Source organism: Girardinichthys multiradiatus, chromosome 22, assembly GCF_021462225.1.
Source record: "Girardinichthys multiradiatus isolate DD_20200921_A chromosome 22, DD_fGirMul_XY1, whole genome shotgun sequence".
Taxonomy (NCBI): domain Eukaryota; kingdom Metazoa; phylum Chordata; class Actinopteri; order Cyprinodontiformes; family Goodeidae; genus Girardinichthys; species Girardinichthys multiradiatus.
In genome coordinates, this window is record NC_061814.1 from 24216184 (window position 1) to 24351442 (window position 135259).

Below are 135259 nucleotides of genomic sequence, written 5' to 3' on the forward strand. Positions count from 1 at the left end.
CACATTAAAGAATCTAACACAAAATAATAATACAAAAGGAATATAGGAATGAACTAAGACATTAAACGCAAAGGTATAACTAATATGGCAAGAATATAGAACATAATGAACATCAGGGAAATGAAGAAACAGAAGCATGAAAGATTTGCAATCTGATCTGTAACATAAAAAAAATGGGCATACTGATAAAGACAAAGCTGTTATAAAGCATTCGGTGAACATTTGACATGATTTGACTTAATAATGAAAACTTTTATTTATTGTCAGTGTGCAAATAGACAATGACATTTTATTTAACCCGGTTACAAGCGGTTCTCACATCAAAGTAGTCCTGAAATATAAAAGTCCTGAAAGATATAAATTTTATTAATAATAAAAATCTAAACCTAAACACAATAAAGTAGTTATTCTAAAGCAATAAAGCATTTCTTCAAAATATAAAACAAATGCTATTTCCAGTGACTGTATATGAGACTTCATAGCAGGTTTCCTTAGACAGAAAAACTTTTTATCCAATTTGAATAAATAACTAAATCTGACTGCACTGTTCAATGATTAGGATTATTTGAAATGTATGTACCTGACTTTTGTGAGTGCCTTGAGACGACATGTGTTGTGAATTGGCGCTATATAAATAAACTGAATTGAATTGAATTGACTGATGTGTAGAAACTACTAAACAGCATAGCTATGTGTGTGCTTTCTCTTCACTATTGTTCACCTGAGGGCAGAAGATCAAAGATATTTAATGAGGGTGGTATGAGTCCTTTAGGATGCTGAATACTTCCAGATTTAGCGAGGTGAATATTCAAGGCAGCCGGGTGTGTGCTGGTAACTTTAACTGCCTGTTTTAATTACTCTCTGCAGATCCTTTCTTTCTGCTGCAGGGCTGGTACTGCACCACACTAAGATGCCATAGGTCAGGACATTATCAACAGAGTATATTTATGAAAACTCTCAGGAAGTGTAATCCTTGCCTTCCTGACCAGCCAGTTTGTGTTGTGTGTCTATGTATGTTGAATCCAAGATATGCACAGTTGAAACCAGATATTTACATGTAAAAATACACATAATAAATTGTTTTACTGTCCAACATTAAGTCAAACTAACCTTTTCCTATATTTTTCCTAAACCTTTCCAAAATTATTTATATTTGCCAAATGCCAGGATAAGAAGAGATATACTTTTTTAGAGATTTTTTAAATGACTGTCTTCCTGCACTAAGTTTCAATCCCTTATAGTGATCATGTCATGACTTATTAAGCTTCTGATAGGTTAATTTACAACATTTGAGTTAGATGGAGGCACACTTGGCGGAGTATTTTAAGGCAATGCCTCAGGAACACTGCTTCCTTGTGTGACATCATGGAAAAACCCCAAAAGAAAAGAAATCAGCCAAGACATCAAGAATAGAGTGAACATCCAAAAGGTTGGTTCATCCTTGGGTACAATTTCCAGCTGCCTGAAGGCGCCACTTTTATCTATTCAAACAATTTCACCCAAGTGAAATGTGAGTTTTATACCCAGAACAAAATCTAAAGACATTGTGAAGATGCTGGCTGAAGTTAAGATAAATACCTCAATTGTTGGAGACGTGCTGTGGTCTGATGAAACTAAAATTGAAATATTTGGCAATAATGAACAGCATTACATTTGGAGAAAAAAAGAGGGAAGTCCGAGGGCACCATCTGAACTATATGGGGGTGGCAACATCAGCCACTGTGGGTGATTTGATTTCAGAGGGCCTGGTGCACTTCACAAAATGAACATGAGGAAAGAAGATTATATGTAAATGGCCTGAACTTGTATAGTACTTTATCAAGTCCCCAGAGACTCCAAAGTGCTTTACATTACACTCAGTCATTCACCCATTCATGCACACATTCACACACTGACAGTGGTTAGCTACAATGTAGCCACAGCTGCCCTGGGGCACACTGACAGAAGTGAGGCTACCATCCACAGGCGCCACCGAGCCCTCTGACCACCTACTAACTCACCTAAACCTGGAGGAGCTTACTCAGATTTATTGTCCAGCGGTGTACAACTGAAACCAGATGTTTGTATACACTGTATGTAAACATCTGGTTTCAACTGTATGTCCACAGGGATTAAATGCTGGTTTTAGTGCTGTGCATAGTGAAATTCAGGGTTATGATGAAATCAGTGTGACACAATTAGGACACATCTGGTATGAATCTGTCGCTGTCCACTACTTTTGATTTTTTCCTATTTGCCCACAGGCAGTGTTGGTGAAAAAACAATATTGAGTGATACTGAAGTTAGGCTGATAAATATGTCAATCCCTGTTGAAAATAACCCTTTTACCATTGGAGTATGTCTTTCTGCTACATATCGTCAACAAATGGGAAACCCTAACACACCGAGTACTGGTTGCAAAATTGTTCAGTTTTTTTCTGATTTGGCATGTCTTTTTTTCACAGTATGATTTACAGGTTTTAACTGTTCTCAGTACACCTGGTACAAATTTTCCTCCTTCCCCTGAACTTTTTTCTCTAATTCTTAGTTTTGTGTGTTAATGTCAGGGGGGTTGGGAATCCTAACTGTTTCTTTTGAGCAGCTGGCTACAGGGCCACGTTTCTAGCCCTTATAGAACAGCTACACTTGCAGAGGAAAGATTTATGAGCTGTGCTTTGTGTGTTACTGGCACAAAAAAGCAAATTTCTACTTTAAAATGATTTTATATGTTACATTTATATCCTTAACAATTCTACAAAATAGCAAAAGTAGCTTCATATTTAGTTAAATTTACATTGATCTCAAAACAGCCATTATAATGTAAAGTTTCACATATAATTTTTTTTTGGTATTGACAATCCTTCTCATTAACTATATTTCTAAAAAAAAAATGTATGTCACAATAAAAATAAAAAAACTCACTTTAATGCTTTTTTTGATGTATGCTAAAGTATCATAGTTGGGGTTATTCTTTCCTAACAAGAATTAAAGCATATAAATAAAAGCTGAAATTTGCTCTTGGCTTGCTCTTGGTAGCTGTGTATGTGACATCCATTGGCTTTTATAAGGGTAACAATCACAAAATGGGATCCTGTTATACAATCCTTGCTTCAGAGTGTTTGATCACGACTTCACCTTGAGAATTTCCTCTTACCCTTTACTTTTAAACTCACCTTTTATTCAGTAAAAAACCATGATGGCTGCCACTTATAATAAATAGACTTACTTGTCACTCTCAACACACAAGACGTTTCAAATAAACATTATCTTCAAGGCAATTGAGGAAGAACATAAGATATGTTTAGATTTAAAACACTGATGTATAAACATCATAAGCAAAATTAACTGCTTGAACAGCAGCTGTTGTAACTCCAAAGTGTTTCACAGCAGCTGGGATGTTAAAGGCGAGGAATGTAGAGCTGAATGGGCTCCCTGTTTCAGCATAATTCACACACTGCCATTTAGGGATCCCAGGCAACGTCAGGCAGCGTGCAATTGAACAATTCCACATTAGTCCCCATTTTATCAATGCCATCCCTATCCCCTGTGCAGACTTATATAAAAACACATAGAAAGAAGATCTATTCTTTAAGGACTTTCTAATAATTCTGAAATATCACATTTTGGTGTACTATGTGTATTTTGTTCTGTTCTATTGTCTTTAAAAAAACTTTACTGAGGAAGCAGTGTAAATAGGGACACCCTTTTATGTGACTATGGTTAGATTTGCAACAGTTATGCAAATCTCGTCGTACCCATTGTCTTCCACTTTTTTTGAGACCAGGTCGCAGGGGTAACCGAGTAGAGAAGCCCAGACTTATCTCGGTCTTTCCATCATGACCCTCAGTTTATGCCCATAGGTAAGGGTTTGAATGTAGACTGACCGGTAAATCTAGGGCTTCGCTTTTCAGCTCAGCTCTCTCTTCACCACAATGGACCAGCACAGTGTCCTAATTACCATGGTAGCCACACCGATCCTTCTGTCGATCTCCCGCTCCATTCTTCTCTAACTCATGAACAAGACCCCAAGATACTTGAATTCCTCCACTTGAGGCAGGAGCTCCCCTCCAACCTGAAGAGGGCAAGCCACCCATTTCCGGTCGAGAATCATGGCCTCGGACGTAGAGGAGGTGATCCCCATCCCAGCCGCTACACACTCAGCTGCGAACTGCCCCAGTGCGTGCTGTAGGTCATGGCTAGAGGGGGCCAGCTGGACCACGTCGTCTGCAAAAAGAAAAGACGAAATCCACTGCTCCCCAAACCAGTCCCCCTCCGGCCTGTGGCTGTGCCTACAAATCCTGCCCACAGAGGTTATGAACAGGACTGGTGACAAAGGGCAGCCCTGCCGGAGTCTAACATGCACTGGGAACAGGTCTTAGTGCCGGCAATGCAGACCAAACCTCTGCTCCGCTTGTCCAGAGACCACATGGCCCCACATGGCCCCTAATAAAGGGCCCTCCTGAGTCCATATTCCCCCCCACCCAGCGAGGTAACACTCCATGTCCATAGAGCCAGTTTAATTATCCGGAGATCAGATAGTCGAAGTCTCCACCTTCATCTGCTGCCCAGTCATCTTTGCACCGGTCCCTCATGGTTACCCCTGCAGGTTTGGGCCCACTGGGGGATGGCCTCATGTCTCTCATTTCATCTTGGCCTTGCTGGATCCCACTAGGAGTAACACTGCCACCAGGCACTCACCGACAAGTCCTGACCCCAGGCCTGGCTCCAGGGTGGGACCCTTGTTCCACCGAACCGGGCCACATCATGTGCCTAGTTGTAGCAGTCCTCTTGAAGGCATCTCAACTGCTCTTTGTCTGACCCATCACTCATAGCCTGTTTGCCATGGAAGACCCTACAAGGGGCCCTGGACAACATAGCCTCAAGGATCATTCGATCCCTCAAACCCCTCCCCGGTTCAAGGAGGGAATTATGCAAATCTGGCATGTTTTAATCATTCCTTCTAGGTTTAAGGAGTAAATATAAAAAAGACCAAAGTTACACAGCATATTTTGTTGCATTACAACCACAAGGTTCAGATAATCTTTTTGTGATTTTGTGTGAGCAACACAGGTAATGCATAACTTTGAAGTTAAAGGCAAATGACACAGTTTTCAAGATATTTACTAAAATCTGAAAAAGTGTGCATGCATTTGTGTTCAGCCTTCTCTACTCCTATACTGCTAAATAACATCTAGTGCAACCAATGGTCTTTAGGAATCACCAGATTAGTAAATAGAGTCCACCTGTGTAAATCTCAATATCAATCAAGACATTCTGTGAAATCAACAGAAATAAAACTGTGGAGACTTTTAAGGCAAGGCTAGGTTATAAAACAACTTCCTTCTCCCAAAGCACTGTTCAGTCCATTATCTTTTAATGGGAACAGAATGACACATTCTTGACATACCATCCCCACAGTAAACATGATACTGACAGCATCATGCTGTGAGGAACACTTTCTTCAGCAGAGACAATGAAGTTGGTCACAATGAATTGGAAAATAGATGGAGCTAAATACAGGGGAATCCTTAAGGAATATCTGGCTGCAAAAAGCTGAAGCAGAGGTTCTCCTTGGCTACAATGGAATGGTTTGGATCAAACCATTTTTAAATGCAAGAAAGACTCAGTCAAAGTCCATGTCAAAACCTAATTGTGAATCTATAGCAAAACTTGAAAGTTGCTGTTCACAAATGCTCTCTGCCCTAGCTAACTGAGCCTGAGCTATTTTGCAAAGAAGAATGGGCATATATGTTTAGTCTTGAGATGTAGAAAGCTGATAGTGACATACCCTTAAAGCCTTGCAGCTGTTATTGCAGCAAAGGCCATTTTGAATGTGGGCTCAATCCGAATTCACGCCATATTTTTATTAATACATTGAAGTTTATCACTGTAAAATGAGAAAAGGTTCAAGGGGTATGAATACTTTTGCAAGGAATCGCTTATAAAATGACAAGCAAATTTTTTAATGCAAACTCTTGAACCTGTAACTCATCATGTCTGGCACTTCATAATTAAGAAAACATTTTTTTACACATTTAAAGCACTCACATCAAAAGAAATTTAATTACTACTTCAACAGAGTAACATTTACATCTGTGTGATACAGTTCTAATAAATTAGGTATAATCTATAATTTGACATCTTGGTTCATCTGTAAAAAATAAATATGGCAGCAAAGAGTACAGGCAGCAAGTAAATAATAGGATTAGGCTTACTCAATGCTTTCATGAAAACCCTCCCTTTAAGATAATACCCCATCCAGTTCTAGTATCAAACTAATCAAACAACTTATATCAACAATTCAGCAAAACGTGGCTAGATATACAAAACTATAATTGCATTGGAAAAGTTTGAAGAAAAAAAACATTTAACATTGCGATGGATTGGCGACCTGTCCAGGGCGTATCCTGCCTCTCACCCATAGACTGCTGGAGATAGGCACCAGCCCCCCCGTGATCTACTATGGGATAAGCGGTACAGAAGATAAATGAATGAATGAAAAGGATTTTAAAAAAAATTTCAGCAAAATTAACACAACAGGTTTTTGATAAAAGGCTGATTTGTATTAGACTTGAGTTAGAAAGACTGAAGAATTTATAGATGAATGCCTGAAGAAAAGGGGGAAGGATTAGAATTTGGTTAAATCAGGCAAAAACATTGTCAACCAAATTTTAAATGAAAAACTTGTAAGTATTGTTACATTTCAATAATCAGCATCAGAAACCTGAAATACTTACTTTTAGATTTAAAAAACAACTAAGAATTACTTTAGAAAAAATATTACAGATAGTATTAATGAAAAAAAAAAACTCTAAACATTGACAGTTTAACAGCCCAGTAACTTTGACAACCTGGTACTTTATTGAAGTATTAACTTTAGATTTTTAAAACAAAGTTAGGATAGGCACACTCCATTTGAATACCCAAACCAAAATCCTTTCCTTAAGCAGCGAGGCAACATTACTGGGGCCTCAGGCAAGCTGAACACAATGCTGTCATTGAATCATATTCACAGTAGTTACCTTTATGCACCACCAATGCAACACCACCTGGATTTTACTTAATGATATGGGTTTAGGCATGCAGACACACAAAACAAGAATAGCTTTCTGAAAAAAGCTTCTCTTTTTTCTAAAGATTAAATTATTTTGGTCTTAATATACCTAAAAATGTGAGGACTTTTTGTCAGATAATACAACCCAAACATCATACCCAACAGTTGTTCAAGAATTATTTTTTGTTTTACTGTTTTATCTCTAAATTAGGCAGTATGGTGAAAGGAGCAGCAGGTTATTAGAAAACAAGCTTATTTTGTCAGATATTAAAGCCTCACAATCACTTGGAGGTAGGAAATCACTGAACTATTAAAAAGCCATCTGAGGTAAGTGATGTTTCATCACATAAGTTTGCTTTTATGTTCACAAATTTCATTGAAAATCCAAAGATAACATTTTTAACATTATCATACACATACAGCTGGGAGAACATTGTATAAATGTCCCTTCAAGACACAAAGAATGCTGTTCCATAGTCACTTTACCTGAGTAAGATTTATAAAAACTACCAAAGCGCATCACATCTGATCTAATGAGATTCTAGTTGTCTATTCTAGGGTGGGATTATTACCATATTAGTCAATATTTGTGAATACATACAGACACTGAATGTCCCGATCTAATCCTAAGTATCTATAAATAATCAGTATTGGATCCCCTGACTTAACTCAACCCCAGTATATGTAATTTGATCCCCAGCAAGTTGTGCAGATGTTTTGCATAGGTCCGTGTTGAAACACGTTGTGTTGTTTGGCTTGCAAAAATGTTTTGTATCTTTACAATACAAAAAATGTAACCTGCACATTATTTGTCCATCTAATGAATTTTGTTTACTCTTTACAATAACATTAACAGTAAAAGAAAGACCGTTGGTTGCAGCAGATGTCTGTCTGTCTGTGTAATGTGACTTGCTCATTCAATTTTATAATGTGCCAACTTTACGAAGCAGGAGATCAACTTTTTCATTTCCCATTTCATCCACACATAATTCACTGGAACTGCCCTAAATAGTGTTATGAGCTATATTATCCCCCAGGACTAAGAGAAAACATGCCAACATTATCTTACCACTGCAGAAAGGTTCTCCACATGAAAACAATGTTAGCAGAAGCAATATTGGAGTTTGTTGAATTATATTAGATTTTTAGAAACAAAGGATAAAGCTATAAGATAAAACTATTTCAAAAAATTTAAGCAAATGTCCCAACTCAACCCTTTGTTCGGGTTGCTATAGCGTCATTGGTGATAGAGTTATGTTAGACACCAACACAAGTCTAATGTAGATGATGTAATACTGATCAAATTTAATGGGTTCTTTTTACTGCACTTTGAAAGCAGAGTCATGCATGGCACTGATATTAATATCTGTAATGAAGCATCAGGCTGGGACCCAGCATTGGCAAATTCCTGTTCTTGGCTGACTTGGAGCGCTATCAGGGACCTCTCTACTACAGACACTATTCCCAAATTACTATTACAGTCTTGTTTTTCCCTGAAAATACTATAATCTTACACTAAACCTATACATCTCACACAGTGGCCCTTCAAAACTCTGCCTTATTTCAAAATTTAAATATGACACAATGTTGGAGTAACTGGCATCTCAGTGAATGCAGTGTGCAGACGTTATTCCCTTTAAAAAGGCTATCTGTTGGTAAAGTCAGGCATGAAGTTAACATGGTACTTGCTGTTTTGTCTGTACATAAATGTTTTTGTTTTTTTTGTGGTTTTTTTACAATTGGAGGGTTGCACAGTAACGCAATTTTATGAGGAAAGTCCTGAGTTCAAATCCTGTCCAGGGTCTTTCTACATTTAGTTTGCATGTTCTCGCTGTGCATGTGTGGGTTCTCTTCATGTACTCTGGCTTACAGTCAGAGGACAAAACCATGAACGTTAGGTTTTTTGGTCTTAATAAATAGTCTTTATGTTTGAGTGTTTGTGTGCATTGTTGTTTGTCTCTGTGTCACCCTGTGATGAACTGGCAACCTGTACAGGGTGTACCCCACCTCTCAACAACTGACCGCTGAAGACAGGCATCAGCCCCATCAGCAACCCAGCAAGAAAAAAGCAAGTATTGTACATGGATGAATGTTCTGCTGGATTCAGTCGTTTGTAGAAACTCCACTTGATTATAGAAATTCTTTATCTTCAAGCAAACTGATAGACTTATTAATCAGTGTATTTTCATTATCCACAAATTTGTACCCAAACAACTTCATGGTCGGACCACACACGTTCTGCACAACCTGAACCAGCGTAAAGGGAATGGTAATCCTCCATTTCTCTGCTTGCTCGGAGGAGTTCTTCTGTGTGGAGTATATTCCACTGGCTTCCTCTGTAGTCTGTGTGTTTCTCAGAATCCACTCCCTTGCTTGGGAGCTAAAGGGTATCCCTGTAAACTTGTACATCTCCTCAGCCTTCTGCATTGGGTATCGAGCAATATCCTCATAACGCACCAACATGTAGCGTCCCTTTAGCCAATGGGGCTTGCTAAGTCCCAATTCTGCAGATATCCTAACTTGATCACAGTTTCCTTTAAGTCTCCTCACCTCCTCGTCATTTTCAGGTACCTGGCCGTCCTTTGCCCAGGCTTTCCATGTCTTGTATTTTGAGGAGAAGGCCACCATGCGTGACGCTAAGATGGCTCGTGGATCTCGAACCAGCTGGATAACTGTGACATCAAGGCGAGGGTCCACCACCAAAGGCTGCAATGTATCCAGCTGCCGCACACGGACAGCCTTGATGGTATGGTATTGTTTGGAGAGGCAGGACTCCGATGCAAGAGTCAAGTTCAGTGGTCCGCACTGGCGTATCTTGCAGCGATACCTAAAACAAAACAATATATACTTTCATCAGACAAATGTGGTCTCAGGGTTTATGGGCCGTGTGAGCCTTAGAAAAGAATTTGCAAAAAAGTGGTTTAACTAAATATTTGTTAGTTTAGTTTTCCAGTGCCCTGGAAAAGTATCCAAAACCTTCAAACACTTTCACAGTTTGTCAGTTTAAAAACTTCAATTGATTTTATTAGGGATTTAGTCAAAAACCAACAGAAAGAGTTGCATAATTGTTTTCCGAATTTTTTGCAAGAAAATCATCTCAAAAGTGTGGCATGTACATGCATTCAGCCCCAAATACTCTTATGACGTAGGAGGGCAACAACCCAGCAGCAGGACCGCTACCTCCGCCTTTGTGCAAGGAGGAACAGGAGCACTGCTAGAGCCCTGCAAAATGACCTTTAGCAGGCCACAAAAGTGCATGTGTCTGCACAAATGGTTAGAAACCGACTCCATGAGGATGGTATGAGGGCCCGATGTCCACAAATGGGGGTTGTGCTCACAGCCCAACACCGTGCAGGATGCTCGGCATTTGCCAGAGAACACCAGGATTGGCAAATTCATCACTGGCGCCCTGTGCTCTTCACAGATGAAAGCATCTTCACACTAAGCACATTTGACAGACGTGACAGAGTCTGGAGACACCGTGGAGAGCGATCTGCTGCCTGCAACATCCTTCAGCATGACCTGTTTGGCAGTGGGTCAGTAATGGTGTGGGGTGGAATTTCTTTGGAGGGCCGCATGGCCAGAGGCCGCCTGACTGCCATTAGATACAGAGATGAGATCCTCGGACCCCTTGTGACACCATATGCTTGTGCGGTTTGCCCTGGGTTCCTCCTAATGAAGGAGAATGCTTGACCTCATGTGGCTGGAGTGTGTTAGCAGTTCCTGCAAGATGAAGACATTGTAGCTATGGACTGGCCCGCCCGTTCCCCAGACCTGAATCCGATTGAGAACATCTGGGACATCATGTCTCGCTCCAACCACCAACCTCACGTTGCACCACAGACTGTCCGGGAGTTGGCGGATGCTTTAGTCCAGGTCTGGGAGGAGATCCCTCAGGAGACCATCCGCCGTCTCATCAGTAGCATGCCCAGGCATTGTAGGGAGGTCATACAGGCACGTGGAGGCGAGATGGTTTAGGGTGAGCTGGACCGCAGAGTGAAGGCAAAAGGGCCAACAAGTACTAAGCATCTCTAGGACCTCCTTCAAGACTGTTGGAAAACCATTTCAGGGTCAGTAAAGGTGTGGGGTGGCATTTCTTTGGAGGGCCTCATGGCCATCCATGGGCTCGCCAGAGGTACCGAGATGAGATCCTCAGACCCCTTGTCAGACCATATGCTGGTGTGGTTTGCCCTGGGTTCCTGCTAATGCAGGACAATGCTAGACCTCATGTGGCTGGAGTGTGTCAGTAGTTCCTGCAAGATGAAGACATTGAAGCTATGGGCTGGCCCGCCCGTTCCCCAAACCTGAATTCGATTGAGCACATCTGAGACATCATGTCTCGCTCCAACCACCAACCTCACGTTGCACCACAGACTGTCCAGGAGTTGGCGGATGCTTTAGTCCAGGTCTGGGAGGAGATCCCTCAGGAGACCATCCGCCGTCTCATCAGCAGCATGCCCAGGCATTGTAGGGAGGTCATACACAATACTGAGCCTCTTTTTGACTTGTTTTAAGGACATTACATCAAAGTTGGATCAGCCTGTAGTGTGTTTTTCCACTTTAATTTTGTGTGTGACTCCAAATCCAGACCTCCATTGGTTAATACATTTGATTTCCATTGATGATTTTTGTGTGATTTTGTTTTCAGCACATTCAACTTTGTACAGAAAAAAGTATTCAATGAGAATATTTCATTCATTCAGATCTGAAAGTACTCGGCCCCCTTCAACTGGTCAACTTCTCGCCACATTTCAGGCGTCAAACATAAAGATATAAAATTTTTATTTTTTGTGAAGAATCAACAAGTGGGACACAATTGTGAAGAGGAATGCAATTTATTGGATGTGTCAAACTTTTTTAACAAATAAAAAACTGAAAAGTGGGGCGTGCAATATTATTCGTCCCCCTTGCGTTAATACTTTGTAGCGCCACCCTTTGCTGCAATTACAGCTGTAAGTCGCTTGGGGTATGTCTCTATCAGTTTTGCACATTGAGAGACTGAAATTCTTGCCCATTCTTCCTTTCAAAACAGCTCGAGCTCAGTGAGGTTGGATGGAGAGTGTTCGTCAACAGCAGTCTTTAGCTCTTTCCACAGATTCTTGATTGGATTCAGGTCTGGTCTTTGACTTGGCCATTCCAACACCTGGATATGTTTATTTGTGAACCATTCCATTGTAGATTTGGCTTCATGTTTTGGGTCATTGTCTTGTTGGAAGATAAATCTCCATCCCAGTCTCAGGTCTCTTGCAGACTCCAACAGGTTTTCTTCCAGAATGGTCCTGTATTTGGCCCCATCCATCTTCCCATCAATTTTGACCATCTCCCCTGTCCCTGCTGATGAAAAGCAGGCCCAAACCATGATGCTGCCACCACCATGTTTGATAGTGGGGATGGTGTATTCAGGGTGATGAGCTGTGTTGCTTTTACACCAAACATATCGTTTTGCATTGTGGCCAAACAGTTCGATTTTGGTTTCATCTGACCAGAGCACCTTCTTCCACATGTTTGGTGCGTCTCCCAGGTGACTTGTAGCAAACGTTAAATGAGACTTTTTATGGATATCTTTGAGAAATGGCTTTCTTCTTGCCACTCTTCCATAAAGGCTAGATTTGTGCAGTGTAGGACTGATTGTTGTCCTATGGACAGACTCTCCCACCTCAGCTGTAGATCTCTGCAGTTCATCCAAAGTGATCATGGGCCTCTTGGCTGCATCTCTGATCAGTCTTCTCCTTGTTCGAGATGAAAGTTTAGAAGGACGGAAACAGTCTTGGTAGATTTGCAGTTGTCTGATACTCCTTCCATTTCAATATGATTGCTTGCACAGTGCTCCTTGGGATGTTTAAAGCTTGGGAAATCTTTTTGTATCCAAATCTGGCTTTAAACTTCTCCACAACAGTATTTCGGACCTGCCTGGTGTGTTCCTTGGTCTTCATGATGCTCTCTGTGCTTTGAACAGAACCCTGAGACTATCACAGAGCAGGTGCATTTATACAGAGACTTGATTACACACAGATGGATTCTATCTATCATCATCAGTCATTTGGGACAACATTGGATCATTCAGAGATCCTCACTGAACTTGAGTTTGCTGCACTGAAAGTAAAGGGGCCGAATAATATTGCACGCCCCACTTTTCAGTTTTTATTTGTTAAAAAAGTTTGACACATCCAATAAATTTTATTACACTTCACGATTGTGTCCCACTTGTTGTTGATTCTTCACAAAAAATTTGAATTTTATATCTTTATGTTTGAAGCCTGAAATGTGGCAAGAGGTAATATATATACCTCTTGCCACACAGTATAGTAGTATTTGGAGACTACATACCTCTCAAAAACACCTTTGAGCACAGTAGTACAAACAGCTTCTTCACAGAGAGATAAACTTGACTCTCTGCGAAACAGATAAGGGGTGACATGGTTCTTCGGTGGAGGAGAGATGAACTTCTCAAGGAGAGAGAAATCGCAGAGGAAGAGCGCCTGGAGGACGTCCCGGTATATTACTGGCAAATCGGTCCCATTGTTCACCTCCGCTGCTGTGGCCAGCATGCGTTCAACATGCCACAGAGGCTCAAACAAATAAAACATGGTCTCTCCATGTTGGTTGAAAAACTCCCCCACAAATGAGGATCCAGTCCGTGTGCTGGCCATGAGCAACACGTGCTTTTGGCCAGCGCTGCTTCTTTGGGCATTCATATCGTCCATTTCATCCTCTTCTTTCCTTTCTGAGAAATGTGTTTGGTTGTTTTTTGTAGCCGGCTGCTTGGCGAGCAGCACTTTTAGTACAGCTGCAGAACCTCTTGGTGTTGTACTGTTGTCATTCTGAGGGGTCTGCCTCTGGATCAGCTTATCTGAGACCCTGGTGATGAATAGAAAATCGATCAGGAAATATCAAATTGTATGAAACACTATTACTTATATATCCAGAACTAGATTCAGTGCCTTGCTTAACATTCACAGCCCTTGAACTTTCTCAGATTTTGTCACATTACAACCCCAAACCTCAATGTAATTAAATTGTTTATTGTAATTTGGTCTGATACACCAACACACAATGCAAAGCAGAAAAGGGGGACTGTGGACATCTAGCTTCTCTGATAAATGCTCTCCTTGCCAAAATTGTAAGTTTGGGTGGACAGCCCTATGACGGCAGGTTGGCAGTTGTCCCAAATCTTTCTTACGTTCTTACTTTCAAATGATGAGGTGAACAGTGCTCTGTGAGATGTTCAAACTTTTCGATATTGTGATAAATCTCTTTTTCTACAACTTTATCCCTTTTGTGACTTCTGAAGGCAATTGGTTTCATGGGATTTTATTAAGTGGTTTCACAGTCAAGCAGACTAAATACAAATGCAGTTCATACTTTTCAGATTTTTATTTGTAAAACATTTTGAAAACGTTTTGACAGTTATCGACCGTTTTGTGTGGCTGTAGCACATAAAATCTCCCCAACACACATTGAAGTTTTTCTTTGTAACATTAGAAAATGTGTTAAGTTCAACAGGTATGAATCCTGTTGAAGGCATTGCAAACTAATGTTTCTGTGTATTTCAGAAATTTGCAATAGCACTCCATTTTCTAGAACAGTCACACTGCGTCAGCCCAGAAGCCTATTTTTAAGTGTTGCTATTGGCCTTTGGCGTTTTCACCCAGACCAAACAGATGCGGCTTAGTCACATCACTTAGACAGTGCTGTCATGGAATCAGCACTGTTGGTATCTGCACTGTGCTCTCTCATGCGGCCTGCTTTGCACGCATTCACTAACTCAGCTCTGTGACTCCCAGCTCTGCAGATTTAGAGAAAAATCAACACAGGGGTCAATCTTAGCCTTAACTCTCCTTTTCAAATTATACATGGCTTTAATTCTTCAGCACTAGACATGTATTTTTTTACTTTTGAAACAGCCTGCTTTATTGTTGTGTACAGTGTCTTTAACATTTTGTGATGTTAAAGAACGGTTAAAGAAAGACCTTAACATACATTTATTGCACAAACACACTTTCACACAGAAAACCTGCTGCAGCTTTCTAACTGAGCTTTCACGATACCTTACCTCTCCTACCATCCTCATCACTCCAATCAAGCATTGCTCCAAATGTAGTTTTCTTTTTTTTTCACTCTTATCCACACCTGGAAAGTCATAAAAGCAAGCTCTAGACTTTTTTTAAAACTGATAAATGGCCTTTTTAACAAGTGATGCTGCAGTGTGTGGTAAACAATTGATAACAGCTTGATTTAATTTTTATATCTGTGAATCTAAATGAGTTAAATAATATTCAGAAGTCACTGAACCTTAATAATGTGGCATACTGGAATGCAGACATTGCTGCACAACACACCATGAGCCATAAAAGAGGGTAGATTCAGATTATTTCCTAAATGCTGGGTACTAACTTTTATATAAGAAGTCAAACTGGATCATACTTTAGCACTGAAACTATAGAGGACAAATGCATCTCAACTATAAAAAGACGTAAGATTAAAATTCTTTAGATGGTTAAAAATAGATGAAAATTCTCTACTGTGGAATATTACAGCTAACAAATAGCACGGTCTCTTTATCTTACCATGTAAGACTTAACAAATATACCATAATGGTTTAATAAAAAAAACAAAAAACATATACAGCAGAGGAGGATATCATTCACAGAATCACAGAGACTCCACTTTTTATAGTTTTGACTAGTTATAAGACATGAAGGTGATATTGCAGACTCTTTGTTTTGCAATAAAATGTGGTACATTACTTATTACAGAGATAATGCATACCTGAGACTCCTGTACTTTTTGTAGGAATATTCTGGATATAATGCGATGGCTTTGATTCTGAAGAAGTACATTTCAGATCAATACGGGACAAGCACAAACCATCACAGTTTAGTTTGAGGATTGAGGAAAAAATGCACCACTGCTTCCTGTCAGTCACAATCTCTCTTTTATGGTTTGGAAAGATTTTAAACTTTTGTAAGACACAGTTCTCACTGATGCCATCATGTGCAGATTTCACAGAGGCCCTGTTTAAATTAATACAGAAGACTTAGGTTGTAACAGCCTAAAGACAAAGCACTGTGGAAACATGAGTAAATATAATTGATGGTTACACCTAAGCTAAGAGCAGCAAGTAAAAACGAAAGAAAATGAAGAAGTTAACCTGTGCTGAGGAGCTACTGTACTATTAATAAAAAAGTATTTACTCAAAGTGACTTATGGAGAATTTAGATTGTCAAAAAAATTGTGTATAATATTTGGATATTTGGGTTCTTTCTCCAAAGATTCAACAAAACAGTCATCTTAAAAAAAAATTTTAAGATAAAAAAAATGAAATTACAAACAGCTCTTAAGGTGCTTACTTTGAGATGATATTGCTTTCTTTTTCGATGATGACCAGGGCCACAACACAGATGAAGATGACTGCATACTTGGTCCTCATTCTTGTGTCCTGGCTTTGGAACTGGAGGTCTAGAGTCTAGTCCTTTTGGTCGTAACTTGGTCACACAGAGACTAGGGCCTCATTCTGCAACATATTAGACATGCATTAATGGATCCAAGATCAGAATATTCCCTTGATTGGTTTTAATTAGTAATAGACAGAACGAATACTAACAAAATTTAACTTTTTCTTATCTAATAAATGTATTAAAACTTAGAAATCAAACAATTTTGGTCTATATTCACATCAACTGATAAACATTAGGGACATATACTATAATACCTACCGGGGAATAATCTTATATTTCTTTGATTATCTGTAAACTATCCACTCTATGTAAGAACCTGCAGCATATTTTTAGGAAAATATTTATGCTCAACACTTTTGTTTTAAATCGCAATCATGATTTTATGATTAACCGACATTTTCGTGACTCTTTTGTTCCTTTACCCTTGCAATATCTCTCCAGCGTTTTCCATGAGCTCTGTGCAAACTGATGTTGCAATTATGACTGCGATTATATTTTGTGCAGCTTTAATTTATGAGTTAGTGTCTTTGAAATAAAAATAAGAAAATCAGAAAAGGTAAAAAATCTGAGTCTACAAAGAAGGTCTAGTTTTTAATCCTGAGACACAGTTTTTCATCAAAATTATCTTTTGATCATTTAGTCAATTTGGGCATTACAACTGGATTTGTTAGGCTCAGCTCAGACAGGCAGAGAAAAAGACTGCACTGCATTGCATTGCAGATTTATTTATTTTTAGAAAATGCAAATGCAAATAGGATGATTGATTACTAATTTTATTTATGGGTCAAATAACGCAGCCGCATTCTTAAAATGAAAAAGCATTTCTGGAAATGCTTTTTCATTTTCAAATTTTACATTTCAAATTGAATTTTGGTATCTATTTGCTGGGGCATATTTTGAAAAATAAATCTCAAAAGTATTTTTCTTTTTCATTTTAATTAAGTGAAAGAATGAGCAGTCTTTAAGAAAAAAATTAAAATGCAAATAGGATTATTGATAACTAATTTCATTTATGAGTCAAACAATGCAGCCACATTCTTAAAATGAAAAAGCATTTCTGAAAATGCTTTTTCATTTGAAATATGGTAACGATTTGCTTCCATACTCAACAGGCTTGTAGAGAATCGATCTCAATGAAATTAGGAAGAACCAGTTGTATAAAATAATGTTTCCAAGAAAACTCTGTCCTGAACTAAAGATGATGGAACCTTCATTGTGACTTATTCTGTATAAATACATTTAGACAATGTAATGTATTGAAAAGCAAATATGCACATATACTTGGTCCTGCCAAGACAGTATTAATAGGAAATCTGTCATTTTCAAGTAGTTTCAATGTAACTGAGAGGCATTTGACTAAATATTACCCATGTATCTTAAGTCAGGTAAAACCACAGCCCTCAGACAGTGACAGTAAAGCTTTTGAGCTGAGCTCTTCGCATATTCAAGAGCCACTTGAGCGTTTGGCAAGATCACTCTACTCTGTTTTTTATCTCACTACAAATTACATCAATAGCTGTCTCAGGAGCCCTGGAGCAGCATATCATTTTGCTGCATAAAGCTCCATATTCATTTTGAAAGCTTTCTAGGTCTGTTGAAAACTATAAACTACTGTTGCAAATTAAATGGGTGCATTTATGAAATAAAGCATGTGATTTTATTTAAAACCACGTGATTTTATTTTGGATGTTATAAAAATATAGCACTGCTATATGAATGAGATGTTTGTGTTGTTCAATACCATGCAGCAGTTTAGGGGGAGGGGGCATCTACTATGTAAAAACGGACTGATGGCTGGCTACTTTTATACTGTTTTCTCAAAAAAAAAAAAAAAACTTTATTAAAAACACAAATCTAGGTTCTTTAGCCTACGTGAAACTATTTTTTTTTTAGGAAAAAATAAGCGAATCCCCCACATTTCCCCAATCAAAGCTCCACATTCAGCACATTAGGATCAATGTAAATCCCACTCATGACTGGGTATAAAAGAAGTGGAAATCAAGGTCGGTTTATCCTCATTTAGCATTTAAAATGTCTTATACGCGCACTGATATTTCTAAGCTTTCCGTGTGCCGCTGTCGCGCTTCATGCCTTATTTTCGATCAGCTTTCACTCCTTTCCTGTCATAAAGAAGGCATGATATTTTTTAGTAAGCATATTTAACAAACCTTCAGCAATTCTGCCCGGATTAGTCGAGCAAGACGTCCCTGATCCTGTGCAAAACCTCGTCTCCTCCTGCAGCTTTGTCTTCTCGGCGGCGGACACACTGCCTCATTGTATTGCATGTGTGTTGGGACGCGGGCTGCTCAGCTCTGCTCTGCCGGATGCAGAGCGTAGGCACCGACAAGAGAATGCCAGCAAGAGAGAGGAGGTGGAGCGATGATGCTAAAAACCTCTCACTTTTATGTAAAATGTTAAGCAACACGCCTGAGCCTTAGGTGGGTTGGATTTAAGATATCTCCAAACATAAAAGTTTCCATTTTCTTGCACAATGCAAGGCAGTGTGGTTGGATGTACACTGAGAGACTTTCGCATCTGCTGTTCCAGCCTGCAACATGCTTCAAGACATCACCCTACTCTGATTGGGACATCCTGTTTGTTAGGTCACGTGACCAAATAACGTACTTTCAGATTGTTGATAGCCGCACATCCTGATAATGGTTCTGCAGTTGGTTTCTTTCGAGAAAAGGACCAGTTCTGCTTAACTGCTGAGTAGCCAATTGCGCCTACCAATCATAAGGGCTTGCAATAAGCTAATGAGGTGATTGGATCAACAAGTATCCTTAGATAGATACTTTTGTACTTAACCTTCTATGACATGGTGTTGCCTTCAGGCAACTGATGGAGTTGTTCCCAGAAACTCCTGCGTGCTCGTTTGTTTTGGAAAAACTAAGTCATATGCTATACTGTTTTAGTAAAACTAAATAATAAAAGGAAGCACAGAGTCTGCACAGTTTCTTCTGCCCGGCCGGGGAGAGGTGTTCCAGCTGAGTCACCAGAAACACTTCTGACTTTTCCTCCCCAGAACAGGGTTTTTATTCAAAAGCAAGGCATGTACAATTACAAAGAAAAAACACATATTTTTAGCTGAGTGTCAGTTGAACTCTTACACCTGGCATTCAGCTGTCTGTTCGACCTTCACAACATTCCTGTTATTCTACTTTTGGCTGTTATTTTCAGACATGTACTGGTGCCGGGCTGACCACAGCCAAGTCAGACACACACATACACAGCTGTTTTGAGCAAGCCACTAAGTTACACAATACATTTTATTTCACACATTATTAAACCTAACTTGCAATGCAGACCCTATTAAGTATTTTAAATATTTTCCAACACAACAAACCATTATTTTGGCCCACACACCACCTCTTTAAATTTTTTTAAGTAAAACATCACATTAAAAGTCTGATGACATATCTGTGACCAATGAAATTTGAGCTGGGCGTGGCTTTGACCTTTGTCTTGGGATGAAACAGTCCTTTTTGGGACCGCAGCTGACTTGGACACACTGCTAGCAGAAGGTAAGATAAATGTAACTTTTTTACATGTTTTAATTTAAATAACTTTGTATAAATAATATCTGTGATGGGCATGAATAAGTGAAAAAGCATATTTGATTGAGCAAAGACACTTTTTGTCTTCATTTATATACTAAAATGGCAGTTTTTCATTCGTTGCCTCAGGGCAAAATTGTGCAGTTAGACCACTTTTGTGTGAACTATAACATGCTCATGGATGGAGATGTGTAGGGATGCGTAGTTATCAAATAATAACATTTTTTTCTGTGCTATTACTATTGCTCACAGGAAATGGATGCACAAACATTTTATGGGTATAAGGAACATGATCAAGAGGTTAGGCTCATTCCTTCCGACAGTGAGGACAGTGAGATTGAGGAGAGTGACAGTGAGGAAGAGTGGACTCCAAAATCAGGTTTGAGGGAGAGTTAGGAGATCAGGGTTCAGTCAGTAGAGTAACATACTGAATGGAATGAGCATGTGTGTTCATCAGTGGTTGAAGAGAGGTAAATATGACCTATTCTAATTTTATGCTTACTGGTTTCTTTTTAAAACAGATGACCTGCCTGATGACAATGAGTCTGTGGATGAAGAGGAAAATGAAGATGATGATGTATCACAGGAAGCTGTTCCATGCTTACCCCCGTTGGAGAACACCCCACAGTGCCAATATCACTGATTACCCAGAATGGCAGGCCAGTCTTCCAAAATCAGACAATATCAATTCCCCCTACGAATACTTCAAGATGTTTTTTTTCTGAAAACATTCTGGAAGTAGTTGTAGAGCAGTCAAATGTATATGCCATTCAGTGTGACACCAACAAGCCCCTTAACCTCACTACAAAAGAACTGGACCAATTTATGGGTACAGCAGTGTACATGTCATTGTTTGGATTACCAGGCACCCGCATGTTTTGGAACAAAGCCGCCCGAGTGTCCCAGGTAGCTAACACCATGGCACTAAACAGATGGGAGTTCATTAAAAAATCCCTGCACTTCAACAACAATGAAGTGAGACAAGGAGAAAATATTGATCCACTCCACAAAATCCCTCATCTTACCTCAAAGCTGCAGACAATACCAATGGGTGAGAAGTTGGCTGTAGATGAGCAGATGGTCCCTTTCAAGGGAAGAAATAGACTCAAGCAATACCTGCCAGCAAAGCCAAAGAAATGGGGCTACAAGATATTCATCTTGGCTGGCTCTGATGGTGTCCTGCACAATTTTGAGATTTATACAGGGAGAACTGTGCAACCATCTAAGCTGCCAGATGTAGGAGCAAGTGGCAATGTTGTCCTCCGCCTGGCTCAGCCAATACCCAGACAACAGAACTACAAGGTGTTCTTTGACAACTGGTTCACGAGTGTCTCTCTCATTCTCACACTTGCTTAGCAGGGAATTCACTGTACTGGTACCGTTCGTAGCAACAGATTACTAGGTGTCAACTTGATGTGTGATGCTGAGTTGAAGAGAACTGGTCGTGGATCTTTTGAACAGAAGACTGGCATGGTTGGAGAAACCACCTTGCATGCCGTGAAGTGGTATGATAACCGTTCAGTCAGTCTTCTCAGCAATTACATTGGAGCACACCCACTCACCGACGTTGATAGGTGGGATGGCAAGCAAAAAAAAAAATCATCAAAGTTCCCTATGCTGCTGTGGTGAGAGAGTACAATAAGAATATGGGTGGCTCTCTCATTGCACTGTACCGCAACAAAATAAGGTCGAAGAAGTGGTACCACTAGCTGATGTTCCACTTTATTGACATGACCATCGTGACTGCCTGGCTGCTCCACAAGAGAGATTGCAGTAGCACTGGGATGAGAAAAGAGGAACAGGTCAGGCTTTATACATTCAAGTCATATATTCCAGAAAGGTTGTGCAAAAGTGGCAAGAATCTGGAGCGTAAGAGAGGTCATCCCAGTTCCACAATTGCTGGGGAGTATGAAGAAAAGAGGAGAAGAGGACCCACTACATCTATTCCAGTCCTTGATGTTTGTCTGGATGCCACAGCCCACTGGATGGTCATGGATGAAAAGAAAGGGAGATGCAAGGTACCAGGATGCAAAGGTACACCTAAAGCCAAGTACCAAAAATGTGACGCCCACCTTTGTTTCACATCCACCAGCAACTGCTTCATGAGGTTCCATACAGAATAATACAAACAGTGCTTTGTAAAAAAGAGAAACACAGAGCCATTCAGTACCCCACAGGAACATGCCTTCAAAAACATAAACACACACTGGAGCTAATCTCTAATGCACTAATTGATAAACCATTTGTGGTTGTTTGTTGAAGGAAAACTTGTTGAAGTGTTGTTGTTGAAATAAAACTTCTTCTAATGTATTTATTGCTTGTTTGTTCCTCATTCCACTTATGAAATAAATACTACAGTGTAAAGAAAACCTTGGCATTTTAGTACCCTCATAGCATATTGTTGCCCTGAGGCAACAAACCAAAATCTGGTGGGTATATCAATTTTCTGATTGATATATTATAAGGACCCCCCCAAGCTCCCAAAACTAGGGTGAAATATTTTTTGCTCATAAAACAAAATGTCATGCCATAGAGGGTTAATTGACCTGAATGTGACTGGAACAACTTTAAACTGGATCAAACTGGTCTATTTATTACTGGAATGAATGTGAATAGGGCTGTGCTGACAAGAAGAATTGATTGAATCTAATCATTTGTTTGTCTATAAAGTAGTCTGCTATTACATCAATGGGAGATTATTTTTCCTTGCAGGTTCTAAACAATAGCAGCAGCCAAGCACACATCCTGGAAGTAATTCAGAGACCTTGCTTAATTTGACTCAATAAAACCCACACAGCTGCACAGGTAATTATTTCAACTGAAGAACATCTTCCTGTGATTGCTAACTACCGAAGCTTGTGCAACCCTGTTTTTAGAAATACTAAAAATGTTAATGCAATAGCAAGAATTACTTCCCCCAGTGCATGACAAGCAGCTAGACAGCAAGGTAAAGCAAAAGTACTCAAGCATTATTTGAAATACCAGAATGCCTTGGAGTAATGCTGTAGGTTTTGTAGGGGGGCTGAGAAGATCCGTACTCCCATTCTTTTTTGAATGCTCTTCTACAGTGCCGTTTGTTCCTATGTGTAGAGAAAAAAAAATCTAAAAACAATTCTTTCAGTATTCTGACTCTTTGCAAGTAGAAAAAATTGCTATTCCTAACTAACCTAAATGTATGTCAGTGAGAAAAAAAAGGTTTTGCTTTTTTTTTTTCCTTAGAAAAAGTTCTTACAAATTTATATAATAAACTGATAGGAACCAACTGGAATGTGTGCATTTGACTTTAAACCTGTCTGTATGATTGGATTGACTTGTTTTGTAAAGTGTGGCGATATTTGTTGTGAATTTGTGCTATATAAATAAACTGAATTGAACTTTTTTTTGTGGATGTAAATATCAGCCTTCAACGTTTCAAATGTTCATAGCCCTTCTAAAATACCAGGTTCTTGCCTAGTAAAACAGTAAAACCATGATAAATAGTTTCAAGCCTTTTTCCAATTACACTTTGACATATATCCCATGCACTCGTACTCGTACTCGTACTCGTACTCGTACTCGTCGTCTTCCGCTTTATCCGGGACCAGGTTGCGGGGGCAGCAGACTCAGCAGAGACACCCAGACGTCCCTCTCCCCAGACACCCCCTCCAGCTCCTCCGGGGGGAGCCCAAGGCGTTCCCAGGCCAGCCGAGAGACATAGTCCCTCCAGCGTGTCCTGGGCCGTCCCCTGGGCCTCCTCCCGGTGGGACGTGCCTAGAACACCTCCCGAGGAAGGCGTCCAGGAGGCATCCGGTATAGATGCCCGAGCCACCTCAACTGGCTCCTCTCGATGTGGAGGAGTAGCGGCTCTACTCCGAGCCCCTCCCGGATGGCCACCCTACGGAGGAAGCTAATTTCCGCCGCTTGTATCCGGGATCTCGTTCTTTCGGTCATGACCCAAAGTTCATGGCTGTAGGTGAGGGTAGGAACGTAGACCGACCGGTGAATCGAGAGCTTCGCTTTTCGGCTCAGCTCTCTCTTCACCACAACAGACCGGCACAGCGCCCCCATTACTGTGGCAGCCGCACCGATCCGTCTATCGATCTCCCGCTCCATTCTTCCCTCACTCGTGAACAAGACCCCGAGATACTTAAACTCCTCCACTTGAGGCAGGAACTCCCCTCCAACCTGAAGAGGACAAACCATCCTTTTCCGGTCGAGAACCATGGCCTCGGACTTGGAGGAGCTGATCTTCATCCCAGCCGCTTCACACTTGGCTGCAAACCGCCCCAGTGCATGCTGTAGGTCTTGGCTAGAGGGGGCAAGCAGGACTACGTCATCTGCAAAAAGAAGAGACGAAATCCTCTGGTCCCCAAACCAGACGCCCTCTGGCCCTTGGCTGCGCCTAGAAATCCTGTCCATAAAAGTTATGAACAGGACCGGTGACAAAGGGCAGCCCTGCCGGAGTCCAACATGCACCGGGACCAGGTCCTACTTAGTGCCGGCAATGCGAACCAAACTCCTGCTCGGCTTGTACAGAGATCGGATGTCCCCTAGTAAAGGGCCCCCGATTCCATACTCCTGGAGCATCCCCCACAGGGCATCACGAGGGACACAGTCGAATGCTGTCTCCAGGTCCACAAAACACACGTGGACTGGTTGGGCAAACTCCCATGAACCCTCGAGTACCCTGTAGAGGGTATAGAGCTGGTCCTGTGTTCCACGGCCGGGACGAAAACCACACTGCTCCTCCTGAAGCTGGGGTTCGACTATCAGCCGGACTCTCCTCTCCAATACCCTGGCGTAGGCCTTACCAGGGAGGCTGAGGAGTGTGATCCCCCTGTAGTTGGAACACACCCTCCGGTCACCCTTCTTATGTAGGGGGACCACCACCCCAGTCTGCCAATCCAAAGGCACTGTCCCCGTCCGCCACGCAATGTTGAAGAGGTGTGTCAACCATGACAGCCCCACAACATCCAAAGACTTGAGGTACTCAGGGCGGATCTCATCCAACCCCGAAGCCCTGCCACTGCGGAGCTTTTTAACCACCTCGGTGACTTCAGCCTGGGTGATGAAAGAGTCCAACCCCGAGTCCCCAGCCTCTGTTTCCACCAGGGAATGCGTGATGGCAGGGTTGAGGAGATCCTCGAAGTATTCCTTCCACTGGCTGATAATGTCCCCAGTCGAGGTCAGCAACTCCCCATCCCCACTGTAAACAGTGATGGCGATGCACTGCTTCCCCTTCCTGAGGCGCCGGACGGTTTGCCAGAATCGCTTCGGGGCCAACCGGTAGTCCTTCTCCATGGCCTCACTGAACTCCTCCCAGGTCCGAGTTTTTGCCTCTGCTACCGCCCGGGCCGCGGCATGCTTGGCCCCACGGTACCCGTCAGCCGCCTCAGGAGTCCCACAAGCCAAACACAGCCGATAGGACTCCTTCTTCAGCTTGACAGCGTCCCTTACTGCCGGTGTCCACCACCGGGTTCGGGGATTGCTGCCGCGACAGGCACCGCAGACCTTACGGCCGCAGCTATGGACACCCTTATGTTTGAACATGGTGTTCATTATGGACAATCCGTGACTAGCACAGAAGTCCAATAATAAAACACCGCTCGGATTCAGATCGGGGAGGCCATACCTCCTGATCACACCTCTCCAGGTGTCACTGTCGTTTCCCACGTGGGCGTTGAAGTCTCCCAGCAGAATAATGGAGTCCCCAAGAGGAGCACTATCCAGCACCCCCGACAGGGATGCCAAGAAGGCCGGGTACTCCGCACTACCACTCGGCCTGTAGGCTGAAATGATAGTCAGAAACCTCTCCCCAACCCGAAGGTGCAGGGATGCGACCCTCTCATCCACTGGGGTAAACCCCAACACGAGACGGCTGAGCTGGGGGGTGACAAGCAAACCCACCCCAGCCCGCCGCCTCTCCCCGTGGGCCACTCCAGAGTAGAAGAGAGTCCAGCCACTCTCGAGGAGATGGGTTCCAGAGCCCACGCTGTGCGTGGAGGCGAGCCCAATCCTCTTTGCACCGGTCCCTCACGGTTCCCCCTGCAGGTGGTGGTCCCACTGGGGGATGGTCTCGCGTCTCTCGTTCGGGCTTGGCCCGGCCAGGTCCCGCGAGGAGCAATCCAGCCACCAGGCGCTCTCCGACGAGTCCCGACCCCAGGCCTGGCTCCAGGGTGGGACCCCGGCTCCGCCGTACCGGGCGACGTCACGTGCCTCAATTTTGTAGTCGTCATGAGGGGTTCTTGAACCGCTCTTTGTCTGACCCGTCACCTAGAGCCTGTTTGCCATGAGAGACCCTACCAGGGGCATTTAAGCCCCAGACAACATAGCCTCTAGGATCATTCGAGCACTCAAACCCCTCCACCACGTTAAGGTGGCGGTTCAAGGAGGGGCATCCCATGCAATTCAGCAAAAAAAATAAATGACAAATAACAAACATGTTAGAAGGGTAAAAAATTAAAAACGTGCATACATACAACAATAAGCTGGTTGTATGTGTGAACACCATTTGAACGAATACTTTGTTGAAGCCTTTTTTGTTTCAAATTGGGCACTCAGTCTTGTTTGGTAAGAGTCAGCTGGTATCCCACATCTTGACATGGCAATATTTGACTACTCTGTCTTGCAAAAGTTTTCTATGTCTTTGAGACTGTTACAACCACTTCTGTCCACAGCCAATGTCAGGCTACCTCACAGATTTTCTGTTGAATTAGGTCCTGAACTCTGGAATTACTGTACGGTTTCTCTCATGAAGAAAAAAATAAAAAAGTTTTCTCAAAGTTATTCTATGATGCTGAAAAATTTAAACGCTCTGCATTTTCAGCTTTTTAGCAGATAATTAATGATTTGGGTCAAATACTGACTAGTATTTGGAATTTTTCATAACTTTATTCCCCTTGACAAACATTTCATTTCCACCTGAAGAAAAGCTAACCTAGAGCAGGATGCTGCCACTGCCGTGTTTCAATGTAGGTGTGATGTTATTTTGTTTGTACCAAACATCTACCACCCGTTGTTTTCTACTTATCTGAGATGCAGGGGTAACGGGTCCAGAAGGGAAACCCAGACATCCCTATCCTCATCGACACTCTCAAGCTAATTATGGGGGATCCCAAGGCATTCCCATTCCATATGGGATACATAGTCCCTGCAGTAAGTTCTGGGTCTTACTTATGGACCACTTCTGGGTCATGCCCAGGAAACTGCCAAAGAAAGGCATCCTTTGGGCAACCTGATCAGATGCTCAAATCAACTCAACTGACTCCTTCTAAGGAGGAGCAGGAGCTCTACTTCGAGCTCCCCCTGGATGATGGAGCTCTGGCCACCCTACAAACAGAGTTAATTTCCATTAGTTTTAGGTGGGATCTCAACTTTTCGGTCATAAGCTATATCCCATGACCATAGGTGAGGATGGGAAAAAAAAACAGACAAGAAAATCCTGAACTTCCATTTTGGCTCAGCTCTTTCTTTAGCAGAACGGACCGCAGCAGTTGCCACATTACTGAAGATGAAGGTCCATATCTTTTTTTGATTTCCTGCTTCATCCTACCATCACTCATAAACAAAATACTTAGATACTTAAACTCCTCTGCTTGAGGCAGACAGTGATGTTCAACAAAATAAGAGTAGTTCACCTTTTCTGGTCTAGAACCATGACCTCAGGCTAAGAGAAGCTCAGTCACATTGCAATGGGCTGCAAACCGTTCCAGTGCACGCTGGAGATCATGACCTGAAGAAGCCAACAGTAAAACCAGGCCCTGTATAAGCAGACTAGGAACAAACTGACTAAGATCAATGCAGCAAAGAGAAGCTACAGTGAGAAGCTAAAGAAAAGCTTCTCACTTGGAGAGTCATCTGCTGTTTGGAATGGTTTGAAAAACCTGACTACCTACAGGAGCCCCAGCCTGGAGCAGAATCCTCTCCTGGCAACACAGTAGAAAGGCTTCTACTGCATGTATGAAAAACACCAGTTCACACCTCAACCCAACTCCTCCACCTCCCATTCAGACACAAATTCTTGCCATACACCAACCAGCTCCCTTCAGACCCCCTGCCTGCACGAAGGATCTCAGAGGGAAATGTAAATAGGATATTTCAGCACCTGAAAACAAAGTAGGCCTTAAGGACCTGATAATGTATCCCCATCATGCGTGAGAGCCTGCGCCGACCAGCTAGCACCCATTTTCACTGAGATCTTCAACAAGTCACTAGAGCTGTGTGAGGTTCCCTCCACATACCCCACTCACCATCCTCAGCAACACTATGTCTTCTGTGGACCACTTCCAGTTCCTAGAAACCACCTTTTCTCGAAACCTGAGATGATCCTCACACATAGACAATGTTTGGAAGAATCCCCAGAAGAGACTGTACTTCCTGAGGCAACTCAAGAAGTATAACCTTCCGCAGGAGCGGCTATCTTCTACACGGCCATAGTTCAGTCTGTCCTCTCTTCATCCATCTCAGCGTGGTTTGACTCATCCACAAAACAGGACAGGCCAGACTGCAACGATCAATCAGGTCTGCAGAGAGTATCTTCAGGACTCACCTTCCCTCTATCCAGGACTTATACAGGTTTAGGGTCAGGAAAAGGGCAGCTAAAATCTCTGCAGACCCCACACACCCTGGACACAAACTGTTTAGACTGTTACCTTCAGGTAGGCGCTACAGAGCGCTGTCTGCTAAAACCAGCCTCCAAAGAGATAGTTTCTTCTCACAGATTGTTTCTCTGATGAACACTTGACAGTCGGAGCTCCAGAACAACACTTTGCATACTTGGACTGATCTCACATTATATTCTATTGTAAAGTCAATTCTGTATATATGTACATTTAAAAAGATTTTCTTTAATTCTACTGTAATATGTACAAAACAAATCTTCACTGAGAGCAAAGTGTATCGCAGTCATATTCCTTGTTTGTCTGTACAAACTTGGTGATAAAACTGATTCTGATTCTGATTCTAATTCTAATATTGGATTCTTTTACCTTCTCAGGAAATTAACTCTAATGAAATGTTCGATGTAGTTTAAAGAACTTTGCATTAACCTATGTCTTAGCCAGAAACGTTTTACATGATGTAGATTTGAAAAAGGCATTCTATAGCAACATAGTGTTTGTTTTTTACATTGAACAGGCATCTGCTGACACCAAACAGCTGCAGGAGCAGTCTTTATAAGGATGGAGCTCAATGGGCCCAGGTGCATCCCAAGTCACTAATGGCAGATTCCAATCTGAAAAAGAAAAGAAAATAGATCCTTATTTGTGGGCTTATCACAATATTTAAGTGTAAACAGCATGGGAATGTCCAACAATTGCACGTTTAAGAAAGGGGAACAGTTCTGTGTCCAAGAGATGAACTTGTTATGGAGGCAAATTCTGTATATCCACCAACAAACCAAAGCAAGACAACAGCAAAAGCTTCCGAGCCTTAGAACACCATCCCAACTGTGAAGTACAGGGGTGGCAGAATGTTGTTGGGTTAGTTTCGTGAAGTAGAGACGTCTGCATTTTACCAGTGGTGGGACCAAGTTTTTGTTTTGCAAGTTACAAGTACAGTGCCTTGCGAAAGTATTCGGCCCCCTTGAACCTTTCAACCTTTTGCCACATTTCAGGCTTCAAACATAAAGATATAAAATTTAAAATTTTTGTGAAGAATCAACAACAAGTGGGACACAATCGTGAAGTGGAATGAAATTTATTGGATGTGTCAAACTTTTTTAACAAATAAAAAACTGAAAAGTGGTATGTGCAATATTATTCGGCCCCTTTACTTTCAGTGCAGCAAACTCACTCCAGAAGTTCAGTGAGGATCTCTGAATGATCCAATGTTGTCCCAAATGACTGATGATGATAGATAGAATCCATCTGTGTGTAATCAAGTCTCCATATAAATGCACCTGCTCTGTGATAGTCTCAGGGTTCTGTTCAAAGCGCAGAGAGCATCATGAAGACCAAGGAACACACGAGGCAGGTCCGAGATACAGTTGTGGAGAAGTTTAAAGCCGGATTTGGATACAAAAAGATTTCCCAAGCTTTAAACATCCCAAGGAGCACTGTGCAAGCAATCATATTGAAATGGAAGGAGTATCAGACCACTGCAAATCTACCAAGACCCGGCCGTCCCTCTAAACGTTCATCTCGAACAAGGAGAAGACTGATCAGAGATGCAGCCAAGAGGCCCATGATCAGTCTGGGTGAACTGCAGAGATCTACAGCTGAGGTGGGAGAGACTGTCCATAGGACAACAATCAGTCGTACACTGCACAAATCTGGCCTTTATGGAAGAGTGGCAAGAAGAAAGCCATTTTTCAAAGATAACCATAAAAAGTCTCGTTTAAAGTTTGCCACAAGCCACCTGGGAGACACACCAAACATGTGGAAGAAGGTGCTCTGGTCAGATGAAACCAAAATCGAACTGTTTGGCCACAATGCAAAACGATATGTTTGGCATAAAAGCAACACAGCTCATCACCCTGAACACACCATCCCCACTGTCAAACATGGTGGTGGCAGCATCGTGGTTTGGGCCTGCTTTTTGTCAGCAGGGACAGGGAAGATGGTCAGAATTGATGGGAAGATGGATGGGGCCAAATACAGGACCATTCTGGAAGAAAACCTGTTGGAGTCTGCAAGAGACATGAGACTGGGGTGGAGATTTATCTTCCAACAAGACAATGACCCAAAACATGAAGCCAAATCTATAATGGAATGGTTCACAAATAAACGTATCCAGGTGTTGGAATGGCCAAGTCAAAGTCCAGACCTGAATCCAATCGAGAATCTGTGGAAAGAGCTAAAGACTGCTGTTCATGAACGCTCTCCATCCAACCTCACTGAGCTCGATCTGTTTTGCAAGGAAGAATGGGCAAGAATTTCAGTCTCTCAATGTGCAAAACTGATAGAGACATACGCCAAGCGACTTACAGCTGTAATTGCAGCAAAGGGTGGCGCTACAAAGTATTAACGCAAGGGGGACGAATAATATTGCATGCCCCACTTTTCAGTTTTTTATTTGTTAAAAAAGTTTGACACATCCAATAAATTTCATTCAACTTCACAATTGTGTCCCACTTGTTGTTGATTCTTCACAAAAAATTTGAATTTTCTATCTTTATGTTTGAAGCCTGAAATGTGGCAAGAGGTTGAAAAGTTCAAGGGGGCCGAATACTTTCGCAAGGCACTGTAATTCTCAAGTCAAGTCCCAAGAAAAGGCAAGTCCCTAGTTGAGTCCAAAGTCAAGGAATGCAAGTCCCAAATCAAGTCAAAGTCCTAAACTTTTCATTTTGAGCCTTATTCAAGTCATATTCAATAATTTCGAGATTTGTAAATTGCTTTATAAGGTGTTTTGTTAACCAGAGCAACCAGCAAGAGGAAATGAGCCTCAAACACATCTGAAAATCAGATGTTGCTTTTTACAGTAAGTTACCCAAAACAAACAAAACTCCTGTCAAACTGAGAAAATAATGAGCAAACTGATCCAAAACCAAAAAAGAATTGATTTCTAAACAAAATGAAAATTGTTCCCAGGTTAACCAACTGTAAGAGTACGAACCTGCCTTTTCAATACTATATCTGCAACATCAGAACAGAAGTCTATCATAAGGGTACCAGATTGCATCGCTAACCATCTGATTTAAAATCAATCTGTGATTACATTAGTGAGCAAAAAATACACGAGTTTTGTCAGGAGGAAAGAGCCAAAATTCCAGCAAACTATTGTGAGAACATTGTGGAACAATATCTAAAAGTTTAAAATGCAGTTCTGAAAAATCCAAAAGAAATGTCAATCAAAGTAAACTTCAAAAAATATAAGAAAGAAAAAAAATCTCCTTAAAAAAAATTATCTACTTCATTGCTCTGGCACTTACCTTATAAAAATAATTTTGTTAATCCTAATAAATTTTTAAGAATGTCTTAAAATGCAAGAAAAATAGATCATTTACACTTGCTAACATGTTATGCAGACACACTGTGTCCCAAAGGTTGTTGCCCAGTTTTACAACATAATAAGGCTTCAGCTCTACACATATCCTCAATTATCACTTGACCATTTCGACCTAAAAAATAACATATATTGACCATGAATAATTTTTTACTACATTGCATTGCCAACATTTTGCCACTAAGGGGCAGTTGTGTAAAAGATAAGACCTAAACCTGCAAAGCAATACAGTTTGAATTTAGAGGTCTACAAACTATGTACATTAGTAATTAGTCAAATTCACCTACAAATAATATTTATTTGACCCCCTTTCTATTAACATAATAAAATATGTTATGCTATTTTTTTAAATAGGACATTTTAAATTAAAGTTACATTGTAGTGTTGGCGCCAGTTTTGGTTTTCTTATTCTGATATAAACTGTTCTTTTCTAGTATAAGAATGAACATATTATAAAATGCAATGGGGTTACCATGAACATATTTAAAAGTTTATTTTACATTGCCTTAAGCTTGTTTGTGTCAGTGAATTATTTTGGAAAGCTTAGAGGCTTACAATTGTCTATATCTGCTTTTCTCTGGAGGATGGCAGAGGGGCTGGTGTTTTTCTCTAGCGGGTATTGAGTGAGAGGCAGGATACACCTTGACAGGTAATCAGTCCCACACAGGTCAACATAGGGACACTTCATGAACTGATATACTCACTTCTAGGTGCAGTTTAGAGGAACAAATTACCTCATGTTTTTGGACTGTAGCAGGAAGCCACAAGTCCTAGAGAGAACGTGCACATGCACCGGGAGAACTTGCAAACTTCATGCATAAACCCAGGCCAGAATTTGAACCCCATGGTGCGATCAACTGCGCCATTGAGCGTCATTATCAAATTGGCATTTTGCTTTCGTATTGAGGCAACTGAGGCCTGAACTGCTTTACATGTTGTTCTGGGTTTGTTTGTGGCCTCTAGAAAGTGTCTTAAGGTCATTTTGTCAGGCCACCGACTCCTGGAAAGATTCACCCCTCCTGAAAAGGTTTCATGCTTTCTCTATCTTTGGATAATGGCTCATGCTGTGGTTCGCTCCCATCCCAAAGCTTTAGAAATGGCTTTGTGACACTTTTCAGACTGATATATGTCAATAACTATGTTTGTTGTCGGTTTTGAATATCTTTAGATTGCGACACTGATGTGTTACTTTTTGAAAATTACCCTACTTCATGTTAATAGGTAGGAATCATTGAAATTATTTGTTGAGCCCGCAGGTCTGCTAGTAATCAGATGTCGGTTTGGTTTGTGAAATTAACCCAAAAAATGGCTGTTCACAGTTAATTTATGATTAACTCAAATTAGGTTACATAGCATTTTCTCTTAATAAATGAAATAATCATTTTCAAAGTTTTACCCTGTGTTTACTCAGGTTATCTTTGTCTTATAAAACTGGGAACAGCTGGGAATGAAAACAGTAAGGAATGAAATGAGGAGAAAAACAAAACATCTGGCAAAATGGGACAGAAAAGCAAGTAAATGAAATCTCAGGGAAAAATAGAAAATATATAATGTATAATGTGAAACCACTTAGACCTGTAGCAACTGGGTTCCTTCTTTGAATTTTCATTTGTGTTAATTGCCACCCTATTACCATAACGGCTGAGATTTCACTGATAAAAGTGCATATCTGTAAAAGAATATATAGTGAAGGCAGATAAAATGCCACAGGAATACCATGTAGTTGGATCATTTTATCTCTTCGGTGGACAGCTGCTAATCATCATCTCAGTTAATCTGAGTTGATGATTACTTGTCCTGAAGTGGTTTGTTATATCTTTTAGGATTTTGTGTGATTTAAAAGTGTGCATTCACTCTGCTTTAACACTCTGAGATTTATGAACATAAAAGGCTGCTAACCTACAGTGTGCTCTGCATGCAGAGATTAAAGACATGACCTAGTTTTAGAGTGGACCGGGACTAAAAGCGGACGTCTGCCCTTGGTAAAATGCACAAGAGATTATCATTAATAATCCAAAATGCCAAAGCTGAATTGGGTATCTTGAAAACAGGTGTTCGTACAAACGGAGGGATTCAATGCTGACCAGCACGGTACAAATGATCTAAAGTTTCTCTGTGTGTGTTTGGTAAATCTTGTTCTACCAGGTAAATACTATATATATATATATATATATATACAGGGGTTGGACAATGAAACTGAAACACCTGGTTTTAGACCACAATAATTTATTAGTATGGGGTAGGGCCTCCTTTTGCAGCCAATACAGCGTCAATTCGTCATGGGAATGACATATACAAGTCCTGCACAGTGGTCAGAGGGATTTTAAGCCATTCTTCTTGCAGGATAGTGGCCAGGTCACTTCGTGATACTGGTGGAGGAAAACGTTTCCTGACTCACTCCTCCAAAACACCCCAAAGTGCCTCAATAATATTTAGATCTGGTGACTGTGCAGGCCATGGGAGATGTTCAACTTCACTTTCATGTTCATCAAACCAATCTTTCACCAGTCTTGCTGTGTGTATTGGTGCATTGTCATCCTGATACACGGCACTGCCTTCAGGATACAATGTTTGAACCATTGGATGCATATGGTCCTGAAGAATGGTTCGGTAGTCCTTGGCAGTGACGCGCCCATCTAGTACAAGTATTGGGCCAAGGGAATGCCATGATATGGCAGCCCAAACTATCACTGATCCACCCCCATGGTTCACTCTGGGCATGCAACAGTCTGGGTGGTACGCTTCTTTGGGGCTTCTCCACACCGTAACTCTCCCGGATGTGGGGAAAACAGTAAAGGTGGACTCATCAGAGAACAATACATGTTTCACATTGTCCACAGCCCAAGATTTGCGCTTCTTGCACCATTGAAACCGATGTTTGGCATTGGCAAGAGTGACCAAAGGTTTGGCTATAGCAACCCGGCCGTGTATATTGACCCTGTGGAGCTCCCGACGGACAGTTCTGGTGGAAACAGGAGAGTTGAGGTGCACATTTAATTCTGCCGTGATTTGGGCAGCCGTGGTTTTATGTTTTTGGATACAGTCCAGGTTAGCACCTGAACATCCCTTTCAGACAGCTTCCTCTTGCGTCCACAGTTAATCCTGTTAGATGTGGTTCATCCTTCTTGGTGGTATGCTGACATTATCCTGGATACCGTGGCTCTTGATACATCACAAAGACTTGCTGTCTTGGTCACAGATGCGCCAGCAAGACGTGCACCAACAATTTGTCCTCTTTTGAACTCTGGTATGTCACCCATAATGTTGTGTGCATTTCAATATTTTGAGCAAAACTGTGCTCTTTCCTGCTAATTGAACCTTCACACTCTGCTCTTACTGGTGCAATGCGCAATCAATGAAGACTGGCTACCAGGCTGGTCCAGTTTAGCCATGAAACCTCCCATACTAAAATGACAGGTGTTTCAGTTTCATTGTCCAACCCCTGTATATATATATATATATATATATATATATATACAGGTCCTTCTCAAAAAATTAGCATATTGTGATAAAGTTCATTATTTTTCATAATGTCATGATGAAAATTTAACATTCATATATTTTAGATTCATTGCACACTAACTGAAATATTTCAGGTCTTTCATTGTCTTAATACGGATGATTTTGGCATACAGCTCATGAAAACCCAAAATACCTATCTCACAAAATTAGCATATCATTAAAAGGGTCTCTAAACGAGCTTTGAACCTAATCATCTGAATCAACGAGTTAACTCTAAACACCTGCAAAAGATTCCTGAGGCCTTTAAAACTCCCAGCCTGGTTCATCACTCAAAACCCCAATCATGGGTAAGACTGCCGACCTGACTGCTGTCCAGAAGGCCACTATTGACACCCTCAAGCAAGAGGGTAAGACACAGAAAGACATTTCTGAACGAATAGGCTGTTCCCAGAGTGCTGTATCAAGGCACCTCAGTGGGAAGTCTGTGGGAAGGAAAAAGTGTGGCAGAAAACGCTGCACAACGAGAAGAGGTGACCGGACCCTGAGGAAGATTGTGGAGAAGGGCCAATTCCAGACCTTGGGGGACCTGTGGAAGCAGTGGACTGAGTCTGGAGTAGAAACATCCAGAGCCACTGTGCACAGGTGTGTGCAGGAAATGGGCTACAGGTGCTGCATTCCCCAGACCTGGGCTACAGAGAAGCAGCACTGGACTGTTGCTCAGTGGTCCAAAGTACTTTTTTCGGATGAAAGCAAATTCTGCATTTCATTCGGAAATCAAGGTGCCAGAGTCTGGAGGAAGACTGGGGAGAAGGAAATGCCAAAATGCCAGAAGTCCAGTGTCAAGTACCCACAGTCAGTGATGGTCTGGGGTGCCGTGTGAGCAGCTGCTGTTGGTCCAGTGTGTTTTGTCAAGGGCAAGGTCAATGCAGCTAGCTATCAGGAGATTTTTGAGCACTTCATGCTTCCATCTGCTGAAAAGCTTTATGGAGATGAAGATTTCATTTTTCAGCAAAACCTGGCACCTGCTCACAGTGCCAAAACCACTGGTAAATGGTTTATTGACCATGGTATCACTGTGCTCAATTGGCCTGCCAACTCTCTTGACCTGAACCCCATAGAGAATCTGTGGGATATTGTGAAGAGAACGTTGAGAGACTCAAGACCCAACACTCTGGATGAGCTAAAGGCCGCTATCGAAGCATCCTGGGCCTCCATAAGACCTCAGCAGTGCCACAGGCTGATTGCCTCCATGCCACGCCGCATTGAAGCAGTCATTTCTGCAAAAGGATTCCCGACCAAGTATTGAGTGCATAACTGTACATGATTATTTGAAGGTTGACGTTTTTTGTATTAAAAACACTTTTCTTTTATTGGTCGGATGAAATATGCTAATTTTGTGAGATAGGAATTTTGGGTTTTCATGAGCTGTATGCCAAAATCATCTGTATTAAGACAATAAAAGACCTGAAATATTTCAGTTAGTGTGCAATGGACCTGTATATATATATATATATATATATATATATATATATATATATATATATATATCACTCAATGTGTGTTTGTGCAGAGAAGATTTAAAATGCAGTATTTTAATTTAAGTTTTTATTCCCTCCTAAAATCTATTTACCAAATACACACCAGAAAGAATATTCCTTCTTTATTAACATACCATATTATCATGTATGGCATTAATTATAGAATGAAAAGCCTTCCTTTAAAGTATGTGATTTGGACAGTTTTGGGGGTTTTTTTCTTGGGAATTTTGTCGTCTAAAATATCTTTCATGTCTTCGAGATAAACTGCTTATTGGTACTTTACATGATTACTTAAAGGTTTTTTTTATGCCCTCATGTTTTAGAGACACATACACAACTTTGAGCCAAACTAGTACAACTTGGAGCTCTTCTTGTTAACATGGCTCCCTGATGAGCAGCCAGGAACGTGTTCTAAAATACAAACAGATAATGTAATCTGTCACAGCAAACCAAAATGAGAAAAGCATAATCTTGATCATTTTCTGTGGTAGAATTTCCCATATGTTTTTATTTAAACCAAACTTTTTTTCCTGGGGTTTGCAGTTTTCCAGCTCTCTTCTAGATTATTTGTGTAAATGTGTGAATTTTGTTTCATTTCTGTAATGTTCAGTGACATCAAAAATAAATGTGTGCTTGCTCTAAGTAGCATTTATTGCCCACAGTCTTATACATAGGAGATTTTAGGGACGTTCTACCAAACAAAATCTAACACTAAATGTAAACCGAATTGAAATTTGCAAAATTGTCTAATATTCTAATTGATGGCGAGTTCATACAATGCCATACCTAATATCTGACAATCAGATATTTGTTCTATTGTAACAAGGAAGTGACTCATCCTCCAGAAATGAGGCAGCTTTTAGCCATATGTAGACATAGTCATGTGTTGACTTGATGCCACGATCTTAAACTGATTCACAGGTCAAGCAGAGCTGATTGATGTTACCAAACTCTGCTGATAAATACTCTTGATGATGCATCATTTTCTTATTCTGGTGCTCGCCTGTAGAGCAGCCTTCGTGAAGACTCAAGGGCAGTAGAGCACTGATGATTTCCAAAGTAAATTCAAGACTTTCAGTTTGTCTTTTGGCTGACTTTTAGATATTTTTGTTTATAAGTTAACCTTGTCTTAAGTTATATTTGTAGTTTCTTTTTTTACTTTTATTTTGATATTGTTCATTTTATTTATGATGTTCAGTGTCTGTGGTTAATTAGCTTTTACACCAGTTGCTTTGGATATTTTTTGTTTAATTCAATTAGTCATTATTCATTCCCTGGCAGATTTGGGTTTAAAGTAATCAATTTATTTTACAAACACGTGTCCTCTAAAGGGGTGTAACGGTTTGGAGTGGCCCAATCTGAGTCCCAACTTGAATCTTACAGAGAATCTGTATATAGATAGAGAATCAAGATGAGGGCAATGGCAAGGAGGATTTCCAACCTCAAAAACTTGGAGAAGGGCTGAGCTATATTTGATATATCTCTTAGTTGAATAAAACTATTTTAAAATACAAATCTGTTCGGTGTATGAATAATTTGCTGCTCAACTGTATATCTATCCTCAGTGTTTCCTCTGATTTAACACAACTGTTTTTTTCTCAGTTCTTCAAACCATCATCACCTCAGAAAACTACATATTTCCATGCAATGTATTCCTTTTATTCTTTTCTTTTTCATTGTAAGCATTTTGTATTAACCCCATTGTGTATAAAAATGCTCTGCAAATAAAAACTGACTGATTGATGTGTCCAGGTCTCAGAGTAAAATGCCGTCTTCGTTTCCTCAGCTATTCACAAGTGAGGGAATATCCCATTACTGTCAATGTTTCCTCCTCTGCTGCTTTTGATTTCTTGAAATTAGTTTGTTTCCATGTTGCTTCTAAACCTTTAAAGTTGGTATACCTTTTTGAAGATAGCGAAAGTGGCCCATCCGGTGAATCATCATATGAGCCGATGGATGAGCACAAATCCTTCAGCATACACTGCATCTAGGGAGAGACAGGGTCAGCCAATCTCTCTCAAGTACATTGAGCTAAATCTAGTGTTTCACATGTAGCCATATGCTGTAAAGATAAATATCACTCTTAAGTTTCTTTTCAGGCTAATGTAATGACTTCCTCACCAAGAGGACAAGAGATCAGCATGTGCTGCACTGAATCCAGTTTTAGGATTAGAAACTAAGAAGATGACTAAAGACGAACAGCGACCTTTCATTTAAACACATATTTAATCTGATTCTTGAAAGGATATTACACATATGTATGCCCATTTAGTGTCAAATTTTATTGTTGTCTTTCACTTTATCATTGTCAATCTGTAAAATATAATGATTTTACTAAGTTTAATAAACAGTTTGAAGAAATGTAATAAAGTGTGGGCTATTTGTTTAGGAAACATAGTTGCACACAATATGCTGCATTTCAATACGTAGTTCACATGACTAGATTTGTGTGCTAATTATGCTCTGCATTCATGTTTGATGGAGTCTGTTTTCATCATGAAGGCTATGTGCATTACAAGATGAGGAGAGATTATAGCACAGTGGGTTAATCTTCAAGCCTGCCATCTGCCATTACCAAGAGAGTAAAACCTGAAAGTATGGCCTTGACTTTACCCACAAGGCACAGGCGCAGGTTTACAGGTGATTGGTTTTGACAAAGTTGTTATGGGTCATTGTGAGGAGGTGTTTAAAATTTGAAAACATTGTTAAAGTTTAAACTCTGGAAAGGTGGGCAATTAGACCACTGCAGAGGGTCATACATATGCTGTAGATGCTGTATATACGCACTAATTTCATTTTAGAGAAATAATCCTACCTTGGTTTGTGTATTCATCTTTTTCTGCAGAAATTGTTTTTATTTATTTATTGAAATTTGGTAGCACTGTTGCCTTGCAGCAAGAAGGTCCTGGGTTCGATTCCCATCCGAGGGTCTTTCTGCATGGAGTTTGCATGTTCTCCCCGTGCATGCGTGGGTTCTCACCAGGTACTCCGGCTTCCTCCCACACTCCAAAGACATGCCTGTTAGGTTAATTGGTCTGTCTAAATTGCCCTTAGGTGTATGAATGAGTGTGTGCGTGGTTGTTTGTGTGTTGCCCTGCAATGGATTGGCGATCTGTCCAGGGTGTACCCCGCCTCTCACCCATAGACCGCTGGAGATAGGCACCAGCTTCCCCGCGACACACTATGGAATAAGCGGTAGAAAATGACTGACTATATATATATATATATATATATATATATATATATATATATATATAGGAAAGTCAGTTAGGATTTTAGGATTACTAAATGTATTTCTATTTGCTAAACAGCAGAAAAATTAGAAATTTTTCAGAGAACTCTGTCTCTTTTAGAGAAATTAAGAAGTGTACATAAACCAAGGTTAATTTACAACATTTGAGTTAAATAGAAGCACACTTGTTGATGTATGATGTATTATTGATGTTGTACGATCACTTACACATAATCATAAACAGTATGGGGATGTCCAATCATCATATTGTTCAGGAAGGTGAGAGATTCTATTACCATAAAATTACCACAGATTAGAGTTACTGGTTGAGTAATGTTGTGTGGCGGGTTTCCTGCAGCAGGGACTGGTGCACTTCACAAAATAGATGACATAATAAAGAAAGAACATTATGTGAAAATACTAAAGCAACATATCCAGACATTACCCAGAAAGGTAAATCTTGGGCACAAATGAGTCTCCCACTTGGATAATAACCCTATGCATACTGCAAAATTTGTTACAAAGTAGCCTAAGGTCAATAAAGGCAATGTTTTAAAGTGGCCATCACAAATCTCTGAGGCCATTCCTATAGCAGATTTACAGGCAAAGCTGAAACAATCTGTGTGAGTAAGGTGCCCTACAAATCTGGTTCAGGTACACCATTTCTCTCAGTAGAAATGGACCACAATTCCAGCAAACTATTGTATGTTGAAGCTTGTAGTGGGAGAACCAACATGCATGTAATTTAATAGGCAATTTGGCCAAATACCAAAAAATATTTGTAAATGTCAGAATCTAAAGAAAGTAAAAGAAAATCTCAAAACATTATCTACCCTATTTCTTATAACAATAATATTTTCTATTGTTATTATTACCACAAAGCAAAGAAAAAAGTGAATCCACATCACCCTCTGGATTTTTGCAACCATTCAAATAACTGAAGTGCGTGTTGGAATCTGTGTGGGCTTTTTTTCCTTAGTTTTTCTGTAATTTTCCAGTAAATAGCAGTTGATAATACACAGAATGTAAGTAAATCCATGACAACAAAACAGAGTACAGATTATTTATATAATTCTACCACATTTTCATCATGTGAAAAAAAAATGGTCTGGATTAAAAAAAACAGAAGTTGTTTTTTATTAAAGGAGAACTGTTCTGCAGTTAGAAGAACAACAAGAAGAACAATATACAGCAGCTGAGCTCATGATTATTCACTTGACCACCAGGAACATTTCCATTGCAACATTTAGACTGAAGATTATGATTGTTCTTTCAGAAAGATGAAGAATATTTGTGAGTGTAGTTATTGAAACAATGTTAAAAATACAGAGTTATTAATATAGCCTCATGTTTGCAGGCAGGGAGAGCTATGTATCTCCAATGGCTTTCTGCTTGATGAGGCCCAGTTGGACTGAGGGGGCTCAGGAGTAAATCTTAACAGTCATTGGATTACCAGGTAAGCATCTGCTTTTAGCCGTCTCCAGACGGCAGAAAACACCTTGAGAGCTGTGCCTACATGACTCTCGACAGAGCTGTCTACATGGTGCAGCTTCATTACTTTATTCTGTAGGATGAAGAATGTGAAGATTTCTAATTTGCCACTGCTTTTTGTGTTTGTGCAAGCCTGCTTCGGTAAGATTTCTTCAATAATAGCTTACAGTTGTTTCAGATTAGATTAAATTGTTGAAACTATTAAGACTAATGAAAGAGTTTCTGGTTTAATTATTTTGTGGATTTTCTTTTAATTGTTAGGTTTTATTTTAATTTGGGCATGTTTTGTGTATTTTATACTTAAAATATTACGTTTATTTCAGGATATAAATTAGTTCGTTAAAGTTAAATATATAGGGAATGTGGGAATGTTTCTGTAGTTCTACAATATTTAAAAAAAAACGTCTGTCAAATAGTCTTGACTATGTTTAGATAAGGTAGCTAAGTAGGCTGACATAACCCAACTGTAATCCCAGACAACAGGATTGTAAAACAAATGTGTATATGCAGTTTATGTACATCATTTAAGATCAATGGTAAAAGCTATCAACTGAAAGAAAAAAATAAATTAAAAACATGGGGAGTGATGAAGGAGCTTCATTCACTGATGTCTTGCAATATAATATTACTGTATAATTCTATTGTTCATGTTTCTATTGATCTTATATCTGTTTGTAGGAGCCTTCAAATAAAATGTACTATTATTGTGTTATTATTTATATCCACAAACACATCTTCAAGTGAAATAATGTTTCTGTTTTCAGCTAAGGCAGACTTTGCCCCCTACTTCTATGACAATGGCCCACACAGCAACAATGGGAATCTGGCCCTGTTCAGCCTCTCTGAGGACACCCCTGTTGGTGAGATAGACCACATTCATGGATCTCTTTAAACCACTAACAGTTCAATTTGAGAGCAAAGTGGCAGGCTTTGGTAACTAGTACATGGGAGTTCAGAAATTTTAAAATCTTTAATTGATGAACAGATGTTGAGTGCCATGTTCATCTGCCGACACCATCTGTTGATGTGAGAAACGGTTTGATCGTGGTGAATGTGGTTCGCCTTCTATCAGTCAGGATGACACTTTATCACTGTTACTCACTAGATTGTGGTGCCTTTCTTTAGGTACACAGATCTATCGACTTAACGGCACAGACCCTGAAGGCCAGGAGGTGAGTTATGGTCTTTTCTTTGATCCCGGGTCAAAGGAGTACTTCAGGGTGGACCCAAAATCTGGAAATATTACACTAGTGGAAAAGCTGGATAGAGAGGTAAGCCCAAGACTAAAACATATAGTCACACAACTATTAGTGAAGTTAAATAAAATGTCATTTTTTTGCTTTTCTTTATTTAGAAACAAGATTCGGTTGATGTTAATATCAGCATCACAGATGGAAGAAGCAAGGTATTTAAATAATTTTTAATTGATCAAACAAACCAGGTGCCTAATTTTTAACAACTGAACATCTGGGTATATCCAGTCTTGTGGTGTTTTGCCCTGAAGGATCTTTTTGATCCTGGGCTTGTGAGTAGCTTCTTACACAAATCTTTCATGTTATAAGATGTAAATTAGAGATGTCAATATTAGAGATGCGCCGATCACAGATTTTTGGATGATTTTGGAACTTCAGTTTAGCAACTCTTTGACTTCCCTATACCTATTTTAGCTTAATCTGATTTCAGTTTTAGGACCATAATAAATTGTTTAAAATATTTGGTCATACATTATTTATATTAGAGGTGATAGTTAAAAAAAATTATATTTCAAACTTACATTTGCATTTTATGTTAGTGTTTAGCATGATTATATCCATAAGTGTTACTAACTATACAAATAACATCAGCCAAAGGTGCTATTCTTTCTGTGACTTGGTAGCTCTTAGGTAGTTCACTGATTGGAAAAAAAAATCTTATTTCTAAGTTTCCAACATCTAGCTGGTAGCCAAGAGCAGCCAATTCCACCATGCATCTGGAGTAATTATATTAGGTGATTTGATTCAAAATAAGACCCACATGTATGTTTGCAATTATTACAATTATATCTCAGCAGAACACCTGGGTAAAATATGATAATCAGTGTTGTTTAATTCACCTTTCATTAGTTTTCATTTTGTAGATGGCTTGAAGGATGAAATTATGTTGTTGTTTTTTTTAAATAATTCAGATTTCCTTTTTTAATCTTTCAAGGTTGTTGAACGAGTCACAATATTTGTGATGGATGCAAATGATGAAAAGCCAGAATTTCAAAACATGCCCGCAATCATTGATGTATTGGAAGTAAGATAAACACACATCTGAGTAACTGTCTTATTTTCATAGCCAAAAGACAAAGATTTTGTCAATCCATAGCCATCCATCTAAAACCTTTCTATCTATTATTGTGATCACATAATACTGTCCACTCTGCAAAATTCAGACAACTGAATCTGGGAGAAGCATCTACAAAGTGGAGGCTGTGGACAGAGACACAGGCTCTGGAGGCTCAGTTAGCTACCATCTCCAGGTATGACCTAAACTAATGCTGATCTGCACGATCCACTCTATAAACAGATTAAATTATTTTGTTGTTAGTATCATTCAGATTTCTTTGCACATATACATTTTTTCATTTGCTTGAATGTGTTGCTGTTATTTTGAAGGCAGGGATTACATCACAATTACATTAGAGCCAGGTACTGAAAGATTAGATGGCTGCTTTGGCAGCGGGTGATAGGGAGTGCTTGTTTGCACTTTGGACTATTGGCACTATAGAACAGCTGGCCTTAATGTGACAAACTGAGATGAAGGTGAAGTGTTCACATGTGGCCAAAGCAGCATTTCACAGTCTGTTATGTCCATAAGTGCATGGGGTTTTCAAACAGCTACAGAGTATTATTAAGCAGCCATCTGACCACCTTCACCATGTCCCATTTAAATGTGTAAAACATTTCTAAGGGGTTTCAGATTTCAATCTTACTTTTTGCTCTTTCCTCTGCTACAGACACCACAGTCCAGTTTGTTTGCAATTGACATAAACAGTGGGGTCCTCCGTATCAAATCTGGACAAATGTTGGATTATGAGAAAGCAAAGACACATTTTGTTACTGTCATCACAAAGGTACTACTGGTCTCAAAAAGTACTGTTTCTGACTGGCACTTGAAAACTTTCCATTTTGAAGAGGCAGTTTTGACTTTTTATAGTGTTGAATAAGTAAAATCTTCAATTGCAAGATATTTGACATATATTTTACATTGGTGTTTCAGTGTGGTGGAAAACTTAAAAAAAAAAAATGCCTATAGAGTACAACAGAGTACAAGGAATCATTACAGTTGTGTGACAAAAATGTTATTAAAAATCACTTAGATGAACTTTAGGCAATAAAAAGAGTTGCTTAAATATCTCATTTGTTTCAGGATGGCGGAGGCAATTCGAATGGCAAGGAGCACGTTATGTCATCCACTGCGACTCTCACTGTCAATGTGATTGATGCACAAGACACTCCACCATTTTTCATTGGAACCCCCTACTTTGGCTATGTCTATGAAGTCTCAGTGCCGGTGAGTGTAGAAACATCTCCCAAAGACTTTGATTTGAACACAAAATCACAACACCTTCCTTTAATAATTTCTCTATATAATGCTATATTAGCAGACCTATCTGTATCAGGTGTTAAAGTTATCGTGAAAATAAACCTCCTATCTTTTCTAAGGTTTTGACGTAAAGAAGTGAATCTCAGAAAATTTGAGTAAAATCTAAAGGTTTATTAAATCAAAAGGTGAAGCTCGTATGTTAGATGTATTACAAACAAGGTGATATATATTAAGTGGTTGTTTTTTTTATTATGATGAGTATGCTACACAACTAATGAAAACCCAAAATTCCTTTTCTCAAAAAATGAGAATAGTACACAAGACCAAGAAAACAAATAACGCAGAAATGCCCTACACAATAATGGGAAAGATAGCTGACTTGACTGTTGTCCAGCTAATAGTCATTCACACCCTCCATAAGAAGGGTAAGCCACAAAGAAAGTGGTTGTTCAAAGAGTGCTTTATCCAAGCATAATAATAGAGAATTGATTGGCATGAAAACGTGTGGTAGACAATAATGTATAAGAAACAGGGATAACTGCACCACTAAAAACTATCACAACTAAAACCCCATTGCTGATTTCTATTATGCAGCATTTTTTTATTGAAACTCAGTTAAATTAAGACTGGTGAAACGAACTTCTTTCTAACTTATAAGACAGAATATAGCTTTAGGCTTATGGTGTATTTGTAAATAGTTCTGTTTTTCTCTCGACAGGGATCTGAAATATATACAGTTAGTGCTGAAGATGGTGATGTGGGAAACCCAAATCCAGTCAGTTACTCATTCGATGAGGGTAAGCCTTCACATCAAAACATTGTGGAAAAAGTTGCAACCAAATGAGTAAAGTTATAAGCATTTTTTGTGTTTATCTGCCTTTTCTTTGTCTCACCAGGCGATGATGGTGTTTTTGGCATTAACAAGACAAGCGGTTGCATATCTCTACTGGTTGCCCCCATTTATTTGAAGAGAGAAATCTTTAACATTAAAGTCAGGGTAATGCAAGTTTTAACCAGCCATTTTCACCCAAGCTGTAAAGAAAGAAAACATCCGAGCTCTTTGAATTACTTTATGTTTTTGTTTATTTTGCTTTTACTAAGCTTTGCATCCTCTGTGATTTCAGATAGAAACTCGGGTAACAAACATTTGGCTTAGTTTTTGTTGTGCAAACAAAATCAGCAAATATTGTCTCCTTGCGCAGGCATCAGAAGTAAGCTCCCAAGACAAAGAAATGGACTATGGGGTGACCACAGTGGTGATTCGTGTGGTGGACTTAAATAATAATCCACCAACTTTTTATGGAGAGAATGGCCCACAGAATATGTTTGAACTGACCATGTACGAGCATCCACCCGAGGGAGAGATACTCCGCGGACTGAAAATCACAGTTAATGACTCTGATAAGGTAGGAGACGCATTGTAGAAAACTGTTGTTTGTAGAATTTCTACCTCAGCAAGTAATATTAGGTAGCAGTAAAAAAGCACCAGTATCACTGCAAGCTACCTGGCCAGATTTGTTAAATAATGACCCTAATTTTGTGAAACTATTATGATGTTATCTAATCAGAAACAAGTTTAATCAACAGTCATTGTACGTCCAGGACAGTGCCATGCTGACAAGAATCAACTTTAAGCCTATCATTATCAAAAACCATCCCCTTTAATATTGCATGCATTTGAAATTAAGCCAACAGAAACTGAAAGGTGCATGTTGTGCCATTTGTCAACTTATGCAAGCATCTTTGTGTTTGAAAGCTTAATCACTGGATGATGCTGCAAGGATTTTCCCAGAAAATGTTCTCGCAACATGAGCAGACTCTTTCTGTCCACTAACATCATGTTTCACTCAGAGTATTATTACTTAAGCTGTTATCCAAGTGGTTTAACTCTCATTACTGTAGCAATTAAGGACACAAAGCTTTTACTTTGACAAAGATTTAATGCAACACAGACAATTCTGTTTAGAGCATAGGATGCGTTGAATAGAATGATGATGTGTATATGTGCTCCTGCAGGGTGCAAATGCCAAATTTAATCTGAGACTGATTGGACCAGGAAGAATGCTGCGAGCTGTCCCCCAGACTGTACTCAATGAGGCCCAAGTCACAATCTTAGTGGAGGACTCTGCTGCTATGGACTATGAGAAGCACCGGTTTCTAACATATAAGGTTACCTTTTGAGACAAAAGTATGGCGGGGAAAAAAATGTCAATGTTTTTCTGAATAAACATATTTCCAATAAGGTCACTGACATAAAACTTCCACATGTCGGTAGCCCAAGTAATCAACACATACGAAGAAATAGAAACAAAAAAGTCCATAAATTAAGTTAGACGTTTTCAAGTTGAATAACACAGGCTATTATCAAACAGGAAGAAAGGAAGTTGCAGAAATAAGTAGAAAACCAAGAAGTCAGTTGAATCTCTCAAGAATTAGAAGACAACCCTGTCCCATCAGTGTAAACCAATATCAGCTGGTTGAGATCTAATTAATGGACTATGAAAAGGTTTCTCATGGCAAAGGTATTGAACAAGAGGCATCTCATGATGGCTAAATCAAACAGTTCCCTCTAAACCTTTACAACCTTATTTTTCCAAAACATACTGATTCCATTGATTTAGAAATATGTTTTTGAACTTTGAACTGAGCACAGTCAGAGCCACAACCCAGAAGTGGAACGGACATCATTTAACCATAAATAAAGGTTCTGGTAGAGGAGTCAAAATAATATTCAGAACAGTTGTCCATCCTCCACAAAGAGGATTGGAAAAGGTCTTAAATTTGCAGAAACATTTTTTTTCTATGAAAATGATAAGCAATGCAATAAATTTGGAGGTGGGCACATCACTGTGTGAGGCTGCTTCCCAGCAAATGCTACTGGCAGACAGCTGACTTGAATCAAATTAAAAATGTGGAAAGAAGTGAAGATCAGAATGCACAGGAGTTTCCAAGAACTTCCAACATTTGAAGACTGTGTGAAAGAATGGGTCAAAATCACACTTAACCATGCTCAAAAAACAGTATTTTCTATTTAATTTCTGTGTTCAATATTTATTCTCTGTTTCATTCGAATTTTTACAGAGAAGTTAAAGGATAATTTGTGTTGATTTATTATTAGGTGAAGATTACACAGGTGTGAATTTCATTTACAGGGGTTGGACAATGAAACTGAAACATCTGTCATTTTAGTGTGGGAGATTTCATGGCTAAATTGGACCAGCCTGGTAGCCAGTCTTCATTGATTGCACATTGCACCAGTAAGAGCAGAGTGTGAAGGTTCAATTAGCAGGGTAAGAGCACAGTTTTGCTCAAAATATTGAAATGCACACAACATTATGGGTGACATACCAGAGTTCAAAAGAGGACAAATTGTTGGTGCACGTCTTGCTGGTACATCTGTGACCAAGACAGCAAGTCTTTGTGATGTATCAAGAGCCACGGTATCCAGGTTAATGTCAGCATACCACCAAGAAGGACGAACCACATCCAACAGGATTAACTGTAGACGCAAGAGGAAGCTGTCTGAAAGGGATGTTCGGGTGCTAACCCGGATTGTATCAAAAAACATAAAACCACGGTTGCCCAAATTACTGCAGAATTAAATGTGCACCTCAACTCTCCTGTTTCCACCAGAACTGTCCGTCAGGAACTCCACAGGGTCAATATACACGGCGGGCTGCTATAGCCAAACCTTTGGTCACTCATGCCAATGCCAGACGTCGGTTTCAATGGTGCAAGGAGCGCAAATCTTGGGCTGTGGACAATGTGAAACATGTATTGTTCTCTGATGAGTCCACCTTTACTGTTTTCCACACATCAGGGAGAGTTACGGTGTGGAGAAGCCCCAAAGAAGCGTACCACCCAGACTGTTGCATGCCCAGAGTGAAGCATGGGGGTGGATCAGTGATGGTTTGGGCTGCCATATCATGGCATTCCCTTGGCCCAATACTTGTGCTAGATGGGCGCGTCACTGCCAAGGACTACAGAACCATTCTTGAGGACCATGTGCATCCAATGGTTCAAATATTGTATCCTGAAGGCGGTGCCGTGTATCAGGATGACAATGTACCAATACACACAGCAAGACTGGTGAAAGATTGGTTTGATGAACATGAAAGTGAAGTTGAACATCTCCCATGGCCTGCACAGTCACCAGATCTAAATATTATTGAGCCACTTTGGGGTGTTTTGGAGGAGCGAGTCAGGAAACGTTTTCCTCCACCAGTATCACGTAGTGACCTGGCCACTATCCTGCAAGAAGAATGGCTTAAAATCCCTCTGACCACTGTGCAGGACTTGTATATGTCATTCCCAGGACGAATTGATGCTGTATTGACCGCAAAAGGAAGCCCTACACCATACTAATAAATTATTGTGGTCTAAAACCAGGTGTTTCAGTTTCATTGTCCAACCCCTGTACATCCCCCTATTTGCAATATATTTATGAAGTCAAACATTGACATATCCAATGCTTATTTTTCCTGCCTTAGCCTAAACAAAACAATCAGTTTTAAAGTTGAAAATATTTCTTAACCATGTTTGTGTTTTTCAGCTGCTTGCAGTTGAGATTGACACCCCAGAGAGATTCAGCTCCACAGCAGACATTGTCATTCATCTCCTGGACACCAACGACAATGCTCCTAAATTCTCCTCGGACTACTACATCGCCAGAATTCCCGAAAATTCACCCGGTGGCTCGAATGTAGTGTCAGTCACTGTGAGCAGGCTTTCATCTCATCTGAAAATACACGCCAGGACGGACATACGTCACCCAGAGCTATGACGCAATAGTGATTTGGACAAACTGCTCAAAAGGGCCCTTTAATTCTCTAAATGTAGACTCTTTGGGCTGTGGGGGTTGGGATAATATGTGAAATCATGTAGATAAAAGCTAGGAGAGGTAAGCTGCCAGATGGCTATCATTTTCATTTTGTTGTGTAACAGCAAAGTCCCTGGCTTCAACCACCCACCTCACCCTACCTCTCATCCCCCAACATGCAGCAGGGCATACGGCTGCAAAAATATGTCCGTGGGTTAGATGAAAACTTAAGGACATGCTGAAATGATTGATGTTTGCAGTAACTCATCCTCTGCCCTTGTCAGTTCATATCAGCTCAGCAACCACAGGGAGTCCAACTAATAAGTCCCAGCCTTGAGCAAACACCACAGAGGCTCTTTGCCTTGATCCCTGGCAATTTCAATCAGATAAAAGAACAGCCAACAAGTGACCTTGGACACATGGAGACAGTGAACAGACCTCCCAGCAGCTGCAGACAGACAGATTAGCCGAAGCCCAGGATAATATTTCAACATCAAAAAGTCACTCTTCTCAGTCCTAACCCCCAAACATCACGTACATACACAGCACTGGTTTATCTAGCAAACTGAGTTGAGTTTGTGGAATCCAACCAAATAAGATCTGAATATAATGAGACAGTCTTCTTGTTACAAAAAAAAAAAAAATCTAAATAAAGATCTTCATACTGAGTTAGCCTATAAAGAATATGTTCAGCTGATCTAATTTATGCAAACCAAGCATTTTTTTTCTCTCTTTAATGTGTTGCTGCTGTTTGTTTTCAGGCTGTAGACCCAGACTCAGGACCCTGGGGTGATGTCAAGTACTCTATTTACGGATCGGGGGCTGACCTGTGAGTATAAAAGTACTGCAAGGCTTTGCAAGTGGGACAGAAAGAAATTTCGTTAAACGTTTTATAGGTTGCAGGATTATTTTTGTATAGCATATCCACAACAATACCAGTACAGTACCTTGCAAAAGTATGTTTTATGACAATATAACCAAAAACAACAATGTATTTAATTGGGAGGGTAAGGTAGTATTAGAAGGGTTTAAAAACAAAAAATTTCTAAACACTCTGAAAAGTGCAGCATGCAAACTTAGTTCTGGATATCACGCATGTTAACCAAACAGCTTTATTTTGGTCTCCTCTGATCAGCTGTAGGTATCCATTGAAGTCTCAATATTGTAATTTAAAGTTTGTGGGTGTAACTTCAAAAACTGTGAAAACTTCAAGGGATCTGAACACCTTTGCAAGGGAATGTATCTCTACAGTCTTCAGCTAACAGCCATCTATTGCTACTCAGTCAATGTAATCTAGCTATAAAGAGTTTTTTTTAACTGAGATGAGGTTTTGGAACAGAATATATACCGTATTTTAAGCAATATTAATGCAGATTACCTTTCATGGCTTAAGAGTGCCTATTTGTTGGTCTATGTGTGATGAAATGAGAGAGATGTTTTTTTCCAAAGCTAATAAAAGCAACCATTTGCACACATGTTATGCTTTGGCAAGACAATAACACAAAATATTAAACTAGATCTAAAGCTAGAAATGTGTAAAGCAGAAAAAACAGCAAAGGCATCTGTTTCTACAGAAACATGACAAACAGCCTATTTTAGTTATGTTTATGTGATGGTTTTAAATTTCCTTCATTTTAATGTCCTCAGTGCTGTAGCCTGGAGAATCCACTGATGTTTTCTCCTCTCTATTAGATTTTTATTAGTTTTCTAACTAAAACCCAACTTCCAGGAAAAGATCTAAAGGGATCTTTGTTCTCCCTTTGTGAAAAGGATAAAAAGTTTCAACTTCATTTAAAACCACTTGATATGAAGGTCCAGAAATATATTTTTAAGTAAAAATGTGTTTCTCTTGACCTTTTTATAATAAATGAATGAAAATAAAATTTTACATTATGACACATGAGCTTTATTAATAAGGCCTGCTCGCAATAATGATCTCATGTCATTGGTCCGAATGAAGGTGGTTCATGGTTTTTTTTTTTATGTTTGGTGCAGATTTTGAGCTCTGCAGTAATGAGTTTAAGCCGATATGTGATGTCACATGGCATGGCGAAGGATTTCCAAAATAAGCATCAGTGATAGATTTGGAACACTCATGCTTATATGCGTGTTTAATCACAAACATTTTACAATGTCAGATTCTCAAATTGTTGCTTTAAGACTCAAACAGCATGCTTCAGTATAACATTTTATACTTCAGAAGTTACCCACCTTTGCAGAAAGGTGTGGGATGTTTTGATGTACACAGGACAACACAGGAAAAATCAGCCTTGGTCTGTTTTAATCCCTTAATGGGATTGGAGGAGAAAATAGACTGCTCTTTGCTTCTGTGTACGTAGCACTCCGGCAAAATTCACTGTCAGTCAAGCAAACAAGTTAGTGAATAAGACCTGATTACAACCTGACTGTAGTTTTTAGTCAGTGCTATTTCAGAAAACATAAATTGATAAACTAAAATACTGTTATTTTTTCTGTTTAAGGGTTAGTTCACAATACTTGTTTTAGGAAAATACATATCTGGACTGGAACAGAGCAACAGTTAAAAATCAAACTGGAAGACAGGCTGTTTTTAAACTCATACCAACACAATGCACATTTAGACTGTGACTCTTTAAAGTAACTTTATCATACGTTCTTAATAAAACATTCATTGTTCATTTTAGAGATATGAATAGATTCAAAAGTGTATATAGGCTCTTTAAAAACAGCTACAATTATTGCCAAAGTTGTTCATACCTCTGACTGAAATTAGATTTGAAATTGTTTTCCTTTCAGTTTGTTTATAAATGTAAATGTGACAGGCCCAGAAAATAATAAGACCTTGCACAAGGAGTGTCATTTTAGCAAAAAATGTTTTGTAAAAAACTATTTATACCCTGCTCAACAATTAATGTAGAAGCCCTTATTAACATTACCTTTCTTATACTTACTGACCAGCATTTTGCATGTTTCCACTGAAATTGTTTCCATTGGTGATGAACTCCAAGTCTTTGAGGTTGGAAGCCCCCCTTGCCATTGTGATTAAGGTGATGGCAAGGTGGGCTTGCCATCACCTTAATCTTTAGCTCCCTCCACAGCAGAAACGTGATAGACAAATTAAAAAATTACTTTAAATCAGCCAGGGGCATGAATAAATGTGGGCTTTATTGTATTTTAATAGTATACAAAACATTAATGTTTCATTTTTTTATTACTTCCTTGTCACATTTGTCTAATAATATTTTTAATTGCTAGGAAGTTAAATGAACTTTTATTTGTTTCCTTTTTACTTGCAGTCACATCATGAAGATGTGAAATAGAGTGGTAGACAGTACCATGTTTGCTTGAAATCTCTACAGTTTTAAAGGGCAGTAATATAACAGGATTTCAGTCACCAGTGACGTTCTGGATGCTGCAGTGTCAGGTTGTTTTTGACAGAAACAAATTTCTTTCCCAATCAAGCAGGATAGCCTTAATATTCTGCACGAACACAGGTTAACTTTGTGTCCTAACATCTCACCCAAATCATCCAAAATCAAAATATTGTTAAATATATCTAAAATGGATCTGACAACGCACACAGCTGATGCATCTATGCTAGATGGTTTCCTCAATTGCTAATGCTAAAATGTTTACTCTGTTTTCATGCGGCTTGTCGAAAGTTCAATGTTAGGTATTATTTAGTCAACTCAGAGGTAAGAACGATACAGTCAGAGTTACTTGCAGCAAGGGTTGCCCACTTTGCAGTGAAACTACAAAGTTTTTGACACCCTATCTCTTTATTTATATGCACAGTTCAACAGACAGTTCAGACAGGGTGTGTGTGTGTGAGACGGAAAGGAGGCTGGTTCACACAGAGATAACAATGATCTCACACACACAGGTAGGAAGGCATAGTGCAGGTGCCTTGCAACACAAAGTTTTTACATGAGTGATAACAAGTTTTTTGCACCCATCCAACAGTCCCTCCTTTTATCACAAGTAAAAACATTTAATATAAAAACGAGTAAGAAAAATACTTTGTATGAGCGAAAACCCACGGACGGTAAACAGATTATATTTTGTAGGAAATACTCATACGGCCCCGCCGCCCTCGGCGACCATTAAAAGTTAAATGTTGATTAATACTTGAAATCATAAAAATAAAAGAATAATACTTGAAATCATAAAAATAAAAGAATAATACTTGAAATCATAAAAATAAAAGAATGATACTTGAAATCATAAAAATAAAAGAATAATACTTGAAATCATAAAAATAAAAGAATAATACTTGAAATCATAAAAATAAAAGAATAATACTTGAAATCATAAAAATAAAAGAATAATACTTAATGAAAACAGTGAAACATAATAAAAGAATTTAAAAATCTGCCCTGTTTATGTCATCATTGTACTTTTTCTCATTTCACTTAAGCAACAACTTCTTTCGATTTTCTGCTGTAAGGTCATTTTATGAAATACAATGTATGAGTACACTCAGGCTTTTGATGTGATTTATTTACAACATGTCATCATAATCGTCCCCTTCATTTTTGTGCATTTCTACCTAGTTCAGTGTTGCATATGCCACCATGAACAATACCAGAAATTCTGTAGGAATGGATGTGCGTCATGTTCTTCCGTCAGTGTTCTGAGATGGGTCCCGTCTGATGTCCATCTCTTCTGGTTCGGTATCACCTCCTGTGGATCCTGCTTTAGATAGAGAAAGAGTCCTGCTACCAGAATTAAGCTCAGGCTTATCAGTCCTGTCCACATGTTACAGAGAGCCATTTTATAATTGGGCGCAGATCAGCTGTTTTCTTCACCGGTTTGAGACGCTGGGCCATCTTTGAACCCGGACTTCCTCTGCTACCCCGTCGGTTGATCTGGCTCCTGTAACGGCAAAACTGGCTTACAGTGGCTTTTATGGATCCAGGAAGGCCTCTCTGCTATTTTCAGAGCTGTGGGCGTTGTCAGGAGTATTTGAAACGGCCCTTTCCACCGAGGAGTGCTCCAATCCTTCCAGTGGAGTGTCTTAATCAGGACCAGGTCTCCAGGCCTCATTCTGTGGGATAGGAGCAGAGATTATCGGCAGACCACTGGACATTTGTTCTTCTTTTGTCTGCAACATTTTATTCATCCACTCAGCTAATGAAGGTTCCTGTTGTGCTTTCTCTATTTCATTCATGTCAGAGGGCAGAGAAAACGGTCTGCCATGTACTATTTCTTTGAGAATACAAATTCACATCAGCAACTTGGTGTCACGTGATCTCAGGCTCAGAACACAGTAGGTGGAGTTATACAATGATGTACAGTAGGTGGCAAATGGAGTAAGACCAGTTTGATTTGGAGTTATTCTCATCCATAATTTAACCAGGGATAGGCATCCGGGCCATGGCCTCCCTGTTTCTTCCATTGTTTTCCTTAATCTTTAACTGAAACCCTAATGCATTAGAACTTAGATCTATTAATTTATTTACAAAATGAGTTCCATTATCTGACCTTATAATCTGTGGGATACCATATGTGGGGAATAAATGTGTCACTAGGTTCATCTATTACAACTAGGCAATATTTCTTCCCCCGTGTTTGCAACAAATTATGCATGATCTGCAAAAATTCTTTGCATAGTCAGAAAAATTTATAGTGTAGCATTAATGCTTTACCAGATGTGACATATTCCCCCCTTGACACGTGGGTCTTCCCAATGTGTCACTGTAGCCGCTGTGTTGTATAACTTTTTTGGGAGGATTGGTTTATCTTCTATCTGATAGATGTCATCTTTTTTCTGTGCTCCTCTCTTTAGCCAGGCCTTTATTTCTGTCTTGGTTGCTGACTGTTGGGCGTCTTTCAGCACGTCTGTGTCTATAAATAGCAGATCTGACATTTCTCTTTAATAGGTTGAAATGAGTTAGTTCTGTCCCTGATGATGTTTTAAAACCTCTATTTTGCCAAATCTTAGCATGGTGATGTACTGATCCGAAAACGTATTGGCTGTCTGTGTATATAGTAAGTATTTGTCCCTCATGTAATTCACATGCTCTTACTACAGCATATAATTCTGCTGTTTGGGCTGAGCATGTATTGGGTAGAGATTTAGCTTCTATTATCCTATCGATGGTTGTTACTGCATAACCAACTCTATTCTTTCCATATTCATCTTTAGATGCTGAGCCATCTACAAACACAACACATGAATCTGGTATAAGGGTTTGAGAAATGTCTCTTCTGGGTTTTGTGTCTTCTTCAACTTTTGCTTTATAAGAATGTGGTTTTCCATCTTCTGCAGCAGGTATTAGAGTACTTGGATTTAAAGAGCACATCTTTTTAGAGTTATGTTTGGCTGTGATAATAATAGCGATGTCAGTGTGATATGCCTTGCATGTAGCGTCAGGTGCTTCTCTTAATATTCCTGACTTCAACATATCTTGTATTACTGGCTTAGTACCTTCTTCAGCTTCTGGCTTTAAGGGGTATTGGCGGACTGATAGCCTTTTTTCAGATATTAGTTTTAACCTTGTATGGTGGGAACCCCTTTATAAGCCCTACATCAGTTGATGATTGGGACCACAGTTCAGGTGGGACAGCAGCTAGGGCAGGGTGCATGTTGCTCTCAGCTAATCCCTGTATTTGTCCCTCTGCCTCATCTAAATGTATCCTTGGATGGACTTTGACTATCCACGCCAGAATGAGCTTCCAGATTCCTGTATTAGGATCTACCTTTGACAGTGTCAGTGCTGTTCCTGCAGAGGTTTAAAGCCTCTGTTTTTCCAAATTCTTATTATTCTTTTTTATCATATTTTATAAAGTAAGTCCTTATTACATTTAAAAATGAGATCAATATTTTTGGTAGTTGCTATTATTATAAATAATGCTTGGTTTAGTTCTTATTAAAAATAAAAAATAAAAACTCACTCACTGATGAACACAAAAAATGAAGGGCATATTATATCTTATAATCTTAGTTTGTTTTACCCAGTTTTATAGATACAACATCCAGTTTCAGTCAGCTTTGTATTTAGTTCAAGTAACTAAAGTTTGTTTCAATTAACTCAAGTTTTCTCTATTTCAGTCCAGTCCAGTAATTCTGTTAAGGTTCATTTCATCTTATGTTAAGTATGAGTCTAATTCAATCATTTTGAACCTGACTGGAAAAAGTCTAAACATCTGTTAAAATCTTTTTGTTTTACCATAGAGAACTGACCTAATATTATTATGGTAATGTTGAGGACTCTAATTTTTACATAACATGAAACAGACATTTATTTCACAAAAACAGAAAGTCAAACACAGACATTTGGCCACATGAAAGTTTAAATACCCTGTTTGTAAAAGAATTGTGAAAAATTGAAGACGGATCTATGAGCTTTCTTATGGTTATCAGTATTTTCAATACAGGTAGAACCTTTGCCATCTTTATATGATTTTTCAAAAAAGATTCTGGAAACCTTATTAAGATATAAGTTTGGCAAAGATCATCAGAACATCAGACCTTTATTAGCGCTTTTAAGGTCCCTCAAAGATGCATTACAATGAAATCAGTCATTCCCATTCACACACATTCACACACTACTTACTTATTTCTCTGTCAGAGTCATTTTATTTGCAAAAATTTTAACATAATTTGACTTCTATTATTCTTAAAATGCACATTGTTTCCTCATAACCCCTTTTGTTTCCACAAGGTTTGTTTTGAACGCTTCAATTCTTTTTTTTTATTCACCAAGAATCAATTAGGTGGTCTTAGTGGGTCCACCTTAAAGGTGTTATCTGTTGGGTGTCATGTTATCATTGTCAGGTCAGTGAGGTTCATAAGTCAGTCAGAACCTTGGTCATTTGTTCTGTGCACATAATGTTTCATAGATCCAGCCTATGATTAGTCAGCAAAACTTCCACCTATAGGAGAAAAATTGATTGTTAATGAATGAGCTGCATTTCCTAGGAACACTGTCTTCCTCCTGGATGAGCATCACCTGTTGAAAAACTTTCATCATTGTTTGTTTCACATATTCACTCAGATCTTTATATTATACCAGTAGGTGAAGTTGTTAGTATCTCATGTAGACTGACATATACTGTTGCATTTGGAGAGGATCTCAGATTAAATAAACATAGTTAGAGCTTCAATCCAGGTTCATTTTGTGTCTGCAGACTTTAGCCAATTTTTCTTTTCTTTTTTTTTTTTTTTTTTATACATAAAGAGCAAGATTCAAAACATTTTCAAAAGGCAGATTGTGGCAGAATGTAGACAAAACTGCTTATTGATTGACAAAATAACATTCAAGCACACAATCACCATATTAAAAGGCTCTACTTCTAGAGAATCACTAAACTTCTGAGGTCCGGTTTTGGCCCGCGGACCTTGAGTTTGACACATGCAGGGTAGAGTTACAATTTTTTTCAGACCTTTCAGCAGAGACAGGCTTAGTTTTATCTTTGTTTTCAGGCAGCTGCATCTCTTTGTCAAGGTCGTTTCACAGAGCTGAAATTTAACTTCTCTCAAAGAGGAAAAATCAAGAATGCACACAATCTGAGCCAAATATGGAATTATTTTCCTGTAAAATGAATCTTTTGCATTTTATCATGATATTGTTGGTAGTATAACACCATAGAATGATTTTTAAAGCACCTGTTTCTCACTAATGCTTGGCTACAAAATATTTTACTCTCAGATTACTTCTTTAACAACTCTAGTCATTGTTCACTGGGTTGTCCAGTTGGACAGTTTCCATGTTGTCCACATTGTCACCTCCTCTTTTAACTTCTTTTACCACATCCTCTAAAACCACCTCTTAGTCTTTATAATTTGGGGCTACCTTGGTATTCTAACCTGGGATGGGTGGCAGTCCGCCCCCCTTTATTTGTTTTCAGTTAAGCTGAAAGTTTTTTCCTGTGCTTTTCTTAAGGCCTCAGTATTATGGCTATGTCAGTTAAAAGCTGCTCTTATTGTTGTTTTTTTAATTAAACTTTTTATTTTAATCTGTTTATCAACTGTCTGCACTCAGGGACTGAAAAGTCCCCTTTGAAATTATAATCTGGCAAGGTTTTTTTATTGTCTCTGGAATCTTTTGAATGCATAATCTCCAGTTTAAGATCCCCGTGTAGTTTTAGGATTTCAGTGATAATTAAGTTACCTGAAAATCCGTATTTTTATGCCATCGTGTACATATTTCTGTTAAATCAGAGATTTTTCTCTGTTCTTTCCCCATTGTTCTTTGTTATTTTTCTCTTTTTAGTTTTCATTATTTCTAATTTTAGATCCCCTTGTAATTTTAAGACATCCTTTGTATCTAATTTGCCCAAAAACCCATGTTTTTTATTTTTTATCTATGACAGATCATACCTGCTCCTTTTACATAGTTCTCCATAAACTTTACCTCCCCTTCTAAGTCAATTAGTTGACTTTGTTTCTTCCCCATTATGTTTTATGTTAGTTTAATTGTAGTATAAATGTCCCAGATAAAAGGTCACTGGCATGAGACTTTAAGGAGAGGACATTAACACGCCCTTCTACTGCGACTAATTCACAGCGGTGTTAATTTTCTGGAATGAAATCCGACCTGAATCTCCAAAGTCACCAGTACGTAGTTTTAATCTGGGCAAAAGAAAACACAGGACTAGCAGAATCCTGCTGATTCTATTAAAATGCTTAGTCCTCCATACACACACAACACAGTCACACAGTTAGTTTCAGGTACCTTGTAATTTTTCTAAGTTAACTTGGTGTTATTTTATGAGCTCAGTTTACTCCGTTCTTTTTACTTTTATAGCGCTTATTCTATTCCCTCGCAGGGGAATAACCCTTAGTCGTTTTATTTGGCCCCCTTCTTGGCGGGGCCCTACCTTAATTTGTCACTATTCCTTTCACGGTGGAATAAAACCATCCCAATGCAGCGTCCTTACCGGCGACGCACTACCAACGACTTTTAAGTACTTTTCTTCTTTTATTTATATAGCGCTTACTCTATTCCCTCGCAGGGGAATAATCCTCAGTCGTTTTCTTTAATCCCCTTCACGGCGGGATTGTACCAAATTTGTCACTATTCCTTTCACGGTGGAATAAAACCATCCGAATGCAGCGTCCTTACCGGCGACGCACTACCAACGACTGTTAAGTACTTTTCCTATGAACTGTATTTTAAAACTGTCTCACCTCGGAGTTGACTTCTTGGTGACTCTCTGGACCCTGTGAGAGTCACCCCGCGCCGAGGAAGGCAATAACCCACTGGCCAGGTGTGAATTCAAACACACCGGGACTTTCAGCCACTCCGGCTAATGGAGGCTGTGCAGCGGTGCTTCGCTCGACGTCAGGCTTCCCCCACGGATCCCAGAGTCACTGTTAAAGCAAAGAGAAATAAGGTTATTGAATTAATCCGGCTACGAAGGACCAATAAATGTTAGGTATTATTTAGTCAACTCAGAGGTAAGAACGATACAGTCAGAGTTACTTGCAGCAAGGGTAGCCCACTTTGCAGTGAAACTACAAAGTTTTTGACACCCTATCTCTTTATTTATATGCACAGTTCAACAGACAGTTCAGACAGGGTGTGTGTGTGTGAGACGGAAAGGAGGCTGGTTCACACAGAGATAACAATGATCTCACACACACAGGTAGGAAGGCATAGTGCAGGTGCCTTGCAACACAAAGTTTTTACATGAGTGATAACAAGTTTTTTGCACCCATCCAACATTCAACCTGTAATTAACCGTTACTCAGTCGTCTGCAAATAGTCCCAAATGCAGCTGCCCAGCTTCTTATGGGTACCACAAAAAGAAAGCACATCACTCCTGTTTTATTTTGTTTGCATTGGCTTCCTGTCCATTTTAGAATAGATTTTAAACTACTAGTTTGTGTTTAAGGTTTTAAATGGTTTGGCCACATCTTATCTATCTGATTTGTTGTGTCTTTATGTGCGTGGTAGATCCCTGAGTTCATCCCAGTTTTTATTAAATGTACCAAGGACTAAGTATGTGCATTGGGGTGGCAGGGCGTCCTCAGTAGCAGCTCCTAGACTGTGTAACCAGCTCCCTCTGGACCTACGCTCTATCTCTGACCTGGGCTGTTTTAAATCAAAACTTAAAACTCTATTATTTAGAAAGGCTGTTAATATCCAGTAGTTTGGTGGCACATTATTATAGCATTTGTATTGTTTTATTGCTGTTCCTGTTGTTGGTTGTTTGGTAATTTACCTTTTATGAAATGTTTTTTGTTTTTACGTATGCTTTGTTAAGTACTTTGGTTGCCTAGTGGGCAGTTTTGAAAGGGCTATAAAAACAAAATAATAATAATAATATAATAAAGTACCCTTTTGTCTTTGAAAGTCACAAAAAATGATCACTGGTAATTCAGCTGCAGCTTTCCACAACAGGGATAGCTATCTGGGGATATCTTGGCACAGCGTGTAGAACAAGTTACAGGACACCAACAGCCGCAGCAGCCACTTTCACTGTAAAAGATTTTAAGGGAGTAAAACACTTAAATATAGGAAAACCTCTGATTTATTGGATTAACAAAATAATGTGTACTGCCTTTAATACAAAAAACACTTTGTTTTTTAAAAATTGGATTTGCAGCACATGGCTCCATGACTTATTGGGGACACAGCTGGCAAAATCAAAGCCATCACCCCAGCAACAGGCATCAGGAGTTGAGTTTTGCAGATACCTGGATACCAGCCATTTAAAAATGCCCTGATAAGGAACGAAACTTGGGAGTAGATAAGGACATCATTACTCTGCTATGTATCAAAGAGCAAAACTTGGAATGTGTTTCATTAAATGTGTTGTCATTTGCAGATTTCTCATCCAGCCTACATCTGGGATAATTTACACTCAGCCCTGGGCAAGTCTGGATGCTGAGGTGAGGTCCAAGTATAACTTCTATGTGAAGGCAGAGGACGCAGAGGGAAAGTACAGCCTGGCTGAAGTCTTTGTGACCGTGCTGGATCTGAATGACCATCCACCTGCTTTCAACGATAACTTCCTGGAGAAGACCATGGTGATTGGAGCTCCGGTGAAAATAGAGGTATGCACTGTTGTATAATTCTCTGGATATAGATAAAATAAAATTCAGTCAACATACGCTTTGGAACTACTATCATATGTAATAAAGGCTTTATTATAGGCTATAGATGATGACGCAGAGGTACCCAACAATGTTATTGAGTATGCCATAATGAAGGCTGAGCCGGACAACAACATCTTTGACATAGATGCTGACACGGGAGAAATCAAGTTAAAGTCCTACATCAAGTCAATAGCTATCATTCAGAACATCACCAAGAAGAGAGATTGCAGCTGGTCACTGGTGGTCCAGGCTCGAGACCGGGGTCAACCATCCTTCAGCACCACTGCAGTCGTTAAGATCGACATCACTGAAGCTGTAAGTTGCAACATATCTGCTGTAGTAGTTTATCTGTATTTGCAATAACATTTTGGGGTTTTTTTTATACTTTTTTCTCAAAGTCTGACTTTTTTATTAATTTTTAATGAATCATAATCATTTTTAATTAATTATAATCTTAATTTAGTTTTAAAAAATTATATCTATATATATCTATATAGATATATAGATATATAGATATATATCTATGTATCTATATATATATATATATATATATATATATATATATATAGCCATAAATGTCTCACAATTGCAATTGTGATGCTTTCAGATCAAATCCAGATTTGTCTCATACTTCTTGGGCCTAAGGAAACGTCCAGGGGCAGTGTTTGGGATTTGTTTGACCCTCGTGACCTTTGCTGTCTCCCTCACAATCTTCATTTCAACTGTTATGTACTGGAAATCTGTGAAAAAGACCCGTGTACATCCTCAGGGCAAGATCAGAAAGATTGCACGGAGGCCTATGTCATAAACAAAGCTTGCCTTGAGATCATCAGCACATCTGCACTGTTGATTTTACTATGTGGTTCCAAGAATTCGTAGCTATTCATTTTCAGAAGATTTTGTAGTACAATAAGACTGTGTCTGTAAAAGAGTACATGCAGGAGAACAATCATTTTCCAAAATTTGCTAGTTTCTCCCAGGCATTTTTAATTTATCACCCAATTTAGGACACCACAAGGTATTATTCCTTTTTAATTTTTGGTTTGGGCTTTTCAAAATATTGTTTAAATAAGTTTGTTTTTCTTTTATTCTTTTTTTATTATTATTTTCAAATGCTGAATGGTCTCAGCTATTGGTTCCTCCATGAACCTCTCTGATCTTGTCTTGTCAAACCAAAAAAAGATGAAAAAAGTGAAACTTTCTGCCTTGACAAACATTTAAAGCAAAGCTGGCTACAGAGCTTTGAGTGATCTGTTCTCTGATAATATCTCACAAATTAGCAAATACCAGCACTGCTAAACAGCACATCTTTGTTTGATTTTAGTCCCATGGATTTGAAATCTCCTTGTGCTCTTTTACAGACTCAACTCAAAGGGGGGCCTTTGGGATCATTTTTATTGCTGAATAGAAACAACCCATTACAAATCATAGGAATGCTCATCGGTATCATTAGCCTCACAGTCATAGTCACTGTCATCATTTCCACCATGACATTCCTGCGTAACAAAAAGTCCAACCGCATACTGCCCAACCGCCGTGTACGGAGAAGGCCGCAGAAGCAGCACTTCTGGAACTTCAAAAGCCCTTTTAAGTCACCAGACACCCCAATAGAGAATTTCACAGTTCAAGAGGAACAGCAGGATCCAGAGGTGACCGTGGAGAATGTCAACTACAACAACAATATCAGCAATGTTGTAAGACACTGGCCCCCACCACCCTGTGCACCCACTTTGCCCCCTCCACCACCCACCTATGTCCCAGGAGAACGGCACTGGACCATATCGACTGTCTCTGCAGCTGTGGCCCCAAAACCCAAAAAGAGGCCAGTGATAGACAGAAGGGACACTATGAACAAAGCATTAGTTTCAGAGCTGAAGATGAAACTGGAACAGAAGAGGATGACAACTTGATATTATTTAAAAAATTGGTGAAATATTTCAAAGTGAGGTTTATTATTAGCAATAGTTTCTTTACCTGCCATAAATGGATGTCATATAGTAAAGAGTTTGTGGAAAAGTAAATGTTTCTAGCTAGTCAGAAGGACCCCTGGGTTTTGTTGACGAAGCTGTTCATGCTTGTGGAAAACAACGTTATATCAATGGATCCTAAACTTCACTTTAACAAGATCGTTGACAAGTTAGTCGCTGTTCGTTTAGCCAAAAAGATCCATCTGACTAGCCATTTAGCCTCAACATACCTCTCTGAGTCTGTTAGCTGAGTTGGACCTCGCAGAAAGCAGGTGCCTATTTTCATGCTATTTTTGGCTCAGTTAAACCACACTGCTCAAAGGTAGAAAGTCAATAACAATGCAGTATTTGTACCCTTGTGATCCCTAAGAGCTAAATTATGCAAATGGGGAAACCACCAGATTTTCACACACCACATTTCTGAAAATCAAGCATTGTTTTTCTTCCGCTATCCATGGCTTGACTCACAGTTTCCTTTATCTGCCATGTGTTTGGCACCACCCTTTAAATGGGGTTTGCTATGTTTCTGTGAGTAGAGTCACACAATCACAAAAATAAGAGCTGCAGGTACATATGATGAAATTAATGCCACAAGCTTTCCAGTTAGGGGAACTATTATTGTTAATAACCTCACTTCAAAAAGTCTGAACTGTCCCTTTAAGAGTTGACTAAACAATCAACTCAAGGTCCTTTTACAGTGTGCTAGACCAATTTTCTGAGAAATGTTTTTTACTGTTTAATCAGCACCAAACCATACATCAGCCACTGTCACCTTTTATTAAAAGGTCAAAAATTAACTCTATCATTATCAGTGCTTTTTTTGTGTGTGTGTGTGCGTGTGTGTGCATGTGTGTGTGTGTGTGTGTGTGTGTGTGTGTGCGTATGTGTGTGTGTGTGTGTGTATGTGTGTGTGTGTGCAAATTTTTCTCATGTCCTCTAGACTTTTTTGTATGCCTACACTCATAGTTTCATAGAAGTTTAAGTAAATCAGCAGACTGCTACCTTCTAAGTAAATAATGTATTTTTTATAAACAGAAAAAAATCTGCCATATGTATTATTATTATTTAAATCCTGTTTTTGTTTTTTGGGGGGGGGGGGTTTTGCTGTTCAAACGTTACAATAATTGGAACAGCTGAACTCTCCTTTCCCGAATGATGTGTTAACATCTTTGACCCAGATTCCTTGTTGGAAATTTGGTTTGTGATATAAACAAGCATTTTCCAAGGGATTTCTTGGTCCTTGAACTCAAGAGTCAGACTGAGGGAAGAAAGCCAAAGTGATCAAACCAGGAGGGTCTTTAAACCTTTTGTGTGAAGCACTGTATTATCATTTATGACCACATTTGATTTATTTCCCATTTATATATATATATATGGTATAACTGTTTATGTGGATGTGATTTTTGTTGTTGTGCTTTCAATAAAAAAAAAAATAATGTATAATAATAATAATAATTCCCTAAATATAGAGACATGATTTGTTTTTTATTTGTATTGTTTTTTGCTCAGCAGAATTGTACCTCATACCTTAATGCCACCATTTGATGTCACCTTTTGACCACTAAAGGTGAATATGAAACAAGAAATTAACATTGTACTTTTTATATCCTAGTACGTACATCCAAATCTGATAGACTAAACTGAGAAGATATAATTGTTAGAACACAGCATCAAATACTTATGTGAGCAAATGCATTAGAAAATGTTTCTTTATTGTGTAACAAGGCTGAAATGTTGATCTTTTGTTTTATACATTTATATTTTGATGTCAAACCCAAATGTTCCCAGACTACTTCAAAAATAAAAAATTTGGCCTCAAGACCCAAGGGAATTACACAGTTAGGCCAGTACAACTGGGACATCTTAAAACCATCATCTGCATGCTGTTATTGCTATTTAGATCCTATTCAGCAGGGAGCCTGTACAATCAGTCCTGAGAAGCAGGGTAAAGAACAGGTGACATGTCCATCACTGAGCCAATGAAAAGAGACTGAAACAAGTTACTGCGCTCTGGCACAATCACACCTAAGGGTGATTTAGCATTGCCAGTTACCTCAACATGGATATCTTTGAACCATGGCGGGGAAATCCAAATGCCCAGAGAGAACCTGCAAACACAGACACTTTGTAGCTGCGCAGTTGACATGTAAAACAAATATATATATAATATATATATATCTTGATAGCTTTATAATACTAATAAAGCTAATTCTAATTGTTCCACAGTGGTGTTGTGTACTGCACTTTGCTCTCTAATGGTTTTGAATACAAAACTGAGGCTAGCTAGCTCACAGTGATATGTTGTTGTTTTGCTGTCTGTGTACCATACCACACAGTATTTGGTACCATATTGTGCCATATTGTATTGTACTGAATCAAACTGTACAATATCTTATTGAATAATTTTGCTTTCTGTGGTATTATACTGCATTGCATTTCATCATATAATATTCTATTATACTGAAACCAAAAAGTTTTATTTAAAGAAAAAAAAACACTTTAGGCACATCAAAGAATCTTATCCTGTTTGTCTTAAATGAATAAGGGTCCAATTTTATTGCATTCCCCAAAAAGTCATAACATTATGATCACCAACAGCTGCTCGTACTCATCGTCTTCCGGGTATCCAGACAGATAAACCTTTTCTAAAGATCAATCCAGTTACCTAAATTATCCTGTTCCCTCCACATGTCTACAGAAATCCCCCTTGACTGCAACTTTGCCTCACCAACAGGAAAAACTGCTTAGAAATGATTCAAGGAACATCTGAGGCATTAAACTAAAAATTTGTCAAACTCAGTTACTAGAAGTTCATTCCAGTTCAATGTTAACTCTAACCCAATATTTGACTCAGTGGGGAAACTCCACACCATTACATTTTTACCTATGAGTAGAATTGCTCCACCTAACAATAATTCTGAACTGTATAACTGATTTGTAAAATGTTGCCATTGTCCATAAAATGATCTCAGCTTATTATTTAATCGATTACCTAAATAAATGACTGATATAATATAATTTATTTGATTACATTCTTTTTTTACATGTATTGCTTCTGAAAATCAGATTATTTTTTTATATTTCAGCAAAATCACAAAAATTCCAACTTCCCAAACATTTAATATATATATATATATATATATATATATATATATATATATATATATATATATATATATATATATATATATATATATTTTTTTTTTATATATATATATATATATATATATATATATAAAGCTGATTTCTTCTATATTAATGCCTACAAGGGATTTCTTGATCAATAATTATTCAGTTACCAGGTGTTATGTTTAATGTGATTATTTAGACACCGTTGATTTAATTTAGTTCAGCAGTAAGTCTGTCTTCAGACCTCCTTCTCACCTTTCTGTCTTCATTGAAAGTCTCCTTCATTTGGACCATCTCACAGGGCAGCTTCAGTGATCCTGCTGGGATTTATTTCTTAACACAGTTGTTATCAGATCAGGACATCTTGGCTATAATGATATGTTTAATTAAAGAAGTATGTTGCCAAAAATCTTAATTAGAAATTTGAAAGGATTACTGGAAATCCATGATCTAAAATATTAAGTTTTTCTAACTAGCTCAGTTTCCTGTAGGACTGCTAACAAAAGAGCTTAGGACAGATTTAGTCCATATCCACCTGATATGATAAATAAGAGATGAGTTGTTTTCATGGTACTTTTTTTAAACTTTATATTAAATTCACTTGCTTATCTGACTTAACTGAGAATTTCAGAGATGTACTACTTATTACACTTATTTATCTCTGCAGACAGAATATAAATTGCAGGGACCAAGGTTATTCAATACAAATATGTGTAAAGAGCCCTGAGATTAATACCTTCAAATTCACAATCATTCTTTAGAGTTACATATGTGTAAAACTCGAATAATTTAACCAATTTTAAATCCTAGTTTCTCCATTCTAAACATAGTCAAGCACAATCCTATAAATATGGAGAACATGAGTAAGAGTTGGATTTTCAAAGATTGCACTGTACAACAATATCAAAAAAGCTTTGGTTTGTTTATTGAAACCTCACTGTACATTCCTATACTCATTTTGACATTACACCAAAATATACTCTGAGAATTTCTGTTAAACATCTAAAAGGTAACATGAAATTTACAGATTACCCCTTCTTTCTAATCCAGAGAGTGACTAGCTCAAAAACCAGAAGTCCATCTGCCCTGATCTAGTTTGGAGTGACAAGACTTGTGGAATTGGCCTTGGTGTCTCTGCAGACTTATTTAACTTATTTCACATGGTTTTGACAATGCAGAGTAGACAGTCCTTTATTTTTTTTTAAGGTAAGCACAATTGTGTGTTTTTTTCAGTATAGTCTGTGGATGTTTAGCTCTTTGGTATCCTATTAAATGGTCCACAGTTATATATGACATTATCTATAGTGTCTGGTAAACATATCACATCCTTTCCACCTAATCTTCTTCTCAGATTTTTACTTGCAAAGAAAACTGAAAACCATGTATTCTTTTTCTGCACAATTAAGCTCTATTGTGGGTCTATTACATAAAATCCCAATAAAATCCATAAATATTTTTAGTTTTATCATGACAACATTTAAAGAAATTTGTGAGGCATGCATACATTTGTAAAGTATTGCAGGTTCTATAAAAATCTCAGATTAAACCATGCCAAAAGTAGCCAGGGATTACTGAGCTATGGGAAAAGAGATTGTAGAGCTTACAGTTGCAAACAGTGCTGATGCTTTACAAACAAAGAAAGCATCCATAGCTTTCGGCAAATGGCTCTTAAACAATTACTATTGACATATAAATAAAAATTGAAAAAAAAATGTGTGATGGGGCAAATTATGTTTGACAGCTCTATACATCTAGCTGCTAACATATCTCTGAACAATAGTATTTAAAATCCTGTTATAGAGCAGATAATGCAAATTGAATACCAAAGGAGATCAACCGTAGCTGTGGGGTTCTTTGTTAAAACAACTGAAATTAAGAACTTATAAAACTGACATGTTCTTGTGTCAAACAGAGATGAAGGATTTTACAGCAAAAGGCTGCAACCTTACACCACCTCTAATATCACATAACCACACATGAACAATAACAAAACATCTGCCTGCCAGAAAATGAGAGCTGCCAATCTTAGTCAGCTGTTTAAAACCTTGATCCTAACCGAATCCAAGCATGAACTGATCTCTTTACGTCACTGGAAACAACAGAGGGAGATGAAAGAGACAGGGGGGGTTGATTTGTCTGATCTGATCATGAAGTGACGGCGGGAGGGATGTCAAATGAACAATGCCATTGGCTGCTGCATATCCAAAGTGCCATCTGGTCAAGCCGGTCAGTGCAAATTTGATGTGTAGCTGCCATGCTGCACTCACAGAAAAGAGATAGAGCTGGAGAATGGTCATACAGTCATTTTCAATGAATTGGAAGATTACTAAAAAGTTAATTTATCTCAGTAACTCAATCTATACTATTATAAACATGTTATAGATCAATTACACACAGACTGGTGTTTCAATGAGTATATTGGATTATTTTCCTCTTACAGCTAATAAAAACACGATATTTAAAATTATAATATTACATCAGACATATAAAAAAAAAATTCAATACAGAAATGTAGGCTTAATGAAATGTGTTTAATGCCTGCTTACATGTTATTTTCAAATGGTACTTTTAGTCTGACAAACAAGCCTTATTGGAATGCATATTTTTTATTTATTGAAGGACTGTACATGTGCATTGAAAAAAAAGGATTTCAAAGTAGTGATACAACTGCCTCCTTCATTTATAGATAGACATCAAATGTATCAGTTTTATTCAGAAATCTGAGGTGGAGTTGTTTGAAGCTTCAGGTAAAAGCAGTTCTTTTTCACAATCATTATTCTGCATGTATAGCATAAACTCAAGTAGTTTTGTTTTTCCTTTGAACAATGGGGCTAGTAGATAAAAACCTTAAAAGTGACTAAATATGTCTGCCTATACAATGAACCCCCACATTTAGAGTGTTTTTTTTGTTTTTTGTTTCTTGTGTTAAGCAGAGATCCAATGGTGGAATAAGCAAACTTAACAAGACGTGTTCCACATTTATTTTTATTCAAGAAACTTTAATTTACATACATTTTTGTACATGTCATGAGTAATCAATCAAACAATATTTTATTTAGAAATCCTTTGATTCTTACTTTATTGATAAATTATTTTCACACAAGCAAAGTTCTTAGCTGGTAACCAACATGAAGAATGAAAGTGCTCTAAGAAAGCTACATCACAAGAATATGCTATGTGGACAGAAAACATGTACAAATATGAATCCAAACATTCATTTAAGATTGTATTTTTCAAAAGAAAGTTCAGAGGATTCTTTCTAACCCAAGAACACTGTTCCAATTTTCAAGCATGGTGATAGCAGCATTATGCTGAGGGTCTGTGCTGCTGCCAGTTCTATATGCCAAAGGTTTTGGCATATAGAAGACTATCTCCAAGTTATTTAACAAAACCACAGCTAGATGTTTTATGTAGCTGTTCCTTAGCAGTATGTAAAAATAGTGACACCAGTTAACGTAACCATACAGTAGAGGTTTATTCTCATCCATTTTAATCAATGTCAAAGGCTCCGTATTAAATAGCAAATGCACAATCAAAAATAAATCAGCATATAAATGATGATGAGAAAAACATACACGAATATAAAACATACAGTATGTACATTGCCTGTACTGTTGGAAATCCTTGAAATACAGTGCTGACCCAATGGTCACCTTTCACATCTTTCCAACAACCTCCTTGCCCTAGAATAGAGGAAGAGATACGATTAAAACCAAACCATGCAATTGTGTTATTGCTCTATATTGTACAGTTGAAAACATGTGAACACCTTTTTCGTTTGCTTGTTTTTTTTCTATGTTCCTGGACAGAAATCAATGATGTGAACAAAATGTAATAATTAAGTGGAGAAAACCTAAGTGAACAATTTAGATTTAAAAAAATATGTACTACGCCCTGGTCTAATATTTTGAAAGAATATATTTTAATGAATGTTGAAGCTTTTCTAAAGAAATATTAGAGAAAGAAATATGAGTAGTGGGTTTTTTGGAAAAATGAGAGAGAGGTCAGTGATACATTCTATATTCTCAATGAGCTTTTGCTATCTGGCTTTAGTAGAGCTTCCTTACTAAACTACTTCAAACATACGTTTGTTCCCTCCTCCATCTGACTTTTAAACTATTTTAAAATATTGCTGCTATCCATAAAAAGATCTCAACTGAACATTCAATCCGTTATAGAGACATTATTTGATTACCTTCTTTTTTTACATCTATGACTTCTAAAATTCTGATTATGACATTTAAATGGTATATCTTATAGCAGATGTATTCTATATTGATTTCCGAATGGAAAATTATTCTGTTACAAGGTGTCATGTTTAATGTGATCATTTAGAGACCATTAATTTAATATAGTTCAGCAGTAAGTCTGCTCTGATCAGCTTTGCCTTTACGCAGTCTGTCTTCAGACCTCCTCCTCACCTTTCTGTCTTCATTGAAATCTTTATTGACCAGCTCCTCATCACTGGCGGCCTGCAGGCTGTCAAAAGTGCCCTGCCTTTCCCGTTCGATCCCAGACGTGCTGCTTTCTCTCTGCCGTCTCTTCCAAGACTCCATAATAACCTCAAAGCAGGGAAATCGAGTGTCGGTTGTGCAGGCGTACATTCCTATAGGCACAGCCAGCACCATGGCTAAAACTATCACCACTATATGGATTAGCTTCTCCCTCTGCTCCATCTCGGTGATGTCACTTCCTGTCACAAACATGATGCACTGACCTGGGCGTGGCTCCTGGTTCTTTAGAGTTACACAAATTTCATACTTAGTGGCAGGCATCAGATCTGAGATAGAGTAGGAGTGAATCCCAGGTCCAATGTAGGTAATTTCTTTCTTAACATCATCTGCCCGACCAAAGTGAATGGTGAACCATGTTTCGGTGGGGCGTTCTAGAGCAGCAAACCACTCAATAGAGATACCACGCACTGTCTGTTTGGCAATGCGAATATCAATGAAGACATTTAGATCTGCATCACCTGATGCAGCTGGGAGGCCTGGGAGGTGAGATGACACGGCTCTGTCAGCAGAACGGACGTCCAGGAGGACGCTCGCTGAGGAGTTCCCAATGAAGTTTACAGCAGTGCAGGTGTAGACCCCCTGGTCTGCTGCACTAAGGGAGGGAATCACCAGGAGGGATCTAATGGTGTCATCAGATACTCTTTCTTGAGACTCTGAAAGAACAAAAAAAAAATCGTGTTACTTAACATTTGTGAAAAGAACAGTCTATGATACAAACAAAATAACTACAAGATTCATGCAAAAATGTATGAAGTGACCATGGGTAAAAACATAACATTAACATTCTGCAACCAGGGCTAGCTTCTTAGATGGATTTGGTTTTTTTTATCAGTTTGAATTATAAATCGAATTTGACTCCACTGGAATGTATGCAAAATAATTTGATTTTGTTCATAATTGGATTGATCTGATGCCATATTTCTGTACATAAATTTAATCTGTTAACTTGTAAAGTGCCTAAAAATGACATTTGTTGTGAGTAGGGGCCTTACAAAAATAGAAAATATACAAAGATATTAAAGGTTGGATTTTCTACATTTCTCATTTACTGCAGTAAAAACTGAATGTAACTAAAGGATTATATAAAACTTTACTAGATTGCTGATAAATATGGAGGATATTGTAAACTGTTTTAGATTTGCTATGAAATTTGGATTTTTCAGAATTTAATTTTCATAGTTCAACAGGTTATCTTTTAAACTATATTTTTGATCTTCAAACAATAAAACAGATTCAATGGACCGGAAATAGATTCTTATTAGTTTCTATGGAAACTCTTCTTTAAAGTCAATGACTTCAGCAATCTGTCCAACCTAAAGGTCAAGTGAAATGAGCTTTACTCTGTAACACCATGACCCAACATTATGTAAACAGCTGCACTTCAATCTCCAACAGTCTAAATCAATGGTGATGTAGTGCGGTCTCACAGCATGGTGCTGAAAATTATAATTAACAAATATCCAGATGTAACCCTTTTTATCATAAAGAAGCATTAAACGCATTTGTGATTAAAATCTAAGTTTATAAGTATCTAAATTATCACAATTTTATCGCCTTAGCTGCAGCGTAGCTAACAGTCCATGACACTCTTACCATGAAATCCTCTGATTATCTTCAGACCATATGTCCACCACACAGCAGGGTCCGGCCTCGCCTTGGCGTAGCAGTGCAGGGTGAGGTTGGATCCCTGAGGCAGGCTCATGTTCGCCTTAGGCGTGCTGACTACGGGTTTCGCGCATGCCTGGAGCTCGATCTCATGGAAGAACTTGCCCGCCCTAAAGTCCGGACCTGAGCAGGTCAAGTATGAATTCATCAGTATAATGGGAGGACTCAGGGACACGATGAACTCCACGAAACCCTTCAGGCGGCAGTCGCAGAGCCAGGCGTTGTCGTGCAGCGCCAGAACAACGTTTGGCCTGGACGCAGTGGCCTCCCGCTCCTTTGTGCTTTGTATTTTCTGGTAGAGAGGCCAGTTCTGGAAAACTTCCTTCGATATGACCGTGAGCCGGTTGAAGGATAGATCTAAATATGTGAGTCCCGGTAGAAATTTGAGAGCGTGTTCCGGGAGGACATCCAGCTGATTGTGCTTCAGGTCCAAGATCTTGAGCGTCGGCGTGTCCTCGAATGCTGTCCATGGTACTGATCGCAGCTTGTTCCCTTGCAAACGGAGCTCGGTCAGGTTCCTCAAACCCTCCAGACCTTTTGAGTTTATAACTGTAATATCGTTAAAGTTTAGCCACAGGTTTTCCACTGCGGGGGTTTTCGAAAAAGCCCCTCTGGGGATTTCAGTGAAGTGGGATTTTTCTATACGTATTTTGGTCAAATCATCCGGAAGGCTCTCAGGTATGGCCCCGAATGCGCTTTCTTCCATGCATATGAGTGACCTATACAAAAAAGCGTATTTGATCACCTAATATTCTTTTTCTTTGAAACAAATATCTGCATATCAGGTCAACACATTAAATGACCAGGTTTTAAAATAAAGCACTATTCACTTTTTAATTTTTTGCCTTGCAAAAATTACAGACCCACTCACGGAAACAGATAAACATGTTAAAAATACGCTGACGAAGACTGCGCCACATAAAATCAGGTCTTACCTTCCATGACGGTCATCAATACAGCTGCACCCACTTAAACATCGTGCATAACTTTCACACGGTTCAGCTTTTATCAAAATTACAACCAGTAGGTAAAGAATTATGTCCATAGTCCGTGAGGAAGTTTGAGATTTACATTCGTGCTAAAGAAATGCCCACGACAGTAGACAACAGAAGCCAATTAAACTTAATCCCTGACATTCTGTTCAGGAACCAACAGCATCTACTTCTTGGGAAATCCTGGAATGATTAACACGTTGATGTCAGATTCTAGGTCACAGAAAGTACAACGTTAAGGAATTTAATTTGTGTTACACACTTCATGGCACAGAAGTGTGCATTAATTGCTAGTTTATAAGGACGCTTTTTTTCACTAAAGCAGCATTCCTACAAGTTGAATTTTTCCACATTTGGTGACATTACAACTGCAAACAGAAGTGTATTTTATTTGGGAAATATAGGGTATCTGTTTCCTTTAATGAAGATCTCTTTAAAAGATTTTTACAAATAAAATCCTGAAAAATGTGGCATATCTTTCATTTCAGCCACCTTTACTCTGATACCCTTAATAAAATTCAGGGCAACCAACTACCTTCAAAATTCACCAAGTTGTAAATGGTTTCGGCCTGTGTATAATTTCTTATTAGTATAATTTCAGCTGTTCTGTGAAGGCCTCATAGGTTTGTTAAACAACATTAGTAAACAAACAGCAACATGAAAACTGAGGAATTTGACAGGTCTGGGATACAACTGTGGGGACATTTAAAGCTGGGTTAGATAATATAAAAAATATTGCAAGCTACACCTGTGGTCATGAGATGTTGTTCATGATTGAAAGAATGTCACATGGTTCATGACTCAAGATAGAGCCACTGCTTCTCCGCATCAAAATGAGTCAATTGATGTGGTTCAGACATCTGATCAGAGTGCCTCCTGGATGCTTCCCTTCGGAGGATTTCCAAGAATGACCCACTGGGAAGAGACACTGCGGAAGACTCAGAACTCACTGCAGGGTCTATATACCGTCTGGCCTGGGAGTGCCTTGGAGATGAGATTGAGCTGGAGGATGTCGCAGGGGAGAGGGATGTCCCATTGTACCCTCCTGGACCTGTTGCCCACAATGGATGGATCACATGCTTTGGACATCTCACAGAGCACTATTCAATCCATCATCAGAAAATGAAATGGTTATGGCACAACTGCTAACCTGCCAAGATGTGACTGTCCTACTACACATGGGCAAGAAGAGCATTAATCAGAGAAGCAGCTAAGATACCCATGCCATCGAGTTGCAGAGATCCACAGCTTAGGTGTGTAAAACCTTTGAGGAGGATAAATATTGATAATGTCTTCCTTTAATCTGGTATTTAAGGCAGAATGGTGAGAAGGAAGCCATTGTTAATAGAAAGCCAAATACCAAACATCATTTGAAAACTAACATTGCACATAACCCTAATTAAAGCATTCTTATACAAAAACAAGGTAGCAGCAGCCTTGTGACGTGGATATACTTTTCTTTATCAGAGTTGATGGAGAAATGGATGGAGGTCATTACTGGACACCGACCATTACTGGAAGAAAACCTGTTAGAGGCTGCAAAAGACAATGACCCTAACCACACAGCCAGCAACAACTGAAGATTCAGCTCTTATTGAAATGGCCCATACAAACTCCAGGCATAAATCAAATATAGGAAAATATGCCTTCATGACTAATTTGAGTGAGAGATGATTCTACAAAGTATTCACTCAGGAGGGCTGGATCAAACAGCATGCAACACTTTTCATTCTTTAAAAACTATCTAACTCTTCAATCCAATTTACAATTCAGCATTACCTTTTGTCGATATATTACATAAACCCCCAATTAAATAATGTATGTAAAATTTATAGAGCCAGTTGCAGCATCCTATTTAAAATATTTATGATAGTTTTATATAGTATGACTTAGCCATTGCTAGAGATGAATTTTACTTTTGTTGGCCTTTTTGAAAGAAAGTACCACTGTATGTAGCTCTGGCCTCTGATTAGTTAGTGCAGTGTGTTGTCGCTGTGCCTGAAGGACACACTAGTCATTTTTTTCACTGTAGGTTGTTTTACTTTTTCTGATCTAAACTTTCCTTGTTTTCTTCATTCTGAGATTCAATGTGCAGCACAAAAGCTGAGTTGCTATGAATATTGAAAGTTGATCTGTGGATGCTCTTACAAGACAGATTAAAAAAACAAGGTCAGACAACATCAGAAGGATTAACACCCGCTTGATTTTTTTTTACAATGTAGGAAGAAAAAATGTTGCTCGTAGACCCTGAAGAGAGAACTAAATAGCTAAGAGTTGGTTTTGAAACTCTGAGCAACAAACAAGGTAGAGTATAAAAATTATGCTGAGCTGAATATATTAAAATAATAATATAAAGATTGTCCTGAGGCTAAGTAACTCAATAGTATGGACACACAATATTAGATAAATTTATATAAAAGTTTATTTAATCTTTTTTAAATGTGTGGTGCGATCGGAATGAGCAGATCTACATTAAATGAGGTTAATATGCCTCTAGCTGGCATTAAATGAATATTTAAATTTTTCTATGTTTCCATTGCTGGGGAATAAAAATGATTTTACTTTTCATTCCATCTTATTTACAATGTGTCATAGTTCAGTAAGTTCAGTCCTTTTTGTACTTCTCTCCAGCTCCAGCTGCCCTCCATTTACCAGTGTTGAACCATGCCTATGTGTATATCTTCTCTGTGAACATATGACAGATATAGACAGAGGCACAGAATTAACTGTATATGTAAGTGTACAACATTCACTGGACAATTACAAATCATGCACATACATACGTTATAATATAAACAATGGAGTGTGTACTGTTGTTTTCCCTTTAAATCAGGTTAGGTTGAAAAGGTTTTATCACTGGGTTGTGCAAATTTTACTTTTTCTCTATATAGTTCCTGTGATGCTAATGTCTTTCTACTCACAAAAGCTATTATGGATGGACAGCTGCACAACAGTCCACTGATAATCTGCAAGAGGAATAAAATTTTCTGCAACTATCCAGTTTCTTTAAACTGAGATTTCCATTATTGTGCAGCGTGCAAAAGTCCTTTGATAGAAGTTGGGTCTCTGTGGTGGTGGAGTTGGTGGCATTATCCAGCGAGGAGGAACCGGTGGAGGGGAATCCCACGGCGTGGGCGTATGGGCGCGTGTGGGAGGGGGATTGATGTTAGGATGTTGTGTAGGGTCAGAGTAGGAGTAGTGCTGGGGATATGGATGTGAGCGGAGATGTGGGCGGTGATGAAAATGGTGCTGATGGGCATTGGGCTTCTGATTGCTGCACAGATGTGGATGCGGGTGAGTGCGAGGAAGATGGCGTGGAGCAGGAGCCAGAGCTGGAGCATGACGTCAGCAGAAGTACTCATTAGGCTGTCCCTCTATCTTTGCTGTTGACTCGGAGTCCAGGCTGGAGCGGGCTGACAGCAGCCTGTTAGACTCTTCTTGGTTCAGTCTGTTTAAGTACTCGCCCTCGAGCCCTTTGGCCTTTGTGCCAGGGGATAGTGTTTCAAAAGTCACGTATGAGTCTTGGATGTCTTTTGATTTCTTTCCCCAGTACTTTTTAATGCGTCTCTTCAATGCCCCGCAACAGACAATGACAGTGAGTGGGACTGCAATGATACAGGCCACGGTGATCACAATCACATTGATCAGCTTTTGGGTGCCAGTTGCACTAGCTGCTTCATCAGTGGAAAATATCACACACTGTTCTTTCTTGGGAATCAGCCCTTTCACGCACACGCAGGCAATGTACTTGGTCCTGGGCACCAACCCGTCTATAGTTACACGGCTTTGCCCCGCTCCAACATTTATCTTTCTCATGTCCCGCTCTCCAAACACAGCATACAGCACACTGAAAGCGGTTGTGTTTTTTGCTTTAGGTGCCCTCCAATTCAGAGATATTGTATTGTCCGTGTCACCCACCACCTTCACTGAGCGTACCACCCTGTCAGGGTCCTGCTGTAAGGATGAAGTGTTCGTTGCTAGATTGCTGAGATTAGTCTTTTCCAGATCCAGTAGTGCATCTGAGTTGGGGGAGGTGGAGGGATCCTGGGTGGCTGCATCAGTTAGGATGTATCTGACCTGTTGAGGATCAGGGCCAGCAGCAGGTAACATGTCAGAATCCATAGCAGCCAAAGGTGATGAGGTGGAAGTTGGAACTACATATCTGGCCACCAGTTTCTCCTGGTAGGCTGCTTTACCCACTGGGTTTGGCTTCTTGACTTTAGACTTCTTGTCTGTGTTTGTTTGGTTCCCTTCTGGTCTTGGTGGGCTAGAGACAACAAGAGAAATTACAGCCTCTGCATTCCCTGCGTAGTTAGATGCCTTGCAGATGAATTTCCCTGAATCGCTATAGGACACAGCTGGGACACTGAGGATGGACCAGGTGATTCCTTCCTTAGATGTTTCCTGTTGGACTGTGGTGGAAGAGAGATAGCAATATACTTAATATGCAATTCTGAATTCTGAACATTTTAGAATCATAAAATTCAAATATGAACTGGAATTTGAATAAAAATCTCTGCTGATCAAAAGAAAGTAATGAAAGGCAGCTGATTACACAATGTTCATCAATTGTCATCTATGTTGCATAAATCCCTGTAAAGGCTGCAGCTGTCAATCAGACCTACAATCTGACTGTCTTAAGTAGTAGCTCTCTGTTTAATTAACAGGACTACAGATCCTTCTAACTCATGTAAAATGCAGAGAAAGACCCAGTGGCAGCTGCTGATAGGAGCCATATGGTTGCCTGCCCAGGGAGCTCCTGTCAGAGGGCGGCACAAACCAAAATCAAAAAAGGTACTTTGTAACCGGTTTTAGGTTTTGTTGACTTCACATCTGAAAGGCTATTCTATTACTTCTTGGCATGCCCGGTCAATAACGAATAGGCAAGCCTTGTGGTCAAGTCTGAATTACAGATTCCAAGTTGGAAAATATTTCTACCATTTGAGATTCATTAAAGCACATTTTGACATTCACATAAACCACTGCAAAAGAATTAAACCTAATCTGAAGTATTATTGATTAATTACTGGACTCTATAGATTGAAGAATTTCCACTGGTAAGACTAATTACAAAGGATAACTAACCTGTTCCATTAAGCATTTGTCCATCAGCCCTACGCCACGTCAGATCTGGCACTGGTACCCCAATAGTCCCACAGCGGAGCAGAACGTTGTTCCCAACAGCGCTCCGTACTCGTGCCACTGCTGTGTGGATACGTGGAAGCTGACACTGCCGCAGCTCCGCATCGCTGAACAAGACCCCTGAGAAGCTCTCTGGTGATGAACAGCGGAGTCTTGTGTCAATAAATGCCACAGAAAGAGTGGGAGACTTCTGGAACTGGACCAGGTCATAGAGTCGGCAGTCACACACCCAGGGGTTGTCATGGAGACCTGAAGGTGTGGAGAACACAAGCAAAACTTCAGGAGCAGACAGAGGAGTCCAGCTGTGGACAAAATAAAAGAGCAGCCCACAGATTGCTGGTTGTGATGTTATGATGATAATCCTGTAAGAGGATTGACATTTAATTCAGAAACTACATCATAGCTATGATTATGGCAATGATGTGGATGATGATGCTAGTGGTGGAGTTACTGGAGGAGGAAGTTTCCTTTTGACAAAGCTGATGCCTTTGATCTTTTGCTTTTCTTACTGTAAAACATGTCAAAAACAAACTCTGTTTCTGCAATTAAGTGTTTCAACATTTAGTTGTTGTTTTTTTTTTTTTTTTTTTAAGTATAGTCTGTAAGTTTTAAGTTTAAACTTTTAGAACAGATCACAGCACAGGCTGCATTATGTATACACTTATTTGACAAAGTAGTTTTATCTTTTCATTTATTAATTAATACTGTTTGCACTTGCTAGATTCAAATAGTCTTCTTTTGTTAGATAAGTATATTTAAGTGTTATTGAAGTCTTAAAACAGCACACTGTTTAAAAAAATATAGAGATTATTCAGAAATTAGCAGGATGCTTTAAAACAAAAACAAGGTCAGAGTCAAGATTATGTGTCGTTCATATAATATATTGTTTGGCTGCCAAAATAACATATATCTTCACTGGCACACCTATGGGTGGAGGGGGGTACAGGATTAATAAAATTATATGTAACATAGGGGAGTAGATGCTTCATTGAAGATGTTTTTCTATGCCAGTATTTGTGTCCTTCAGAGTCTGCCCCCTTTAGATTATCATAAAAATTTGGTTTTGGCTTTCAATTTGCTTTGACACCCCAAGATTATTATTGCCTCACACATCCATAAATCCATTTAAAAAACATTCTAGATGTGCCCCTACATGTTTCTTACCAAGTATCATCTTGGAGCTCTCTGGGCCCTGCAAGGGCTTCGCAGCCAGCCAGTTGGTCAGCACCTCCATGGGCAGGGTCAGCAGGCTGTTGCTGGACAAGTCCAGGTAGGTGAGGTTCTTGATGTAAGTGGTGGCTTCCGCGGGCAGCGAGGTGAGCTGGTTGTTGTGCAAATCTAGGAGTCTGAGACTGGACATATCTATGAGAGACTCCCAGGGAAAGGCAGTGAGGGTATTCCCATCCAGACGAAGCTCTTCCAGGTTAAACAGTCCCCGAAAGCTTTCCGGGCTCAGAGCTGAGAGGGTGTTGAAAGACATCCAGAGGAATTCCAGATTGGAGAGGTAGCTGAAGGCTTCACTTGGGATCTGCTGGATGGCTGTTTTCTCAATCCGCAGTTTGGATGTGTCAACAGGGAACCCGACTGGCACAAGAGATATATCGGGATCATTGCATATCACGCTTCTGAAAGGGGCACACAAACATTCAGAAATTACATGTGACAAACAGGATGAAATTTGTTTATGTATTTCTAATCTAATAAAACAGAATGAAAAGTTATAAGTGAAGACTCTAGTTAGTTCAATCAACGCACAATATGCGTTAAACAGATAATCCCGTATTAGAACAACAAAACTCTCATAATTATCGTTTTTACAGTTAAACTCTGGTAAAGGATAAATCCTCACGTTTAGATTAACCATCCAAAGAGATGCACCCGTGCGCATAAACCACGCATGGCTGTTTGAATGTTTTTTGCTGTGGTTTTCTTACCTGGCCTTGGATCCGTCACTCAAGTTATGGTAAAAACAGCTGCACTGCGAAGGGCATGAGCTCACTGGGGAGAAAAGTTCCAGCGTGGCCAGGCAGAGCCCCAGGAGCAGGACGAGGAACATTTTGGCCCACTTTTACGCATACGCAGTGTGCCTGCGCGCCCAGTTTGCGCCTCGCTTAAATCAAATAAACTTACTTTTTCTTTCTAACGTACTATCGCCCGCATGGCTTTGTTCCGCCGCTTCGTTGTCCCATAGTGATCAGAATGCTGAGAGTCCCGAGATAAAAAGGATAGAGTGGGATTAGGAAAAGAACTGGCGTTCGTTTCATTTTGATGCGTATAGCATCCCGGAATCTGATAGGCTGCGCGGAGACGTCCCTATTTATGATTAGTGAAAAAAAAAAAAAAAAAAAAAATAAAAAAAAAAAACTTCCGAAACGGTCATAATCCACTAGGATGTTTTTTTTTTTTTTTTCTCTCTTCACTGAATTGTTGGCTGTTCATTTCAGCACTGCTGTGACAGTTAAAATGCAAGCATCCATCACTGTGTTTTGCCACAAGGTGGCCCTGGCGTCGTTAGGATCTTAAAACATACAGGTGCTTTTGCCCTGTCACAAAATCTTTAGATTTTCCTATGACAGTTTTAAGATATGTATGAGCTGTCCTAAGTGAACATGTGTTGTACAAATGATCTCCAACTGTAGCATCGTGAATTACGTTCCGATCATTTCCATGACAAATATGACAAGGGTGAATCAGCATGTGGTAAATCCTATGCAACTTACTTCTGTCTCAAAGTCCTTTAGGCATGAATTAGACATCTATATAGTTCATCACCTAAGGGGATGACTAGATTGCAGAAGCACAAGATGTTTCCTTCATGCATTATAATAAATGAGATTATCAACTAAAAGTTCTTATTTTCAAGTACTTAAAATAAAAAATAAAGCAATTTTGTTTTTGCTGATTCTGAGGAATACAGCTTATAGCTAATAGCTAACGCTCATAGCTAATAACAAACAAAATTTGTCAGTCAGTCAGTCATTTTCTACCGCTTATTCCATAGTGGGTCACGGGGGCCTGTCCAGGGTGTACCCCGCCTTTCGCCCATAGACTGCTGGAGATAGGCACCAGCTCCCCCGTGACCCAAACAAAATTTGTTTTCTAAAAAATAAAAACATGCCTAAATGTCGGCTTACTAAAAAGTGTTTTCATATCATGCCCATCATATGCAATCAATATTAAGTTGAAGCTCCATTTGCAGCATTTACACACCACTGAGAAAAGAGTCGAGTCCTTTTTCTCCTCACCCCAGTTAAAGCATGTCTGATGTTGCCTGTGGCCTAAATAAGAAATTTGACAATTGTAGCCAATATTCTGCATGGGCATACATTGTGAATCTGCCAAACTCGCCATTTTCTGCCACACTTATTCCTTCCACTAAATTTACTTTAATAAGTTTTGATACAACACAATGTGACCAGCCAGCTTTAACACCAATGACCTTTTGTGGCTTACCCTCCTTGTGCAGGGTTTCAGTGACTAACTGCTGGAAAACTGACATAGCATAACAACTGGAGTCAAAATCCTCTGTGTACTAGTCTTCTTGAATATTCGTATTAACTGTGAGCATGTATTTTTGGGTTTTAGTTGTAAATTATAATCATCAAAATAAGCAAAAGTAATTGTTTGAACTATATTACTCTGTGTGTAATGAGTCGATATAATTTATGAGTGTGACTTTTCAAGTGAATTAATGGAAAAAAAACATCCATCTATCCATCCATCCGTCCATCCATCCATCCATTGTCCATGACCATCAGTCCATCACCGACAAACAACCATGCACACACACACTCTTACCTGGGAGCAATTTAGAGAGACCAATTAATCTAAATCAGCTTTATTGGCTAAGATTGCGTGCACAAACAAGGAATTTCATTTTGGTTTGAAGCGCTCACAACATACCTATAATAAGCATAAATATATAAACATTTGAGGAAATAAAATAAAGATAAAGGAACAGTATGAACATGAATGGGCATTTACCACCATTGTTTTTATATATAAAGAAAAGAAAGAAGAAAGGCAAGTGGAAATATGCTTTTTATGTTTCACAGCAGGGTAGCTGACTACTTAGGCTGTTGTGGGTTCATTGTTTACATCAGAGAGACAGCCTTGGGGACAAAACTGTCTCTGCAGCAATGACCTTAAAGTTAGCCTAAACCATTTGTACCCAGGATGTGTGGGATCTGCAGAGATGTTAGCTGCAGTTTCCCTGTCCCTAGACCTGTACAAGTCCTGGAAGCAGGGAAGGTCAGCCCCAAAGATCCTCTTGGCAGATCTAATTATTTAATGTAGTTTGAATCTGTCCTGTTTTGTGAATGAGTCAAACCACACATATTTATGAACAAACACAGGACGGACTGAATAATGGCAGTGTAGAAGATGACCGGCAGCTCCTGTTGCGGGTTGTACTTGAGTTGCCGCAGGAAGTACAGTCTCTGCTGGGTCTTCTTCCAAACAGTGTCTACATAACCTAACACTTATGTCTTTGGACTGTGGGAAGAAGCTGGAGAACCCAGAGCGAACCCACACATGCACAGGATAACATACAGAAAGACCCCAGGCCTTAAATCAAATTCAGGAACTTCTTGTGGCAAGGAAACAGTTCTACCTATACTGCAGCCCTGTTTTTTTTACTGAGATGGGCCTGTATGTGTAGTAAACAGAATTTATTTGCAAGACTTTAATTTAAATAAATCAATAAAATCGGAATTCTTATTTAAATGTATGCTTATTTTATTGTTAGTATGAAATTTATGATTTTATGAGGTCATATTTCAGATTAAGCTGTTGTCTTCTGTCTCAAAGTCCTGGAGACCTAAAAAAAGTATTTCTTTATCTCATGTATTTCAATGAAAAACCAGGATCAGTATCTATGGGGCCACACATCAAATACACTTTGTTTCTTAGCGTAACATGTGGATTTATTGCAGCTGGTTGTTACGTTTGAGATAAAATTACTCCTTCATAGGAAGAAAGAATGGAAGATGGTGCTGTACATTGCAAGAACTTTATCCTGGAGTCCAAGTTTTGACTGTCATCAGCTATTTAAATGTTTCATTCTCGGGTTTTACGAGAAAAGCAAAGTTTGGAATGACATGTACTCTGTACAACTGACATCTGTACAACTGACATTATAGAAGTCACATAATCCTTGAGACTATGTTCAAAGGTTTATCTTTCAGCAGGACAATGGCCCTAAACATAAACCCAGAGCTACAATTAAAGGGTTTAGATCAACGCAGGCCTTTGTGTTAGCATGGCCCGGTCTAGGTGTAAACCTATATCCAGTTGAAAATCAAGGTAAAACTTGAAAGTTGTTGTTCACAGATGTTCTCCACCCAACCTGACTGAGCGCAAGCTACTTAACAAAAAAGAAAGGAATGCGGTGGGGGGCCAGGCAAAATTATTCCAAGGGACTTAATGGCCCCCTGAATAAGGTGATAATGTGTTTCAGTTGCAAAGACCCTTTAAAGTAGAATTTGTGCAACTGAATTTTAAAAAAGAAAAAAAGGATTTGTCATGATCTTTTGTTTTAATCTTTGGTAGTATCATGTGACTGAACTCTGTACATATTTTCACATATATTTTACCAGTATGTTTTTTATATAATCCTTGGAGCAGCACAATGTCATGTTTGTTTCCCCTCGGCCCATTGGAAAATCTGCACGTTTTTAACCGCTAACGAATAGCAAGCTACTTCTGCCATTGCAGGTTGGGGATAATGACAGGACTGTATGCTATTAACACTAATTTAGCTATTATTGAACTATACTTTAGTCACAGCCAAAATGCATCCTGGCCACCGTTGTTACAGCGTAGCACACAAACCTTAGATTGAGTAAAGCTTTGGTTAAAACATCTGCGGGTTCAAAAAATCATTTAGTTTTATCCACTATCGTTGTAAACAAATACATGGGCTCAATCCCTCAAGGTCAGTGTGTCTGTCAAAAGTTGAAGCTGCACGAAAAGATGGCTGACAGTTCCACTTGCAGGCCGCAGTGGGATCAAGGATTAAGGAGGATACAAAACAGCATCTCCATTGCACTTCGTTGCTTGTTCACTGTATTTGCTTTGGGTCAATCAGTGGATGAGCACGACTACTTTCATGAGTCAAAACATTTTACATTTATTAGTATAAAAAACATACAGTGACTTGTAAAGGTATTGCTGCCTTTTAAACATTCTCACACTTTGTCACTTTACAGCCATAAACTTAAGTTTTTTTACTGGAATTTTATGTAAAAGTGGAACATTTGTGAAAAGTATTTTTTTATAAAAATCGGAAACACCTCTTTTGTGATACCCCAAAATAAAACAGTGAAACCAATGGCCTTCAGAACTAACCTAAATGGTAAATCGAGTCCACCACAGGTTAAATACAGCTCTTCCTAGAAGGCCTTACATTACACAATTTCTGCCATGAAACATAGTGGCAGCAACATTATACTGTGAGGTTGTGTTTCTTTAGCAAAAAATAGAAGTTGATGGTAAAATGGATAGAGCAGAATACAGGTCTATCCTGAAGAAAACCTGTTACAGACAGCAAAAGGTTAAACTGGAATAGAGGTTCACCTCCAGGACAGATCACATTCATCCTTAGGATGGCCAAGTGAAAATCCAGACCTAAATACAACATACAAATTTCAGAATACGGTGTTCACAAACACCCTCAATCCAATTTGACCAAGTTGGAGCTATTTTGCAAAGAAGAACAGGCAGAAATGTTATTGTTTAGACCTGCAAAGCTGCAAAGGTTTGAAGTTGTTATTGTAGAGAAAGAATCCACAGAACACCTCGGGAAATCATTCCTTAAACTTGTACATGTTTTTTTGATTTTAGACTGCATCCTTACAGACACCTGCTGTGCTTCCTTAAAGCAAGAAAAACCGGCATCACACGCATTTTGTCATCTGCAGCGGCTGCATTATCATCGGGACACCAACGCACAAAGGCTTGTTGTGCAGCTAGCTGAGAGCTTTATTGTTGCGACGGGGCAAATGCGCATTAAGCGCTACGGTTTGTGCGGTTATGTTCATTAAAACATTCCTTCGCGGATTGGGGCGACCGACAGAGCGAGTGAGGGAGAGAGGGCGGGTGGGGGCTTTACATAATAAATTGCATGGTTTTCACGTGAAATGCCTCTTTAGAACCTGACCCTGTACTCTGTACAGTCATACTAAGGCACACCGTTAAACGAGCGCACTAAGCGGAGCGTCAAATCGTTGCCAGGATGGTCACATCGTATCCTTTACCAGAGGGTTTCTCCGAGTTTGATGTGTTCTCGTTGGGATCTTGTCTGCTGGTGGAGGGTGAGTGTGTTCTCTGTGAATCCATCCAGATATCAGGAGGGTTGTGCCCGCGGTGCACCACGTTAACCTACGGCAGGACCTGTCACCTCACCGACACTGATCCCGTAGTTCAGCGTGTTGTTTCTGTCATTTATAAACGTTCCTCTGGTGGTGTGCAAACAAACAAACAGATGCAATCATCTGACTTGTCACTGTGCTTGCCTGTGTCGTAATAATCGACGCTGTGCGCACTGGCTTTTATCCTGAAGACTGTAAACATATCTTTTCTGCTGTGCCAAAGGTCTGCTGGGCTTCTTTCTAAATGCGGTTACAATCGTGGCTTTCCTCAAAGTGAGAGAGCTGAGAACCCCCAGCAATTTCCTGGTGTTCAGTTTAGCCATGGCTGACATCGGCATCTCCATGAACGCAACCATCGCAGCTTTCTCCAGCTTTCTGAGGTGAGTTATGTAAACATAATTTTCATAATTGCAAGGGTTGGGCCTCTTGGGGCTACATGTAAAGTGCACTACTTGCAAGAGTGCACTGTATATATATATATATACACACATTGTAGAAAATGTCCAAAATGTGCCCAATTAGGCATTTCCCTCCCAGGGGCCATGTGACGTGTTAGTGTTACAAGGTCTCAGGAGTGAATGGGGAGCAGGCGTGTTAAAGACCATCCACCTCACACTGCATCAAATTGGTCTGCATGGCTGTCATCCAGAGAAGGAAGCCTCTTCTTAAGATGATGCACAAGAAAGCACACAAGCAGTTTGCTGAAGGCAAGCAAACTAAGGACATGGATTACTGGAACCATGTCCTGTGGTCCGATGACACCAATATAAACTTATTTGGTTGAGACAGTGTCAAGCAAATGTGTCTAGCATGGTGGTGGAAGTGTCATGGTTTGGGGCTGCATGACTGCTGCTGGCTGTGAGGAGCTACAGTTCATTGACCATGAATGCTAACATTTACTGTGACATACTGAACTCTGTGATCATCTGTGGGGCGTCTTCCAACAGAAAGTGGAGGAGCACAAGGTCTTTAGCATCCACCAGCTCCGAGGGGTCGTGAAGCTCTAGTCTCTTCTAGTCCATGCCCAAGAAAGTTAAGGCAGTGCAGGAAAATAATGGTGGCCACCCAAACTATTAATACTTCAGGCAGAGCTTGGTCAATTTCACTTAGGGGTGTACTCACTTTTGTTGCAAGCAGTTTGGACATTAATGTTTGAGTGTTGAGTTAAGTGGACAGCAAATTTACACTTACATAAGCTGTAAACTGGCCTCTTTACAATGTATCAAAGTGTCATATAATATATATATATATATATATATATATATATATATAGATATAGATGTGTGTGTGTGTGTGTGTGTGTGTGTGTTCAGTAAGTATTTTATCTGTTCAGTTGTTTTGTAAATAAAATGATGGTCAGTATAATTTAAAGTTCTTGACAAGAATAAAATATTTTTTCATGTCAACTGAAAACAAATAATTGAAAACTAATGTCAATTAATTCAAAATGTATAATATATTATACCATGTTTACTTATACGAGATGAGGCGTAGCGGAGCAGCAGGGTGGACAAATAGCAAGGCCATTAAGAGACCTAAAAACAAATGAAAGAACTTTAAAATTGATGCTGAAATAAATAGGCTGCCAGTGCAAAGAGGCTTTTGTTTTTTTCTACCTGTTAAAATTGTGCCACTGCATTTTGGACCAGTTGAAAACATGACAGAGTGACCTGACTAATTCCTGTTAAGAGATTATTGGATTATTACACTGGTTTTTTGTGCTTAGAAAGATTGGATAGGTTTAATCTTAGAAAGAGAAGGTGTGCATCAGGTGATTTTAGTATAACAAACCTGTATCTAGGAAGTCTAATTGCCTGCTAAAATGACAACATTAAGGAAAACAAACAAGCAACTCAGAGAAAGTATCACTGAAATGAATAAATCAGGAGATGGGTAAAGAAAGATTTCCAACACACTGGACGTCCCCTGAGTTCTGTTAAATCTATCATTGAGAAATGGAAGGATTATCACTAAATCTCACTAGAACTGTTAGTGCTTACAAAGTGATTGACCAGGCAAGCAGAACGATGATGAGCAACGCTGCCAAGACACCTACAACTACCCTGTAGGAGTTAAAATGTTCAGTAGCTCAGATGGGTAGACCCCAGATAAAGCTTAACTTAATCAAAGCAATACCTCAGCTAGTGTCCAAGGAGGAGATGAGGTTAAAAACAGAAACACTGGGCCAGGTGTAGCTTCCATGAATACAAGAATACAGTCTAGATTTAGCAAGTTTTTATATTGAAATGTTCTGCTTCTTTGTCCCAAAGCATAAAAAAATATTCAAAAATGTGTTTACAAATTGAATAAAGATTTTATGATTTTTAAATTGTGTTTTAAAGAAGAAGAATCCCATCCCTGTCCAGACCACTTTAAGTGTCTGGATTGTAAACTAGAGATTATCAAATCCAATCTTGATGCCTTAAAAACAATTTTTCTTGATGCCCTCCTGTTTAAAATGTACTGAAAGCTCTCTGTAAGTCTGACATGCCCCAAGCCAAGGACCACCAATATTTACAGTGTAGCTGCACGGCAATTTAAAACACCAAACCTGACATGTGCCCCTGTAAGACTTTCTCAAGTCTGTCTCAATCAACATCAGTTTCAGTAATGTGAGATCAAGAAAATATACCTATGGGGCACATCTTCCTTCTGTGAATTACAGATCTATATAACCTCAAACCCTCACCTTCTTCATGCAGGTACTGGCCTTACGGCTCAGAAGGGTGCCAGACTCATGGCTTTCAGGGCTTCATGACAGCTCTTGCCAGCCTTCACTTTATAGCAGCTATCGCTTGGGACAGATATCATCAATACTGCACGAGTAAGTTGACACCAAGAGGTAATGATAGGTGTCAAAACCTCATCCATTGTTTTTAATTTGATGCACTGATTCAAACAGAACCTTAAATGTCTCACATTGCTTGGATCACCATGATGAAATGGCAGCAGAGTTCAGTTGTCATAACTAATACAGGTCTACCAGATTGGAGCTTCACCAATGAGACAAACTACCTCGCGCTTTTCTTGAATGTGATATTCTTAATTGTGAAAACAAAAGAGGGGTTGAGCAACATCTTTTTACCTATGTCAGTTAGTGAAACTGGTATAACCATTGTCTCTCAGAAAAGTAGCCATTCATAAAACAAAATTTAATTGCTCAAATCTCAAAGCACGCACACATGTTAGAGGTACATAAAACAGACAAGCTGAATCTTTCTCTTCCCAGGGACAAAGCTGCAGTGGAGCAGTGCCATCTCTCTGGCTGCATTTGTCTGGATGTTCGCCGCCTTCTGGGCAGCCATGCCCCTCATCGGCTGGGGAGAGTATGATTACGAGCCTCTCAGGACTTGCTGCACACTGGATTACAGCAAAGGAGACAGGTGACGCCTCTCAATGCTCAGAAGAGAAATTTACGTTTATATTTCTTTAAATGAGTTCTTCACTGAAAAGTCTCAGTTCACAATATGGTGGCATTTCTCGTTGTCCAGGTTAAAAAAATATAGCAAAGTTTGCATCTAGAATGTATTTTTGACGTAGGAGAACGTACTGCATTTTAATGATATATACATCGAGATAAACTTCTGGTTCCATACGTGAAAAGAGTGAAATAAATTAATAAACTGGATATTAGTAATAGTATAAATACACCAAAAGTGTATTAAAATGTATTACCGCACAGAAGTCTTTATTTCACAGCCTAACTTTTATTCTTCTTTCAACAGGAACTATGTTTCATACTTGATCCCTATGAGCATTTTCAACATGGGCATTCAGGTGTTTGTTGTACTGTCCTCCTACCAGTCCATTGCACAGAAATTCAAAAAGACTGGAAACCCCAGGGTAAGTAATGTAATAAAACATGATCCACCTGCTTTATTAGAACAGGGAGTCTTTTGTGAGAATTTCATATGCTCTGCAAGAGAAGGGATGGGATCATACACCCAGAGATTTCAGATTTAAAGGGGTAGCTCAGGATTTTAGAAGTTAGATTCTGTCAAAGGTTATTAGTTGCAAATGTAGTTTACCTATGTAATGTACTAATGGGTAGATAACTCAAAATTACTAGGTACTGGAGGCTAAAGATAGCAGCTGGTGTCAGAAGCACTAATATCAAAGTGGATTTATACCATCTTCTACCATCCAACATCATAGATGTTTATGCAAATCTTATTTTATGAACCCTTAAAATGTTGTCATATTTGCGTTAGGCTTTTCACACAGAAGTTGATAGTTATTTGCAAAAATAGAGGTAGGTGCACCATTACTAACCTTTCTGTGCAAAACCTGTGCTCAGAACATAACATTTATGGCATTTCTGATCAGAGTAACTTCCTGAAAAAAAGTAAGACAGTTTAGAAATACATTTTAAAAAGAGCATTTTCTTAAACCACTTTGATATTTTGTTTTTTTACACAATTTTAAACTCATACTAAATGGTTTAACATGTTCCATTCTCAGTACATGTTTCACACAGGAAGATCATGGGTGGTGCCCCACCTCCTACTTCTATTTCCCTTATAAATTATCATCAGCTTCTGTGTAAATAAATGTCCAATGCAAATGTGTTGATGATATCAAGGCTTATCAAATAACATTAGCATAAACCGTTATGATGTTCTTGAGATTGGTCTTGATCTCTCTCGGACTAGCTATTAGCTTCAGGTCCAACTAATTTGGAAATAATACTAAATGAAGAAGAATGTTATCTACTCCAGGTAAAACATTACTTCCAAATTCGAAAACTATCTCTTTAACTTGGCATCAGCACAGACATTAAGGTTTTATTCAGTGAAGAAAGAGTATGAAAATTAAATCCAACTGACTCTTGCAAGTTATGTAACAATAGCAACTGCTAAGTAAATGTCCACAAAAATGCACTCAAGAGCATGCGTCTGTCTGCTCTGAAGTCAATCCTCGAGAACAATAATTTTCCTCACATGGATGCTATTCAGATATACTAAAGAGACTATAACAGGTATGCACACTGTGGCATCTATAGGTTGTTGCCCCAGGGGGGAGATCAGGGCTTCATTGACCCAAACATCTCTGTATAGGAGGTTATAGGAGAGCAATGTACTGAGAACAAAAACGATTGCTCCAACCAAAACAGTGTTGCACTATAACATCAGAAGTTTCATCACACAATGCTGTATATTGTAAGTTAACTTGTAAAAAAGGCTTAGATCACATAGAGCTCAGCAAGTCCATACATGTCTCTCAATCATCTAGGCAAAAAGAGAAACTTGTTTTGTGCAGCCAAATTTTGTTTAAAATCACTGAACTCGATTAACGTATCATGTTTTAGGATTTTACACTGTTTGGAAACATTTTTACCATCCATAAGGCAAAAAGCATAGTAATGCATGTATAAAGTGTAATAACATCTGCTTTTACCCTAAGATTACAACAACCTGTACTCATTGCCTTTCAATTTCCTAGCTTTGTTATATTGATCTTAACATATACTCTGGCTCTCTCAGACATTATTCTGGGCATGTGATTTGCCTGCAAGCAGGAAAATCTCATGATGAATGGTATTTCTGTCTACATCCCCCACCCCCCTTATACCAGAAGGCTAACAAATCATTCTTGAACTGAAGGTCAATTTTTATGTTTTTGTTACTATTGATCTGCAGTTTAACCCCAACACTCCTCTGAAGACTTTACTATTCTGCTGGGGCCCCTATGGTGTCCTGGCTTTCTATGCTGCTGTGGAGAATGCAACCCTAGTTTCACCAAAGCTGAGGATGGTAAGGGCTGGTAGAACAGTAAGTAGTGTAGAAGTGCATAAATATATGACCTTTGATATGACCTACGTTTTGTGCTGCAATGAGATGTACTCGCACTATAGACTTTTAATCTGAAAGATCATAACCATAACCCTGGGATCTGCAACCTTTTTGCCATTTTTACCCTTTAGTCCAATAAAACTAGTTTAGAGTCACAAAAGCTTCATGGCCTTTTGAAAAAAGACAACTTATAATTTTTGATAAATATCTGCAATAGGAAATTTGTTGTAATTTTTTAAAAACCACAATGTTATCTCTACTCTTAGATTTTAAAATAAAGAAAAATATAAAACCTTTGCAAAAAGATGATGGAAACATTTTCTTGTATAGGATGTTGATATATGTAGTACATGAAAAAGCACGTAGATTTCAACCTAAGGACAAGAAACATAGATCCAAATATAACTGGTACTTTTACTGTCATTCTGTTGTGGAATTTCAATGCAATTATTCTACGAAAAAACTGAAACACAGCTAAAAACATTTAAAACATTAGTTTGTTCCAATGTTATTAAGAGCCATGTGGAAGGTCCAAAGAGCCACTTGCAGCTTCAGAGCTGCAGGTTGTAGACCCTGCCCTAACCTGTGGAATTTGAGTGCATACATTCTTTCTGCACCAAGTATTTCTTTATCTAAAACATCTATACAATCCAAGCAATTTGATTTTTTTTTTACATATGTACAACAAATCAACACATGACATCTATTGAGCTCTGATATTCATGTTGTGTTTGTCCACACAGATCGCTCCTATCCTGGCTAAGACCTCACCCACCTTTAATCCTCTTCTGTACGCTTTGGGAAATGAGAACTACAGAGGAGGCATTTGGCGCCTTCTAACAGGGGAAAAGATTGATGTGCCTCAAACTGATAATAAGTGCAAATAAACGCCTTACTGATGTAGATGTTTCTGTCTGTGAGTCTGTACTGTAAAATGTGTTCCAAGCACTGTGAACCGTTGCTCCCCATCTCCTCTGCCATTGTGTTTCTGTAGAGCTGGAAATATATTACAAAAAATACTGTCATCATGCAATATGTTAACTTTTCTGCCACCCCATATAGAATACAGCAATATTGGATGTGTTTCATTTTGTATCATGTGATTTGTCATTTGTTCATTTTAGATTAATTTAACTTCTTCAAATAAGAATGAATTGCTTTCATTTTCAGCTCGTCCTATTTATTTTTTATACAAATTTCATCCAAATGTTCAAAATGTAGTTGTTGCAAGACAAAAATAAAAACAAAACATTTATGCAAAGCAAGTACAAGGTTATAAGTCACTTTATGCAAAACAGATTACCGACATTTATCAGTTTACACAAACAATATAAATAGCAATCATTTCACCACTATGTTTTTGCTAAATAGCAGGCCTTCTGGCTCCCTTCTTCATTTGCTAAATAAATTTTATCTTGACGTCAGCAGGCCAAAGGGCATTATTAATTGCCTGTGTCATTGAAACTCAAAAGCCACGAATGTTTCCTCCTGCTCTTTGATTGATCTCTGTATTCAGGGAAGAACTAAAATCATCCTCTAAACAAAACATCCATTTTTCAATGCACACACACATACACACACACACACACATACACACACATCCAGGAGAGGTCAGAGATTATTTAATGGCATTGGATTAACTGGAAAGGCTTCTCAGCTTGATGTTTGCATACTTATCATGAGGACAGGAGTCGGTCAGGCAATCAAATTTAATTTAAATAATTTATTATATTAGCTAGACCTGTGTACTCGTACACATTAGACCTAATGCCTGTTCTTTTGTGTTTCAATGTTCTCCAGTGTATCACACGGAAAATTACCACAAAGTTGACTATTTTGACTTTTAAATATCATGAAATAGAACTATATGTTTTTTTTCATTTTTGATTTGCAGTTTAAAATATTGTCCAACTGCAACATTAAACAACACACTGTGTTTACTGGTTATTACATAATCAAAATTCACACAGTAGGTTTTACAAACCAAGTATTCAGTTGTTTTAGATATACTGCATCATAAGGAATGTATTGTGTGTCTTTATATGTTAATGAACAAATAATAATATCTAAACTTTCATTTTTTTTTTTTATTCTATAAAAGTGATGCATATCTGCTGCTATTGATGGGTAGATATAAAAACATTGTCACTACTGAAGTGGAAGTAGATTTGCTCCAATAGTGTATGTTTGTGTGGTACACTGTGGGTTTCCAAAGTATGGTTTGAGGCCTTACTGTGGGTCATTAAGGACCAAGTTAGAGATCTTAAGAACAAAGGATAATAGTAGGATGAATGTTGTTTGTGAACATTGCTTCATTGTGCTCTTTTTAAGTGGCTTAGTGGTGTTTGTGTAATAAAGTGATACTAAGGGTTGCAAGCTTCTCTGACAGTGATTTTGTGAGGTGAAATCTTTTGAAACATTTTTCAAAACTAATACCTGTATTTCCCTGAAGTAAACATAAATATTTTTTATATAATCAAACTCTAAAAGCATAAGACTTATAAGTCAAAACCAAACTTCTTACTGAAAATCATATAAACATGTCAGAAAAGTAATTGTGATTTCATTCATGATGCAACGCTGGAAAAAGGTCAAACCAGTGATGTAAACGGAAGCAGGTCACAATGTTGCTTATGGTTCAGTAATATAAAAACCACAAAGGTTTACCTATAAAATATACAGGGGTTGGACAATGAAACTGAAACACCTGTCATTTTAGTGTGGGAGGTTTCATGACTAAATTGGACCAGCCTGGTAGCCAGTCTTCATTGATTGCACATTGCACCAGTAAGAGCAGAGTGTGAAGGTTCAATTAGGAGGGTAAGAGCACAGTTTTGCTCAAAATATTGAAATGCACTCAACATTATAGGTGACATACCAGAGTTCAAAAGAGGACAAATTGTTGGTGCACGTCTTACTGGCGCATCTGTGACCAAGACAGCAAGTCTTTGTGATGTATCAAGAGCCACGGTATCCATGGTAATGTCAGCATACCACCAAGAAGGATGAACCACATCCAACAGGATTAACTGTGGACGCAAGAGGAAGCTGTCTGAAAGGGACGTTCGGGTGCTAACCCGGATTGTATCCAAAAAACATAAAACCACGGCTGCCCAAATCATGGCAGAATTAAATGTGCACCTCAACTCTCCTGTTTCCACCAGAACTGTCCGTCAGGAGCTCCACAGGGTCAATATACACGGCCGGGCTGCTATAGCCAAACCTTTGGTCACTCATGCCAATGCCAAACGTCGTTTCAATGGTGCAAGGAGCGCAAATCTTGGGCTGTGGACAATGTGAAACATGTATTGTTCTCTGATGAGTCCACCTTTACTGTTTTCCCCACATCAGGGAGAGTTACGGTGTGGAGAAGCCCCAAAGAAGCGTACCACCCAGACTGTTGCATGCCCAGAGTGAAGCATGGGGGTGGATCAGTGATGGTTTGGGCTGCCATATCATGGCATTCCCTTGGCCCAATACTTGTGCTAGATGGGCGCGTCACTGCCAAGGACTACCGAACCATTCTTGAGGACCATGTGCATCCAATGGTTCAAACATTGTATCCTGAAGGCGGTGCCGTGTATCAGGATGACAATGCACCAATACACACAGCAAGACTGGTGAAAGATTGGTTTGATGAACATGAAAGTGAAGTTGAACATCTCCCATGGCCTGCACAGTCACCAGATCTAAATATTATTGAGCCACTTTGGGGTGTTTTGGAGGAGCGAGTCAGGAAACGTTTTCCTCCACCAGTATCACGTAGTGACCTGGCCACTATCCTGCAAGAAGAATGGCTTAAAATCCCTCTGACCACTGTGCAGGACTTGTATATGACCCTATACCATACTAATAAATTATTGTGGTCTAAAACCAGGTGTTTCAGTTTCATTGTCCAACCCCTGTACGTGGTACAGGTTTACCAACTGAAAAAGTAGGAACACAGTTTTTTAGATATGTATTTATTTCATTTTCATTTTAAGTTGCAAGATATCAACAAGTGGGTTTTAATTTACAGAAGACGTATCCCAATAAACTTTCTAAGCAGATTAATTGACAACAATCTGTCTTTGTGGTGGGTTGTTGCATAATTATTTACTAATGACACATACACAAACAATATAAATAAGCAATCATTTCACCACTATGTTTTTGCTAAATAGCAGCCATTCTGGCTCTCTTCTTCATTTATGCAAAAGCTATTTTGTTAAAAATACTTATCAAGTTCTCTCTGGATGAAGAAAAATTCTCCCCAAAATAATCTAATTTTAGCTAAATAAATTTTATCTTGACGTCATACACTGTGGGCAAACCCAGATCGTGTGCATTAATCAAATTTCTCATTTTTAATCTAATTCACTGTAATCTGAAAATCATATGCATGCGAATGAGGAAGGAGTTCTTGGAGGTACTTTGTCCATGCATGTGTCCTGAATGGATTCATTTACTTGTATTAATGTTGATGACATCTGCCTCAGACTTCCCAGACACTGACGGACATATGGAGCTGTCAAATGGGGAAGGAGTTACTTTGACCCCAACATCCTAAACTGCTAAGGGCTGGCAATTTACTGCAAATGGAGTTGTAGAGATTCAAAGAACATTACACAAGAAATAAGGCCAGCAAAATCTGCTACTTCTGAATTACATGTGTACTGGCTCCAAGAAACAGGTCCGAAGAATATTCTTGATACCGTTTGAAATGAAAGAATACAAAACCTAGCAAATACAAAACCCTGAAAAATTTAAGTGTTTTTTTCATTAATCTAAACTCTATTTATGTAATATATTAAGATTTTAAATCTAAATAATGTTTTTTGATAACAATTTTGAAAAATGTAATTTAAGAAGATTATTAGAAGCTAATATTAATGTATCGTCAGAGATGACGCAAAGAGATTAATTATTTAAAACATACAGGCTTAAGATTTTACATCACATAACTGCTGGATTACTTTGAATCCAAATGTCTGGCAGGAGAACAGGGTTTGCTTTTTTTTATCCGCTTTCCCTCTTTTACAATCAAACATATTCAGGTACTTAGAGTTCACTGAGGATTATGTCTGGTCAACCAATGAAGTTTTCATATGGGCTTTTTGAGAGGATTACATAGCAATATGAGCACAAGTGCAGCAGAAAGAGGGAATGCGAGGGAGGGGGAACTGTTCGAGAAGTAAATAGAAGCAGCATGAATGAGCCATTTTCTGAGCAATGAGCAGGGAAAACAGGACATCCCATCATCATCCCCGCCAATGTGGAGTTCATGTTGTATGGATTGCATTATGTTATTGATATTGTTTTTTTTGGATAACATATGAGAGTAAGCTAGCTCTGGCATTGAACAGCATGATAATGAAATATCTTGCTGTATATGCTGAAAGGCATGTTTCTCCCAGCTGTAATAGACCCTTTTACTTCACCTGCAGCATCATTTTGCCTGCTAACTCTTACTTGTTCTTCACGAAAACTCTTATTTTATCTCTAACACCTTGGGACAGACTTGAGCCAGCCACGACTATCGTTTTACTTATTGTCTGCACACTGTGAGCACGTGAAAAAGAAGTCAAATTCCTTGTTTGTGCACACAATCTTGGCCAATAAAGCTGATTCTGATTCTCATTCAAACCAGGTGAAATGTCAATTTGCCGCCTCAGGTCAACCACGCTCACCTTTAATGATCGGGACTATTTGGTGTGAATAGATTATATAACTGCAGACACTTGTACAGTCATTCAGTATGTCTTGTTGAGCACCCATGGGAAAATCAGTTTTAAAGCTGAGCACAGATGCTCCTCCAATCAATCCAGAGAATCTGAAAAACCCTGCTAGCTATGTGTGCACAGACGTTTTGATGTATTTGCCTATAAATAACAGATATATTTAGGAATACTTTGCCTACATCTTACCTGAAAATAATACAACTCACCTAACATAATACAAGAGAAAACATTTGAAAAAGAAGAAAAATTGAGTTTTGCAGGATTTCTTTTTTAGTGTGATCTGGATTAAAGTGGAGTTGTGCGTCACAGCTCTTTGGAAGTCAACGTTTTAAATCATTAAACGGCACACTGGAACCAGTTCTAAGTAAATGATCATTACAACCACTTGATAGTATGCACTGTGTGTAGGCACATTACGATTTATGTTTTTTTAAGTTGTAATTTTTCTTTTGCTTAATGCCTTCTCATAATCTTACATTTTGCCAGTAATTACTCATGTTTACTGATTCAATGGAGTTAAAAGTTACTTAAATATTTAAAATGCAAATCTTCAATTTTAATTAACTGGCACACAACATCACTTATGCTCCTTTTTGCTCACTTAGTTCCATTGACTGAGTCCCTTATATTATATTATATTATATTATATTATATTTTATTATATTATATTATATTATATTATATTATATTATATTATATTATATTTTATTATATTATATTATATTATATTATATTATATTATATTATATTATATTATATTATATTATATTTTATTATATTATATTATATTATATTATATTATATTATATTATATTATATTATATTATATTATATTATATTTTATTATATTATATTATATTATATTATATTATATTATATTATATTATATTATATTATATTATTGACTTTCAGTAAATGTATATCATATTACATTTACTGAAATTCCAAAATCTGTGGACTTCGATCATTTACTATTCTGGTAAAAAGGTAAACGTTTTTCAGATGCACCAAGCAATATTCTAATCCTCTTTTCTTTTAAACTGTCCAGTTAAACATCCCAGTCCATTAAAAACAACTAAATACTGTGAGCCATGGGCTATTCAGTTAATATTTGATGTAATGTCCATGCTGCATGCATGTTGGCTAATACTTTGGCAAATGCTCATGATTACATGGTTATCTTGAATCTCTCAAGCAAGCTTTAAACCACATCAGGACAGATTCATTAAGACAAAAACCGCCTAAAGAGAAAAAAAATCTAAGAGAGTGAGGTTTATAAACTGACTGCATTTGTTTATCTGTCCCTTTTCTGCATGTATGCGTGCATGTGTTTGAGATCCAAAGAGATTAAGCCCAGTGCTGGGTGAACCAACAGTCAATGTTGGAGTTTGGACCTTCATGGCTCTGCCTGTAAGCTTTCCAGCTGCATTATGTTCACTGAAGGAAACAAATGTGATTATCAAAGCTGCTCGCCATCTGACGTAGCATTTTGTCTAAAAATAATACAGAAATATGTTGAGCCTCCTTTTGGTTTGAATCCCAGGATTTATTAGCCGGGTTTTAACTTATCAACGTCATATGACATTTTCTGAGAGGAAAACAACAACCTGAATAAGAGTTCATTATTATAGATGCCAAAAATGTATTTGGCGACGTTTCTGGCTTACCCCTTTTGAAAAAAAAAAAAAAAAAAAAAAAGCTTAGGGGAAGGATAATATGCGATAAAGCATCCTCGTAAAGAAATCTAATATTGTCACATTGGCAAAATTGTTTTCAAGCCTGCTTAGTTGGTTACAGAGTACAAGTATAGAGGCAACTGTGGCTCCGTACGAAGAATAGTCGCCTTGCAATCCAAAACGTTTGATTCCAGCTTCCTCCTTACACATAGAAATGCCCCTTGGCAAGGCACTTAACCTCAAGTTGCCTACCGATCTGCGAATCGGTGAATGAATGTGAGTGCGCCTGGATGAATGTGGCTCTAGTGTAAGAGGCTTTGAGTGGTCGGTATGACTGACATAGCACTATATAAATTCAGTCTGTTTACCTCTCTGGGGACACATTCATTTTGTTCCAAACAATATCCAGTTTCTCCGGCTAAGATCACATATTGTTTTAATGTAGTATTTTAGATGTCATAGAGTAATTATGTATTAGGCTTAATATCTATACCTAAGTTGTTTCTGGGTCATCAATGACTGATGATAGAAGCTTCTCTAAAACATCCATAAAGAGGTGAAATATTAAGTGTGGAAAAACGGTTCATAAGAAAAAGAATCGGATTTTCATTGGTTATTGACTGAAAATAGCGCTCTATAGTGGTGCAGTTGTGAGCAATGTTGCAATTAAATCAACATTTTTGTATCCAGTTTGCATGTTTTCCAGGTACTCCGTCTTCTTCCGCTGTCCAGAAATATTTGTTTTGGGTTAAGTGACCACTTTAAATTGCACCTAAACTGTGAGTGAGTTCATGCAGGACTGTCTGTCTTATGTGTGTCTGTGTTGCCCTGTGATAGCAAGGATATATTCACCCACTGACTGCTGGAAATAAGCACCAGGACGAATAGGCACCACCCCCGACTCTGCATGCATTATTCGCTACACGAACAGGTTGATGACTGGAAATAAACGGGATATGCGGACATCTGGTGGTTAAACAATGAAATGTTATTTTTTCAACATTTTGATCTGCAAAATAACTGTGGGGAAATCTACTGATTTACTCCCTGGCATGGCTAAAAATATCAACACACAAGTCACTGCTTATCATTTGATGTATTTTTGTTTCAAAGGAAGCTGATGGTTTGCTCTGTTAAATTTAATGAATGTATGGAAACAAAGACATTTCCCTGGTTATGTTGATGTAAACATTTTTGTAAACATTTTTGCTATAATGAAAAGAAAATATTTTCTCTCTCCTTATCTAGCTTACAATACTATGTTGTACATAATGCACGTCCCTGCCATGACCTGCCTGTGTTTGGGGTTTTGAGTTCTGTTTACTTCTCTTCACTGCCATGTTCTGCACTTGCTTTATTTCAGTTCATTAGATTTATTCTGTTGTTTAGAGGTTTGTTACCTCCCTGGTTAGATGGGTTAGTTTATATATTCCTTATAGTTCTGGTTCTTCTTGTTAATGTTCTTTAGTTAGTCTCATTGTTCATTTGCTTCAGTTCATTTAGATGTTTTATGTTACCTCCCTGCACTCCCTGCCCATTTGTGTTAATTAGTCATTCTCAATTGGGATTCCTCAGTCTCCCTTCCACCAGCTGCTCCTGATCCAGATCCTGATTACCTCCCCTACTTCAATGGTCCATACTCCACTTCCCTCAGTATATAAAGTCTCTGGTTTTAATTGTTTGCTGCTGGTTCCTACTGATTTCTACCCTGATATCAACACTGCTTGCTACCTGTCAGTCCCTGTTGTGCTCCCATGCAAGCTTGTGTTTCCTGCCTCCATCCATTCATCCATCCATCTCAGCTCAGCTCAGGCTGAACTCACCATGCTGGTTCCTCGTTCTGCTCTGCAAATTGGTCCAACACAACTTCAACCAACAAACCCACTCTCAAATTTATGACCGTTTGATTGTGACAATCCCAGCCTGTGCTTTTCTTGTTCAATGACATCAAAAAACAAAATGAATGAATAAATGTTATGTCAAAGTGTATTTCTCTGCAGATCAAAAAGCTTAAGAAAATTGTGTGAAGGACAGCAAACCAGTGTTTGAGTTACAACTCTTTAACTTTTTGTCACATAACAAAATATAACTTAGAAATTACATGCATACATAAGAAATAATTGCCCTTTAATTGGATTCGCCTACATATAATCCAGTGCAACCAATTGCCTTCGGATCTCAACTCAATAGCAAATGTTGAATTCCTTTATAAAAGCAGCTGTTCTACATGGTTTAGAATTTAATAAAGTGTGTCATTTGTATTGCTAAGTCAACACTTTGTAGAAACACCTTTCACTGCAATTGAAGCAGTGAAAGCAGCTTTTAAGTTATGTTTCTGCTTCACGCATCTCAAGAAAACTGTTTTTGTCCATTGTTCTCTGAAGAATAGCTCAAACTCTGTCAGACTGCATGGAGAGCATCTGTGAACATCAATTTTCAATTTTTGTCACAGAGTCTTGATTAGTTTTAACGGGCCATTCCAACACATGTGTATGATTACATTTTAGCTCTGTATGTTTTCCTGCTGGAATATTTTCGTCTAGGATTGCACTGTATTTATTTCAATCCCTCTTCCATTAACTCTGCGTATGCCTTTCTTCATGCCGCTCTTCCACAAAGGGCTGATTTAAGACGTGCACAATAGACATTCTTCCACCTGAGCCATGGATCTCAGGAGTTCATCCAAAGTTACCATTGGCTCTTTAAGTGCTTGTCTGACGGTCTCACTTGCGTGACTTGTAACTTTATAAAGACAGCTATGTTTTGGCAGGTCTTCATACATCCGTCCATTGTTTATACCCGCTTGTCTGTGTAGGGTCGTGGGGTGAAACTGGTGGCTCTCTCCAGCAGTCATTGGGCGAGAGGCAGGGTGCACTTTGGACAGGTTGCCTGTCTATCACAGGGCAACATAGAGACACACAGGACAAACAACCATGCACAGATACATTCATACAGCATCTAAGGGCGATTTAGAGAGACCAGTTAAACTAACAGTCATATTTTTCCACTGTGGAAGGAAATTAGAGTGCCCTGAGAGATCCAATGCATGCTCAAGGAGAACATGAAAATGCTATGCAGAAATTCCCAAGGCTAAGATTCTTACCCAGGGCCTTCCTGCTGCAGCCCCAGCAGGTTTTTAATTGTTGCATAATCTTAACATTTTTGGATAAAATAGTGCTCTGTGAAAAGTTCAAGCTTGGGAAATTATGAACTTTATAACAAACCTGTGAGGCCTTGACAGAACAGCTGGATTGATACTGAAATTAAATTACTCACAGGTAGACTCTATTTTTTTATTAATTTAGTTGACTTCTCCAGGCAATTGTTTGCTCTGTACTGGGTGCAACATGATTCAGGTGAAGTGCCAGTGCCAGACACTTGCTGGACACTCTTAGACATCGTTCAGCTTTCTTCACTGCAACTCAATCTCAAACTTCAAACTCTTGATGACATAAAACAAACTGCCTTTAAAGGTGCAATAATCTAACATGTGAGGCAACTTTGATGCAAAGCAGTAATAGCTGCATGCTTTTCCTTGGAGGAAACCATTGCTAACAAAGGAAGATAACTATTATGTCAGAACCTGTCTATCTTTTGCTGTAATCAGTCTGTGAATATTAGCTGGACAGCTTCTACTGCACCAATGAAATTACTTTCCAGAAAGCCCACCAGTCATTTCTGTACAACTACAAACAATAATGGGTTTTCGCTAATTGAAAAAATCAAGTTATTTGCAATGAAAGATCTAAAGCACAAAAACCGAATGTAAAAGTTTGCAAAAAACAGCATCAGTCCCCTTATAAAAACTTTAGAGGACTGAATAAAATTGTTGCAACAACTGCTAAAGTCTGTTTGTACCAGTAGATGGCAGTGTCGAAATATATTTAAACACTTCTGTGAGCTGCAGTTGCGTATTCAAGACAGGTACAGCTCCTACCCTTCATGGATGGATGGATGGATGGATGGATGGATGGATGGATGGATGGATGGATGGATGGATGGATGGATGGATGGATGGATGGATGGATGGAGTTATTTTATGCACTATATTTCCAAGCATGAATCTGAGAGAGGAAAGGATGAGCCTCATGTTACCTTTCCCTGTTATCTAATAGTCTTCGACACACCCTTGCTGCCGCCCTCGAAAGATAGCAAGTTTGCATATTTATGTTACAAACGAGGACTCTTACAGAATTTTAAAATCATTAACATTAAACTTTGCTGGATTTAACTAAACCCTAAATGTTCTAATATACCTAATAGGTGGATTTCTGGATGTATAGGCACATTTAAACTAAAGAAATCCTAAAGAGGATCAATATTCCAAGATCAATTTTGGCTGTAGCAACATACAGGGGTTGGACAATGAAACTGAAACACCTGGTTTTAGACCACAATAATTTATTAGTATGGTGTAGGGCCTCCTTTTGCAGCCAATACAGCGTCAATTCGTCTTGGGAATGACATATACAAGTCCTGCACAGTGGTCAGAGGGATTTTAAGCCATTCTTCTTGCAGGATAGTGGCCAGGTCACTATGTGATACTGGTGGAGGAAAACGTTTCCTGACTCGCTCCTCCAAAACACCCCAAAGTGGCTCAATAATATTTAGATCTGCTGACTGTGCAGGCCATGGAAGATGTTCAACTTCACTTTCATGTTCATCAAACCAATCTTTCACCAGTCTTGCTGTGTGTATTGGTGCATTGTCATCCTGATACACGGCACTGCCTTCAGGATACAATGTTTGAACTATTGGATGCACATGGTCCTCAAGAATGGTTCGGTAGTCCTTGGCAGTGACGCGCCCATCTAGCACAAGTATTGGGCCAAGGGAATGCCATGATATGGCAGCCCAAACCATCACAGATCCACCCCCATGCTTCACTCTGGGCATGCAACAGTCTGGGTGGTACGCTTCTTTGGGGCTTCTCCACACCGTAACTCTCCCGGATGTAGGGAAAACAGTAAAGGTGGACTCATCAGAGAACAATACATGTTTCACATTGTCCCCAGCCCAAGATTTGCGCTCCTTGCACCATTGAAACCGACGTTTGGCATTGGCATGAGTGACCAAAGGTTTGGCTATAGCAGCCCGGCCGTGTATATTGACCCTGTGGAGCTCCTGACGGACAGTTCTGGTGGAAACAGGAGAGTTGAGGTGCACATTTAATTCTGCTGTGATTTGGGCAGCAGTGGTTTTATGTTTTTTGGATACAATCCGGGTTATCACCCTTAACATCCCTTTCAGACAGCTTCCTCTTACGTCCACAGTTAATCCTGTTGGATGTGGTTCATCCTTCTTGGTGGTATGCTGACATTACCCTGGAAACCGTGGCTCTTGATACATCACAAAGACTTGCTGTCTTGGTCACAGATGTACCAGCAAGACGTGCACCAACAATTTGTCCTCTTTTGAACTCTGGTATGTCACCCATAATGCTGTGTGCATTTCAATATTTTGAGCAAAACTGTGCTCTTACCCTGCTAATTGAACCTTCACACTCTGCTCTTATTGGTGCAATGTGCAATCAATGAAGACTGGCTACCAGGCTGGTCCAATTTAGCCATGAAACCTCCCACACTAAAATGACAGGTGTTTCAGTTTCATTGTCCAACCCCTGTAGAAGCTCCTGAAAATCTGAAGACATAAGAAAAAAAAAACCTTTAGCGCTGTCCACTGAACTGTGGTGCTGAAATCAAAAGTTTTATTAATTACTCTGTACGCAATGTGCTTCACTTTTGTTTTTAACTATAATTTCTAATTTTTTGACATATCTATTTTAAGTTATCTCAAATAGGCATTGTGTGTGGCGCTGCAAAACAAGTTTTAAATATATAAGGAAAAATGAAGAAAAAACGCCTGTAACAAAGCATCTGCGGCTCTGCTTTGACGCAACTGACTGGACAGCAGTGCGCACACGGGATTTTGTGTTTAATTAGCATAAAAAATCTGCTGGATAGCAGCAGGACGATGCGTCACAGCCATGGACCATGATGGGAGGATGGGAGGAGTTGGGGGAATACCTATGGGAGTCAACAACAAGCAGCTGTGTGTATTCCTTCCATCAGCCGAAAAAAACAAACCCGGATGATGTGGAATGATGACTTAGCTGTTACAGGTGGCTGGATACAGCTGGGTGCGTCCGGGAGCCGACGGGGCGCAGCACAACGGACTGCTGATAGAGACGCCGCGCTCCGGATTAGACCCCCAACCTGTGAGTCTCGCTTGTAGGAACCCGCGCGTCACCTGACGGGATGTGAGGCTATGAAGCAGCAAGAGGGAACGGTGATAAAACGAGTCCAAGTCACGGAAGTGGAAGAAGGCGTCCGATGAAGGTCAGCGCAAGGAACAGAGAAGAGGTAAAGGAGCGGAAAATTATTTAGTTTATCAGGAAAGCAGAGGCATTATTCTGTAAAACAAACTTGGGGAGCAGACTTTATACATCAAAAAGGGAGAAAATCATGGAGCCAGAGGGGATCACAGAGGAACAAGCTACTAATGTGGCACAATCTACCGCCTCCAAACTGTCCCAAATGGGAGAAAGAACTAAACAGCTGGGAAACGCTATTCAAGAACCAGAACGACAAAAACGAATAATTCTCGTAATTGTCTGTGTTGCACTTCTATTAGACAACATGCTTTACATGGTGATTGTGCCAATTATACCCGATTATTTGGAGGGGTTGCAGAAAGCAGCGGATCAGGACCAGTCAGCTGCTGCGCCGCACACCAACTCCACCAACAGCACTATCCACAAAGCGCCCGAGGGGAACTTCGACCTGCAGATTGGCGTTCTGTTCGCCTCCAAGGCCATCCTGCAGCTGCTGGTGAACCCGCTGAGCGGTACCTTCATAGACAGGGTGGGCTACGAAATGCCGCTCTTCATCGGACTCAGCATCATGTTTCTCTCCACCCTCACTTTCGCCTTCGCCGAGAACTACGCGACCCTGTTCCTCGCACGCAGCATCCAGGGCCTCGGCTCGGCTTTCGCGGACACCTCAGGGATCGCTCTCATCGCGGACAAGTTCACGGAGGAGTCACAGCGGAGCAAAGCGCTGGGCATTGCCTTGGCTTTCATCTCTTTTGGGAGTTTGGTGGCACCGCCATTCGGTGGGGTCCTGTATGAGTTTGCGGGGAAGCAGGCGCCTTTTCTGATTCTGGCCTGCATCTGTCTCACTGACGGAGTGCTGTGTCTGATTGTACTCAAGCCCTTCTCCAACAGAGAGAGGGGAAACATGCCAGTAGGCACCCCGATCTATAAACTGATGATTGATCCATACATAGCTGTGGTGGCTGGAGCTCTGATCGTCTGCAACATCCCTCTCGCCTTCCTGGAGCCCACCATCGCAAAATGGATGGAGGAAAATATGCATTCCAGTGAGTGGGAGATTGGCATGACTTGGTTCCCTGCATTCTTCCCTCATGTGTTAGGAGTGTATCTCACTGTGAAACTAGCAGGTAAGTACCCTCACCTGCAGTGGTTCTATGGAGCCATAGGCATGGTGTTCATAGGGGCCAGCTCGTGCACGGTGCCGGCCTGCAAGAACTTCGGACAGCTCATGATCCCGCTGTGTGGCATATGCTTTGGCATAGCCTTCGTGGACACAGCGCTCCTGCCCACGCTGGGCTTCCTCGTGGATGTGCGCTACGTGTCTGTGTACGGTAGCGTGTATGCCATAGCGGACATCTCCTACTGCGTGGCCTATGCCCTGGGACCTATCGTGGCTGGGCAGATCGTGCACGACCTGGGCTTCGTGCAGCTCAATTTGGGCATGGGGCTCGCCAACGTCCTTTACGCGCCGGCACTGCTGCTGCTGAAGAACGTGACGCAGATGAAGCCTTCTTTCTCAGAGCGCAACATGCTCCTGGAGGACGGTCCCACGGGTCTGTATGACACGATTAAGATGGAACAACGGGAGAAGAAGAGAAAAGGTCTGTGCACAACAATTGATGACAACGGCATCGAGACTTTTGTCCAGCGCTCGCACTCAGATGGGGAATCCTCAGGAGGAGAGTATGCGTAAAAAAGACCTTTAAACTGTTTATGAAAAAAAAAATGTGCCAATGTTGACCTGTGTGCTCATACGTTTTGATTAGGATTGTGAAATTATATCAGTGTGACAATTCCTGTGGGCTTTGTCTAATGAAGTGGTTTTTAAGACAGTTGCGCCTTTGTTTTAAAATGGGAATTTAGAGGGAAAAAATCCCGAGATAAATGTCTATTCATCTATTCATCGTTGTAAAAGAAATTAACTCTTCAGGGAATATTGTGCAAATGTATTTGAAGAAAATATAATGTATGCGTCTTTTAATGTCATCTGTTATGTTGCTTATAAATTAAATATGCAAAACTGTGTATTTCAGGACAGAAAGACAGGAGTTACCTGGAATCTGCTTCTTGTTGATTATTTACACTCTTATTTAAATGAATGATGTGCTTCTGGAATGCAAAGCCTGTTAATGATCTGCGACTGTACATACATGTATATTTATGTACATAATTAAAACGACAGTATGTAAACAATGCCGCTGTTTTACGTCGTTTATTTATGCATCATTCTTCGATTATTACACAGTATGATTTATAATCCTTTTTCCAAATCAAGAGGCAAAAATATGTGTTTCTAAAACAAATACGCATTTTGCCTTTTGACAGACATTAAGAAAATGATGAAAGATTAAACATATTAAGGCCTTTAAAAGGCTGTATTATATATTTGCAAACATTGCTCAGAATAAAAAATAAAACTTTTACCAAATAGTTAAATGTAATTGACTTTTTTGAGATATTACTGAGTTGAGTCTTTGGTAATATTAAAAAAATATATACATTTAAGAAATATAATTTCCTGGTGTTGAAAATGCAGATCTTTATATATGACATAAATCCACCTTAGTAAGACACACAGTTATATGCAACAAGCAAAATATAAGATGTGAACTGGCAAGTGTCCGATGAAAAATGTTGGATCTGAGGGACCTAGTGTTGCCTAAATAAGGTGGAGTGAGGATCAGAGTTGCCAAACAAACTTCTCGGCGAATAGCAGGACTTCTGGGAGGAGCCGGGCTGCCTGGAGGCTGAGGGATCTTCTCAGCATCTCTCTTGAGCCAGCAAGGGAGCTGTTCTGATGCCATGAAAGGGGGGAGAAAAAGATGCTCACAAAGAAAGAAAAGAATTGTGAATTTTTAAGGATTCTTTTCTTTCATACTATAAATGGCTTCAAGTTAATATGCATCAACATAAATTTCCTGTCTGAGCGTCAGGAGGAGTGAACTTTTCTTGTATGTGAGGTGAGTAAAATGTTTGATTTCTTATCATGGGTTATTTTGGTTTCATAGTTATATTAGTGATAGTTGACAGAACTTGGTGGTACATACTTAAATTTTGCTGATTGCATTTATGCTTTTATTCAATTCCTTCTTTATTCAGCTGATTTTGTCATATTTCTTTAAGGAGGCAATGTTTTAATAAAATATGACTACGTTGCATCTATTGTACATTGTCTAACTAGTGTGTTGCACTACTTTTGTAAAGCTACGGTTTAGGTAAATCCATTTCAACCACCAAATCACTTTCACTTCTCAGTAAACCTTTTGGTTTTAAAAGCTGATATCTGAAGGCAGTGTGCTGAACATTTTGCTATGTGCTCTATGTTTACAGAGACATTGTGATAAATTCGAGTGCCTCAAAAAGGCAAATAGACAGATAAATAAATAAGAACACTACTATGTAAACAATGGATACCATACCGATTTTGCTTTTTTACTTTTTTAAAGCTTCCTTATCCACTACATCTTCTAAATGTATATACAATTTTAGTAATGAATTCAAAATTGTAAGTCTTATGTCTCTACCTTCTTGACAGCCCTCGTGTGTCACCAAGATGCCAATCCTGAACCAAGAGTCTTTCAAAGATTCTGCAAGCGGAGATGTAAATATGTTCTGTAGTTCATTTAAATATGGATGACACAAAGATAAATAAATAAAAATATGCACTAATGCATGAATAATTTCATAGTTAATTGAAGAGAAATGAGCAAATGAAAAACTTTCTTGGTATTCTTAATCCAGATAGAATAAATTATATAAGAATTTTCTTGATGAAATAAATATATGATTAATTAAGCTCTTATATTTTACATTTTTATGTGTAAAAGTTGTTAAAGCTTACTGACTCCCAGCATTGCCCAGGCTCTGCCGAAGCTGCCGCTGCCCACCCTCAGTGAAACTCTGGACAGATACCTGAGGTGCATGAAGCATCTGCTCACTGAACAACAATTCAACAAGACCCAGAAGATCGTGAAGCAGTTTGGAGCCCCTGGAGGAGTGGGAGAGCTGCTGCAGAGCAAACTTGCAGAGAGGAGGGGAAAAAAGACAAACTGGGTAAATTAAAAATCTAGAGTCTACAGGTCCTTCTCAAAATATTAGCATATTGTGATAAAGTTAATTATTTTCCATAATGTAATGATGAAAATTTAACATTCATATATTTTAGATTCATTGCACACTAACTGAAATATTTCAGGTCTTTTATTGTCTTAATACGGATGATTTTGGCATACAGCTCATGAAAACCCAAAATTCCTATCTCACAAAATTAGCATATTTCATCCGACCAATAAAAGAAAAGTGTTTTTAATACAAAAAACGTCAACCTTCAAATAATCATGTACAGTTATGCACTCAATACTTGGTCGGGAATCCTTTTGCAGAAATGACTGCTTCAATGCGGCGTGGCATGGAGGCAATCAGCCTGTGGCACTGCTGAGGTCTTATGGAGGCCCAGGATGCTTCGATAGCGGCCTTTAGCTCATCCAGAGTGTTGGGTCTTGAGTCTCTCAATGTTCTCTTCACAATATCCCACAGATTCTCAATGGGGTTCAGGTCAGGAGAGTTGGCAGGCCAATTGAGCACAGTGATACCATGGTCAGTAAACCATTTACCAGTGGTTTTGGCACTGTGAGCAGGTGCCAGGTCGTGCTGAAAAATGAAATCTTCATCTCCATAAAGCTTTTCAGCAGATGGAAGCATGAAGTGCTCCAAAATCTCCTGATAGCTAGCTGCATTGACCCTGCCCTTGATAAAACACAGTGGACCAACACCAGCAGCTGACACGGCACCCCAGACCATCACTGACTGTGGGTACTTGACACTGGACTTCTGGCATTTTGGCATTTCCTTCTCCCCAGTCTTCCTCCAGACTCTGGCACCTTGATTTCTGAATGACATGCAGAATTTGCTTTCATCTGAAAAAAGTACTTTGGACCACTGAGCAACAGTCCAGTGCTGCTTCTCTGTAGCCCAGGTCTGGTGCTTCTGCTGCTGTTTCTGGTTCAAAAGTGGCTTGACCTGGGGAATGCGGCACCTGTAGCCCATTTCCTGCACACGCCTGTGCACGGTGGCTCTGGATGTTTCTACTCCAGACTCAGTCCACTGCTTCTGCAGGTCCCCCAAGGTCTGGAATCGGCCCTTCTCCACAATCTTCCTCAGGGTCCGGTCACCTCTTCTCGTTGTGCAGCGTTTTCTGTCACACTTTTTCCTTCCCACAGACTTCCCACTGAGGTGCCTTGATACAGCACTCTGGGAACAGCCTATTCGTTCAGAAATTTCTTTCTGTGTCTTACCCTCTTGCTTGAGGGTGTCAATAGTGGCCTTCTGGACAGCAGTCAGGTCGGCAGTCTTACCCATGATTGGGGTTTTGAGTGATGAACCAGGCTGGGAGTTTCAAAGGCCTCAAGAATCTTTTGCAGGTGTTTAGAGTTAACTCGTTGATTCAGATGATTAGGTTCATAGCTCGTTTAGAGACCCTTTTAATGATATGCTAATTTTGTGAGTTAGGAATTTTGGGTTTTCATGAGCTGTTTGCCAAAATCATCCGTATTAAGACAATAAAAGACCTGAAATATTTCAGTTAGTGTGCAATGAATCTAAAATATATGAATGTTAAATTTTCATCATTACATTATGGAAAATAATTAACTTTATCACAATATGCTAATATTTTGAGAAGGACCTGTACACTCTTTAAATAAGTTTCAGTTTTCTGAACATTGCAGGTGCATCGTAATGAATTACAAAACCAGCAAGATGTTCAATTATTTCAGTAATTCAGTTCAAAAAGATAATCACTGGTTTCATTTCTGTTAATTTTCATCATTTATGCCTTATAGCTAATGAAAAACTAAAATTTCTGTTTCTCTTTTTATACAGAGACGTCCGTCTACTGAAAAGCATGTTCATGTGCTGTACAATGTATTAATTTAATACTTGCACGGAGCTCTTTTCGCATGAATTACTGCATCAATTTAGCATAGAGGTATTCAGCTTGTGGCTCTACTGAAGGTGTTATGGAAGCTCAGGTTGCTTTAATGGTGCCCTTCAGGTCGTCTTCATTGTTTGTTCTGGTGTCTCTCTAGCTACCTATTGACATTACTTTTAATGCAAAGCATGTTTCCTTCCACTCAACTTTCCACATTTATGCTTGTGTACAGCCTTCTGGGAACAGCCAACTTCATCACCAATGCATTTTTGTGCCTTAACCTTCTTTTTGATGGTATCAATGACTATCAGCTGGACGACTGTCGAATCAGCAGTGTTCTTCATGATTGTATTGGCCAAATATCTATCCAACATTTTTGTACTAAAAATGACATTCTATTGCTCTTATGTAATATTCAGATTTTCATCTGAATTAAATTTTAATATATCCCTCTGTGTGTAATGAATTGATATAGTTTATTTGTTTGAGTTTTTAAATTGAATTTCTGAACTAAATTTGAGACTTTTTTGTATTTGTTTGTTGTTGTTTAACCCCTGAAAAATGCTAACAACCCTCCAGGTTTATGACTACTGGCTAAATGACATGTACCTTAACAACAGACTGGCTCTGCCCGTCAACTCAAGTCCTGCAATGGTTTTTCCCCAACAGAACTTCAAGGCTCCCATCGACTCTTTAAGGTATGAGACAAATAAGGCATTAAGTGTGTGCTCTGATAAAGTGGATCTACAGAATCTTCAAGGGAATGTTTGCATTTCATATTTTAGAGCTACGTCCTATTGAAAATCTTGATTTGCCTATTTTGTTATTTATTTTTATTTCCCAATTATTTTCCTAGTTTATTACAACTTTGGTTACTACAAACTGAAATTCTAATGCAGAGGACTCAATGTCTGTTATCTGAAATTTAAAACAAAACATGTTGTTTGTTTCTAGGTTTTCTGCACACTTGATTTCAGGGATTTTGGAGTACAAGACCTTTCTTGATGCGTAAGTCACCACGAAATACTCCTGTCCTGGAAAATATGTAATAACAGTCAAAGGCATGTGTTCCTGTGTGTAGTCGTGCGCTGCCTTTGGACTATGCCCGGGGCCAACTCTCTGGAACACCTCTGTGCATGGAGCAGTACTATTGCCTCTTCACGTCGTACCGCCTACCAGGGCCTGACAGGGACACACTAGTGGCCCAGGAGAGCAGTGTGATGCCAGAGCCTGAACACATCATTGTGGCCTGTAAGAATCAGGTGAGATATGAAGAAACACACAGCTAAATTTGTTGCATAACAGTTTTGTTGAATCTAAAGTCAATTGTTCACAAACTCAGGATCAGGATCTAGGGTTCCCTCAGCTTACAAGTTCAGGTTCAGGAATGGCAGGAGCCCAGGTTCAGAAAAGTCTTTTTTATCCAAGGACCAGGTTTTTCCAAAACAGTTTATTTTTTCTTAATGGTAAAAGTACAAGAGTAGAATTGCAGTTAAAGATAGGCTTGCAGAGTAAAATAGACCATTTTCACCCATGGATTGACTGCTGCAGAGTCCAGACCTAAAGCTCAGGGAATCTTTGTGGTGGTTGACTTTCAGAAAGACTTTAACCCTCCCATCATGAAAACAAGAACAGAACAACAAGCAGATTTGATAGGAATATATTCAATGCATCATTTCTTGAAAGGAAGATATCACCAAAATGTGTTTAAAATGACTGGTTAGTTTTAGGTTTAGTACATGTTAAAGTTTGCGTCTGGACACTGCAAAGATGTCCCACTTTTTGTTTGTTGTTGAAGATACACAGTGGCTTTGGTAGCGTCCCTGTGTAGTTGCATCAGGATTTAGTCTGCTCTTGACAATAGTTCCTGTTACGTTCCTGCCTGTTTAGGCATTGTCTCTGACTGCTAAATTGATCTGTAAGAAAACTGACTAGATTGTAGGTATACCTGATGTTTTAGCATCAGTTAAACAACAGGTTGTCCTTATAATGTTTTTGCAAAATGAAGGAGAAAAGAGAGCAACTCGTCCACTAAAAATCTGCTTGTATCCAATCTGAATCTTTGCAGTTCTTCGTTCTTGATGTGGTGATCAATTTTCGTAGACTAAACGAAAGAGATCTGCTGACTCAGCTGGAAAAGATAGCCAAGATGGCCGGCAGTGAGGATGAACCTGTCCCACCTATCGGTCTTCTCACTTCAGATGGGCGGACAGAGTGGGCCGAGGCTCGCAGTGTGCTAATGAGAGGTGTTTTTTTGATAGATTCTTCATTTTCTTATAAAAACCAAGTGGTTAAATGTTTTCGGCAACAACTCTGTAGCATTAGACACACTCAGAAATCTGACCTTTCTTGCAACATACATGTACACCCATTGAAGTGCTCTGACAAAACATTTCGTATTTAAATACTTGTTAATGTATTTCCTATTGTGAGTAATCATATTCTGCAAGTTAAGAACTAAGCAAGCTTTTGAAATTCATGAAAAGCTATAGTTTTTTAATAGGGATTATAAACCTTCGATGCATTTTGGATAACCTTGAGCACCAACTGATTCCAGTCTGACCGATATTTTATCTAGTTTCATTCTGGAGCCATCTCTCCCTTTTAAAAATTAAAAAAAAGTATTTACAAAAAGTTGATTCTGTTGGGATCATGATTATGTAATGCACCAAAAACACACATTTTCCAAACTCTCACTCTGGTGGGTTGATCAGCACCTCATGATTTTACAAAGGTCTTCTGTGAGCTGTCCAATGCTGGCTCAGAGCACAGTCTTGGACAAAGTAAAAAACACACAGAAGCAAGAAGAGGCCCAAATGGATTCATCAAGCTTGATCAACTTGTTTAAGATTCGGTTGTGAGGGTTTGTTTTCATCACTATCGACTAAAGTAGTATTAGTTCTATGTTTATTTGTTAATGTTATTTCAAGTTTTTGTTTCTCTACTAAATTAACCATAAAAATATTTGTGTGGTTACTAGTAGTTTATTTTTTTTATACAGTAGTGACTACTTTCTGTAATTACTTAATTTTCTATGAATATTGTGATTCTCAGATAAACATATTTTTATAGATAAAGACCTTATCCATATCTGTAATATGCAGATAGAACTGAAAGATTAAGAGAAAAAAAAAACTCCTCAGTTTGATTATTGATAGATACGAGACTAGTTAATTTTATTTCATGAGACTGAAAGGAATTTAAAATCCATAAACATAAGTGTAGAAGGTTAAAATTGCTAAAACATTTTTTTTTCTTACCACAGAATCAACTAACCGAGACTCCTTGGACATGATTGAGCGATGTTTGTGCTTGGTTTGTTTGGATGAAGCAAGTGGAACTGAACAAAGTGACACAACACGTGCCGCAATGATGCTGCACGGAGGTGGGCCTAGCATGAATGGGGGCAACCGCTGGTACGACAAGCCAATGCAGGTTATTGAGCTCAGTCTCTTTAATATTCAGTATAATGTCTGCAAGAGCTTTGAGTTTATGTAATGGGCCATTTTCAAAATATTTCAAATAAAAATCTGAAAAGTGTGGCATGCAAATCTAATAAGCTCATTTTACTGTGATAAAAGTAATATAAACCAATTGCCTACAGTTTTAGTTTAATTAGTAAATAAGCATCTTAAATTATTTATAAATATTAAAGAAACAGTATGGCAAGACAGCAAACCTACCAACACATAGTGTTTCACCTAATGTGACAGGTAGGGCAAGGAAAGTATTAGTCATTTAAGCAGGCATGAGGCCCATGGTAACTAAAAGAGATGCAATGATCCACAGGTGGAAGAATCTGTCAACAGGACATGTATTTGTCATGCACTACACAAATCTGGCTTTGTGCTAGATGGGCAAGAATAAATCCATTTTGCCACAAACCATGCAGAGGGATGCAGCAAATACATAGCTCTGGTCAGACAACCACAATAAAATTTTTGAACCTATGTGAAAGTGGTATTTGTGAAGGAACTAACATTGCAAGTGCTCTCAAATACACCACCTCTTTGAAACATGGTAATGGCAATATCATGCTAATGGGGATGTGTTTCTTCATTAGGAACGAACAGAAAAGCTGGTCAGTGTTAATATGAAGATGGATGGAGATCAATAAAGAGCAATACTGAATAAAAAACCTACTAGAGTCTGCAAGACTACTAGGGTATGACCCCTCCCAGCAAGACAACGTCAGTAAACATACAGCCAGAACTACGGTGGAATGGGTTATATGAAAGCACACTTGTGTGTTAGAAGGACCCAGTCAAAGTCCATACCTAAATCTAAGTCTCTAAATGTCTCTAAAAGTGCAAATTGGTTGAGAAAAAACTGAAACAATGCATCTGTTTTCTTCCGTTTCACAACTTTGTGCTACTTTGTGTTGGACTATCACACAAACACCCATCAGTTACAACATTTAATTTAGGTTTGCTATTGTTGTGTGACAAAGTTCAAGATGTAGGACCATTTTTGCAAGGTTCTGTTGTTTAGAAAGCAATGTATTATTTAAAGATTATTTACTGGAGCAAACCTGCTTTTTTTTAAATGAAATTTAAATAGCAAAACATTCTTATGTACTTTTACACTGACATTTAATTTATTTAACAAATCAACATGAAAGTAATGCGTAAAGAATTTAAATTGAAGAACCTAAATTTTCATTTTAAATCACATATTAGGTTAACAACAGATTAGAAGTATATCTTTTCACATAATTTAATCATGTAAAACATTTATACAATGATTAAATCGAATTTCCAACAAAAAATCTAAAGGTTTCTTTTCAGATTAATGTATATACTGTGCAGTGTGCAGAAGATGTCCTCCTTAAGAGTTTTACAACACAGAACTGAAGTTTGAAACGATCTTAAACATTATATGAATCCTGCTAAAATCGCTTCTTTTTCAGTTTATTGTAGGAGCTGATGGCTGCTGTGGAGTTGTATGTGAACACTCACCATTTGAAGGAATTGTTCTTGTGCAGTGCACAGAGTATCTCCTTAAATACATGTGAGAAATGAAATATGTGTTTCTGATGTGTTACAGATATCAATTCTAATTAAAGCAATGCTAATTTTTCTTTTGTCCCCATGTGGCATCAGGATTGCCAGCCCGTCTAAGCTGGTCAGGGCTGCGAGTGTAAGCGAGCTGCCCGCACCACGAAGACTTCGCTGGAAATGCTCTCCAGAAATACAAAAACTCCTCTCCTCTTCTGCTGACAAACTTCACAGGTTTGCGTTCACTCTGGATTATTTGCACCTATAAAATTGGATATGTTTTTTCAGTGCACCGCAAAGTTTATATCCTGTTTGATCAGAGTGGTGAACAATCTAGACATGAACGTCCACAAATTCTCTGACTATGGGAAAGAGTTTATCAAGAAGCAGAAAATGAGTCCAGATGCCTATATCCAGGTTGCTCTACAGTTAGCATACTATCGGTAAGAAAAAGATGAATGTTTGTCATTCTATGTTATTTTAACTCAAAAGTTAGAATCTTCTTCTGTTCTTTTATTGCAGGTGTCATGGAAGACCAGTGTCGACATATGAGAGTGCTTCTACACGTCGTTTTCAGCAGGGCAGAGTAGACAACATTCGCTCAGCTACACCTGAAGCTTTGGCCTTTGTTAGAGCAATGACTGATAGGAAGCTCATCCCAAGTGTAAGATGCTGCAAAGAGTTGAAACCAGATATTTATGTATGAAAAGACATGTAGCCATTTTATCACAGGTCCGACAAAATTTTTATCAAAATAATTATCAAAATAATTTGTAATTACTAAATTCGAGAATAATTTATTTTAGCTATTTTAGTTGAAATCCACAGTGAAAAAAAGTCCTGTTCAGACATGGGCCTGAAAGGCCACTCAGAGAAGGAAGAAGCCATTATTTCAAAGGCAACATCAAATGCCAGCAAAATCACAAGACATAAGCCAGGAAGGTAAACCTTGGATATAAATGGGTCTCCCAAATAGACAAAATCATGTGGCTAAATCAGTAACTTAAACCCAAGGACAACAAAGTCATTGTTTTGGATTGGCCTCCACAAAGCAAGTCGACCTACAAACCTGACTCATTGACACCAGTTCTGTCAGGAGAAATCGACCATTCGTCCACCAGCAAACTCATGCAAATAGCTGCAGGAAGGATACACAAACATTTGATAAAGTCATATTGTTCAAAAGGCAGTTATAACAAAAAAAGAAGGAAATTAATGTAAACGTCTTCTGTATTAGAAGAAAGGGGAAAAAAGATTTCTTTAGAAATTTGTCTTGCTCATTGCTCTGGAATTTAGCAAAAAAAAAAATTTTTTTAATCCTAACTGAGTAAAAACAACAAAGTTTAGTCTGATTTAATGTCAGACACGAAAAAAATGTTTGTTTTATTTTGCTCAGTGTATATCAATATATGGTTTCAACTGTATTTACTATTTCTCTTAAATGAATACTGCTGTAGAATCTGATGTAACAGGGGCTAGCCGTAGAGTTTCCCTTTATCCTATTTGCACTATTAGTTTTAGTAAAGTATAATGTTATAAAGCATACTGTAAATAAATATTAACTGTCACCCTCTGCATTTGCAGGACATGGAAAAGATGGAGTTGTTACGATGTGCAATAAATGCACAGACAAAGTATACTGTTCTGGTAACCTTCTTCCATCATGAGATTTCTACTACAGTGCTGCCTTATTGAACAAGTGCAATAACTTCTTTTTTATGTGTGTGTTCTTTTAGACAATTACTGGGATGGCAATAGACAATCATCTACTAGGTTTGCGTGAAGTGGCTCGTGAAATGAAAATAGAGAAACCTGAGATCTTCAAAGATAAAGCTTATCTCATCAGTAATCACTTTATTCTTTCTACAAGTCAGGTGATTTGATTAAAACAGTTTTAGATAATAAAACAATACACTTTCTGAAGTAAGATTTAATTCTAACAAATCTGCCATGTTGCAAAGAGTATGCAAAATATTATATAAAATACAACTAATTTTAGGAATCCTTTACTAAATTGAAGTACCATTTCACGGTTAAGCCGCTCTCAGGAACTCAGTGAATTTCAGCATTGTGCTGTGATACAAAGTCCAGCCATAACATTTCTTTGTCGCTAAATATTCTACAGCCAACTGTGTTATTTAAACAAACTGGAAGTGATTGGGATCGACGGCAACTGAACCACAAAATAGTAGGCCACGTAAAATCACATGACGTGGGCAGCACATGTCGAGGCTCACAGTGCACAGTGGTCAGAAACCTTCTGTGGAGTCAAGAGAAATTGACAAGAGCAAAGTCAGTTGTAAACTTTTCTTTTGCAGAGGGGATTATGGAGTTGGGATGTGTTTCAGGAATTGGGTTTGGTCCCTTACTTCTAGGGGAAATAACCCATTAGTTTATCAGCATACCAAAACATTTTGGACAATTTAATCCTCCCAACTTTGTGGGAACACCAGCGCACAAATCAAGGTCCATAAAGACGCGGATGAGCAAGTTTGGTGTGGAGGAACTTGACTGGCCTCCACAGAGGTCCTGACCTCAAACCAACTCAATACATTTTAGATGAATGAGAGCAGAAACTCTGCACTGGACCTACTTGTCCAACACCAGTGTCTGACCTTACATATATTCTCCTGTACCTTGTAGAAAACCTTTTGAGTAGAGTTGAAGCTGGTATAGCTGTAAAGAGTCAGCTGGCATCATATTATGGCCTGGGATGTCACTCAAGGTCATCTGTGTGGAAAGCCAGATAAGCAAATACTCCTGGGTGTATTATTGTGTGTTCTTCAAGCTTAAAGATATTCAGTCACTTCATAGAAGCACCAACCACCTTTAAGAAGAAATACACGATGGACAAGATATGAATCATTTGTAAGTGATTTTGTAGCTCACTATTGGCGGTAAACAAAATGGCAAGTTCAATGTTCTTGTAAAGAATCTGGACCAAACTTGATTATATTTAGTTAAAGTTCTAAAATACTTAGGTTTTCACAAAAACGTTTCTTTGATAAACCCACAAAGACAATTCTGCACAGAAGAGAGTTTACAAAACATCATAGCCGACTGTACAGGTTGAGAGGAGGAGACGTCTGCATCCATCATACCGCTTCCCATTGCATTCCTCTCAAAACATTAATGGCGGATAAACTCAGAGTAGCAATCCTGTTGTTAGCTGAGCAAATGTGTCAAATTTAAATTATATATCTCACCTTCTTTCTCTTCTCATCAGAAATAAGATCCGAGTCTTGTAAATCCAGCTGCTGGCAGAACACACAAACCATACGCCATCACTACATCACTCCCTCGACCCACAAAGGCGGCTCACCACTATAAAAGTCAGCCGATGCCTACTTGTGACTACCTCACTTGGCGAGGCAGGGCAAAACAGAGGCAGGCTGACTTCTACAACCCTCGCCACGTCGGTCCTTTCACAAAACACATACAGAGGCCAAAAATGCACCTTAATCTCACCCTGAAGTGTTTTGTGTAAGAGGCATAAGACTTGTCAAACCTGAGTCGAAAATCGTTAAAACACAGTTGGAGATTCATGATTTATTTTACAGGGTTTACAGATTATTCAAAGCATTTTGTGGATTTAAAAGATATTTATATTTATATTCTTATTTTTCCCAAAAATGTTAAAATCTCAGTCTTGTGAACCCAATATTATGTAGTGTCTCATGCCGGAGATTAGACTTCTTACATGCCATTGACTTATACATTTTGTCAGCATTGAAAATCTTTATTTAACCAAAACATATTTTACATATTTACAGCATACACACCCTCATTAGCCTTACTCTTCTCTCAGGTCCCAACCACTGTAGAAATGTTCTGCTGTTATGGACCAGTGGTACCAAATGGATACGGCGCTTGCTACAATCCTCAGTCAGACTATATCATCTTCTCAGTGTCCAGTTTCCACGACAGTCTGCAGACGTGTTCAGCACAATTTGTTAAGTGCTTGGTGCAGGGACTTCAGGATATGATGGATCTGTGCAAAAGGTGCAACTGTGGCCCCAACCCATCCGAACAAAGAAATAATCCGGCGGTGGAGATGCAAATTCAGACAGAAACAAAGGATAAAACATCACAGAGAACACCTGACTCAACTAAGAGTAAGCAAAATGCCCCGGAGGTTCTGGTGAAAAGTCCAGAAACAACTTTTGTGGGGCCCCGAATCCAGGAAAAAAGGTAAAGAACAAAAGTAAAGCCCAGAAAACTGTGAGTGCCATTAACATTACCTGTGGTGTGTTTTGAAACGTATTCATGGTGCAATACTGTACTCTGTAAGAAATGCACACTGTAACTGTGATGCCAAATGTTACATTGATGTGTAGTTATTTTTTGCTGTACCATGAAATATATACAGACATCTAATAATCTAATTATTATATTTAGAAGTCATTATTTTTATGGGTAAAGCTTTATGTCTGTTTTCAAACACAGCAGGAGATTAAATAAGTTCAAATGACCATTATATATAGATGGGAAAGAGAACCATATTTATAAAATGAATTATTATTTTTGCATAAACTGAGATGTTTTAGCCAAAGAAAAAATATCTCAAAGAACTGCAGATTAAAATGATGGTTTGTTTTTGGGTTACATGTGAGCATCATTTTTTAAATTAAGCTTGCCCAGGGCTGAGTTATTGCAACTATCTGCCTGATGCAGTCTAATTGCTCACAGATATCTAATTATTAATTTAAGATTGTTTACTGCAACCTTCAGTATAATATCTGATTGCTGTCTTTATCATTTTTATTGTATCCGTAATGTGCACTGTAGTACTAGAGTCTTCTGAAATAAGACATCATTTGATCACATTATTATTATCATCATAATGTGTATTCTCCGTATCTCACACTCTGGGACTGGCACTGTGCTTATGTACAAATATAATCTGAGTTTACAAGAATTTAAAAGGGATACTCTTAGTTTCTATGAGCAGAAAACATCATTTAAGTGCTTTATTTAATGAAACAAGTTAAGACTAGAAGTTTAAAATATAATTACATGGAACTTACAAATCAGAGGTGATCACTGTGTTTTTCAATGCTACAGTACTATAACTGTAAAATGTAAAAGATATTAAAGAGATTTAAACCAAAGCAGTTTAACTGCCTGAGTTAATTTTGCTGTTATAAAAGAAGAAGCATGTTTTCTTTCAGTTTTTGATGATCCTTTGTCAAACAAATGATGGGATGCTGTGCAATAGGTAAATAAGATCAGAATTGTTTTCCATTAAAAAAGCTTCTCAGTAGCACTCAGTTGATTACACTGATACCTAACAAAAACACCAAAAGCCATATATTGTCACAACAGTTTTTCAAATTTAGTTTCCACTGGAATAGCTATTGCACCTTCATTCCCTTTGAATTTTTGGCATTTTATGTGACAAAAAGTAGAGCATAACCTTTAAGTGGCAGGAAAATTGGTTAGATGTGCAGCATGGGAATGTTTTCCAACCACTTTACTCTAACGCCTCTAAATACAGCCCTATGCAAACACCTGTCTTCAGAAGTATTAATCTTTGTGAAATGTATTCTCAGTATGAATCCAGTTGTTCTGCAAAGGCCTGACAGGTTGGTTAGAGAACATTAATGAACAAACAGTATCATGAAGACCAAGAAAAACAAACCAAGTTTTCAAAATCTGACAAAGCACTGTTCAGTGCATCAACTGAAAATGGAAAGAGGATGACACAACTGCAAACCTACAAAGACATGGCTGTCTACTTAGACTAAATAGCCACACATGGACAGTTTAATCAGTCAAATGGCCTAAAATCCTACTGTAGCTTAAGAGGAACTGCAGAGACCAACCGCTCAGGTGGGATAATCTGCCCACCGGACAACTATTAGTCATGCACTCCACAAATCTGGCCTTTATGGAATGGTGTCAAGAAGAAAGCTTTTTGAAACAAAGCAATAGCAGTGAAGGAAAAACAAAAAGCATTTAGAAATTGCTCTGGTCAGGTGAGACCAATATTAAATTTTGGGACAACTTGCGAAATATAATGTGTGATGAAATATTACTCACTGCACATCACCTGTAATGAACCACCCCCATTGTGAAACATGATGGTGGCAGGATCATGTTATGGGAGGCTTTTTGTTCCAACAGTGACAGGGAAGCTGTTTAGATGTGATGGGAAGATAGATGGAGCTAAATATATGGTATTCATTGAAGAAACTCTAGTGCAAAATAATTTAGACTGGGGTATAATTTCCCCTTCTAGCTGGAAAACGAAGCTGAACACACGGTCAAAGGTATAACGGTTTAATTCAAATCATATCCATGTTTTTGGAATGACCCAGTCAAAGACCAGTTCTAAATCCTAATTGAGAATCTGTGATGAGTCTTGAAAGTTGATGGTCAAAGACATTTTCCATCCAACCTGACGGATCTTGAGTTATTTCGCAAAATAAAATGGGCAAAAACTTCCAGCCAGACTAAAAACTTCAAAACTGATGTCTATAGACAATACCTGTTGGTGTAAAAAGCTGATAGAACCAAAGCCCAAAAGACCGAAAGCTATACCTACAGGAACAGGTGGTTCCACAAAGTATTTAGTGGTTGGTTTGAATACAAATACATGCTGTATTTTAAAGATTTAGTTTGTAGAGGCCTTTCAAAACCATGTATAATTTTCTTGCGACGTCACACCTTTGCATTATTTTGCGTTGGTTTATTATGTAAAGTCCTAATAAATAAAATACATTGAGGTTTTTGATTGTGGTGTGACAAAACGTGAAGAAGTTCAAAGGGCGTGAATACTTTTGAAAGGCATTAAATAGTGTTTTGCCTGAACTTTAAACTATAAGAGTTTCACAACAAAAAACACCTGGAAAATAGCTGTAATATACTGAATATAGGGCATTTTGAAAAACCATAAAGTTTTCGGCAGCAATTTTGAAGAAGAAATAAAGACTGTTGATAAATTAAAATAAACTAAATAAACAAGAAACCACTTCTCTAATCACAAAGTAATCTAATCATCTGTATATTTAGCACGTGTGCTCAAACAACACCAGAGATAAAAGTTTTTCAACTACTTTTGCCTCTCATCTGCTTGCAACATATAGCAAACTCAATTAGCACTGGGACAACTTTTGTTTAACTATCAAATAAATAAAACTCTTCATGCTCAGTCAACCAAGTCTGAACTTTAAGGTGGTTTCATAAAAAAAAAAAAAGAAAAACAATATAATTCCCTTTAGACCTTATCACTAATTTGCTCTGGAAGAAATTCTCTCATGCTTGGCTAAGCATTGCATTTACAGGCGACAGGGGATCACTTAGAACTGGCTGAAAACTGTGAGAGACTAAAATAGAGCTGTGCATATGCCAAAATAAAAATCTTCACATCTCTAAACTTTATTTCGAAACTAGAGTTCGGATGCGAATTGGAAACACACACAGAACACCTTCATATGTGTGTCTGCAAATGGAGAGTCTTTGTGAAATATACTGTAGTTGTAAAATGACACAATAGACCCTTTATATCAGTATGTCTGTCAATAGGAAATGGGACAAATGACATAAAGTCAGTTTTTAAATATTTGATACATTAAAGACAAAAATACCCATCCTCGTAATGAAAACAACATAAGTTTGAACTGCATGCTGCACTTCCAATTGTTTTATTTAAAAAGAGAAACAAAAAACAGTTGCATACTTATTCAAGGGAGACGTAGGCAAAAACATACTTCAGTAATCATGCTGTTACACTCCTCCAGTTTGGTGAATGGCAGCAGAAACTGTCTGAGCACATAACAGTAGTTGGCAGGTGTGGAAAAGTTGATAAAAATCCAGGCAAACAGCTGCTGGACTTTACAATCTTGAAGTGCTTTAGAAAAAAACATGTTACACAGATATTTAGGTTATTCTGTTAGCAGCAGTTTTTATGGTTGATTAGACAATGTATGGTAAATCAAAGCATTCATTCGCCATTGCTTTACAGCACATTACAGTCAGACATCTCTAATCCCAGACTGTGAATCTCCTGATAGTTTGATCAATAACGGGCCTTGCCCAGGGGCACATGAACATGTTACAGGAGGATGCAGGAATTGAGCCCACAATAAACCATGTGACTTCCAGACCCTTGAAACATTTACAGTTGACTCTTAACTCTGATGAAGAGGCCTTTTTTATATTTAAACATGTAATCATTTACGAAATCATGGAAACATGTTACCGAGTGTTAACTGTGACTAAGATAACACGTGCTCTGTAACAGAGAATGTTTTTGACAACAGTTATAAGAACATATTGGTGTTTATTTGAATTATTTTACAAATTCCACATGTTGAGATGCAAAAATGTGATCGTCTTTGCTCAAATGTAACAAGCGCTCGGATGGAGCTGGTGCTCTGAAGTCTAAGGACAGAAAGATACGTGCGTATTGACAAATTAAAAAAGATACATACCAAATCTGATACTCTAACATAATCAAAGTTGTTGATAACATGAAGTCCCTTTACTGCAAATCATTCCCTCCATTCCCACTGTTAAATGAGGAAGCAACAGGACAATACCATTGTTGTGTACCCATTTGACCTGGCCTGAGCAGAGACACTGGACTGTATTGTGAATGTCTCACATATAGCTCTCCCAAAGGATCAGAGGAGCTACATTATTTAATTAAGTGTGGTTCAGTTGCTGGAGGTTAGACTCTTAATTTAATCTTGGTTCATTTCCTTCACATCTCTCAAACTCATACGAGTGCAATCAGTGTAACTTACTTTTATCAACCATAACCGGTGGCAATTTTTGATATGGGCAATATGGGCATGTGCCCAGGGCGCCATTAGAAGGACAGGCACCAAATAAAAAAAGTAGAAAGTCTATTCATCTCTGAGCTCTGCCATGAATGAGTTTTGCGTTGCTGGACATGACTATTTGTATGTGCAGTCGGTGGGGAGTCAATACTTGTGTTGAGCTGTCATACTGTGTTTGCTTCTGACATTCAAGTGAACAGCAAAATAAGTCTTCTAGTCATTAAACAAAGCAGCAGCTTCTAAAATGCCAGCCACTCCATCTTTCTGAGCCACTTATATAAACTATATATATAGAACATACTATATATGTAACATGTCCACCTATATACAGAGAGAACATGCAAACTATATGCAGAAAGACCCCTGGCCGGGATTATAACCCAGGAACTTCTTGCTGCAAGCGAACAGTGCTACAAACTGTACCACCATACAGCCCACTAAATAAACCTTTTTACATTTTTATTCCATAAAGAAAAACAAATGATTTATTAACTAGTTGATTTTTAAGGTTTAAATGTAGCATTTATTTCAATGTTAAACCATGCTGTTGCTCTATGGTTCATACAGCAGCTGGTGAAAGCCCATGAAAGCACTACATAGAGGGCAGTCTCTGCAGCTAGTATAATGGCAAACCTGAGATGATAGGAAGCAAAGAGCAAAGAGGTAACAACCTCTGTCTGTCTTTTTGACTTTCAAGTGCAAATCAGGCTCCAAAACCTAACTGAACAGACAATCAAATGTAATTTCACTTTAGTGAAATCCACACCCATGCAGTCTTCAGAATCATACACAGGGGCTGTTGCAGGTTATGTAAAGGTAACTTTATTTAATCTTTTTAACAACTGCTTCTGTTTGATTGTTACGTGATTGTTACTTAAATTATTTACTGCTCATGCAAAGACCAAATAGTGTTTTTCCTCAGTTTGGTTGTAGTTGTGACAATGACAATAAAGGATATTCTGACTTCTGAAAAAAAGCAAGACTGCAAAATCAAATAATGGCAATCTAAGATTCTAAAGACATAATTGTTATTATTTCTTCCTATCATCTGATTTTAAAGTAACATTTTGTGCATTTTCTACATGCTGAATATGTGTGCCCATTTTTACCTGTAAAATATCTCAAGCTCAGTCAGATTGGATGAGAACAATTGCGAACACCAACTTCCAATTCTTACCATCAGATTCTTAAATAGATTTAGTCCTGGACGTTGACTAGGCAAACTCTGACATGAACATGCTTAAAACTAAACCTGGGATTGACCAAAAAGTTCAATATTGGAGTTGTGTAACACAAGCATCTTGTTCCACATTTTCAAAGTATCTCCTAATTGACTTGTGGCAAACTGCAAACAGGACCTCTTTTGGCTTTCTTTCAACCATGACTTTCTTCTTGGTTCTCTTGTATAAAGACCAGATTATACACTACTTTGTGTTGGTGTATACTATAAAATCCAAGTAAATCACATTGAAGGTTGAGGTTGTAATGTGCCAAAATGAGGAAAAGGTTAGGGGGTATCAATACTTTTGCAAGGCACTATAATATTTAAGGTAGTTGTATTCTTCCTAAAGGATTACATCCTAAAATGTATGCTTTTCTTTTATTTTATGTACACACATATACACATGCTTCTTCTCTGTCTGGGGGCCCCATTAGTCAGGGAAAGGGGTGCACGTTGCAGCGCATGCACCCCATCCAAATACAGCGGCTGAATCCATTAGTCCATGCTGTTACGTACATCACAAAATGCTAGCAGGCCCACTCATCTGTAACACGCCAATATGTTCAGCTTCTAAGAACTGTGAAGGGAATCAGACTGGTCGAGGATGAAAGAAATGTAACTTTAAAAAATAAGGAAAGCAGGGGGGCTAAAAAAAAAAAGAAAGGAATAAAATGAACTGAGATTTAAAATAAACTTGTTGTTTAAAAGATCCTTTCATGTATCATATTGCAGAAGGGACAGCATGCTAGGAAAGGTAAATGTCAGATCTAAATGTAAGGAAAGAGAAAAAGCCCCTAAGGCTCTGGTTAGTTACTGTGATGTATGTTGCTGTGAGCTGGGGGGTTGGTTGTTGTCAGTAAGGATGGGCTGGTGGAGAAATGATAGGGGACAGATGAGACAGGCACAGTGAAAAGGGGGCTGGTTTTGTTCATGTGTCACTCGTTGCCTCCATACCATGACAACACCATGTGGGCTCTGCAGCTCCCCGGGGACTGAGCTGAAGTCTTCAGTCTGTTAGTCACTGCGCTACTCTCCACACAACCCAAGTTACTTAATTCATTATGTTTAAGAAACTGTCACTTAGCCCTTAAATCTGGTAGCATGTAGAGACAGTGAAATTATCAACAGTTTGCTTTCAAATTGTACTCTTGACAGTATACTAAGATAATTAAAGAACTGTTAGCGGGCTAGATGATTAAAAATAAGGTGATTCTGTGTTATAGAAAAAAATACAGTGCCATGAAATTATATTTGTAATCTTACAGATTTCTTGTAGTTTAGCTTTTTTTTGTCACATGTACATTTTTGGGGTCATCAAACAAGTTTTAAATCACACAAAGATAACCAAAGAAAATCTCAGTCAATAAAAAATTAACTTTTGTAAAGATAGGTTAGTTTATTGGGGAAAAAAATCTACCCAAAGCAACAAGGGTCTATGTGAAAGATCATCCAATACCCTTGTGTAAATCCGAAATTAACTTGGCTTTCCATTTTTTGGAAACTTGAATTCAATTTCACAAGTCCACAGAAGGCCTGAATATTACCACACTTTTAGAAGCAAGAAATCACTTAAACAGAACCTCTCTGACAACATGAAATAGGCTGAAATATCTCAAAATACCTAGATCTGATGAAATTCAAGAACATATGAGAAACAAAATTCATCAGTATGGAAAGTGTTGCAAAGTCATTTCAATGAATTTTGGAATCCTGTGAACCACAATGAGAACCATTATCCATACATGGAGAAAACATGGAACAGCGATGAACCTTCCCAGGAGTAGCCAGCCTGGCAAAATGAATGCAAGACACTGACGACTTATCTAGGAGATCAAAAAAATATCCAGAACCACATCTGAAGCACTGCAGGCCTCATGTACTTCAGTTAGGGTCAGCGTTCATGATTCAACAAAAGGAAAGAGACAGGGCAGAAAGGGCATCTTAAAGCCAAAACCACTGCTGACGAAAAATAGAGGTATGTCTCACATTTGGTAAAAAAAACACAAAAAATATAAATACATCGTGGAATACGTTGAATGCTTTGGAAGGTGCGAGTCTGGTAACATCTGGCATACGACTAACACAGCATTTTAGAAAAAGAATATCATACCGATAGTCAAAGATGGTGGTGGTAGTAAGATTGAGCTGGTCAACCTGCTGTAGTTGATAGAAACATGAAGAAGAATGTCCGACTGCACTGATGTTAAGCAACAGAACAATAATCCGAAATACAACACCAAATCCAACTCTACATTGCTCAGAAAACAAAAAATGCAGGTTTTTGAGTGGCCTAGTAAAAGTCTTGACTTAAATACAGCTGACATGACAAATTTTTAAGTTTAGGGGAAAATAACTATTTTTTCCACATAGGGTGATGCTGGTTTGGATAGTTGCTTTTTCCTTTAACAAATTAAACCTCGTACTCGTACTCGTCATCTTCCGCTTTATCCAGGACCGGGTCGTGGGGGCAGCAGACTCAGCAGAGACGCCCAGACGTCCCTCTCTCCAGACACCTTCTCCAGTTCCTCCAGGGGGAGCCCAAGGCGTTCCCAGGCCAGGCGAGAGACATAGTCCCTCCAGCGTGTCCTGGGTCGTCCCCTGGGCCTCCTCCCAGTGGGATGTGCCTGGAACGCCTCCCGAGGAAGGTGTCCAGGAGGCATCCAGTATAGATGCCTGAGCCACCTCAACTGGCTCCTCTCGATGTGGAGGAGCAGTGGCTCTACTCCGAGACCCTCCCAGATGGCCGAGCTCCTCAGCCTATCTCTAAGGGAGTGCCCGGCCACCCTACGGAGGAAGCTCATTTCAGCCGCTTGTATCCGGGATCTCGTTCTTTCGGTCATGACCCAAAGTTTATGGCCATAGGTGAGGTTAGGAACGTAGACCGACCGGTATATTGAGAGCTTTGCTTTTCGGCTCAGCTCTCTCTTCACCACAACGGACCGTCACAGTGCCCCTATTACTGCGGCAGCCGCACCGATCCGTCTATCGATCTCCCGCTCCATTCTTCCCTCACTCGTGAACAAGACCCCGAGATACTTAAACTCCTCCACTTGAGGCAGGAACTCCCCTCCAACCTGAAGAAGACAAGCCACCCAAAAACAGAGACGACAAAAACCAAACAACAGAACAATAAGAATATCACATTGAGCATGCTTCAGTAATGTATAAAATGCTTTATCAAAACAAGAAAATTAGCTCACATGAAAATGTGTAGTAATTTCTATAAATGTGTGAAAAAGTGAAAATGATTGTTAATATTTTGCAAGTCCCTAATGGATGCAATAATTACAGTGGGAAACTGTTTTTCCACATACACAATACATGTTTAATTGATCTATGAAACTATATTAACCAAAAGATTAATTAATAATCAAAATCATTATTAGTTGCCCTGAACAGCCTCCAAACTCAGAGCATAGGCTACAATTAATAGACTTCCACACTGGAAAAATTTTATCTGGGCTGAAAGGTTGACGGACAAAGAAAAGTTGGGTAAAACAAAAAAAATCTGAGAATTTCATAGATAGACAGTATGGTCCACTGGCTGTGAAGGTACAGCTTCGGTACTGGTGGACAGACATTTAGCAGGTTTCTGTCCAAACAAAAGCCCACCTGTGAGAGCTGGTGAGGCTCAGAATCACAGGCTATATAAGAGGAGACAGGTGCAAACCATATTATAAACAGCAGAGAAAACAAAGAGAGACGAGAATAGACTTGTAGATGATCGGATAACAAATAAGAAACCAAGAAGTCTATCGTTAACTTTCATTAGGAAACTATGGACCTTGTTAATAATGCATAATGCATCGCTATGTCCCGACATACACTGATCCCTTATAACAGCAGCCTACATCAGCTACATCTCTGTTCTGCACTATTACTGTAGACTTCGATCACCTTCTGTGTTTATCCTGCATCCTCCAGCCCACAGTCCACTAAATAAAATGGGGAATGACAAGAACTGGGTCTGAGATTAATGACAGCATTAGGCTGACCAACACAAACAGTCACTTGGTGAAGAATGTGATGGGATGCTTTATTCTAAAATCCGTCTTCCACTCGATGCCTTGAAGAGTTATTCAGCCCTGAGATACTGTGTTTGGCAGGTAAAGCTGAGCATGCATCTACTGTGAAATCCTTCAAAGAAATTCACAAATGGTATCAAACAACATGGAAAAGATTCTGAAGATGATGAAATAAAGGACTTCTATAGCACATTCCCACATATAGTTCTGGTCAGAAGTGTACATGCAGTCATCATTGACATGATCCAGCTTAACACTGGGCTTTTAATGATGCACTTAAACCACTTTTACCGGTATTAAATGGTTATATGACTATGTTGCTTATCCTAGCAGGGTTGAAGGAGGTTGGTGCCCCTCTGGCTGAGAATCTAACCACTTCTCTTGGCAGAATCAGTTGAACTTATGTAAATTGGTTGTTTTCCTGCATTGGACCCAGCTTTTAAGCATGATCCACAAATGTTCAATTTGACTGACGTTGGTGCTTTGAGAAAGAGATTTAGGAAGCTTAATGTTAAACTGCTTTATTCGTTTCAAAATCAGTTTTGAGGTTTATTTGGGGATCATTGTTCTGCTGGACCCTCCTATTGTGTCCACGTTCCATTCAACTAAACACTGTGAAGCATGGTGGTGGTAGCATCAGGTTATAAAGGTTTCACAGAATACTTGTGCAGCACACAACATGGATGGAATTAAGATGTTTATGTAATCCCATCCAATTTAATCTATCTTTATTTATAAAGCACTTTAAGATCAACAGTTGGCCAAACTGCTCTACACTGACAACCACAAACAATAAAAGAACAACTAAAAAACAGTATTTAAACTTTAGAACAGAACTATATCATCAGATTGAGATAAGTGGAAAAAGAAGCTCCCAAATTGTTCAGAACTATTTAAAATAAAACTCTCTGCTTAGAGAATATGTTGTTATAATTCATATACTCTTAATTAAAGACAGCTGAAGATGTCAGCTCTTCAGTTTAATACAACTTATCCAGATATTGCACTGTCTGACCCCAAACTGAACCTGATGGGATGTCTAATCCTGGACAACATAATCTAAAACTTTTGCTGTCTTTTTCCTTCTTACGTCCACTTGTTTTTTCCATATACTGTATTTGAAGTTGGGATAACTATCCTCAAAGAAATAACAGTGCAATAAAATATAGATTGTGTTAAAATTAAAGATCCAACCAGCAGTAAATAATATTTCACCATGTTTCCGAATAAAAGCCACAAAACTACAATCAGATTTATCTAATTGAACATCAAGGGTGATGTTCAGATTGAGAGTGCCAAGAGGGTAAACGTCAGCATCTAGCACTCCTAAGGTTTACTTTAGCATCATAACAGCCAATAAACAATACATAGAAGAAGGTGATACAAAGAATGTAAAGGATAAAAAGAGGAAGCCTGGCTTTTATTGAACGTTAGTTCTACTGCAGATTAACTTTAACTCTGAGTGCTCTTATGTTTATGTATACACACATTTCTACACGTATTGCAACTAGTTGGGAATACGACATCCTTGCCAAAAGATGGAATTTAATAAATCCCTCGGATAGCTCTTGGAATTAATTTGAGGGCGAGAAGAAATGTTACCACCTGTTTTGTTTAAGTAGTCTCTTTGATATTTCCATTCTGAAAAAAAGCATTTGGGTAAAGCAGGGTAAAGTTAATCTTGTAATTTGCACAACCTCTTGCTGTGACAAACAAATTGTATATCCCTTTTAATACAAATAAACAGGGCAAAGTGCCAGTTGCATTCATTTGGCAATTGAAAGTTGATTTTGTTAAATGGGTTTTACATGCCAACACTGGCAGTAAGTTGCTTGTAGTTTAGAGAAGATAACTTACACAGACAGAACTTAAAAGTAAATGTTTTCCATAGTAAATATAAACCCGCCTTGTGCCAAAAGCTGATGTGTATGTACGTGAATCTTACAGCTGGCCTGGGAGAACAGGAGGTTTCTGGTAGACTCTAATGAGATAGTACACAGCCAGGTGGTCCTACGCTATCTTCTGTGCCATGGCTGGTGATTGGGGTGACGCTTGGCCCTGGAGCAGAGGAGGGGGATGTTTCTGACCTGCCTCACCAGATGGACTGGAGGCTTTGCAATAGATTCCTTCCTAGCACCCAAGTAAAATTTAAAGGCAGATCCAGCAAAGGCCATCAACATGTCTCTCTGATTCTTATTGACTGAGATGATAGGATCCAAGAATCTTAAATGCAGCTATACCAACATTAATAACCTAATCCTAAATATTTAATCGGTTCTATTAAGCTCCATCTGCCTAAAGATAGAATGAAACATATTTAACATAATTAGAACTTCTATGTACATATGACAACAGTACACTTTTTATACCTGGAAGAAATCCTACGTGGTCTTTTACTTCTTTAGGAGCAAGCTGTTGGAGCATAACTTAGGTTTTCATTGTTACATCTGAATCACAAGATGTTTGAAATATGGTCCTTTGGATTGATAAGACAAAATTATATGTGTTTGGCCAAACCCAAAGACCTAATTTAAGCACCAAGAGTTGAGGTGTTCATTTGGACAATTTTTAGTTGTTGAGTTATACAAATAGCCTCCGTGACACTGCCAGACTGTCAGGCAGTACCTTAGCGTGGTTCAAATCATACCTCTCCGACAGAACCAAATATATTTTGTTGGAATCATGTAAGTCCAGACCCCTCCCTGTTACATGTGGTGTCCGAACAAGGTGTTAGGAGGTTCATATTGGAGCAATGTGGCTTTTGTTATCACTGTTGATCAGTAAGTCAGACCTTCACCCTCACAGAATGGCTGAGGTCACAAGAGTTTGGTTGTTCAATCCACAAGTTTTATTGACCTGGAGAAGTGTCATGACTGTCCGTCTCAAAGTATACGAATGATGCGAGGGTATGGGGTCCCAGGGGTGTTTGTATACTCAATGCTATGTCTCTACTTGTGACAAAAAAAGTCAAGCTTGTTCCCAAAGCAGGCTGGACTCCGCCAGAGCTGCCACTCAAAGAAGAGGTTTGTAAACATCATGATTGCAACTTTGCTTGATGCATATGATGTAGTTCTGTTTGTGTCTTCAGGTAATGTACAGCTTAATGTGCAGAAGCTAGGAAGAGTCGGCTCCTCTAAGTCTTTGGGAATGGTTCTCCGAAAGAAGTGGATTGCTGCAAGAGCTGAGACCACAAGCAAAGCTATCAGTTTAACAGTCTGTAGGAGTAACTGCAAGTGCTTCCATGTAACATTTTGGCCATCAGTTTGTGTGCAAACTCTGTACAGCTGCAGACTGCCAATAAGATCTGGTGCGATTTATTGCCTTGTCACCTTACCAGTACTTGTATACCTTACCTAGCATACTTTAAAATAGAAACTACCAGTTTGTTTCCAGATATCTTCCTTTTTCTGGGTACCTACCAGACACCAAGATAAACAAAGGGATTTCTTATCTCCAAGGCCACAAATGAAGTATTACAAATACATAATATAAACTGTAAGGCTGAGCTCACACTTCTCAGGCAGACAGGTTGTTTTTCAGCTTAGAATACATCATGTCTTTTTCTTCAGTATTAATTATATAGTCCAATTAAACTTTTATAGAGGCTGAACATGAGTCATTTGAGCAAGTGTTTCCAGATTGATGGGTCTCTACCTAGAGTGGGTTAAACAATAAGATAATTGGCCCTCCCTCTATCCCTCCAGCAGCTTTTCTTCCCCCACTACAAGACTACTCCACTCCTCATCTACTTTCATCATTTATACTCGTTGGCACGCAGAGAACAATACCATAAATCTCGACAATCATCATTGAGAAGGGTCAAAAAAAGAAGGCACCACTTGCAGAATGTTGTAGACTTAAAATATTTATCTGTTCTCAAACTAAAATA

General features: G+C 38.9%; 7 protein-coding genes across 9 annotated transcripts; 4 read left to right on the forward strand and 3 right to left on the reverse strand.

The window, feature by feature from the left end:
* Positions 1-5926: 5926 nt before the first annotated feature.
* Positions 5927-18815, reverse strand: chst3a (carbohydrate (chondroitin 6) sulfotransferase 3a). Its single transcript, XM_047350999.1, has 4 exons — positions 18660-18815; positions 16384-16547; positions 13361-13891; positions 5927-9860 (listed from the first exon to the last, which is right to left on the reverse strand). The coding sequence occupies exons 2-4, from the start codon at positions 16461-16463 to the stop codon at positions 9164-9166; spliced, it is 1308 nt and encodes a 435-aa protein (XP_047206955.1). The 5' UTR covers positions 16464-16547; positions 18660-18815; the 3' UTR covers positions 5927-9163.
* A 22888-nt stretch (positions 18816-41703) lies between these two features.
* cdhr1a (cadherin-related family member 1a) lies at positions 41704-67095 on the forward strand. Its single transcript, XM_047350818.1, has 17 exons — positions 41704-41834; positions 42458-42553; positions 42819-42964; positions 43048-43098; positions 43881-43970; positions 44110-44196; positions 44674-44790; positions 45087-45230; positions 45982-46060; positions 46160-46260; positions 46466-46669; positions 47280-47432; positions 49816-49980; positions 50844-50911; positions 61840-62068; positions 62168-62425; positions 63472-67095. The coding sequence occupies exons 1-17, from the start codon at positions 41774-41776 to the stop codon at positions 64018-64020; spliced, it is 2598 nt and encodes an 865-aa protein (XP_047206774.1). The 5' UTR covers positions 41704-41773; the 3' UTR covers positions 64021-67095.
* Positions 67096-70172: 3077 nt separating this feature from the next.
* lrit2 (leucine-rich repeat, immunoglobulin-like and transmembrane domains 2) lies at positions 70173-76669 on the reverse strand. 2 transcript variants are annotated; one of them, XM_047350664.1, is made up of 4 exons: positions 74321-76669; positions 73314-74104; positions 71628-72373; positions 70173-70889 (listed from the first exon to the last, which is right to left on the reverse strand). In XM_047350664.1, the coding sequence occupies exons 1-4, from the start codon at positions 74428-74430 to the stop codon at positions 70863-70865; spliced, it is 1674 nt and encodes a 557-aa protein (XP_047206620.1). In that variant the 5' UTR covers positions 74431-76669; the 3' UTR covers positions 70173-70862. The 2 variants fall into 2 exon arrangements, with proteins under 2 accessions (XP_047206620.1, XP_047206619.1); XM_047350663.1 differs by lacking the exon at positions 70173-70889 and having other exon boundaries at positions 70896-72373.
* A 112-nt stretch (positions 76670-76781) lies between these two features.
* Positions 76782-81788, reverse strand: lrit1a (leucine-rich repeat, immunoglobulin-like and transmembrane domains 1a). The gene is made up of 4 exons (XM_047350662.1): positions 81454-81788; positions 80684-81144; positions 79463-79768; positions 76782-78789 (listed from the first exon to the last, which is right to left on the reverse strand). The coding sequence occupies exons 1-4, from the start codon at positions 81573-81575 to the stop codon at positions 77723-77725; spliced, it is 1956 nt and encodes a 651-aa protein (XP_047206618.1). The 5' UTR covers positions 81576-81788; the 3' UTR covers positions 76782-77722.
* A 4450-nt stretch (positions 81789-86238) lies between these two features.
* rgra (retinal G protein coupled receptor a) lies at positions 86239-93946 on the forward strand. Its single transcript, XM_047350734.1, has 7 exons — positions 86239-86832; positions 87113-87269; positions 89592-89713; positions 90119-90272; positions 90615-90732; positions 92529-92642; positions 93425-93946. The coding sequence occupies exons 1-7, from the start codon at positions 86754-86756 to the stop codon at positions 93566-93568; spliced, it is 888 nt and encodes a 295-aa protein (XP_047206690.1). The 5' UTR covers positions 86239-86753; the 3' UTR covers positions 93569-93946.
* A 12133-nt stretch (positions 93947-106079) lies between these two features.
* slc18a3a (solute carrier family 18 member 3a) lies at positions 106080-108604 on the forward strand. The gene has a single exon (XM_047351986.1). The coding sequence runs from the start codon at positions 106542-106544 to the stop codon at positions 108102-108104; it is 1563 nt and encodes a 520-aa protein (XP_047207942.1). The 5' UTR covers positions 106080-106541; the 3' UTR covers positions 108105-108604.
* A 317-nt stretch (positions 108605-108921) lies between these two features.
* chata (choline O-acetyltransferase a) lies at positions 108922-122448 on the forward strand. Of its 2 annotated transcripts, none has more exons than XM_047350974.1 (15): positions 108922-109371; positions 109947-110012; positions 110273-110464; positions 112920-113038; positions 113295-113348; positions 113422-113602; positions 114409-114586; positions 115606-115775; positions 117250-117350; positions 117443-117571; positions 117658-117780; positions 117860-118001; positions 118922-118984; positions 119074-119182; positions 121146-121442. In XM_047350974.1, the coding sequence occupies exons 2-15, from the start codon at positions 109965-109967 to the stop codon at positions 121292-121294; spliced, it is 1758 nt and encodes a 585-aa protein (XP_047206930.1). In that variant the 5' UTR covers positions 108922-109371; positions 109947-109964; the 3' UTR covers positions 121295-121442. The 2 variants fall into 2 exon arrangements, with proteins under 2 accessions (XP_047206930.1, XP_047206929.1); XM_047350973.1 differs by having other exon boundaries at positions 108929-109371; positions 119074-119211; positions 121146-122448.
* The last annotated feature ends 12811 nt before the right edge of the window (positions 122449-135259 follow it).

Coding starts and splice junctions, on each gene's coding strand:
- cdhr1a (XM_047350818.1), top strand. CDS start 41,774: ATGAAGAATGTGAAGATTTCTAATTTGCCACTGCTTTTTGTGTTTGTG. Junction 42,965..43,047: donor TGGAAAAGCTGGATAGAGAG/GTAAGCCCAAGA, acceptor TTCTTTATTTAG/AAACAAGATTCGGTTGATGT. Junction 46,061..46,159: donor CAGTTACTCATTCGATGAGG/GTAAGCCTTCAC, acceptor TTGTCTCACCAG/GCGATGATGGTGTTTTTGGC.
- slc18a3a (XM_047351986.1), top strand. CDS start 106,542: ATGGAGCCAGAGGGGATCACAGAGGAACAAGCTACTAATGTGGCACAA.
- lrit1a (XM_047350662.1), bottom strand. CDS start 81,575: ATGTTCCTCGTCCTGCTCCTGGGGCTCTGCCTGGCCACGCTGGAACTT. Junction 81,145..81,453: donor AGTGACGGATCCAAGGCCAG/GTAAGAAAACCA, acceptor TGCCCCTTTCAG/AAGCGTGATATGCAATGATC. Junction 79,769..80,683: donor GAGCTCCAAGATGATACTTG/GTAAGAAACATG, acceptor CCACACCTTCAG/GTCTCCATGACAACCCCTGG.
- chst3a (XM_047350999.1), bottom strand. CDS start 16,463: ATGAGGACCAAGTATGCAGTCATCTTCATCTGTGTTGTGGCCCTGGTC. Junction 13,892..16,383: donor GAAAGCAATATCATCTCAAA/GTAAGCACCTTA, acceptor ATTCATCACCAG/GGTCTCAGATAAGCTGATCC. Junction 9,861..13,360: donor CTCAAAGGTGTTTTTGAGAG/GTATGTAGTCTC, acceptor GTTTTGTTTTAG/GTATCGCTGCAAGATACGCC.
- chata (XM_047350973.1), top strand. CDS start 109,965: ATGCCAATCCTGAACCAAGAGTCTTTCAAAGATTCTGCAAGCGGAGAT. Junction 118,985..119,073: donor AGACAAAGTATACTGTTCTG/GTAACCTTCTTC, acceptor GTGTTCTTTTAG/ACAATTACTGGGATGGCAAT. Junction 119,212..121,145: donor TTATTCTTTCTACAAGTCAG/GTGATTTGATTA, acceptor CTCTTCTCTCAG/GTCCCAACCACTGTAGAAAT.
- lrit2 (XM_047350663.1), bottom strand. CDS start 74,430: ATGGACATAATTCTTTACCTACTGGTTGTAATTTTGATAAAAGCTGAA. Junction 74,105..74,320: donor ATTGATGACCGTCATGGAAG/GTAAGACCTGAT, acceptor TTTTTTGTATAG/GTCACTCATATGCATGGAAG. Junction 72,374..73,313: donor GATAATCAGAGGATTTCATG/GTAAGAGTGTCA, acceptor TTGTTCTTTCAG/AGTCTCAAGAAAGAGTATCT.
- rgra (XM_047350734.1), top strand. CDS start 86,754: ATGGTCACATCGTATCCTTTACCAGAGGGTTTCTCCGAGTTTGATGTG. Junction 87,270..89,591: donor GCTTTCTCCAGCTTTCTGAG/GTGAGTTATGTA, acceptor TTCTTCATGCAG/GTACTGGCCTTACGGCTCAG. Junction 92,643..93,424: donor TTTCACCAAAGCTGAGGATG/GTAAGGGCTGGT, acceptor TTGTCCACACAG/ATCGCTCCTATCCTGGCTAA.